At 42.1% G+C, this 144,179-nt stretch overlaps 6 protein-coding genes across 11 annotated transcripts; 1 reads left to right on the top strand and 5 right to left on the bottom strand.

Annotated features, from left to right (window-relative positions):
• Positions 1–27,920: 27,920 nt before the first annotated feature.
• Positions 27,921–41,746, bottom strand: LOC112245995 (MICAL-like protein 2). Of its 2 annotated transcripts, XM_024414251.2 has the most exons (19): positions 41,660–41,746; positions 41,384–41,574; positions 40,209–40,257; positions 38,090–38,231; positions 37,548–37,723; positions 35,464–35,594; positions 34,872–35,378; positions 34,565–34,731; positions 34,128–34,203; positions 33,446–33,651; positions 33,210–33,320; positions 33,038–33,100; positions 32,815–32,879; positions 32,513–32,630; positions 29,794–29,896; positions 29,630–29,703; positions 29,386–29,500; positions 29,163–29,209; positions 27,921–29,065 (listed from the first exon to the last, which is right to left on the bottom strand). In XM_024414251.2, exons 2-19 carry the CDS (start codon positions 41,524–41,526, stop codon positions 28,962–28,964), a joined length of 2,397 nt encoding a protein of 798 aa, XP_024270019.2. In that variant the 5' UTR covers positions 41,527–41,574; positions 41,660–41,746; the 3' UTR covers positions 27,921–28,961. The 2 variants fall into 2 exon arrangements, with proteins under 2 accessions (XP_024270019.2, XP_024270020.2); XM_024414252.2 differs by lacking the exon at positions 41,660–41,746 and having other exon boundaries at positions 38,090–38,215; positions 41,384–41,451.
• Positions 41,747–46,315: 4,569 nt separating this feature from the next.
• LOC112245980 (paired mesoderm homeobox protein 2-like) lies at positions 46,316–48,399 on the bottom strand. Its single transcript, XM_024414231.2, has 3 exons — positions 47,721–48,399; positions 47,226–47,383; positions 46,316–46,955 (listed from the first exon to the last, which is right to left on the bottom strand). Exons 1-3 carry the CDS (start codon positions 47,953–47,955, stop codon positions 46,518–46,520), a joined length of 831 nt encoding a protein of 276 aa, XP_024269999.1. The 5' UTR covers positions 47,956–48,399; the 3' UTR covers positions 46,316–46,517.
• Positions 48,400–54,359: 5,960 nt separating this feature from the next.
• On the bottom strand, positions 54,360–73,659 carry LOC112246044 (integrator complex subunit 1). 4 transcript variants are annotated; one of them, XM_042307288.1, is made up of 48 exons: positions 73,590–73,659; positions 73,080–73,159; positions 72,698–72,982; positions 72,390–72,586; positions 72,165–72,302; positions 71,901–72,066; positions 71,518–71,623; positions 71,196–71,382; positions 70,840–70,985; positions 70,397–70,538; positions 68,769–68,945; positions 68,498–68,606; positions 68,309–68,429; positions 68,109–68,186; positions 67,733–67,914; positions 67,512–67,608; positions 67,322–67,413; positions 67,155–67,215; positions 66,853–67,050; positions 66,544–66,673; positions 66,280–66,459; positions 65,961–66,110; positions 65,685–65,864; positions 65,451–65,555; positions 65,060–65,227; positions 64,786–64,897; positions 64,521–64,679; positions 64,240–64,386; positions 63,957–64,055; positions 63,403–63,524; positions 62,850–63,107; positions 60,880–61,039; positions 60,585–60,716; positions 59,848–60,028; positions 59,446–59,575; positions 59,191–59,306; positions 58,979–59,066; positions 58,576–58,847; positions 57,310–57,439; positions 57,063–57,196; positions 56,674–56,866; positions 56,254–56,381; positions 56,005–56,111; positions 55,701–55,814; positions 55,534–55,604; positions 55,313–55,404; positions 54,972–55,081; positions 54,360–54,807 (listed from the first exon to the last, which is right to left on the bottom strand). In XM_042307288.1, exons 2-48 carry the CDS (start codon positions 73,135–73,137, stop codon positions 54,692–54,694), a joined length of 6,624 nt encoding a protein of 2,207 aa, XP_042163222.1. In that variant the 5' UTR covers positions 73,138–73,159; positions 73,590–73,659; the 3' UTR covers positions 54,360–54,691. The 4 variants fall into 4 exon arrangements, with proteins under 4 accessions (XP_042163222.1, XP_042163226.1, XP_042163223.1 ...); XM_042307292.1 differs by having other exon boundaries at positions 59,446–59,572; XM_042307289.1 differs by lacking the exon at positions 73,590–73,659 and adding an exon at positions 73,426–73,583.
• A 3,410-nt stretch (positions 73,660–77,069) lies between these two features.
• Positions 77,070–92,216, top strand: LOC112226031 (transcription factor MafK). The gene is made up of 3 exons (XM_024390221.2): positions 77,070–77,289; positions 87,365–87,442; positions 87,534–92,216. Exons 2-3 carry the CDS (start codon positions 87,398–87,400, stop codon positions 87,969–87,971), a joined length of 483 nt encoding a protein of 160 aa, XP_024245989.1. The 5' UTR covers positions 77,070–77,289; positions 87,365–87,397; the 3' UTR covers positions 87,972–92,216.
• Positions 92,217–98,014: 5,798 nt separating this feature from the next.
• Positions 98,015–124,390, bottom strand: LOC112226030 (transmembrane protein 184B). Its single transcript, XM_024390220.2, has 9 exons — positions 123,922–124,390; positions 116,479–116,706; positions 113,341–113,506; positions 110,707–110,797; positions 110,375–110,450; positions 104,968–105,059; positions 104,576–104,745; positions 104,240–104,446; positions 98,015–100,314 (listed from the first exon to the last, which is right to left on the bottom strand). Exons 2-9 carry the CDS (start codon positions 116,704–116,706, stop codon positions 100,076–100,078), a joined length of 1,269 nt encoding a protein of 422 aa, XP_024245988.1. The 5' UTR covers positions 123,922–124,390; the 3' UTR covers positions 98,015–100,075.
• A 2,343-nt stretch (positions 124,391–126,733) lies between these two features.
• Positions 126,734–127,996, bottom strand: psmg3 (proteasome (prosome, macropain) assembly chaperone 3). Of its 2 annotated transcripts, none has more exons than XM_024389939.2 (3): positions 127,846–127,996; positions 127,196–127,426; positions 126,734–127,062 (listed from the first exon to the last, which is right to left on the bottom strand). In XM_024389939.2, the coding sequence occupies exons 2-3, from the start codon at positions 127,409–127,411 to the stop codon at positions 126,910–126,912; spliced, it is 369 nt and encodes a 122-aa protein (XP_024245707.1). In that variant the 5' UTR covers positions 127,412–127,426; positions 127,846–127,996; the 3' UTR covers positions 126,734–126,909. The 2 variants fall into 2 exon arrangements, with proteins under 2 accessions (XP_024245707.1, XP_024245708.1); XM_024389940.2 differs by having other exon boundaries at positions 127,809–127,992.
• Between the last annotated feature and the right edge of the window lie 16,183 nt (positions 127,997–144,179).

The raw sequence follows: 144,179 nt of genomic DNA, 5'->3' as shown, positions 1-144,179 counted from the left end.
ACGGTGTTTCCTCCGACACATTGGTGCGGCTGGCTTCTGGGTTAGTTATCAACTGCCAGGACGCATGACTTTCAACCTTCGTCTCTCCCAAGCCCGTGGGTTGTAGTGATGAGACAAGATAGTAGCTAAAAATGATTTGGAGGAGAAAAAGGGGTAAAATTTAAAAGAAAATATATATATATATAAAAAAAATTAAAAAATACAACATTTCCCCATCTTAATGGCATTTTGTTGGAAGTTCTTCTATCTGCAAGCTTTGTCTATTAAGGTGGGCACAAATGATTGCATTTGTCCTTTGTGCTCACCCTTGGGGTCGAGAACAAATTCACTGTGTTGGCTTTAATTCGTCCGTCTGCAATGCAAAACCATGGCAAAAAGTTCATTGTTTTTTTGTGTGTGTAACAAACGTCACATTATTTACGTGATGAATCATTGATGAACTCGAGGAGAACTTCACAGTCCTGAATGGGGATCGGCTGATAATCAATCCATGTCTGTGGCAGCTCTCCAACAAAACAGTCATTCGGGACTACTTCTGTCACTCTCGCTGGTGGTTTGAATCATCTTTTTTTTTAACGAAATAACCTAACCACCTTAATAATAGAGGCTATTATCTGCAATGAGGGTATAGATTACAATGTTATCTAAGGTGGTGTAGCAGTTTTGTAATTTGGAAATAAACACTGAGATATTCTACCTGTCTGATAAGGACTCAGACAGTGAAGTCCCCTGGTGCTTTGAATATACGGAATGGAAGTTAAATGACAGAGTCCTTTGAATGAATACACTGTACACTTCTCATGCGCTGCTATGAAGCACTGAGCTGAGATACTGATGAGAAAACACCATTCGTGGTGTTTTTCAACCTCACCGAAGCTTTCTTATCTTATTTGATTCCCCATTCTCCTTTTTAGTTGATTCAATACATTTCCTATTTGCATAAAACTGTCCGGTAAGATTATCTTCACTTATTCGATCTATCCTAAGAGTCACCTTGTTCAGGATCTTATAGGAATAATGAGATTTTAAATTGGAAGACACTCACACAGAGAATGAGCCATTTACAGTTAATTCATCCCATTGAGGTACATTGCTTAGAGGTATTGGAGGGTTTAGATTTTCATTCAAGCATCATATTTAACAGTGTCTGCTTCCCTCCACTTTACTTGCATTGAAATTTAAATGGCCTGAATCTGACAGATCCAATCCACCGTTGCTATTTTCCTGAGAGCAAATATATTGTCAGAATCCCTTTATTCACAGAGAATAAAGAGTCAGAAAGAGGGTGATCACATGGGGGTCCATTCTCCTGGGGTTCCTTCTATTCTGCAGATCTCAATGTGAGCCACCAGTATTTTACTGGCCCTATTTATAGATAGACTGATTCACATGAGGAGATATTATTCTCATCAACTCCATAGTGTGGGAATTTGAAATGATTTGGTATGATCATTGGCTTTGATGCATGATGAAACAAACCTGTTGGCAAATTAAACAACATATCTTCAATTACTCATAACATCACACAGAATATACACACTGTGTGTGTGTGTGTGTGTGTGTGTGTGTGTGTGTGTGTGTGTGTGTGTGTGCGTGCAGTATTGAGAGAGAGAGAGGGTGGGGTTAATTGGCTTTTTATGACTCAATTAAATAACATTATGCATATACTGGCTTAACGGATATGTGGCCTCCATTAAGTCCTCTTGATTGTTCTTGGGCTTAAGGTCTTCTACAGCTCAGCTACTGCTTGTCATGGACTTTAAAACCCATATATGAAAAAGCTTTGAAAATAATAATAAAAAAAGATTCATATTGGATGTGCTTAAAATCCTGAAAAGGAGAAAGATGATGAGAATACCTCTGTCGGGGCACAGCACCTATGGCAAAACAACATTTGCGCATTGCCAACCTTCAAATGACAATTAAATGAAATAAATCTCCAAATTAAGGCACTAGTCTGTTATATTTAAAAAGCGGTCGCGGTGGAGAGAAAACAAGCATTTGCCTGTCCTGAAGCTGAAGCTGAAGCAAAGCTGGTGAGGTGTTAACTAATCTCTGGTGGCCAGTCTATGCACTGCCGCCTCTAATTGCTCCCTGTATTTCAGTCTGGTGTGAGAGCAGCCTTTGTAGCAAGCGCCCCAGCTGGCCCCCAGAGGTCTCACACCTTCATTATCACTCTTTATTGCACAACCTTATACGGGCACTCAGCACCAAACAGCCGGCCCGTTAAAAATAGAGCCTTCTCTCCTCTCTCCTCCATCTCTCCATCTCCCTCCTCCCTCTCCTCCTCTCCTTTTGGTGGTTTCAGTTTTAATTACCAACACGGAGCCAAAGCCCGAGTCCTCAGCAGGCTGGGGTTTTTTGTTCACTAATTAAAGCGAGGAGGAGTTTATTGAAGGACTCTGACTCTGCTCTCTCATCTATTATTAAGAGGGCAGGACAAATCATTTTCAAATTTAAACGCTGAAACCTGTCCAGGGACAGCTACAGCACAGGAGCTGGCTGGATGGCTGGTTGGGGGAAGGTGGATCGAGGTAAAGTTGACAATGTAGTAAGGCAGTCAAGGAGGCAGATTAAAGGGGGGAGGGGAGAAGAGAATGGGAGGCTCACATCTTCCTTCAAAATACACATATATAGGTCAGGTTTAAGTAGGTGTACCACAAGGGTGCATCCTAGGTCCAATCACTTTTGCTATCTGTTTTTGTGGATACTTCAACTTTGATTTTAAAAAGTGGGATACCTAACTACACTACAAATGTACCACATCACACCACCAGTATCAACAAGTCTAATGTAGTCCCGTCGGGATTGATTGCTGGACCCCACTGTGTGCTCTGGGTAAACAGTGGCATAAATACCAAAACAGCAGGCTGGTAATGTGAGAGCACAACTTCTGGGACAGATTGATGTTCCTAGTGATTCTCTAACCCATCCTGTTTCACACTTCTAATTGTCTAAACAGCCATGACCCTGACAGCTGCACAGGTACCTCAGTCAAAGAGCTCCATTCAGAGAGGACTCACTGAAAAAGAGACAAACAGCTGAAAACAACAAGTTTGAGATGTGGCAAAGCCAAATAGAGGACAACAAGTCCAACAGTAAAGCACTGCAATCTTTTCAGAATTCACAAAATATATGTAAAATGTAAAATGTCAATATGGTCTTTTAAATAAGTACACAAATAAAGAAACACATTCAGAAGTGAGCGTGAACAAAATAGTCTGTTTCCTAATATCTTTTAATCTGGCATTCTAACCTTCATAGGAGAAGGTGCGGTGAAAAGAAAGGGAGAAAGAATGAATTTCGCTCGGGTGAGGAGCCAGTGAATCTTCCTTTGGCCTAACAAGCAGCTCGCGTCCTTAGGGCAATTAGTCACTGTCAAATGGGGCATATGTAGAACCCTCTGCATGCTTGTTAAGTACAAACCTACATAGAGGTCACTGACATTAAGAAAAATGCAATGTTACCACATAGCTACATAACATTTTCCAAGGTATAATGTCAGATAAAATGAAATCTAATTATATATTCTTGCTAGTATTGATATAAAACAATACTGAAGCAGGTTTGTACTGTATTTGCTTAATTTCAATAATACAATAAAGTAGTGGATGCAATGATATCTAAAATTGCAATTGAATTCAGATACTGGGGTTATACACAAACACCTATAACCTCTATTAAGAAAATAAATTGACCAAATAGGTGCATGCATTTGTTTTAAATCGGATAGCAAACACACATTTAGGTGACTGTGAGACTTAAAATTGAATTTCACAGGGTTTCAATGCGTCAGATTGTTTAATTTCACTATTTATATGCATTAGAAAAAGGTACATTTCTTTCTGGGGATGGATTTTTCCAATATATAGAGGGGAGGATATATAGGTCAGAGACGTCCACGCCTTATCAGTAATTCACCATTGCCTGGTTATTAAGGACAGCTTAGGTGGAGAGGGCTGGAGTACCAGGAGGGGTTAAGGTGAATTGATTGCCTGTGGACATGTTAAACATGACCCTGTCAGGTCTCCACTCCAGTCCCAAAATGCGCCAACCTGTGCGCCTCACTCCAAGTAATCAGCTGTACAGATGCTTTAATCAAATGCAGAAGCCCTAAGAACTTCCCCCAGGGACTTTTCTACCAACTTGAAATAATCGAAACCCCGGCAACAGACATTTGCACTGTTATCGTGTGAGAGCATAGAAAATGCTTCTTGATCTGAGCCTTCTTAATGCTTGCTCCAAAACTTAATTGTTTACGGGTGTAATAGAAACGGACGGTGTGTTGTTGTTGTTTAAGGTTAAACAGATCGGAAAGTAATCACGCGAGTGTCTGTTACTCTGCGTGCCGGGCTCAGATACAGCAGCTTGCGGCAGAGGGGGCAGTGGGAGGATAATTATAGGGTAACTTGGGCTCAATCTGTCTGTGGGTGCCCTCCCCCTTCCAAGGGGTGTTTCCCTTGATTAGCCCAACTCAGGGTGCAGCCCCCTCTGCGAACGGCAGATTGAAGTTCATCACGGGGTCTCAGCTGCCAGTGTGTTGCGATGAATTGCCTGCTGTAAGAAGGTGTTGACAGGACCAGCTGGACATCAGAGAGTGATGATGAAAAGAAAGGGAAATTCAGAGTCACCCCAGACACAACGGCCCATTGGGGACAGAGAGGATCGGTCACCTGCTGGCAGGGGCAGAACTGCAGCCACAGCCAGGCCAGAGGGGGTGATTGGACCACTGTAGGCCTAGCTAGAAGAAGCAGGGCGATCTCTTACCCCTTTGTGTGTCACTGTCCCCATTCACTGAGGTGCACTGAGATGCATACTGCTCTAGAATTACTACCATATACACTGAGTATACCAAAATTAGGAACACCGTCCCAATATTGAGTTGCACCCCAGACACTACTTTGCCCTCAGAACAGACTCAATTTGTTGGGGCATGGACTCTACAAGGTGTCGAAAGCATTCCACAGGGATTCTGGGTCACGTTGACTCCAATGCTTCCCACAGTTGTGTCAAGTTGGCTGGATGTCCTTTGGATGGCTGGATGTCCTTTGGACCATTCTTGATACACATGGGAAACAGGTGAGCGTGAAAAACCCAGCAGCGCTGCAGTTCTTGACCCAATCAAACCGGTGCACCTGGCACCTACTACCATACCCCGTTCAAAGGCACTTAAAATATTTTGTCTTGCCCATTCACCCTCTGAATGGCACACATACACAATCCATGTCTCAACTGTCTCAAGGGTTAAAAATCCTCCCTTCATCAACACTGATTGAAGTGGATTTAACAAGTGACATCAATAAGGGATCATAGCTTTCACCTGGATTCACCTGGTCAGTCTATGTCATGGAAAGAGCAGTCATTCTTATGTTTTGTATAGTCAGTGTATGGCTTTTGACACTAGTATAGATGATCTACAGTCAGTTCACAGTACAATAGTACTCATGTGTCCTCTTATCTCGCGCTAGCACATGTCATCACTGCTGGTAACTAATTCTATAGTGAAAATGAGGTTTTATGGTGAGTGTTTTGGTGAATAGAGCCTGGTTCTGCACATGCCCTGAAGTGAGCAGAAGCTATATTGGTGTGATTCTACCATTCAATGTATTAATGAACTGCCTAAAGGTGCAAATTAGGTTTTAATGGGTGTTACTTTACTGGGATGTGATGTCTCTACCTCAGACAAAGAACCCCTCATTCACAATACCCATTTTTTCTGCCTCTGCAAGAATAACCAATTACAGTTTATGACCACTCCACTAATGCCAGAATGAAATGCAAAAACATCATAATTTTTTAACTTATTAAGATAAGATTGCACATTCATTTGGTTGTCATGATACTCAACTGAAATCCTTTCTCCTCTAAGATGGAATACATCACTCAAGTGGAAAATCCTTTTACCCAGAATGGGCCACTGGTTTATCAGGAACAAGGCCCAACCATTCCGTAGTTTACATTGTGGTTCCTGCTGTTTGAACCCTTTTTCTGCTTCCTTCCCTACCCAAACATCACTTGATTATTACTTTGGAAAGGCATATCATATGTATTGTTGGGATGTATCCCTGTCAAGGAAAAGATGGTGAATTTTTTTCTGGTGCCAATTGCAGTATGTCTGTGTCCATGGTACCCTGGTTATGATAACATGTCTCTCAGCATCCCTGACACCAGCCACTACTTAATTAGAAACCATCAGCACAACCCCAGAGGAGAGGTAAGGACAGGAGGGGGAGGGGGGGGAGGGGGGAGAGGGGAGGAGAGGGAGAGGAGAGGAGAGGAGAGGAGAGGAGAGGGGAAGGAGAGAGGGGGAGAGGAGAGGAGAGGAGAGGAGAGGAGAGGAGAGGAGAGGAGAGGAGAGGAGAGGAGAGGAGAGGAGAGGAGAGGAGAGGAGAGGAGAGGAGAGGAGAGGAGAGGAGAGAGAGGAGAGGAGAGGAGAGGAGAGGAGAGGAGAGGACAAATGATTAATGATGAAGCTGCTTGGAAAGAACCTCTGACAAAACACAACATGTCACCGGGCGTGCTCCAGAGTGAGCTATGGATGTATTATCTCCTCCTTTAAAGCCACGTCGATTATTTATGAGATCAAACCCTGATTTAAGCTCTGATATGTTTATCAAGCTCTGTTGGTTCAACACAGTAGGAGCTATGTGATACTGTTTGTTTGCTTTCCTAAACCATATGGTTCCCCCTGTATGCTAAAGCCAAATTCAGAGCAGATATGCTAATGGTGGTGTCAGCCAAGGAAAAGAGTGTCCGAAGTCTATGGGGAAATTTGAAGAGCCCTGTCTCTCTTTGTGTCTAATGGTTGAATTGCATAGCATTTTGTTTATGGTTTGACACCTCGGCTAAAGCTCTGGGTGAATTGCAAAATCAATTGCTTTATTGATCTATAACTAATTAGGGGAAGATAAACGGTCTAACTACACACATACAGCACCTCTGATGAGCCAATAGAGTATCATATATATTTCTCCAGTATTGGAGGATTTCAGGAGAGCTTTAGGAGGGATATCTAGAGGTATTTCAGGCCTTGTTAAAGTGTAGTACAGTATGATGAGGGAAATTGATCATCAAAGAGCATGTTTTGATATAATTTCTTATTAAGGAAAATGTACAGCGTTAGATTTGTGTGTAATGTGCAGCATAATCATAGACTTCACTTCATAAAACATATACTAAAGCTTCCCTTTGTCTTAATTTTCTTACCTAATTATTTGTTTTTTATGCCAATTTACAACCATAGGCCTATTAAAACTGCCTCTCTTGTGTGACTATTGCTTTATTGGTTGTTGTAACAGTCACAAGTGATCAAACCCTAATTAGTTTCAGCTGACAGGGCGTGCCCCTCAGGTCAAAGATCCTGACTGATGTCATGGGGATGATGGTGAGGAGAAAGGGTCAAGGAAGAGCCAAGGGTTCAACCCCTCTCATTACCGCGGCAACCGCTGCTCGTCAACACACCGACTAAATATCTTTGTGCTTATAGTTCCTATTATAATCGCTTGTAGATATTATGTTCGAAGAGACTGTTTTGGATGCTTGTTTGTCATGCACCACCTCTCTCATGTTCCTGGACATGTGTCTTGTGTAGCAGGACAAGTTGGTCCTCCTGGACAGACTTAGAACCAGGGGCTCCCTCTGTAGGAAGGTTCTAGAACTGTGCTCACCTCACAACAGTGCCAACACTCACCGCAGCTGAGCTCAATCTCAGACAAGACAAAATGCTCTCAATGCTTGATTTGTCATAACAGATGTTCCAAAAACTATTTTCCCCTTCAAGCCTAAAAATCAGAAGAAGTAAATTAATAACCACTCCCTCCCAAGTTAAGTCCCCCAGACTCAGTTCTTAGCCAGTACTAAGTGCCCTTGTTGACTCAATTGGATTAGCACTAATATGTAAACACAGGAGGTAAGAGGAGTAATCCTCTAATGAGAAGAGAACATTTTAAAAATAAATAAGTGGAAATGCCATGTCTTCCCTTTAACTGAGGCGGATGTCGTATGTAAGCTGGATTGATTGAAATTGGGTCTTAAAGTTCGGGCCCGGAGATGTTCGGAAGCAACTGTTTTGACCATCCAGTGTCAACATAATTACCCGTTTGTAACTTAGTTGGATAATAGGAGTGTACCCTCCAGGGGATGAGACAAAGACTTGTTAATTATTAAAAGCTTACATCAGCCAAGCGCCAGAGAGTTGCAATTATTAATGTTGTTGTTCTTGTTTGTGCTCAAACACTACTGCTGCTGTTAATATCCTCATTAACCAAAATGACTGATTTTATTACTCTTGATTTGGTTAGGGGTTTGTTAAATGCATCAGAGCTCAGTTGTCGTTGCTTATTGAAGGATAAACAGTGCTGGCTCATGTCATGCTGCAGCGGGTCTCTGCTTTGCAACGTATCGTCTTTAATATTTTGTAAAGCTGTGTCCCAATTCAACCATAAACATCACACTGCTCACAAATGACATTTCCAGATTGATATTGAAATTCACCGCACTGTTAGCAGACGATGCTTGTTGATCATGTACTGACTCAAGTATGACATGTCCTCGGATGTATTATCTTACTTGATGTTATTTTTATTGAAAGTATCTTGACTGAAAAGGAAAACTTGGTAACACAAACCATGTTAGTGTTCAAAATGTATATTATGAAGATTGTACTTAAAATACATAAATGCGCGGCTAATTGAAGTGGATTCTCTTCACACCAAATCACTTTCAACGGAAATATGAATTCTCATAATTCAAGTTGTAAGCTAACATAATCACTTCTGAGGCCATTAAATGAAAATGGCTTCGCGTTAATTACGTGATGTCTCAAATATTAATTCTGATTAAATTACAGCATTACAAATTAACAAAATGAATGCTTTTCATGTAATGGCCTGATTTATATTTTTTTCTTGTCATGTAAAAGGCCTCACATGGTCTCCTTTATTTCTTGGAAATAATGCTAAATATCATATTCCCGTAAATGGTCTAACTGCAGCACTATTGAACTAGAGTCAGTGCTACATCTTGCTTTCATGCTTCAAGGAAGGAGAGCAGTAGCGATATATAAGTGTAAATTCTTGGTCCCTAAGGATCTAAGATATAGCCTAGTGGTATTTACAATCATAATAACATCCCTTCAGATTGTTTGGGCACAGTGTTTGGCTGGTAATAGGTCTTAAACACAAGTGTTTCTCTTGTCTCAATACTGATCACTGCGCTCCCTACAGTTGCTGCTGCTGAAAAGATTCTTTAATTGAGCCCATCTTTGATTCCCCCAGTGAGGATGGAAACAGAGGATCTGTAAACGGGATCCATTAATCCTATGCAAGATCTCTCAAGATTTCACATCTCGCCTAGAGCAAACAGGACTCCATGCAACAACACTAGACAGTCTGTAAATTAAAAACAATATAAATATTCAAAGATGAAAACTACTTCACATTTTGATGTATTGAGAACTATTTTATGCCTCTAATTGTTTATTTCACAAAATGTATGTTATTTCTTTTCAGTACATAATATCAAACAAGTTAACAATACATTAGCTGCTGATGGCTTTGTACCATGACTGTTAACACGAGTGTATTCCAAGAGCACAGATGCAAAGCTTCTAAACAAAGCCAAGACATTTGAGATGTCTCACATACACAAATCTATAAGTAAAACAAAAAAAAAACATTATATCGCTCCCACTCACCATTGCAGAGCCTAATCTGAACCATACACAATTTTAAAGGGTGTTCCTCGTTCTAATGGGTCCCTGGGGAGGAAGGGGTTAATTGATGCAGATGTTGATAGCTTCTCCATGTGACGCAGGGATCCGCTCCCCAGTGGCTCCTATTTGAGAGACTTTTAATGAAGTACTAAACAGAAGGCTTTCCCTTCAGTAGGAGACTACTACCAGCAAAACAAAGCACTTCACTGAAAAAAAACAAGGTTTACCATTGATTTGCCTGTCAAATAACAATCATTTTTGCATCAATGCTGATTTCTTGACTTGTATGCCCTAATGAAAGACAAAGTGAGAGAAAGTAAATTGGAGAGCCATTATTTTGACTCTGAAACTTGACCAATGAGAGAAACCTTGGTTTGGAATCAGCATCTTGACTGCTCTGTTAGATCATTTGCTCTTTCAGTCATTATCCAATTGCCACAGATTTAATAAATGCTCTGTAGAAGGATACAGGTCATTTTTGTCATTTCAATTCAATATTTTATAAGAAACTATAATCATGCTTGCCACCCATTGTAAAGTTAGGAAATTCAAGTACAATGAATATTTCGAAATTCAAATAACAGACATGTGCAAATATATTTAACAGGTTGACTGAAATACATAAGAAATGTAAGTAACATGATTGGTTTATGTTTAATAAAGAAGATCCTATCAGTAAAATCCTCCAGCCAGCTCTAGGAGATGGCAGTGTGTGGTGGTGAAAGTTGGCTAAACTGACTGTGGTGTGATGAGGCTTCACACTGAGGATTACTAACCCATAGTCACTAAATCCTCCTCATTAAAGTGACAAACCCAAACACATAGTTAGTCAGGCGTGATCTTCAGCTGTGTACGGCATCTGGCCCTGACGTCCCAGCCCTCGCCACCACCCCCACCCCCGCCCCTCTTCAAGAGCAACACACACACGTGCACACGTACTACACATGCACACGTACTACACATGCACACGTACATTAACTGTAACCTCTATCCAATTTAAAACAATCAACATTCCTTTCATTTCCAATTTACCCACAAAACCCTATTAGTGTCCACTATGATAAACTAGCTGTGGTTTATGAAACGAGGCCACTATCTTCCTCTCCTTCAGTCTGGAGGAGTTCTCTCTCTCCATCTCTGTCTCCCTACAGTCCGCTTCTCACTCGATCCATCAGCCTCTTCCATCCTGACTATCAGGAGACGCCCATTTCAAAGAGACATCTTAATAGTGATGTCAACGTATTAATTAGAAGTGTTAATGAGCTAAAAGCAACCCAAATTAAATTAATGCAGCAATAGACACAGAGTGAAATTAGCTTCAATTTCTGTAAATGATTCTGAAGTGTGCACAACATATCAGCCTGTCTGAACATTCCCATCCCCCCAAAGCTAATCAAGAGCTACATTGCAATTAGCTGCTTAATTAAAGCAACACTCTGCTCGGAAAATCCGGCACAATTAAGTAATGGCTGTTATAGCATGAAGACAGACTGTATTTTTTCTTCGGGAGGAGAAAAAAAAATAGAAAAACAAAACATATTTTGTCCCTAATGGCCTGCGGGGGATTGAGCCAGCCAAGATGTGCCAAGATGGAGAGGGTTCCATTCCGTGCTTCAATGGGGTTCCTGTGCTCCAGCTGGAAGCTGTGTGAATCGATGACAGCTCGCCAGATCAAACTGCTTTGCCCAGGGTCTCCGTGCCATCTGAATTGGCAGTGACTTGGGCGACTGTGTCCTAATCCCCAGTTTTAGTGTAAGCAGCTCACTGGTTTCCAGTTGGACGGGGCAGTTCCAGGCTATTAACTGCCTACATATTTCAACAGTGGACCTGTTACTGACCTCCAATCTAGTCCAACAACGACACTGGACACTGCTCTACTCCAGTTAGCACTGGTTAGTCAAAAGGCCTGGGAAAACACTCTCATAAAGTGATATTTTCTATAGCTCTAGTGATGAGTAGCATCAGCCAGTGAATCATTTCATACACCTGTGATAGTTGGTATGGATGAGCCATAAAATTGCTTGAATATGGCTCCGCTTGCCTGTTGAGCTTGGAGTAACCTGATATAATTTTCATGTTTTTGTTTGCTAAGAGGTTGTATAGGTCATAGATTTAAATAGAACACAGGCATGTACTCTCAACTGTCCATTTGTGATGAGTTGGTCACGTTTGCTCTATCCAATAGATACATCATGTCTGGGAAAGGACACATTATAATCGAGTGCAATTAGTTTTAATGTTCTGCCGTTTCAAACTACACACATTAGTCTACACTGTGCTACGATAGACATAGCTTAACAAAAGAGGTTCCAATGCCTTACAGTTCTAATGATAACATTATGTCCATAGTGACGGAGCCCCTGTAGTTGTGTATTCAGTTATTTACTGGTTTTAAAAAGTGTGTGTGAGCAGAGTGAGCAGTGAGCTGTGATTAACACCCCACTTGGCGGTGGAGCCCAGGGATGGTGGTGTAAACGCCATCCTTCAGCAGGTGTAGGCCACAGCAGAGCATATGCCATCAGGTTGGATGGGGCTTCTCTGCAGAGACTGTGCTCTGTGATCGTTTCCTGGGCCTGCCTCTGCTGGGAACGGGCGTCAGTCACACAAACACCATCTGCCAGGAACAGGTTCACCTGCTAGGAACATTTAACAGAGGGCCTAAGAGTGGTGCCTTCCACTCTAGAAGGAACCCCATACACCTGCAGAGAGTGACACCTTCCTCCACTAGAACCTGCAGAGACAACAAAAGGAGGACAACAAAAACGCTTTGTTCTGTTTTGCACTGTTTCTGCACAGCGACACGGGCTCTTAGTTTCTCTTTAGAAATCACCCATGTAAACATTATAACACCAGAGACAGGACACACGGGGATGGGATCCTCCTCCCCAAACCCAAGACTGCTCCAGGATACCTTTCCCTTTGCTAAAGAGAGGGGAAAAGACACCTGAAGTGTTTGACGCTAAATTAGGTTTTCAAAGACAATAATTAGTCGTCTCCCCCTAAAGGTAAATTACCTGCTACCCAATTGAGCTGCCTTCTAATTATAGGCGTACGCCTCCGAGCCATTGCCAAGGATTCTCGTTCCTGTGGTGGAAGATGTGAAACATGTTCATATACACGGAGACGTGGTAACGAACGGCCTGAAGAAGACAGCGCTTAAACACATTGTGAGTGTGTGCGTATATGGACTCACACTGTGTGAAACGCTGCTGTGAGACTGACACTTCAGCTTCAGAGGAATGATAACCTTTAGTGATTTCTCACATGCTAATAATTGCATTGTGTAATGGCTACAGTATGGTGGCTCACTCATGGTTTTCCGGTATAAGTCAAAATTGGCAAATTAAATTAATTTTGGTCAGACTATCTGTGCAGACTAGTTTCGGTCTTTTGCATATTGTAGGCGTCAGAACACTGCAAAGCGCTTTGTACAGATACAAGATGGTGAAAGGGTAGAGAATATTTGCACTCACCGGGTAATAAAAGAGATCCAGTCTGTGATGGCAGTCTAGGTGCCCTTTGGGTCTTGGCATTTTCCATTGTTATGAGGACTCTATTCTCCGCATGGCGGCAGTGTGACTGCAGACTGGTAGGGACGGGCTGGGGAGACACCGGAGAGAGGGCCAGTAGTCATTTGAATTCATCACTGCTTCTGATTCCCTGACACTAATTAATATGTAAATTTCACATTGTTTGTTAGCTGCTATGTCAAACTTTGATGTGAGGAGGGGCTTCCAGGTTGAGATTTACTGTAGATTGAGGCCTGGATACCTGCCAAATATCCTAGCCAGTCGGTAATCTAATATTTTATTTAAATAGATAGGCTAATAAATGTCTCTACAGCTTAGAACCTGGGAGACAGGCTAATGATATTTTATTAAGTCAGAGTAATTGAGGATCCCATCAAAATATGTAATTAAACACTTAAGCATAATTATGCAACACAGTAGGACCCCGGATGAATTAATTAAAGAAACGTCAATACATCAATTTATTTGAATTCCTTTGTCCCCTTTCTACTTGTCATGATTAACATTTTAATTGGCTTCATTTGTGACAGCGTAAAATAAATGCATACTTTATTTTTAATTAGCAATAAAGCTGGGAAATTAGAGCTGAGATGTGTTCACTGTAAAATGAAGGAGAAAGTTGTCATGGCCACAAATAGATCTCCTCAGTTTGAGGTAAAATGTGAAAAAGAAAGAAACTCAGTCAATTGATTGTCATCTGTTATAAACACCATGCATACCTACTACAAATACACATGTGATCCTGCTGCATATGCAGCAGTACAAACTCTATGTTGGATTGGATATGGGAAAAGTGTGCTTGAGCGTATGAATGTTAGTGTGAGTGCTTCTGTGTGCCTGTCTGTGTGTTATCAGCAGGCTGCCTAGGTTTGATGCATACCTGGAGAGCAGCTTAATATCCTCGGGCTGCCACTACATGGCAGGCCAGGAGAAAGATACACACACACACACACACACACACACACACACACACACACACAAACAGACACATCCCTGGCCCCGGTGGAGCCATTTACCTTTCTCCAAGTAGGTTCAAGATATTAATTAAGATAAATCTAACTCAATTCACACATTCTGCCATCTGGTTATTTATCAGAATTATGTTAATCATTTCTGTAGGGCAGGAAAATTATTACTCATTTTGTGTATAATTCATATTAATATTCAGAATGAAATAGTTCTGTATTCTGGGTCCATATGGACCCTGTGCACCATAGCATCTCTTCAGCAGAGTAGAAGAAGTGGAAACACACAGACATAATGCAAGTGTCAAACATTCTCCCTTAAGTGTTCTCACAAACAATATGGCCATGCAAAAACTGGAATCACATGCAAATGCACAGCCTGGAGTGATTATGATATAGGTCATACATTTTAATTGCCTTAGACTACTAAACAATAATTCTATTGGGCCAACAATCCATTCACTCTACTTAAATGTCAGAGGAGCCAACCCACGATATGAGATTAAGTAGTCTGACAATGACACAGTCTGCTTGAGTTGCTTATGATTTGGACTAATCTAAAGCAGCATTGTTGGCTGCTAGAAGCGGTTAGTTAATTAAACACAGAGGAGATAATTAAGATGAGACGACTGTGTGGATCACTGGTCAGTCTGCCATTATTTGGGGGACGGGCCTGGCAGGTGGCACAGCACTCTGTCAGGTGACAGCTCACAGCCTGCGCAGCAGATCAGATCACATGATAGCAGTCAGCTCACTGTGGTTCCCCCTGGTACAACCCCCTACAGTTACAGTAAAAAACCTTAGTTCAACCAAGGCCTCATTTCTGGGCAGCTTTGAGAATGAATTTCCAGTTATTTAGTTGCTGGCTGGTCACGTGCCTGGGGCAGGGGAGAGGCAGGGGTAAAGGGGAGTGCCAGGGCGGAAGCAGATCACACTCCAGCACAAGCCAAGCACTAATGAGGGTGAGGCTGGGGCCAGACGACGGCCATGTGATTACATTTAGATCTGGGGGGAGATCTTGACCCATGGTGGCCCGCATCTAAGTGACATTTACCCAGGATAACCACACTGCAGCTGAGGCTTATTAACCTTTAATAGACCTGAGCACCTCCACACATCTTACTTGGCAAATGGATTATTAAATAGACCAACTTCAACATGTAGGCTATTTTGGGAAGTCCCGTGACCATCTGTGCACTAGCTTCGTGTAGGGGTTAAGTGTAGCAAAGTAGTAATCTTTTTCAATATTCCTCTAGTGACATTATTTGAGACTTGTAGAGCACCGTCCCACAAGTACCAATGGTCCCCTGCAGGAAATAATCTGGCATACTTTCAGGAAGTCAATTTCCAGAAATGATATCCTGATTCCCTTCATAAATTGCAAAGTATAATTTCTATATTTCAGCAATTTGGACCATTCAGCCGAACATGGAAGAAAAGCATGGATATCGAATGATTGTAGCTATCTCCCTCACAATAAACAATAAATATTACATTTAAATGGTTAAAATCTGGATCACATTTGTTTTCAAATGTCGTCAATGCGCTGCCAGACAGACTGGGATTCTTCTTTTTTAATAAAAAACAAAACAAAGAATGCATTAAAAGACGACAGGAAAAGCTCCAGGCCTATTATCATGCTTGTAACAACCACACCTCTGACTCCTATATAGCCCGTTTTCCACCCAAGCCAGAAGTCTTTTAAGTCATGTGTTTAAGTGTGCTGTATCCACCAGAGCCTGGGGTGCTTGGCCATGTCAAATCAATGCTTTCGAGTGGTGGAGAAGTCAGTCACATTTCACTCGGTTCTGCATTTAGGAGCAAGTCGATCATACTTTAGGCATCGCCATGCTTGTGTGACAAAGGCGTTTTCATAGTCAAGTAGGAGATGATGGCGCAGCGAGTGAGCAATGTCACCTAAGAGCAATGACCTACATTATGTATCGCTTTCCTTCAGGAGCCAGTGGCTTTACTCTGCCACCACCACTCGACGCTGGTCACCATCTCCGGGTCGGAGACCAGGCCCCTGAGCCAAATATGGGCTCCAGCTTACATGAACAACGCACAGAAGACACGTTAGCGTCGGGTAATATAGTAAACGTGGAGCATCAAGCCTTTTTTTGTGTTGTGTAAACTAATAATCTCACCTAATAGATATCTAGATAAGTATATTTGATAACGGGGCTTCACTGAGATGTATAGACACTCAAAAAGGAAACTTCCCATAGAAATCTTTTGGCATTTTCTCAACACTCACATTCCCAACATTTGACGTTCCCAACATGTGATGTGAAGAAATGCGATGCAGATGTTCATTTGTCAGCAGACTGTTACTTGCGCGCTGTCAATAAAGATGACCCACAAGCATTCTGAAACAGAGTTCAGAGCCACGTCCCATACAAGTCAAGTCCATGATTGCATGTTTTACATGAGTCTTTAATAATGCAAACTGATGGGCACAAAAGGCCTTACCAATGAAATCTGGAGTGAATTACAGCACCTTGAATGTCAGCATAAACATACAGGTAACTGCCTAAATAAAAGGAAACACTTGAGTAGATAGGTACTATACGTATCAGCTAACCACATAGGGTATAGCAGTAGTATGCCTGACTGCATAGTCGAGGACGTGACATAAAACCATTGGTTGTGCCATGCAACGTCTGAGCAGGGAATGCGACCATGATGTGGTTAGCTGACAGATAAAATACCTATCCAGGTGATCTGATCTGGGCGGTGTCTGCAATGTTTGAGCAGAGGAACGTGCCCATTGAGATGAGAGCGATGCAAGACTTTGCTCTCACACAGGCACACAGAGTACAAAGTGGTAGCTACAGGACCAAAACAGTAGAGAAGTTTAGCCTCGCGCTTCAACGCTCCTGAGTTGTTGAGGAAATGTACCCACTGCTACTGTTAACTTGGTGCTTCTAAGTCATCTTGCTGAGTCTACCTTTAAAACGTGACCAAAACTAACATAAACACACTGTATGAACTGACCCATCTCCTTATAGATTAGTGCCCCACAGTGGCAAGAAGTGACATCCCCTAAAAAAATACTAAAACTACACAACACATAAATGGCTCCTAACCTTCCACACATAGGCTACTTTATGTCCATAACACTAAAACTAAATATGATCTGAAATCAAGCTGAAGCTAAACTGAATATTTCAAATACAATTATTTAAACTAATAGTTTTCAGTTCTATCATAAAAACATAAAATTGATAATAACCTTTTTGGTAGTTGTAGTAGTAGTACATTGACTGTGTGAAAGTGGACTAATAGCATTAGATGTAGATTGGTAGGTTTAGCTATGCCAAGTAGGGTAGCTATTGTCGTGTTTAGTGAGTTTCTAGTTTCAAAGTTTGTCACATGCACAGGATACAGCAGGTGTAAAATAACACAGTGAAATGAATACTTGCAAGTTCTTTCCCAACAATAAAGAATATAATAAAAAAAATATAGAATAATTATAGAAAAAGATAACACGAGGAATAAATACACAATGAGCAATGATAGCTTGGCTATATACATGGGGTAGTACCGCGTCGATGTGCAGGGGAGCGATGTAATTGAGGTAGATGCAGTATGTACATATAGATAGGGATACCTATATGTCAACAGGACAGACAAACAGTAACAGCGTATGTGATGAGTCAAGAGGGCGAATGCAGATAGTTAAATAGTTAACCAAAACCTGCCCTGACTAACTATTTTTCATTTTTACAGCTTGGAGCTAGAAGCTGTTCAGGGTCCTGTTGGTTCCAGACTTGCCATGAGGTATCAGAGAGAACAGTCTATGACTTGGGTGGCTGAAGTCTTTGACCATTTTTATGGCCTTCATCTGACACTGACTGGTATAGAGGTCATGGATGACAGGGAGCTCGGCCTCAGAAATGTACTGGGCCGTGCGTACACCCTCTGTAGCGCCTTGCGGTCGGATGCCAAGCAGTTGCCATACCAAACGGTGATGCAGCCAGATGCTCTCAATGGTGCAACTGTAGAACTTCGATGATCTGAGGGAATATGCCGAATCTTTTCAGCCTCCTGAAAGGGAAGAGGAGTTGTCGTGCCCTCTTCACGACTGTGTTGGTGTGTGTGGACCATGATAGTTCCTTAATGATGTGGACACCGTGGAACTTGAAGCTCTCAACACGCTCCACTACAGCCCCATCGATGTGGATGGGGGTGTGCTCAGCCCTCCGGTTCCTGTAGTTCACAATCAGCTCCTTTGTCTTGCTGATGTTGAGGGAGAGGTTGTTGCCCTGGCACCACACTGCCAGGTCTCGGATTTCCTCCCTCTAGGCAGTCTCATCATCCTCTGTGATCAGGCCTAACACCGTTGTGTGGTCAGCAAACTTTATGAAAATGTTGGAGTCGTGCGCAGGTAGTACAGGGGGAGTTAAGCAAGCACCCTGATGGGCCCCGTGTTGAGGGTCAGCATGGCGGATGTGTATTTGCCTACCCTCACCACCTGGGGGCTGCCCATCAGGAAGCATCATTGCTGGGGTTCAGCTGTGTGCCCACTGTGCCACCATTGGGCACATTGCCCTAGGATGAGCTACTTTTGTAATGTTTACCATGCTTGCCAAATCAATCTCAAAATCAAACCGCTCATGCAATATAATATGCTTTATGTACAGTATTTGACGATTTGTAATGATGTTGACTACTTTAAACTTCTTCTCCAGAACCGCTGGACCGATCGGCACCTAATTTGGTATGCAGCATCTATGAATGCACATCCTCAAATATATTCTAAGACTCTAGCTAAAACAATATGGCCGCTATGAGCCGATGGCTTGCATGAATGGCTTTTCCTGTTCAACAGCACCACAATGTGGCCAAAGTCAACCATACTGTACAGGTTAGCTAGACTCATATCCTTGAGCATGTGCGCCAAATTTCATAACTGAGTCAAGCAGATCAAGAGCGTCACTGTGTAGTCGATATGAAGGTACTTGCATATGTTGAGTCTTGACAGTGCTTGCAACGCGTGTACCAAGATGTGTTAAAATACAAATATCACAGAATTGACTTATGTGCCAGACCACGCCCAAAATAATGTTTATTGGTCAGTAGCGGCCATACTGTTTGACATACCTCGGTCCATAGAGGCCAGATATCAAGTTTAGTGCAGATCGGTCATTCCCTGCCAGAAGAGTAGCGTCGTTTTTCAATAAAATCCTAAATGCCGGAAAATCCATCAGGGCAGAATTTATGGGTCCTTGAGGCAAATTTGTTTCTTGTGAGGAGAGGGACAAGCATACCAAATTTCAGGACTGGGTGAGTGGTGTGGCCTTTAAAAGTTAGCATTTTCAATCGCTTGTTATAGTGCCACCATTTTGCCAATTGGCATGGCATGAGAGGGTGTGGCCCATGGGCCTTTACCATCATGTCAAGTTGGGCTGTCCTAGGCCTTACCATCTCACAGGAATTGGCATGTTATTTTCCTTGGAGGGGGGGGGACCCCAGAATAATAATAAACAGCAACAAATATAATAGGGTTGCAGAAGCTCAGTCATTAACATAGCAGCAGTGTTAGTGGTTGATGGGTGTGTGAATGGTGATGTGAGTGTGTGTGCATGGTGAAAGTGTGCTCGCAAGAGTGTCAGTGTAGGCGAGTGTGATGTGATGTGTGGGATAGAGACCAGAGTGTGTGCATAGAGTCAGTGCAGATAGTCTGTGGATGAGGGTGGGCAGTCATTGTCAGCATTTCAAGAGTCTTATTGCTTGGGATAGAAGCTGTCTCGGGGAGTGTTGGTTTGGGACCCGATGCTAGGGTATCGCCTGCCGGAGGGTGGCAGAGAGAAAAGTCCATGACTGGGGTGGCTGGAGTCTCTGGCAATTTTTAGGCCATCCTCTGACACCGCCTTCATGTGTTAGGTTGTTAGAGTGGGTTAATTTAGTGGGTTGGAGTGAGCTGTGGGGCATAATCTGTCTTGGAATGTGTTCCCCCAGTGCTATAATTATTTTAAAAAATGAAAGGCCCATTGTAGTTAATTTAACAGTGGGAAGTTAGCTTAATGAAAGTAGCTGATGCAGTTATTAAAACAGCTGTACCTCTTGATTGGTAGATGATTGGTTATTTCTGTTCTGATTTCACATTTTAATAGCATGGAAACAGACCAAGATGTCATACCCTCTAAGTTTGTCTAAGTTTAGAGAAAATGTAGTTGATTTGGTTACTAAATCAGCTGTATAATTTGATAGGTAGAAGATAGCGGTTCTGATTTCAGATTTGACTTGCAGAGAAGTAAATTATGTTTTTGACTGAGTTGTTGGGAAAGTGGTCAAAGCTGATGTGTCAAAAGTGACATTTATTTACTGTTAACAAAGGTTGGAGGTCATGGGAGTTAACAATGGGAGCTTTAGAATGTTGAAGTAGTCCAATTAAAGTGGATGTAGTATTTTTAGGAGGACACAAATCTTATTTTACGAGAAACCTATTCCAGACCCGTCTGCATGTTTTAAAGTTTGAATGGAGTTTCTAGCTTAAACCAGTGTAAGAGGAGCAGTGTTCCAAATAACTAAGTCAGAATTAAGTTGTACATTATTTAAAGTGGAACTGCTGTCGCAAGTTCCTTTAATAAGAGCTGACATGAAACATGTTAGCCCCCGGCTAATTACTGCCCTAGGTTAAGTATAGCCCGGGCTAAGACTGCACTGCACTCAACCTTACAGCGCATAATGCAGTGTTGTAGTGTGAGGGAGAGTCAACAGCTTTTTCTAATGGGCCCAAAGCAGATTCTTTCATGCATATCCTCAACATGTTAGATAAATGAAAGCGTACAATAACCATACAACATAGTAGAAAGAGGAGGAAGGGATGCGCTACTAAGGTACACAATAGTACATTTTGGTAGATAGGTGCTCTTTGGTAAAAGGGGTAAATTGGTCATCAAAAAGAAAGGAGGACCAAGACACTCTTCATATAATTAATTTAAATGCCTTTATTAGTATGGCATGTTCAATAGAAACTTTTTTTTTTTTTTAAACCGACGCGTTTCGGCAGCATGGCCTTCGTCAGGGAGTACAAAGAAAGGACTACAATGTCCTCTTTGAACAGCTTTTCAATTAGCCCTAATTAGAAGAGGGAGCGGTTACACAATTGACTGGACACACCTAGTAAGCAATACTATACACATTAAAGGGTGAAATACTGTAGCTAAGTTATCATAAAAATACAACTCCAAGCTAGAAGTATCAGAAGGCTAAAAGGTAGTTCTAACCTTAAATATGACTGGGAGAAGTGTCAAGAATAAGAAAGCAATATATTCCATAGTACACAGCAAAACATGAACAACAGTCTAACCATAGCGGAGGGCAAATTAAGTGTCCACACTGGATGACAGCCAATGGACCCATCACAACCCTACAGGAAGGGTGAGAAATTCATATCTTCTTTTAAACCAGGGTATTTAGTGGCCTGTAGTTTGTAAATCCAAACCAGGGTATCTTCCTGTAGTTTGTAAACCAGGGTATTTAGTGGCCTGTAGTCTGTAAATCCATATCTTCATTTAAACCAGGGTATTTAGTGGCCTGTAGTTTGTAAATCCATATCTTCATTTAAACCAGGGTATTTAGTGGCCTGTAGTTTGTAAATCCATATCTTCATTTAAACCAGGGTATTTAGTGGCCTGTAGTCTGTAAATCCATATCTTCATTTAAACCAGGGTATTTAGTGGCCTGTAGTCTGTAAATCCATATCTTCATTTAAACCAGGGTATTTAGTGGCCTGTAGTTTGTAAATCCTTTAAACCAGGGTATTTAGTGGCCTGTAGTCTGTAAATCCATATCTTCATTTAAACCAGGGTATTTAGTGGCCTGTAGTTTGTAAATCCATATCTTCATTTAAACCAGGGTATTTAGTGGCCTGTAGTTTGTAAATCCCAAAACTGTTTAAGACGGTCCCCTTTTCTAAGACCACTTAGCGGAACACAAGTATGCCATACGGGTAGGCAATGAAGACTACCCCATGGCAAGGCACTACAAGTCCCTAACACCATGGCAACCCTGCCTCCCTACAAGCTATGGGTATTGATCATATTCCGGCCTCTATTAGAAAAGGGGACCGTCTTACCCTGGTTTAAATGAAGATATGGATTTTTCACCCTTCCTGTAGGGTTATGATGGGTCCATCGGCTGTCATCCAGTGGACGTTTTGCTTAATTTGCCCTCCGCTATGGTTAGACTGTTGTTCATGTTTTGCTGTGTTCTAGTGTACTATGGAATATATTGCTTTCTTATTCTTGACACTTCTCCCAGTCATATTTAAGGTTAGAACTACCTTTTAGTCTTCTGATACTTCTAGCTTGGAGTTGTATTTTTATGATAACATTTTAATGTGTATAGTATTGCTTACTAGGTGTGTCCAATCGATTGTGTAACCACTCCCTCTTCCAATTAGGTCCAATTGAAAAGCTGTTCAAAAGAGGACATTGTATTCCTTTCTTTGTACTCCCTGAGGAAGGCCATGCTGCCGAAACGCGTCGGTAAAAAAAAAAAAAAAAAAAAAAAAAAAAAAAAAACTTGGTTTCTATTGAACATGCCATACTAATAAAGGCATTTAAATGAACCATACAACATAGTTTGAGTTTAATGCTCCAAAGTCATGCTAAAGTGTACAAGCATCAGACGGCTGGTAAAAAGCCATGTGAAGAGGCTCAACTGAAGTCACAGATGTTCATCATGGCTTTTACCCAATCAAAGTCTAATCTCTCGGGGATTTCATGTATGTTAACACAGCTACAAACGCAGAGAGCAAACACTTCGACAACAGTGCATAAATGTCTCGACATATTAAACAACCAGACAATAAACAACCTATTCAATTCCAGGGATTTGCATGAGAAATGGGAGTATTAGTGAACACAGACATCCTCAATATCTACTTTCAGAAGAAGACTGACTTCAAACATTATCCTGTGAGTGAGAGGAAAGGAGAAGAGAGCCAAGACCGACAGAGAGAGAGCCATGTCTTCCTCTCAGTTTTGGGCATATCTGTGCTCACAATATCAAAGATTAGTACACTGTCACCACAGATCTGCAATAAGCTAATTGCTTAATTAGCTGACCCAATTCGATAAGCTTCTTTCAGCATATTAACAAGAGCTACGTAACACATAGCTGTGATTCATGACGACTGAGTTTATTTATGGGGTTTACAATTATGAGAGTGAAATACAAAACGTAATGGTCAATAAATGCTCCTTTCATAAAAGTTCTGGAAAATAACATGTGATCATGTAAAACATTTCCAGTCCATCACATATTCATGATTAGAATGCTCAGACTACTTGATATGCGCAGCTACTTTACATCCGCTATGCGTCAGTGTCAGTGTGTCCCTGTTGAAACAATTAAAGTTGAATCTGGGAATGATTTCACTGCACTCGCAATAATTCTGGACAATGGCGCATGAGGGTTAAACATAAAAATAATTTTCTTATTAGGTTGAAATGGATTAATTTACATTTTCTCCTCGCATACTTTACATATACTGTATGATCTCTTGCACAGTGCAGGAAGGTTTGGGTAAAGAGCACTATTCGTATAAGATGAACTCATCTATATGCTAATTCATTGGCATGTAGACCTGCTTCATTTCTCTGATTCATTCCTGTTTACCTATTAGCTGTTATAGATGCAAAAGGAAATTGGAATATTAAAAACCAAAAAGCTGAGGGCTACAAAGCATTAGCAGTACATCACCTGTTATTATAGTCATATTAGGGTGCCACTGTTGGCCTTTGTTTAAGCTGCGCCCAAGAGCCAGGCTGCAAGTGAGGTTTCGTAAATAAAATGAGCCATCCCTTTAGTTAAGTGGGACCTGGTGCACCTGACAAACCATAATGAGGTTTCAAATGTACCTAAGCCGAGACAATGTCATATGGAAAAGGGTCCAAAGCCTGTCTTAATATGTAGCAAAGGTTTCTTTTCAGGGGGGCAGTCAAACCTAATGTCTCAAAGCAACTCTGTTACATGTGCTTAGAACTACTGTGCAAGTTGAATACAACTACCTTTACTAAAACGACACATGGCAACACCAACATGGGCTTATATGGGAGATGTGACAGATCATATTACAACCAGAGCCTAAATGCTAATGTAATTTCTCATGAACTGGGCTTAAAGAGATCCAAATCGACCATTCGCTGATACCCACTTCCGTTGTGTTTAAGAGGATGACAACCTCCCTCTTATTGTCTAAGTAATTCACCAAAATTGCCACTTATAGCCGCTCAGAGTCATATGTTTCATCTCGGAGCTTCCTCTGGTCTTTGCTACTCATCCCAATCCGACTTCCTTCCGAAAACGCCACCACTTCATTAACCTTGCCAAGCGAGAGATAAGACAGGCATTGCATCAAAGCAGTCTGCCCACAGAGAGAGAGAGAGAACAGAGCCCAGTCTCTCCACTACACAGCAGCCTTCACACACCCAAGCAGAGACACTCCACAGACGTATGTGAAACTCAGGAGCGTGTGTTCTAAACTGTGTCACTCATAGGCTGTCTGAGAAACTAACAACTATATATCCGTTATGTTTTAAACAGTATTGAGTGAGAAGTGTGTTTTTTGTTTGAAAGCAAGGTGAACTTCCCGCATTGCACTGTCCACAATTGGAGCACTGTCCAGAACACATCCAGGAGTCTGAAAGGAACATATTGTACCATACTGTAAAGAGTGCTCAGTTACACAGAAACACTGTCGAAGTTGCATTGACCTCTGACCGTAGAGGCAAGGACATGAAAGGAATGGTTGATGGAAAAGGCAGTGGAAAATAGCTTTTACCAAATTAAGTAATTGCCTGACTGCAATAATTACTGTAGCAAGATAATACAAATATTTACTATAATAATTTACAAGACTTCTATTTCTACTACACATTTGTTTTACTTAATCGCCCTGCCCACAATTTCTGAAAAATAAAGGGTAGAAAATGATTTTCCTTTGGCGGAAATGGCAAATCCCTGTCTGGATTCTGTTAAAAGGCTTAAAATGTCACTAAATGCCAGGGCTGAGACTCCTGCTAACATGTAGGTCTTTAAGACAAGATGTTAAAGAGTTGAAAGTTACCTGAAATTGACGAGGTTAATATTCTTATCGCAAACTGAGGGGTTCTGTGAAAGTGGATATTGAAAAAAAGGTAGACGGCACAGTAACCCTTCATATTAGAGGGTATCAAACAGGACTTATGCAGTGTAAACAGCAATGACTCATTGAATTGTATATCACAGTTTTTAGATACTGGAATACACCGGCATAATTCAAAGAAATTAAATATTGTGGCGAAGACGTCACTGTCCTCATATGGGGATATCACGAAAACATTATACCAACCAAACTGTTCTTGCACAGCAGACTGGAATTCAACATTAAAAAAATCACTTAATACATCCCTTTACTGAACATCTGAAATGCTAAATATGTCCACAGCGGCATCTCACTTATGTTTAGCACACTTTCTGATATCGAAAAGGACCAAAGGCCAAATTCTGTTCCTAGGTTTCTTTGGAGACCATCCTCTCTGGGTTCTCAGCCAAATGTGAGTCACAGGTAAAAATACAGTGAAGTCTGTCATCCACCGAGCCAGCACATAGTCTGAGGAGAGTGAGACGTTCTGGCATCTATTAAGACTTACGTTATGTACATTGTGTTCCGAGGGGAATTTTACTGCTCCACAAAACCAGCAGGAAAAGGATAAGTGCGAGAGTTTTATAAGACCCTGTGGTAAAAGCAACTGCATTGCAGAATCTCTGTTAAGTTAAAAGTTGCTGTGGCGTTGAGCAGAAAGTCAGGCAGAGTCCTGCATGCCCACTGATAACATGGTTGGATTAGGGATGTTTAAGGGAAGTGAAAATTATTCATTTGAGATGGATGAAAGCTGCACTTGTCAAGTCTACCAGTCATGTACTTTATATATTTAATTTTCACTAGCCGGCATACATCATTTCTCCTCAATGCAAATTTCTACACACCGAAATTGTGAGCATATTTACCTCGGCTCTCTCAAAACATTGACACAAGAAGTATCGTCACAAAAAAAGTATCCTACATTGAAGTAAAGCTGTGAACAAAACAATGCGATTTGGTTTGCCATATTGAGAATCTAATTATACACATGCATTTACAATCAAATGACTAGACACACAACTTTCATTTGAAATAATGCTTTAAGATTAAATTAATGTGGGTTAGACCGTGGTTTTAGCACATCTCATGACAACTTTTAGCACATGCTCAATTGGTTATAGTGTCAGTCCACTAAAAGTGTTGCAACTACAGTATGATAAGTCAAAGTCTTTCCCGTTCACTTAGTGTTGCTCTTACAGCCTAGCAACTCATAGAACATGCCGGTCTCTCTGTACAAATATTATGATCTCTGATGAGAATTAAGTCTCCAGCCTGGATGGCCAATAAATTAGAGGCACGCTTCTCGTTTACTCATCAGAGCTAATGAGCCTGATAAAATTACCTCGAGGATCATAATTACAGGCTAGTGGCATAGACTGGCACTCTGAATGAGTACAACGCGCGCGCGCACAACACACACACACTTTATACAGGGGTTTTTAACCCATAGGCCCTCAAATGCTTACTGGTGCCTTGTTACAATACCAATTATGACAAACTATCAAATATAAATTACACTATAGATGGGTAGTGGATTTAATTGTAAAACATGCATAAGGATGCGATACAATGTAGAGTACGGTAAAGTCCTTGTAACAAATAATTTAAATGAATCGAATGGAAAACCCTGACTAAGTCAGTACAACGTATTTTGTCAGAGCCAGTACAACACATTGCCACCCTTTCATAAAGATGAATCACTCCATCAGTAAAGGCGTATTTTGATGGACAGTGTGGACACAAAAGCTCACCTCAGAGGATTTCGTTTCAGCACATTCACAGGACGAATTGTTTTACTTATGAATATTAATGGCCCTCTAATTTGAGGCCGCTGTTAATGCTTGTCGCTAGGAGCCTGGCAAATCAGGTCCCATTCCTGTTAAAACCATGTATTAGACACCCCCCTGACACTAAGCCCTCGCCTTTGATTCTTAATTGCAGAAGCGCAAGCATTTGCAGTAGATGGGGCGCAAAGCTTTAATTAACTCGATCACACGTATTCTGTCTTGACTGTCACCTACATCACACATGGTGTACTGCACCAATACCATCCCCAGTTCCTCTCAGCTAGAAAGATGCCGTTCCAAGTTTGTGAACACAATTTCATGCATCTTCAAATTGGGGATATGTCATCTATAAGTAGCTGCAAATATATTGACGTGAACAAATCTTAATGCCTTCCCTAAAACCATATTAAATGCAGAAAAGTACATCGCTCCAAATGATCACTTCTGCGCTTTGATACTTAAGTAGGGTCCCGGCATAGCTGGTCCAGAACCAAAACATGTTGGAGGAGGACTGTGGTGTCTGTGCGGTAAAAATCAGGCTGTAACTTTGTGCTTCTATGAGAGAGAGCTCGAGGATCAGTTTAGATTTTTTATTAGGAACTGAACAGTCTCACATGTGAAGAAATCAAATCATATTGAAAAAACATCCCCAACAGTTTATCAAGGAACACGTTAATTGAAACTATAAAATATCATGGCCGAGAATTGCTTAAAGTTTTCTGAAAAAGGCCTAGTTATATTCTACAAGACATTAAAAAGTTAGATATGAGTGCTTTCAAAACCAAGGATCTTCAAATTATTTATTGGACAGCAAACTCAATTAAAAATATAAATACACATTATGCACACATTCATTTAACATTCTTCCAAATTTTAAAAAGTCACGAGACATTGGGACCTGTGCATACCTCAAACAGCATTTTCACAGATGACTCCAAAAGCCAACAATGTTAACTTAAAACATTGCAATAATGGACCAGGCATAAACAATGCTTCAGTAGATAATTATATAATAATATAGGTTTAATTAAACCAGGTTTAAGATTAAAAGCTCAATACAACCATTCGTTTATGAGCTACTGTTCTACGTCAGCTTTCACAATGTTATTGCATCAGCAGAGTTGGAACTTTTTGCATCATGTATAAAATTAGCTGTCTGTACTGTGGTGAATTGGATTCAGGTTCCTGCCCGGTTCGTGTAAGGTAAAACCATGGTGCCACCTACAGCTCGACAAGAAGAAATACAGCCTTTCAACTGAGGTAGCGTACAACGCTGCTTACCACTTCACTGGTCTACAGATGGATTCCACTCAAAATGTTACTCGATGTTTGTAATAACATACTTTTTGGAAGCATAAAAGACATTGGTATTAAATTGGAAATACTGGAGCTAAAAACGTCACTCAAAGGCAAGCTCCTCTTTTGATACTAACAATTTAACAGTGATATGGATTCTCCTTCACCATTATCCGGTGCAACAATACCAGTTACATTATTTTGCATTGGACTCATTCTAACAGTGACTCTTGAACACCTCTTCACAACAATCCCAACCTAGACGTGTGGGAAAAAAACTAACAAAGTTAAGCAAACCATGAGCTAAATTGTGATCCCTTAGATATACACTAACTCAAAAAGGAACAGAACATTATGATTAGTCAAGTGTCATGAGACCCATCTCAAGAACAACACTAAATGAAGAGTGAAAGCCTGGAGTCTCCTCAAACAAAAAAAAAACATTTCTAAACAAACCTTCGCGACGAAACACCAACTTGATGTGATATGTAGCTGAAAAAAGTTAGTCTTAGACCCCCCCCCAAGAGCAGATCAAAACGCAGTCCCTGGATCCCTCACAGTGACCTTTTTACTACTTTTTTGTCTGAACAGCATTTTGAAGGAAGACTTCCTCTTGATTTTGGATTGTTTAAGTCCTGTCCACCAGAACAAAGAGAGGAAATGACATTAAGCAAGGAACATCCCAGGGTTTAAAGACAGGGGCATTTTAAATCAACCACTTTAAATACTCACCAAGAGTCTGCATCATTTCATTCAACTGCTGATCCTCTTTGTCTTCCCTAAAAATGGAGAACATGTTTAGGTTTTTCAAGTTAGACATCCAGCTTGACCTCAGTGGCATTCCAGTCACTGCTTGAGACCATTGCAGATATTGAAATGCTACTCACATTTAAAAAAGAAAAATGGGTCACAACTCACAAATTGTACAAACAATAAAGTTGCACCATTTCCCTACCTGAGCCTGTCTTCCTCCAGTCCTTCTACAATGGCGTTTCTACTGTTCACAATCTCCATCAACCTCTCCATCAGCCCGTTCTCTCGCCGACGCTCCTCTGTAGACTTCAGATGATCTGTGATACCAGGGATAAGAAGACCTGTGTTTGACATAGGAGCACGACACTACAACACGGTAGCTGCTGATCTGTTAGGGGGATGTAAAGTGAACAGTTGAGGTGCTGTGTGAGCATTGTGCCGCCTACCTGGTTTCTCCAACAGTCTGCGCAGCTCACCCTCCACCCCAGGCTGCTGCCCCTCCAGGTCTTGAGTCTTAGCTCTGACAAATGCAATAAGTGATGTTTAAGCCATTGTAAATCCAAAATAGTGCATATACATTTGGGTAACATCTAACGTGACAAGTACTCACATGTACACAAGCTCCGACTCCCTCCTAATGTACGTCTGCTTCTTTCGGATCAGGTTGAACCAGTCAACCATCAGAGGGTCCATCAAAATGTCCCCCTTGCCCTCTGCAAAAGGCCAGTGTCAAGGACGTTCATTGGCAATACATTTAAAAAATGACATTTATTTGTGCAAGACTTATGAACAAAATTAATCACATTGTTCCAGTCCAACATGCACATTGAGCCTTTGTCAGTGCCTAAGGGCTGTGTGTATACAAAACACACCAGCCACAACCAATAGTACAAACTGGCCTGGGACAGAGAGAAGAGTCCCATTAACTCCCCCTGCCTCCTATCAGCAGGACAGCCAGGAGCATGTAAGGAGTGAGGGAAGGAGTAAAGCAGTGAACCGGATAATAATATTAATATAACTTGCCCAGATGGTGACCTTGAGCAGAGCAATCAGGCCCCCCTACTGCCCCTGCTCTGTCTGCAGCCACAGCCAGTCTCTGGGGCTGGTCAGCTATTCACCACCACCTCTCTATCACTCAAGGGGGATGGATAGTATCAGAGAGGGAGAAGGTGCCCCCATGTGGGCTGTGCTCGCCTCATTGGGCCGTGGAGGAGGGAAATGGAACCTGTTCGGCAGTCACACCTCTCCCCTCCAGGCTGTGTGGGTTTGGATTCCTGTGTAAAATCCTAGGTGGGCTAGCAGGTGTCATGACTGTCCTGATCAGGTCAGGTTACAGGAGACCAGAACCCTACATATTATCTCTCAACCCCAATGGAGGAGGAGAGATCTAGGGGTCTGAAGATGTGGGGGTTTTATGACCTCATGCCCCTGGTAAATCTCAGGCCACAGAAAAATTCCTTTGTCCTGTTACTATGGAGAACCAGCCTCAGAACATTAAACATGAAATAAAGGGACTTTGGAACAATGGTTTCCGTCAACCACAATGGTGGTCATGACGATAGATGGAATATGAAAATGTATGTAATTTTTGTTTTGTTATTAACGGTTAATCAATGGCGTTATTACAAAAACATTGTAACGTGAAGAGTTTTCCTAGTACATGTTTGATGTTTATACATTGTACATTGTGTGGAAAATGTCCAAATCAAAGGGAATGTTTTGGTAAAGATGAAATGTTACGTTAGTTTGAGAAAAACCTTGCTCTTAACTGGGTACGCCCAGTGAATTGCCCTAAAGGCGGTTACGCACACTTCTGACCCAAGGGTATAAAACCTGTGAGTAAAGAATTTACAGGGAAGACTCCGTGACCCAAGCTGCAGCTAAGGTCTAAAAAGTCAACGAACCCAAAACCCAACGCAAGTTTGAAGACAAAGAAATCTTTTTCTACCCAAGCTACGGATGAGTAGCTGTGTCTAAGCGGGTGAATTCAAGTCGAACCACCTAGCCTCCATCTCCCATCGAATCGCGGTATCTACACTTTCATTCCAACATTGTGAGCTCTGAGCTACAGAGCTGTCTGTCCTCAGAAGACCCCATCCAGAGCAAGGGTGAAGGAACAGACTCCTAAGCCAAAAGGACACTGACATCGTGAGGACGACCAGAAAGGTGCGATGGAGAAGTGAGTCATCGAGCAGCCTGAATGGTCCACACGGAGAATCCACAGAGAACTTCCCCACATAATTACATCATTATATTCTGACCCATAAGAGCGGCAGTTTGGGGCAAGGCTAGGGTTAGAATAAGCATTGCTGACAAATTCACCCAAATGTATATTTCTCTCGTGTACTTTCTTTTTCGCTCTTTGAAATCCCCATTTTGGGTAACACTCGCCATAGTGTGTTGGCCCGTTATACTACGTTCTAATCAATAGCCTATAAGGTGCATCTTTTATCATCATTTTAGCTTTTTAGTAAATAAATATTTAACTAAGATTGGTGTGGTACGAACTCATTGGCGAGACCCGGGTCCCTGCAGATTCACGGACAATACGACGTTCAGAACGAGATTGTAGAGGTAACTGGTTAATTAGCGGCTGTTGTAAAATCGATATTCTGATATTCTTTGAGTTAATTTGGGAAATAGAAACTCAATACAAACAAACCTGGTGCCCCAGGTTAATGAGTTAATAATTGCTTGATTCAGTTAATCACGCAATTAGAAATTTGTAATCATTCGATGAGCAACATTAACTAATAGAACTTCACAACACAGGGATAACATGCTCACCATCAGAGCACAACTCAAAACTGAGAAGTGGAGGGACTGGGCCATTTCAATTGAAGTACATTAATAAATATCTAATCCTAAAGGCTGGTCTATTTGGAAGTTAACTTGGAAATAAACATTGATCGAGGGGGAGAATCTCAATTGCATACTCCTTGCATCCTCTCCCCTTCTCAAAACCCATTGGAGGAGAAGGTCAGAGGGGAGGGGCTTCTGGCTTTCTCATCCAATGGGTTGAGGCGAGGAGTACGCAATTGAGATTCTCCCATGGTGTCCTTCAAAATCCTGTCCTGAAAAAAGAACCAGATAAAGTTGAAACATGGTCCGTCTTCTTTAACATAAACGACAAGCAATTCTGCACACAGTTAAGTCCTTCAAAAGCCAGACTAGTGCCAAAACCAATAACTTACCTAAATGTCAAAGGGAGAAAGTGTATGCAGAGGACCTCTCTCCCACTTGCTTTGGCAAATAAACAATCGCTATTAGTCAAGATCAACAAAGGAAGGAGAAACACTGGGAGTCAAGGGAAGTCCCAAGGCAAGTACCTTCCTCACAGCTGCGAAGCCTCTTCTCCATCTCCACTCCCTTCCTCTCCAAGTCACCCAGGCTGTCTCCAATCTCACGCAGCTCCTTCACTATCTGGTCCATAGGGATGTGATGGGACTTACATTGAACAAAACAAAGAAAAACCTATTGTGTCACCACCAATTGCTAATCCTGTGTAATTATTTAACTATGACCTGCATTTCATAAGAATATTACATATTTTCACATAGGATAGTTATTGCCTCTGATAAGCTCTAGTAACATGCCACTATTTATGTATGAGACATAACTGACAACTTACTGAGGGGGACCTCGTTTCAGACTGGGGGGTGTTTGTGGGTGACAAATACTTCCCATTTTTGGAGCCTAAGAGGTAGATAGAATAGGATTATTACATATTTAATGGCTGACACTCAGGGAGCCATCATCACATAAGACTTAACTTCTGAAAATAAACAGGCTAAGACATAACAAAAACAAATTAAAACAATGGTTGGTAATAGAAAGTGAAGGCCCAGTCTAACCTGTGGAACCCTGGCGAGGCTGTTTAGGAGATATAGGGGGAGAATAATTGACATCCATTGAGCCTAAAAATAAATGTAAAAAAATCAAAGTGTAACCGATTAATAAACTGCAAAATATAGACTCCAAATACATTGTTGCGATGCAATCACTGAACGGAGTTCTTGTCTTTACCCGATCCCGCAGAGCTGTGGTGAGGCTTATTGGGAGTTGGAACCCTGTGCCAGACAGGAACCAGGGGAGGAGTGGACAACAGAGGAGTAGAATAATTCCCATTTTTAGTACCTAGAAGGTGAAGCGCGATAATTTAAAAAAAATCACAAGTCATCGAAAATGTTTCCTCAATCATTTATGAAACACTAATCACTACTCTGCCAACTATAGAGGATAAGATAATAAAAAGCAGGTACCCAAGCCTCCAGAGCCGCAATGGGGCTGCTTGGGAGACGGAGCTCTGTGAGACACCGGGCCAGGTGGAGGAGGGTTGAAGGCTGCTGGGGGAATCGGAGGAGAGGTAGAGCTGATGTTGATGATGATACTAGTAGCGAAAGACTTCGAGATGGCTTCAGGTTTGGGTTGCTCAACAATGATCGCATGGTCCTCAGAGTCAGAGGTCCTGGAGAAAGAGGGTGCATGTAAGGAGCAGGAAAATATTGGACTTTCCCCTGAAATCAACCAATTTGGATTGAACATACAGTAAAGTACAAACAGAACATTCAACCTCACCTTAAATATTTAGAAATAATGGAGGTGAGAAAATAGTGGAGGGGGGGGTCATCAGAGGGAACTCTGGGGAAACTAGTTAGTGTTGCACTAGGGTTCATTTCAGGCATAGCACTCCTTGGGACTTGTGAGGATGGGGGAGGAGAGTGGCTGCAATTTGAGCCAATCAGCCATAACAGAGCAGGGCGAGGCAGGATGAATCCGGAGGCTGGAGGAGTGGATACATGAGACGCCCAACTGGTTAGCTCTCCAGATCAGATATATAATTTAATCTCTCACCCGGGTGACAATACCTGCCTTCCATTTGTGTGGATGTACAGGATTAGAAAGAGAAAGTGGTTGATTAACAGATGAGCAGTCCAGGCTTACTTCAGTCCTGGTCCATTTTTAACAGGCTTGAGCTTTGATCGCCAGTTAACAGGAGCCTCTTCACGGTCTGCACTTACTGCCAAAGAGACATACATTTTGAAAGGAGAGTGGATGATTCAAGCTCATTATCAAATTCTACAATTCTATTTAATGTTAAAAATTACATTTAAAAAAAGGGCTAAACAAGATGGGATAACTAAATAAAAAGTGGCTGTTAGTAAAGACTGCTAATGCACTAGCAGATCATCTTATTTTCATGCACTTCAAAACAGACTTTTGTTAAACTGTATGGAAATGCTGTTCGTGGCTACACCCTTGCATTAACAACAAGGTAATCGAAAGCGTTCCAGCTTTTGAAGTTTCCCCTATGACCTATTGTAAAAACATGATCGTGATAAAAAAAGTTCTGAAAATGAAATGGAAATGAAAAAGCTTGCCTTTGGTGCTGAAGGATACAGTTGTTGGTCTGGCGCTGGCTTTGTTGACGGTGTTAAGCAATTCCTTATTGCTGGTGGGGCTGGTGAAGAGTTGTCCTGCTGTGCCTGGCCCACATTTAGCCTGCTTCCAGCTGGGGAGGTCAGCTGAGCTTAGCACATCTCCAAACCTGGGAAGCAATACTATCACCATTAGGTTTGGAAATATACATTTAGTAATAGCTGACATCCACAAAATGATATGAACTGTGGCTGTGCACACCTGAACAAGACTAAAAGCCTATAGGTAAACACATAGGCCTTTACTCACCTTCTTTCTGCTGGTCGGATAACAAAGTATCTGGTGTTATTGTTGTTGCAGTTCGCTTCAGCTAGTTTCTGGGTAATGACAGCCCTGGCTCGGTTCTTCTCTTCCTCAGGACTCAGGGGTACCCTTGGCAGTCCTGAGGGGGCTGGGGGCTTCTGGCTGCTGGAGGTTGAGGTAGATGACTGGAAGAACCTCTGCCGTGCTGCCTGGGTTCTCTGGGCCGAGCTGGTCCAGGGTTGGGGAGCTGGGGTGGTGGTCTCCACAGGCTTCAAGACCACCTTGATGGGGGTCGAAGGCACAGAGGTGGAGCAGGAGACAGACTGGACTCTGCTGGTGTCACTTTTGGATTCAACTTTGGTGCTTGGGCATCCGGTTTTGATGACAACCCCAGAGGAGGGAGGCTCGTTGCAGCCATTCTTAGTGTTCTGGTCATCATTACAGAGGAAGATACCTGGCTCCTTCCCTGGTTTATAGGCCCCAGCCAGGAGGACGATGGAGCATTCACTGCACCTAGTGAAAGGTGCAACATAAAAGGTGTCAACATGTTTTAACCATAATGGTGGAGCTGGTTTCTATGTTTGAAGTGGACATTTACTTGAAGCAGCTCCTGTGGTAAAGCTTCCCCTCGATAAAGTGCCGTTGGACCAGATGAACATGGCATTTGCACACAACACATTTACTGCTGAGAGTGCCTGTCTTATTGGACCTCTCCACCAAAACTTCAGTCTGTGGGAGAGAGAGAAAAAAAAAGTGTTTGTCATGTAAACTACCCCCCCCCCCTGTCAACTGGGTTTATTTTCAGCAAAATTAACATGTAAATATTTGTATGAACATAACAAGATTCAACTACTAAGACAAACTGAACAAGTTCCACAGACATGTGACTAACAGAAATTGAATAATGTGTCCCTGAACAGAGGGGGGGGGGGGTCAGAATCAAAAGTCAGTCAGTATCTGGTGTGGCAACCAGCTGCATTAAGTACTGCTGTGCATCTCCTCCTCAGACTGCACCAGATTTGCCAGTTCTTGCTATTGAGATCCGGGCTCGTCGCTGGCCATGGCAGAACACTGACATTCCTGACTTGCAGGAAATGACGCACAGAACGAGCAGTATGGCTGGTGGCATTATCATGCTGGAGGGTCACGTCAGGATGAGCCTGCAGGAAGGGTACCACATGAGGGAGGAGGATGTCTTCCCTGTAATGCACAGCATTGAGATTGCCTGCAATGACAACACAATGACAACAAGCTCAGTCCGATGCTGTGACACACCGCCCCAGACCATGACGGACCCGCCACCTCCAAATCGATCCCGCTCTAGAGTACAGGCCTCGGTGTAACGCTCATGCCTTCGATGAGAAACGCGAATCTGACCATCACCCCTGGTGAGACAAAACCACGACTCGTCAGTGAAGAGCACTTTTTGCCAGTCCGGTCTGGTCCAGCGATTGTGGGTTTGTGCCCAGTTATTTGAAGTTATTTGGATTTTTACAAATTATCTTTGAAAGACAGGGTCCTGAAAAAGGGACGTTTCTTTTTTGCTGAGTTTAGATACACATGACCAAAAGTATGGACACCTGCTCGTCAAACAACGCAATCCAAAATCATGGACATTAGTAGGGAGTTGCTCCCCCCTTTGCTGCTAAAAAAGCCTCCACTCTTCTGGGAAGGCTTTCCATTACATGTTGGAACATTGCTGCAGGAACTAGTGAGTTCGGGCACTGATGTTGGGTGATGAGGCCTGACTTGCAGTCGGCATTCCAATTCATCCCAAAGGTGTTCGATGGGGTTAAGGTCAGGGGTCTGTGCAGGCCAGTCAGGTTTTTCCACACCGAGCTTGACAAACCAGCGTTAAGATTTCCCTTCAGTGGAACTAAGGGGCCTAGCCCAAACCATGAAAAAACAACCCCAGACCATTATTTATCCACCAAACTTTACAGTTGGCACTACGCATTGGGGCAGTTAGCATTGCTGGCCAAACTCAGATTCAACCGTTGGACTGCCAAATGGTGAAGCGTGACTCATCACTCCAGAGAAAGCATTTCCACTGCTCCAGAGTCCAATGGTAACGAGCATTACACCACTCTAGCCAACGCTTGGCATTGCGATCTTAAGCTTGTGTGTGGCTGCTCGGCCATGGAAACCCATTTCATGAAGCTCCCTATGAACAGTTATTGTGCTGACGTTGCTTCCAGAGGCAGTTTGGAACTCTGTAGTTAGTGTTGCAACCGAGGACAGACGATTTTTACACGCTACAGCACTCGGCAGTCCTGTTCTGTGAATGACCACATCGCAGCTGAGCCATTGTTGCTCCTTTACGTTTCCACTTCACAATAACAGCACTCACAGTTGACTGGGGCAGCTCTAGCGGGGCAGACATTTTACAAACTGACTTGTTGGAAAGGTGGCATCTTATGACAGTGCCACATTGAAAGTCACTCAGCTCTGCAGTAAGGCCATTCCACTGCCAATGTTTGTCTACAGAGATTGCATTGTGTGCTTGAAATTACACACCTGTCAGCAATGGGTGTGGCTGAAATAAATTCCACTAATTTGAAGGGGTGTCCACATACTTTTGTATATATTGTGTACATTTAGTAGTTCATCTAAATGTATGCCTGTCAAACATCTGAGGTATATATATATTTCTTTAAATAGACATTAAAGAACCATTTGTACCTGAACAGCAGCTCTGGTTGCTTTGGGGGAGGTTTTCACCATGAGAGAGGGAGGTTGGCGATTCTCTATTGCCATTTTAGACACTATGGTTTTGGCCACCACCGGGAGATTCTTCTTTCCACACGGCTCCTCCTTGGAGCCCTCTGCTGGTCTTTTCACAGCACCCACCCCTCCAACTGGAAAAAACAACTTTGGCCATCAGAAAGCAGAGGGTTGAGCCACAATACTCTAGTCTACAATACCAGAACCAATAGCTCTACTGAGATGCTTTGTGAAACTGAAATAGTTTGAATATACACTCTTTTAAACCAATAACCATAAACAATTTGAAAAACATGACAAGTTTTAAATGTACTACTGATTGTAAGGACAGGCACATTTCACTAAACGGGTTTGAAGCAATGTTTTCACCCAATTTAACACAACGCGTGTATTTCTCACAATCACCTTAAGTAACACCGCACCAGGAAAGAAATCACTTAAAGTGCAACATAGAGGCTAGTGCTCCAATGTAACAAAGCTGCCTCAAGTCAGAGTCTTACTAGGGTTGCGTCCGTGGAAGTAGTTGTAGTACTGTGAGACGTAGGTGAGGACGCTCAGTCGGTCTGGGATCCTCAGGGCCACCATGTCCTCTGCATCCAGCAGAGCAGCGATCCCCAGCTTGTCCTCTGCAACCCGGAAAGCCTGAAGTTAGAAATAAACACTTGTTTTATTAACCAACCCTAAAGTCATAGAGACAACAATTAGAGGGGTCAGGTGTATTGGAGTTCCCCCTAGCAAGCAGAACACATAACATTGTACATGTTTACAAACTGTTAACTTTTAAGACTTACAAAGCAGAAGTAATAAGGAAAAATCTTACATCATTTGAATAACACTTTCCCAATGTTCTTGAGTGTTTCTTAAAATACAAAGCAGCTACTTAATTTAACTGTAAACAAGCCAGACAAAATGGTATCTTCAGAAATAGAAAATAGTGAAGTCCAGCCAGCAGCTGTTTGTGGCCCCATGCCGGGGAGGTCTGGACAGGGGGTGAATAATGAATAGCACATTTCCTGTGCACACTCAGCCCTGGGAACAAGGAGGGAGAAGGACAACGGGGCATTGTTTGGGATCAACCTGATGTGCTCATTAAAATGTTAAAGTACAGCCTTGCAGAACGGCATATCCGTTCGTGTTGGAGGAGGAGAAAGCCCAAACAACTTCTATATTTGTGAGATTCTCTGTATAACAGAAACGGAACTTCTCATTGTTGCTGTACAAAACAGAGTCTGGACAAAACAAATGCATATTTGAGTCTGTAGTGACAGATACCCACCACTGAGTGAAACCTGACACACATGAAGGACTGGGACCTCCTTGTCATGAAATAAAGACTACTGTCAATGTATATGGGATTACCGCAGACTAAAAAGTAGTAGCTACACAACATTGGTGTTTGGACTCCACCATGGGGGAATTGCTTCCTAGTTGGTTGGTCAAATAGACTAGCGCTACTAAAACTGAGAAAAAAACCTACACTCTTCTGTGTAGCTTAAAACATGTTCTTCTTATGCAACCCCTCAAGCAGTGTTGTCTCATCATACTGTCTAACATTTGTAAATGGACCTTTATCGTGCAGATCGAGTGGCCCACAGATAACAGTAAGCCTCATTTATAATGAATAACCCAGGGAGCCTCTTCTAGTACTCAGGTTCTTAACAGACGCTCTGGGGGATCGGCAGACTAGCAGCTAGTGTTTTGCAACAGATCCTGGAGAGCATAGAACACTGAGGTCTGTAATCCTCAAAATCAGAGGAAACCAGCACAGAGAGAACAACTAAATTATGGACAAGTCCCAGCTGCGCTGCTGTTTGACTCATTCTTATCCTAACACACTTCCTGCTATGAAGGAAATAGAGGGCATGGGGGGGACAAAACAGTTGGTCAAATAATTCCAAAGAGTTAACAACAAGTTAAATTCAACCAAGTCAAACATAGTATCTGATGTTAATAGTTAAGCCGGGATCTGTCGAAGTATCAATAGAAATGAGTGCAACTAGCCAAAGTCACTACCAAGTGAATTGTTAGGCAGTATAACACTCACTGACTTGACACGTTCCGTACAACTCGCAGATGACATTCTCCTCACATTAAAACAGCAACATGGGACAGACCTTGTATAGCACCCCAAGGAGAGATGGTTTCCCAAACTACAGTTGGTATATGAATAACCTTGCCTGGGACATGAAATCCTAGGAATCCATGTTGTTCAGTTATCAACTGGGAAAGACATTCAGCATTTGGCCACAGCGTTTACATACTATGCATGCTACAAGCAATAGGTCACATTTATGGTGAGCCATCACATTATTTTCATGAGTTGCATTCAACATCACCCTTCAGAGCAAAATGAGTTTGCCCCAGTTCAATATAAACACTGAGATATATCAAAAATAACCATGAATTGGCTTGTGCACAATTCCAGTCCTTTGGAGACGTCACTAATAAAAATAGGCCTGAATGTTACAAAGGACTTGATGCATTTGTAACAATGCAATCACCTCAAACACAAACCAACTGACTTCCTGATAAGATGGTCAAACAGTTCAGTATGGTCATGTCAACATACAACCTTTAACTGTGCTGATGTTACATGCATAAATAGACAGTACATCTTACCAAGTTGTTGTTGTCAAAAACATCCTCTTTATTCAGGGAGTCGTAGTCTCTGAATATAGAACACAGGGAAATGAATAATTCACATTGTGGAGGTTGATCAAAGGTTATTCCCATGTGAATTTGGGTGCCTAACTGCCCTGTTCAAGGAAAATAACCAGGTTTCTGGGATACATCAAAGATGATATTCTAGTCCACTAGTATAGCAAGAAATCTTGTGGGAATGGTTATGCTGGGAGGTTTCTTTCCGTTTCAGACATTTAGTACATAAAATCAAATGTGTTCTCTTGTTAATCAAGAATGATGTTTGACTTAACCTGGAAACTCTAAAAGGTTTGACTAGGGCACATTTCATTTCCATTCATGTGACATTATGCAATGTATTGATTAAAAATACAATATTACATGCATACCTACATGAAACTATGGTAAAAACATACCTTACTAGTAGTTCAAAATTCACTTATGAATATGGATATTTGCCTATGCTAATCTAGCCTAATTGATGAACATGCTTAGATAAATAGGTTACATTTTTTTATTCAACCAAAATGTTGTCAAGCCTCTGGCTAGAGGGGGGATTCCCGACACCATTGTTAGACAGGAAGCCACTGAGAACACTTTCCTTCAAAATAAATAGAACATGATAGCAAATAGCGCTTCGTTTCTATTGTATGTAGTGTTCAAGGGATTACATTAGGCCAAACTTTACATGAGAACATTACTTTTCTAAATCATGATTTGAAGCTATAGTCTAAGCTACAAAATGTGTTTGCAAAGTAGAAGACAATGACAAAAACATTAAAATGTTGTTTGGTTATGATAAAAAAAAGGTACGGCGACGGTAGGCTAAGGTTTCCCAAACTCGGTAACGTTAGGGCAAAAACCAAAACGTCTAACGTTAAATCAGCTGATTCAAGTCAACTAATCAAGTTTTGATCATTTGAAATCAGCTGTGTAGTGTTATGGCAAGTAACACCGAGTTTAGAAAACGCCGAGGTCGGTTATTCATAAATATTATAAGATTTTAACTGTAGCTTTAGCATGGAATGCCCATCGAAGTGTTTGGAAGTATTGATTGTTCGCAGCTGCTAATGATCTGTTGCACCTGATTAACCATTACGTTGAACATCAATTCTTCAGCCAAATCTATATTTTAAAGTCATATTAATGCTTACATTAGGTCCGGTCTGTACTTATGGATAAGCGCACAGAACGCCAACCCGTCCCTAAAAGAAGTTGTCATGTTGATGACAGCCACATCTCGGTACCCATCGCACTGAAGTTTGCACCACTGTTGAAGCGCCTTGATGGCAGCCATCCTTCACGGAGCGCGTCCTGTCAAATAAATGACTCCCGAAAAAAATATCTATACAAAAGAGAAGTATGCAACCAGTGGTGTTATGTCTTATTTCAGGTGATGTACAGGTAGTAGAAAGCAAGATACCGATTACCAAGAAAGAAAAGCCAGTTCAGTGTTCAATCATCAGCTGATAGTCGCGACTGATTCGCTACCATTGCATAGCTCATGAAAAAGTATATTGGCGTGACGCAAGGGGGCGAGGCTTTGGAGCAGTAGCCTAATTAACGTTGTAAATTATAATTTTACACCGTGACATAATTGCACTTTTTAATAATCACAGTGTTGGCAATGAATCGGTCCTTTTTAGTGTCTGTCCGGTTATCAAATATTCATTTGCATTATGTCCTGAATAGTCGATTTCAGAGAGGTAATCATTGGTATAGAAATATATATATATATATATAATCAATATTTACACTATTGTTGAAGTCTGTGTGGTTTTAATATCATTATAATTTTCATGGACAAAATAGGCTATAGGCCTACATTAACGCACTAATGAGCAGACATTAGTGTTGAAGCCTTAATGAGCAACTCAATTAGGCTATGAATACAAAGGATTCGGCTGAGTCCTTTTTTGCTCATTTGCATATGGGTCATTTGCATATGGGGCATTTTCATTCGAAAAACCAATGATACATATTTTAAGTTACATGTTGCAAACTCGGAAGAGGCTTAAAGTCTCCATGAAACGAATTAACCCAGAATCCAGACCCACTGACCCATTTTGGGTCACCAATGGTGGTTTCAAATTTGACCCAAATGAGATGGGCCTAAATGAAGATGGAGTGACTGGGGGATACTCTCTAATTGTGATTGGACAACAATCAAAAACAACTTGAGTGTGTCTGAGTATGACCCAACATAGGAGAAACTGACCCACCAAGAACTCGACGACCTCAACTAGATGCATAGTCTACAAAGAGATTAGATGGACATTGATATATTTACAAACAGCAAAAAAAACAAAACATTTACTTGGTGTAAATAATACAAGTAGCCTAATACAGAGTAGGAACAACATACCAAAAAAAGAAAACAAAATACATTGGGGAAAACGTGTGTAGTATCACTGTAATTACACTAAAACGTTTTTTATATTCATTGTTTTAACATAATAGCAAAATATATGTTACCAGGCCTTGAAATCTACAGAATATAAAGATATGGATAGTTTAATTATTACTGAAGCAAATGCACACTGGCAATAAATATCCTGCTGACAATGAATATACATACAGTTATAATAATACCTATGGGGTTTTCTCATTTGGGCAAAAGACCGTCCTCTGTCCTCTCTCCTCCATGACCAGGAAACGGATAACTGGTCAAGAGTGTGTCAAGTTGTTAGGAGGCAAACAAAAGAGTGTCCTCCCCTTCTCAATAGCCAATTTTCATCAAGGATATTCATGTGTATCTTACCGCGGAAGGGTTTTGAAATCTCCCACACCCACTTTGAATCAGCGTATTGATTTGTCAGAGGAGAAAAACATGCACATATTTAAAAACAATATTCTACTTGTTTGTTTTATCTATAAAATCTAACTTAATTTGTTTTGATCACTTTACACTTATTTTGGGATCCACCCCAGTAAACGTAATTTGCCTAATGACGAGTCAGTGGAGAAGGACCGTATCATTTCAAGTAAGCACATTTCCATCCACGTTCAGACCTCCTCGCTGACTGTCCTTGATTACCTTTTTCCCTTTACAAAGGAGGCAAGAGAGGACGGAGGAGGTGAGTAAATCTAACTGATAAAAGGCCCATGAAAGGAGAAGAGATTTCATTACCAGAGGGGGGCACTGTTAGACTACAGAGAGACTTCTGAAAACATACAGAAGACTCAAACTAACACTCAAGCAGAGCCGGCCCTGGGCACAAGTGACATAGGCGCTCAACCCCCCGGCCTTAATGGGGCCCCCAACTAAAAAAAAACGAGTCGAGGACTCTACTTAATGTTCAGCTTTAGAATAGTAGAATACACAAGATGCGTCGTGCGTTAGCAGTTTTCCTCTTGCTATGTCAGTCACCCAAATAACTCCTCAGCTAGCATTTTTTAGATTGGTAAGTTAGTCTACCCATCTACCTAAACTTGTAGTATAGTAGTCATGGGCAAATTAATTACCTACTGTGCACAAAGGGCATGTGTGCAGGGGCCCTTACCTCCAGGGGCCCCCCTTTGATTTTGTTAGTCACTCTCAATCAGATATCATATTAACATGCTATAAGTCATGGAAAAATATGTAGAATTTTAGTAAATTAACTTTAAAACTTAAAATGTTTCTCTCCGCTGTCAAAGGGGCCTCTAAAAGGCTAGGGCCAGCCCTGCACTCAAGATTTACATTCTCCTTTCATTACAATCCTTCCAACTCCCTATTCATATCCCCAGATTCTGCATTGGAATTTGCAGTGACCTTGGCCAAGTGGTGTCATATCCCATGTTTCTTCCACAGAACTAAAGGCTGTTCATGTCATACAGGAGATTGGCCATACAAAAAAGGCCAACGTCTAAGCCCGAAGGAAGTGCTCTGACTGTGAGGCTGAAAATCCATTAGACTTGGAACAGCTGCTCTTTCCATGCTCTGAAAATCAACATAATACAGTTTAGTAGGAGAAATAGTGCCAACTCTGGAAAAGTAGTGATAATGATGATACAGGCTATTCTTAATAGTCCCATCCTGTAAATATGTTTTAGCCGACTGTACTTTTAAAAAACATCGATATACAGTATAGCTCAAGACGATACAATATGTGAGTCGTCTTGATATACATTTAGACAATATCAATAAAATATACAAACAGTGATAGCCTCTCTCTGATGTATTTAAATGACAGCACTGTTGTAAAAAGTTCATCTTTCTCAGCAAAAAACAACATGTTTTTGCCTCGTAATCTTCAGAAGGCGTTCCTGTCATTGGGGGGCAGTCATTTTTCAGCCACTTCCATTGTTTCCTGCGAGGGCCTGTGGCAGCACGCAGACATCCTGCCTCTCGGTCTGCAGTGAAGGTAACAGGATAGCCCCGGCCAGGGTTGGGCTTGTCATCGATGAGATCATTGAGAAGTCATCAGAGCGTTTCCTCTTTTGATTTGACCCTAATATGATGGCTAATGTAAGAGCATTTAGTCACCAGTAATAAGGCAGAATATCTAAAGACCCTGAGGTGATGGATGAAGCTCAGGACTGTATATCGGAGTTTTACGTGTATTATGTACAGATTTATTTAGGTGTGAAAAATCATGAATTTATTAAATAAGGAATTTATTCTGAATTGACTCACCTGGATAAATAAAGGTTCAATAAAATGAACCACCTCAGTGGGGAATGTGAAACGATAACAATGTTATCTTTGTTTCATGTGTTCAAGAGTTCAAGATAGTGAATGATAGAAACTGAAATTGTTCAGCCAAAGTATAAAGAAACATTAAGGATAAAATGTCAAGATGTTACTATGAATATACTATATATTTATAAGATGTTGTTATGGATATACTATATATTTATAAGATGTTGCTATGGATATACTATATATTTATAAGATGTTGTTATAGATATACTATATATTTATAAGATGTTGTTATGGATATACTATATATTTATAAGATGTTGCTATGGATATACTCTATATTTATAAGATGTTATAGATATACTATATATTTATAAGATGTTGTTATGGATATACTATATATTTATAAGATGTTGCTATGGATATACTCTATATTTATAAGATATTACTATGGATATACTATATATTTATAAGATGTTACTATGTATATACTATATATTTATAAGATGTTACTATGGATATACTATATATTTATAAGATGTTACTATGGCTATACTATATATAAGATGTTACTATGGATATACTATATATTTATAAGATGTCGCTATGGATATACTATATATAAGATGTTACTATGGATATGCTATATATTTATAAGATGTTACTATGGCTATACTATATATTTATAAGATCTTACTATGGATATACTATTAATTTATAAGATGTTACTATGGATATACTATATATTTATAAGATGTTACTATGTATATACTATATATTTATAAGATGTTACTATGGATATACTATATATTTATAAGATGTTACTATGGCTATACTATATATAAGACGTTACTATGGATATACTATATATTTATAAGATGTTACTGTGGATATACTATATATTTATAAGATGTTACTATGGATATACTATATATTTATAAGATGTTACTATGGCTATACTATATATAAGACGTTACTATGGATATACTATATATTTATAAGATGTTACTGTGGATATACTACATATTTATAAGATGTTTCTGTGGATATACTATATATTTTTTAGATGTTACTATGGATATACTATTAATTTACAAGATGTTACTGTGGATATACTACGTATTTATAAGATGTTACTGTGGATATACTACATATTTATAAGATGTTACTGTGGATATACTACATATTTATAAGATGTTACTATGGATATGCTATATATTTATAAGATGTTACTATGGATATACTATTAATTTATAAGATGTTACTATGGATATACTATTAATTTATAAGATGTTACTGTGGATATTCTACATATTTATAAGATGTTGCTGTGGATATACTATATATTTGTTGATGTTACTATGGGTATACTATATATTTTGGAAAGCATTCACCTCTTCCTAGTCTGAACATTTAAAATACACGTTTAGGGTGATTGTTGATAGAAAAAGTTGTCCAGTACAGAAAAATAATGGCATTTCAAAACACAATACATTCATGTAATATTAAACAAAAAATCAGCACCTTTTGTAAATGTTAGTTCATATCCTCATTGAATAACAGAATGAATAAAACCAAGGATGAGGTATTTAGACAAGTTGCCTCAACCATGATGAGGTCTTAGGGACCTGTTTGCAAAAGCCATGCAGAGAGAAAGAGCCATATCAGTTGCTATCTCTGCCGTCAGTGTTCTGTGTTTGTGTCTGCAGTGCTGATGTCTCTCCTCCTCCCGACCTGGCCACAGTGCTGTGGATCTCAGCCTCGTGCTCCCTGGCCTTGGCCCTCAGCTTGGCAATGCTACAGCAGCGGAACTCTTCTGGACTGGGCCCCTCCATCCCCTCCCATTCCCCTGCCCGCCCCTGAATCATACCCTGTATGGGGGTGGTCACTACAGCAGAACAAGGTACTTTAGTCCAGGGATAGCTTCCTTTCTCCTGCCTCCTCACCCAGTGCTCGCCGTCAGAGCTCTCTAGCTCCGGTAAGCTCTTGTTGGGTTTGTCTGTTGTGTCCTCAGCATTGGTCTTCCTGGGAAATGGCTCTCCAAGCTGGCCCTGCAACTTCAGCTGCCTCCGCATCTTAGCCCGGCGGTTCTGAAACCACACCTGGTGAAAATAGAATCAATGTAATATGTAGAATATGAGAGAGTGAAATCGCTTACAATGCAAAACATTGGTTTCGAAAAAAAATTCAGTATCCACTAGATTGAACAGTTTTTAGTCATAAACAAATAATATTTATATATATATATATATATATATAAAATACAGTAACACTGTGGCATGAAAGCTGATAGAAACAAAGATGGCTTCTAGAAATCAGAGTTCATGCATTAGTGAAAATGGTTTGTAAAGAAGAGGGTGTTGGGACCGTACCTGCACTCTGGCCTCGATGAGGTCCAGTCTGAGGGCCAGGGCTTCCCTCATGAAGACGTCAGGGTAGTGGGTGTTCTCAAAGGTCTTCTCTAGCTCCTCCAGCTGCCAGCTGCTGTAGTTGGCCCGCGCACGACGCTGCTTCACTGGCCTCTGTTCATCTGGAAAGCACAGCACAACCACCAATTACACAATCGCCAACGGTTGACAAGGAACTAATGGCTCTAGATTGGATAATTAGCGCCGCCGTTCATTAGGCCCTCTTTGACCGTGCTTGATAATTGATTGTTAGTTAGGAGCTGTTAGCAAAATCTTTTGTAAACATTTACACTGCCATTAGATAGTGCTCAATGAGTCTCTATGAGAAAACACATTCCACCAACTAATAAGCCAACACGTATCTGTAATAAATTGTCACACATGAATGTAAATATCCATGTGTTCTCCAAAGTTACAGTAATTCTGACATTCTAAGGCAGACTGTTGGTTGGAACTCACCCATGCTGGCCGTGAACTGCCCCATCCCAGCTGCCTGTGTGGCCAGGAACAGAGCCTCTTTGCAGGGCTCTGGTTGCAAGTAACTCCGCAGGGACTCATAGCTGATCAGGGGCCCAGGGATCAGGATCTGTGGAGGGGAGCCCAGTCTGGTGGGGAACGCAGGGAAGAAGTGAGCTGCGGAGGAGTGGAAGACTGCAGGTAGAAGAGTGGAGACCAGCTGCCCAGGGCCAAACATTATCCAAAAGCTCTTAGAGGAGTCCAGAGTCTTAAGTGTCAATCCACTGGTATTAAGGGGACAGTCTGATACCAAAACAATGGGACGTAATCTCAGGAGCACTTCACAATATCGGAGTAAACATTCTTGTTGAGGTTGGCACAAAATGGAGCAGAGTCAAGTTTCGAGGATTCTTTACCACAGTGAAATCAAATAGGGCTGTTAATGAAGTACATCACCAGATCCAGAATGAAAGGAATCACAGAATCTTCCACCATCAATTCTGAGGGATGAATTGCAGTCATCAGCCATACATTGACTCTCGATCCAGAAGGCTACCTAAGATGAAGGTTGACATGGAGACTCAGGAGGAGCTCAGGTGAGATGCAGGTGATGGGTGGGAAGGCGAGAGAGGACTGCACTCAGCAGGTAAGGGGGTCTCACCTTAGTCTGGTGAGGTTCTCTCTCCTATCCTGCTGTTCCCCCTCCTTCCTCAGCAGTCACATGACTCACAGTGGTCCCAGACTGACTCCTTGGTGTGAGAGAGAGGGCTGGGCTTCAGAGAAATGGAGACAGGAATGTGAATCTGACCCATGATCCATCTCCAGGTAGATTTTCACACCACGCTATCATTCAATCAAAGTCCATTTAAAACCACAATGTACACTTTATCTTCTTCAACACACCAATCCCATACAAGGTTTCACATTCAACTTACATTATAGCAGCAGCTTCCACTCTCCATTTCATGTTGCACTCTGCATGGATTTGGTGTCTGAGGTTTACTTTCAACAAGTTAAGACATCTTGTAGCTTCGGAAAATTTCAATCAAAGTGATGGATCAGACGTCAAGGTGTGGAAATGACAGTAAAAAAAAAAAAAAAGCTTGAACGTTCAGTTGAACACGTACACCACAAATACTTGAGAATATCGCTCGTCTTTCAATTAATGGTTGTCAAGCAGAAGAAGAAGAAAGGATTCCGATGACAAACTGGTACAGCCCTTCGGAGAGGATCAAAACAGGCTCAGAGGTGCCAAACACAGAGCCACTGTTGCCAAGGTAAACAAGTTCACGCTAATTACACCACCTAATTGACATGAAGTTGAATGATGACAATTAGCTGGATCGAAAATGTTTACCTAACACTTATTTCCTGATCTTGATGTTCATTTTGGATGTTACATACACTAAATGCAGTCATTATACACCCCAAAAGTTTATACAATTAAAAATAATTGCTTTCCTAATAGCTAGGTCTAATCTTTCAAATGGAACGTTCAACAAAAACAATGGAAATGCTGTCATTAAATGACTAAAGTTGTCCCATCTAGTCTCTACTAGTCTTCTATCTAAAATAGGATCACCTGTTCAAATAGAAGGTTTTGTTTGGTCTTCGACTGAAGACAGAGTTCACTGACAATGGCTGTGGGTCAGGGCTCCTTGGCCTTTGAAAACAGATAACTTTCACAGCCAAGCTTCAACTGGAATTTGCACCGATTTCATGTCACCGAGATTTTTATTAGTATTATAACGTCTCCTCTTTCTCTCCAAGTAATATACACAATTCTAACATAAAGACTGTAACGATTACATTGACATAGAGATTCCAATCGATAGGGATTTCATGGGAATAATGATCACTGCAAGCGTTGGAATTGTAAATATTGTGAATTTGTATGATTGCGTGCAGGGCTCCCTTGTAAAATTGGCCTTGGGTTCAATGGGATTTTCCAAGTTTAAATACATTTAAATAAAATCGAATAAACTTATAAACAGGTATTACCAGTGTTATACACAGATGCAAGCAGGTTTTGTTACTATGTAATATGTTAAGAGTTACTCAATCCCTCTTTCATGTCATCAGGTAAACTGTCCCAAATCACAGCTTAGTACGGGGCCTCAAAGTAAATCTCCACATATGCTGGAAGGAAGGTAATACAGCACTGTACTCCAACAGACCGTGACAGAGAGAGAGCATTCTCTCACATAAGAGCTACACGTATCCACTACACGTATCCACTACAAAACTTATAGACAATAGTTAGGTCTCACACCTTCACACACACTCTCTCTCACACACACACACACACACACACACACACACGCACGCACGCACGCACGCACACACACACGCACGCACGCACGCACGCAGACAGACACACTCTTTCTCTCACACACACACACACACACACACACACACACGCACGCACGCACGCACGCAGACAGACACACACACACTCTTTCTCTCACACACACACGCACGCACGCAGACACACACTCTTTCTCTCACACACACACACGCGCACGCAGACAGACACACACTCTCTCTCTCACACACACACACACACACACGCACGCAGACACACACTCTTTCTCTCACACAATCAACTCACGTTGCTGTGCATACTCTTAAAGATCATCCACACCTTTCCCAAGCAGCCCAGCTGTAGCCCGGTGTTGAAGGATCTCTGATGAGTTGATCATGATGAGGACCGACTGTCTATGATGTGAATGAAACACAGGTGTGTCAATTAATCCGGAGATACGCATCACCTGACACACCCCACTAACTGCTTATCGGATCAGGCGGCGGCTTGAACACGCCACTGTCATGGTTGTCACCACAGACTGGCGGTTTGAACTGCATACCTTTGATCAGTTCCAGAACATCAGCAGGAGACATCTGGCCAAAGCCATGCTTCCAACACCAGGGGAAGGTGAATCACTGTCTAGTCAGAGGACAGCACCTCTCTCTCCTCTCCAGTGGAGCTTTCATCCACACCTGTTCAAACACTAAATAAAGCCTACGCACAGGTATAGAGGTCAATAGACAAACATCAGAAATACCTGGACAATCTCTACGTTAAGCTGAATCTGTGAGCATGTTTATTGGTGCGTGTGTATGCGTGCGACAGTGAGGCATCAACGTTCACTCTGCTCCAGCAGCCCCCAGTCATTTCTTGGCTTTGCCATTGCTCCAGTCGTTTATTGGCTTTGCCTTTTCTAAAGCAAAAAGGAAAATAGATTAAAAGTGTCTAGTTTGAAGGGTGGGTAAATAAACATTGTGTGTGGGTTAGCACTGAATACTGAATGGCCATCTCCGTTCCATTTGTCCTTGGCACACAGGTAGACAGAGGGATTTCTGGGATGTCTGAAAGTATACCCCCCCCTGCTGTGTTTGGTCTGTCCCGGGTTCCTCTAATGCCCATTGATCCAGCTAATCAGGGGAGAAGTTGGTGGAAAACCAGCAGGGGTTGTTTAGCCATCAGTAAGGGGCTCGTGTACAAATGAGCTGCTTGTGGATAATTGAAGGAGGCATTAGGACAACAATGGCAGTGGCTCACACCAGTCTTCACTGGTCTCTCAGGTATTCCCAGGTCCCTGGATCACATGGCAGCCTGTGAAATCCACAGCAGGCTTAAATAAAAATCACAGCATCATTAGTGGGCCTTCAACATTGGGGGGCAAAATGCACATTCTCCATGGATTTAAAAAAAAAAACCCACCTACGTTGTTGTGCCTCTTTTTCCATTACTGACTTTAGTTTGAAATGGGCTTGTTTGAGCTCGTATTTACGGCTTACAAATGTAAATGTAAAGGGATAGTTCCAAAGAGGACAAGAGAAGCAATGCAAGGAATGTTGGAATGAGAAATGCCAATACTCCGCAGTATAAGACCGAAATAAAGAGCAGCTATTTAGGTTAGTGCAGTGTTAGGCAATACATGTACCATACATAACAAAAAGCCTTCAATGTTCTTTTTAAAGGACATTTGAAACTGGCTCAACTATCAGATTTAACTGTGGATGTTTTAGTACAGGACCTTAGATGACAGAGATCGGGAACAACGCACAATATCATTAATACTCATCCACTAGAGTGACACTTCAAAACATCCGACTAAAGTTCTGCCAAATGACTTGTGAAGATGGAGGATGTTTGTTGGTGTCATGGGACTGTGCGTATGGCTGGTGTCATTTGCAGTCTGTAATAGCAGCAATGAACACTGATAATATCAACTTTCAATGGGCGCATAAGTGAAGCTTCGGGGTTGTCACGTAACTGTCTCTGCTGCTAACGACTTTTCAGATTGCCAGGCAGAGTCTAACTAAACTCCACATTTTTATTTCCTATTCATTGCAAATGGTCAACAACAAGAAAAAGCCATATAAAATCGCAGCAAGGTTATCTCATCATCGGTTGCTTGTGGTTGCACTTACTCTTATCGACCAACTTGAACTTTAAATCAAAGCATGGCAGTACAATTGAATTCCGTCTGTTATTGAATGATTGTGATGGATGTGTTTGTCACATCCAGGGAAGACAAAGGGACATGCGTTTTAGAGCAGAGGAAGCCCCTATCTGCTCGATGCCTCACTCTCTCTGGTTGCTAAGAGTATCCTGCAGAGAGCAGGCTGATTGGTTTAGTCCTGGATCACTGGCTATGGGATGAAGCTGAGAGCCCAACCTGCTTTTCATGGCAAAACGTTCAAGGGAAAGCGGCCACGATCCAAGAGCAATCACACTTTAGGCTTCAAAGTGCCAGGGGAAAAGAGAGGCGAGAGCCGGTCCACATTTCTTCCACTTCGGCCAAGTGCAACTCATGCGTGGAGGAAGACGAGATGATCTAAGGAGAGGAAGACAGGTGTGCTGGGCAGGTAGAGGCACATCGGGGCCCCTCCCAGGGTTGAGTGAGAGACAAGGACTCACCCCCACCTTCCTGCACTGTCCACTTTCACATGAACTAGCAAATCAACAAATTACACATTAAAACAACTCTCTAAACTCATCCTTATGAGTTTGCAATCTGTGACTTTTCATAAAGCCAGGATAGGACTGTTACAAAATACCTCATGTGCAGCAGTAAAAATGATTGATATAAGGTAGTTCATGAAGCTTAACTTGGAGCATGGCACATTGAGACTGTTTTAGTACAGACCACAGCACCAGGTGCTTCTGAGGGCATCAAACACTAGTCTGATGTGATGATGAATAAAGGCAGAGGTTATTAGCATGTCAGTGGCCCATCAGGCTAGTTAATGACAGCCCTCTCTTTCCATCTCCTCCTTCTCACTGGCTGTCACTCATCTCTGTTCCGCCTCACTGACACCAAGCCAATGGGATGCTGGCGCCTCACCAAGAGCCCAGGCAGCTATGGCATCTGTTGCTAGCTGATGGATAACCACAAACACTTTCAACTCCAGACTCAGTGTGTACTATAGAACACCTTACAGGTGCAATTAACTCATTAACCAAAAAACAAACCGTGGGAGGAGAGCACAGACAAGTAGAATAATTGCAGTACATAGAAATCTATTGCTTTATAACTAACAAAATTGTATAAGTATAGAGATAAAAACACACAAAACAAATGCAAGGTAACATGTTTTCAAATACAAGCTAAATAATACAAGATAAAAAAAATAATACAAATTGTAGCACAATTGTTTGCATTATAAGCAATAAGAAACATATTTGGACAAATTGGCAACCCATCCAAGTCTTTTTCATTTCAATTTGTATCCAATTAATTATGCACAGCAGCAAGCATAACGGTGGCAGGATCACTTGAACATTTGAAGACATTTCCATCATTGGACATGTGTGGACCTCATTGAAGGAGGCTGCTTTCATCAGCACCATGTGCGCAGTATGTAGAGTGACTGTCAGTCCCAACGGACAACAACATCCCTTGACCCACCAGTGTGGGCATGTTCCACCTTCACATAGGATTCTCCCATCACTAACCAACTGCTTCCTCCCCATGTCCCACCATGCAATCCAACACCAGCAAAGTACATTTCAGTGCTGGCCAAAACAGCCTGCCCACATGCAGCCTTCAAAACAGCGCTTTAGTCTGTGTGATTGAACAATTACTGCCTTGGTTAATTTCCCATAAATGGGTGAGGAAGGAACACTTAGCTGGGTTACCTGCATGTTGTTTCGTCTACCCCTTTGACTCCATCGAGAGGGTTTCTGATGAAGTCAGTGGCACTGGGCAAAACAATTCACACTTTCATGGCAAATTGGTTTCCATCGCATTGCCTTTAATTTGTCTTCTACACCCCAGTGAAAAGAGTGCATAACTACGACAGCCATTTCAAACAGGATCTGGCTCAGAGAATGCATGGGATGAAATATGAAGGCACCAGGGTCTTGCTCCATTAACTGTTGCTCCGTTTCTCTTGTTTGAGCTGGTGGAACATTGATGCCCAAAAGCAATAATTAGTTCTGCTGAAATTCCAAAGATTATGCTCCACAATTTAAGCTGGTAACTGACTTCTCTTTTAAATATTTAAACATGCAGCACAGACACCATTATAGTATGATCTCTGAGGTTAGAAGCAACAGAAAATAAGTCATATGACACTCTGGTTTTACGTGATATTATTCCTATTATATTTGAAAGACAAAAATCCAAAATGTCAAGTTTTCCTTTTTTTATTCAATTTCTGACATTGGTTGATAGATAGTCAGTATTCATTATTTCAAAAATAATAGAAGCACTACCACTACAAGCATGAGTGACATTTTTATTTCCTTTTTTACAATAATCATTATCACCATCTTTTGAATACTTCGATATTACCTTCGAATCAAAGAATCAGTTCGTATCAATCCATAAATCCTGATGAAATGACCAAATGGATAAAAAGAACAGAGCAGTTGTGTTTGACACGAGTCTAAATCTACAGTACAAAAACGTTACGGTGACACTGCCTCCCGTCAGAGGAGAAGGACTTGTATCTCCGGGTCCTCATGTTGTTGCCTCCATGTGCAGGACCTTCATGGACTCAGAGATCATAGAGCTGGTGTCAATCTGCCCATAGATCCCCACCAAGAAGGCCTTGTGGAGTAAGATGTCTGCATGCTCTGAGGAGAAAAGCCCAATGAAAAACAACATTTTTTGCCTTGAGCGTGAATCCTTATACATCTTGAAAACACAGAACAGTTTACTTTCCAACTTTCGAGTTTAGATCCATAATAAAGAAAAAGGACAGACGCTGTGTAGTGCTGAGAAGATGGGGCAATCATACCTTGACAGAGCAGCACGTATTCTGGCAGGTTCCTAAGCGCCGTCTGCACCACGTCAAAGTTCCCGCTGCCCATACAGTACATGAAGGTGGGCAGGAAGTCTGCGGCAGTACTGCAGTTCCGAAAAAACCCACACATTTTTACTTAGGACAGATAACATTATTTGACATGAAAGACAACTGAGACAACACCTTACAAGTACCACTACAGCAACATTTGCAGCCAAACATTCCTAAACAACGCATCAATAAATTAATATCCAGCCAGACAACTGGAGCGCTCTCTCTAGATTCCTATAAAAATAAGCAGAGAAATCCTAGAGGTGTCAGCATTCTGATCTTACCACGGGTTGTTCTGAATGCAGCGCAGGGCCAGGCTGAAGGCCATATTACGGCACAACTCCTCAGTAGAAGTCATCAGTCTCCGCAGGTCATTCTGAGGGCAGGGAAGGCAATGAAAACCTGTTTACGTATCCTGTACAGGGTGGCGCAAAGTAGAGTGTCTGTGTGTGTTGGGGGATTATTTGTTCATAATAAAAGGTCTGTTATTAGAAGGCAAACTTACAGTGAAGTACTGGATGATCTCAGGATTCCTCTTGGACTTGTCCTCCACCTCGGTCAGAACTTCCAGCACGTCTGAAACACAGAGGGGAGCAAAATGTTGGTAAAGTTCAGCAAAATCCCTGAAGTTACGTGTTAAACTGACCTAAGAGTGTATTATACATTAATGACCTTCGATGGCTTCTCCCCTGGAGATCTTCTTCAGGTACTTGGTCATGTCAGCTGCAGTCAGTGGAACGGAGGCCGAGATACTGACCATGGGCAGGGAACCAGAGGACGACTCATCTGATCGGAGGAAACCCAGAGACATGTCAAAAACACTGCATTTAGCGAGATGGTTGATTCGTATGCATCTGTACGCAGTCAAAATGTGTAACTAATATATTCAATATTTTTTAGATTTTTGTAGATGAGCTCTGATTCACTCATGTTTTTTCATTCAAGGCAAAACGTTTTCACGAGCAGATAAGCTTACCATCTCTGTCCTCAGCAGAGCTGTCAGAGGAGCCAGTCTTCACAGGCAGGGTGAGGCCAGCCAGCAGGGACTTAAGCAGCAGGTCAGGGTGCTCTGACGAGAGCCCCCTAGTGGGACAAACAGAGAAAAACAAGTCACTCCTTCACTGCTCCACACAATGTGAAATAACAACTAACATTAATGCAATTGTGTTGCCAATCCTAATGTCTCAATAATATATATATTTTTTAAAACAGCTCAATGACTTACTGTAGGATATCAGAATGCTTCTGTAGATAGGGAATGGCTGATGCTGCATCGTGGGTAATGTACTTCTGAATGAACTGCACATATTTACTGAAGACGGCCAACGGATGCATACGAGGTCTCCTGAGGTTCTGCAGGGAATATGGACCACAACATTATTAACGCCATGATCAATAAGATATTTATTTTAATGCACAAAGCATTTGACCTTGTGGAAATACTACTGTTCTGTGAAAACACATTAGATCTAGTCAAGATATCCAGCCAATCACAGCTGTAGCAGTGGCAACAATCTATTCTTTCCCCACCTATGAGAAGTCAAATACCTCAAACGCTAAAAAGAAAAACACAAGCAAATGTCACCAAACCAACTGTAAAACTCTGAGGCTGATCTGTGAGTGCGCTCCGTGTTCATTCCCTCACCTGCAAGATCTTCATGAAGGAGAGCAGGCAGTCCTGCAGCGCCCTCTGGTGTTCACTGTGGAAAACTAACGGCTGCAGCAGCTCCAGGATGGCCAGCACGTTGCTGAAGAATGTCAGGTGGTTCTGGCTCCGGAACTCCTGGAAGTTGAGGTGGATGCGTCCATGGAGAAGCGCTCCAATCATCGGCAAGTGTCTGGAAAGTTCAGAAAAGTAAGCTGTGATCATTCTCCAGACGTTCCACCTTACTACAGCAAAGGTGAGACCAAAAACATTCACAGGGTGATTTTAAAATCACGTCAGTGAACGTCACAATGGAGCTACAATCTACCATAAGAGGTGCATTGAATTCATTTGTCCAACACTAAGTTTGTAATGAGCATGGTGTTCACCTGAGGAGGAGGACCGGGTGGGACACAGCCAGTTTCCTGCAGGCCAGGTTAGCGTCTGACATCCGGTTCTCAGCCGACTTTGTGTCTCCTGTATCGCCTAGCAACGTGACCAGACGGTGAACCAGGACGTCGTGCTGAGAGGGAGGGAATCACACATCAGTCCTTAAGACCTCCATGACGGCTTCTGTGCCAGCCAACGGCTGTGAGAAACAGTTAAGCGACTGAGCCAGCTGAAGGTCTACTCTACCTTGCATGTGGTGCCGTCGGCAGCCCCCTCGCTGCTCAGGGTGGCGTCAGGTAAGGTCACGTGCTGGATGACCTCTGGGAAGTGCAGGTAGAGCTGGAGCAGGAGGTTCTGGCACCGCTTACTCATCACACTAAAGGAACACACAATGGAGTCAGCTAGCAAACATCAGACAACAGTTTCCACACAGCAGACAGTCCCAATGGTCTCCTACTACAATGCTCTCGTCTGATGTAGGCCTAGTTAGTTGGCTCATACATGTCAGACCGTCTACGAATCAACAGGATTTGTGTTCACTGGTCATCACTGGCGGTGTTTTCCATAAACAGCAACAACCTTGACCAAGAGTCAGATTCCACTGTCTCTTCAACAACCATCGTGCAATTGGAATACACACCAGCTAATCTAGCGATGAGCCTTAAAAGAAGAGGCTGTGAAGAGAACGCCTATCACACAGGGAAATGTTTATCCCACACAAGGCCAAACACAGTCTGTTTTGTAAGACGAGCTTTAAGCAAACCATGTTATCAGTCGCAACTATTTGTACAAGACCGCTTAGCTGCTCTTAAAAATATTGTAATTGGATAGATAATTTTGCTGCTTGACCTTGGCCAGAGTTTCCCCATTACAATTGGTTTAGTAACCAGAGGCAGACTCATGAAAGAAGGTTTGGCTTCCACAAAGAGAAGTTGCACCCTGATCTCTGACAGGCAGCTAAGTCGGAGCAGGAATCCACAACACAGGCAGCACGTGTAGAGCTGCAGCCCTAATCCTCTTGGCTTTATTATAATACACTGAGCTTTTAAAGAGATCACAGAACACACGACTTCTGGTCGTTTTAATTTCACACCAATAGACCTAATTATCGCCTTTCCCCTGGTTCACACAGCGTTGTGTCTGACAGAACATTCAGTCTGTGAATTTCAACTGTTCCGTCTGGGGGTAATCTAGTGATATGGCCCCAAGTTTATCAGCTCGGTTTAAAGAGGCCAACGACCAAATTCAATACTGGGGCTAATTAGGGAAGGTGAAAAATATGTCTAACTAAATGAACTGTGGGCACTTTATTGAACCTTATGAGACCAAAATATTATGGAGTGTCATGTCTGCTGTTGCTGAAGGAACAGATGGGGTATTGAGAGAGAGAGAGCGAGAGTCTCTGTCTAAAGTAGATCACATAGCAACAGATCACCCTGTAAATAGTATTAAACTCCCATTGGACAAGCCTGACTAAGTATGTCAGTCCGAGAGCCAACACCCCACCCATACCTGTCTCCCCATTTCTTTGTGCAGTTGATGAGGTATTCCGAGACTTTCTTCACTCTCTCCAGGTCGCCATGGCAACAGCTGTGGAGCAGGGGCAGCCGTGACTGGATGAGGGAGCAGGAGGTTTGGTCCAGGATGCTCTTGACGTTGCCGGGGGTGTTGGTAGGGGGCGAGGAGTCGCCGCGGCTGTTGAGCTCAGACTCTGACATGATGAGGTCCACCAGACTGATAAGCTCCTCCGGGTTCAAACGCAGGACAAACGTATCTGTCTGTTTCTAGAGAGAGAGCACAAGAGAGAGGTGTTGGAAGCAGTCAGGCTGAGGGGGAACAATGTTCACTGCTTTGTGTCATGTGACTGGATTAATTGAAGTCATTATTTGAGGGCTAGACTGGAGTACTGTGCTACCTGTGGGGTCTTCTGGTCCCGACCCTGCCAGATACGAGGGATGTGACTGCAGGCCCACAGGAAGTCCAGAGCAGAAGATGGGTCCAGTCTGGGGAACAGCATACACAACACCATTACAGAATATTACAATACAACTTTCACTATTTGGGAAACACTGTCAGTGTGACTACTACTGCTGAAGGTCATGATTTGGGATTGATATATTTACTGACTGCTGGTCTTGCTGCTTGCTGAGAAGAGCACTGATGCACTGATGAAGAGTTGTCCAGTTGGACTGATGGGTCAGCAATGCCAGAAGGTATGGTCTGTAGGAGGGAGTTCCTTTACCCTGGAATAAACCACATGAAGTAAGGTGGTGAAGTACGTACACACACACACACACGCACACACACGCACACACACGCGCACACACACACACGCGCACACACACACACGCGCACACACACACACACACTTGCTGAGATTACCTTGTTGAGAGCAAAGAGCAGCTTCCGCTGAAGGTCTGGGCACACAGATGTGACCTCAGGGTCAAGAAGTCCCAGCCAATCAACAAGCAGCCCTGAGCTGGACCCAGTCTTTGTCACCTCAGAGCTGCTGCTGAAAGGGAAGTGAATAGATTGACAGGCTCAAGGTCGGGGTTACATGAATGATGAATCTATACAATCCCTCAGTCAAACAAAGTGCTGATTATTAAACATACAATAGTAATATTTCTAAGGCATTACAAAGCACATAAAGCCAGAAACAGACAAACAAAATGTTCTCTATGAGATCAATGCCACAGTTAACCAGATTTGTATGTTGTTGCTTGAGTAAGGGCAAAAACACGTCTTGAGTGATTTTAGGCGTGATAGAATTTACATGCTTACTTGTTTGTATCCACCTCCATTTTCACGGCTCGCTCGTCAGTCTCCTGGAGAAGCAGCGCTATCACCATGGCAACAGGGCCTGCGGTGGTAGAGCCGGTCCCCGTCTCTGTTCCAATAGTCATTAGCAAGGCCAGCAGTTCCTCCAAATATGGAGACTTCCCCTCCACTAGCCCCTGTAACACTGGAAACAACAAACAGTACTGAGTGTTACGAGCTGGCATGTGACGTGATGGTTGTGCCATTCCCTCAGCTACGGCGGAACATTCAGAAGTTGAAAAAACAAAAACAAACCTGGCCATGATGCTGAGCTCAGGAGAAATCTTGTGATTCAGAGGAAACATAAAACATTGTAGGGGCAAGCCAAAAATCACACACCAAAACTAAACTATGAACTACCAACTACCATTATCGCATTTCTGCGTAACCTAGATCACCAGCTTGGCCGCAACCAGTTTAAAGTTTAAAAAAAATCCTTAATCTGGGCTTGGAGACCTGAGCCCATATTGGACATAAACAAACGAAGCCGCTGGTCTGGTCTGGTTTCAGAGAATAGCTTATAAACTCAAAGGAACAGGTCAACAAAGGAAAAACAGAGACTCAAGAGGCGGCAATGAAACAAACAGATCTGGGGAAATTGCGTAACGTCAGCCACCACATCAAAATTGGGGCAGAAATAGTGAGGATAGCTGATGTTCTAGCCTGAGAGAGAGTGTGAACGACGCACTAAAGTACCATACCTTTGCCTATCAGTTCCGGCTCTGCGTTACATCTCTCCCCTGCCTTCAGTGTGGCGATTATGGCCCTCACGGCCACCTCGGAGTCCCTCCGATAAGCCAGGGCCTCAGCCAGGTGGAGGAAGCCTGTACGAACTGCAGAGGATAGGCATAGTCAGTTATAGTCACACCGTTAATAGTGGATTACTTCACTATCTGTGACTAGGCCCAAGTATGTGTGTCTGTATCATAAATATATATATATGTGCAATGGGGTATCATTTTATACGCAGCTAAGGACATGATAAGGAGCACGCACCATCAGTGAGCCGGTGCTTCTGGGAATACTGTCCAGCAAAGGACTTGAGCAGGGCCCGCAGGGGCCCCACCTCCACGGCCGGGTTCTCCAACCATGTCATCATCTCCATGACAGCCTTGAAGAAGAGAGAGGAGAAGGCCACGTCCTGCGACACCAGCCGCTGAGTAGAAGAGACGGAGGAGAGAAGGAGAAAAACACATGTTAAAAATACAACCCAATACATTCACATCTGTTTGGTGTAATGACAGACATGCATGTACTCTGTCGTAGTGGTGACTGATGAAACACAGACATACAGTGGGGCAAAAAAGTATTTAGTCAGCCACCAATTGTGCAAGTTCTCCCACTTAAAAAGATGAGAGGCCTGTATTTTTCATCATAGGTACACTTCAACTATGACAGACAAAATGAGAAAAAAAATCCAGAAAATCACATTGTAGGATTTTTCATGAATTTATTTGCAAATTATGGTGGAAAATAAGTATTTGGTCACCTACAAACAAGCAAGATTTTTGTCTCTCACAGACCTGTAACTTCTTCTTTAAGAGGCTCCTCTGTCCTCCACTCGTTACCTGTATTAATGGCAACTGTTTGAACTTGTTATCAGTATAAAAGACAGCTGTCCACAACCTCAAAAAGTCACACTCCAAACTCCACTATGGCCAAGACCAAAGAGCTGTCAAAGGACACCAGAAACAAAATTGTAGACCTGCACCAGGCTGGGAAGACTGAATCTGCAATAGGTAAGCAGCTTGATTTGAAGAAATCAACTGTGGGAGCAATTATTAGGAAATGGAAGACATACAAGACCACTGATAATCTCCCTCGATCTGGGGCTCCACGCAAGATCTCACCCCGTGGGGTCAAAATGATCACAAGAACGGTGAGCAAAAATCCCAGAACCACACGGGGGGACCTAGTGAATGACCTGCAGAGAGCTGGGACCAAAGTAGCAAAGCCTACCATCAGTAACACACTACGCCGCCAAGGACTCAAATCCTGCAGTGCCAGACGTGTCCCCCTGCTTAAGCCAGTACATGTCCAGGCCCGTCTGAAGTTTGCTAGAGAGCATTTGGATGATCCAGAAGAAGATTGGGAGAATGTCATATGGTCAGATGAAACCAAAATATAACTTTTTGGTAAAAACTCAACTCGTCATGTTTGGAGGACAAAGAATGCTGAGTTGCATCCAAAGAACACCATACCTACTGTGAAGCATGGGGGTGGAAACATCATGCTTTGGGGCTGTTTTTCTGCAAAGGGACCAGGACGACTGATCCGCGTAAAGGAAAGAATGAATGGGGCCATGTATCGTGAGATTTTGAGTGAAAACCTCCTTCCATCAGCAAGGGCATTGAAGAAGAAACGTGGCTGGGTCTTTCAGCATGACAATGATGCCAAACACACCGCCCGGGCAACGAAGGAGTGGCTTCATAAGAAGCATTTCAAGGTCCTGGAGTGGCCTAGCCAGTCTCCAGATCTCAACCCCATAGAAAATCTTTGGAGGGAGGTGAAAGTCCGTGTTGCCCAGCAACAGCCCCAAAACATCACTGCTCTAGAGGAGATCTGCATGGAGGAATGGGCCAAAATACCAGCAACAGTGTGTGAAAACCTTGTGAAGACTTACAGAAAACATTTGACCTCTGTCATTGCCAACAAAGGGTATATAACAAAGTATTGAGATAAGTATTTGGTCAATAACAAAAGTGTATTTTCCACCACAATTTGCAAATAAATTCATAAAAAATCCTACAGTGTGATTTTCTGGATTTTTTTCCCTCATTTTGTCTGTCATAGTTGAAGTGTACCTATGATGAAAATTACAGGCCTCTCATCTTTTTAAGTGGGAGAACTTGCACAATTGGTGGCTGACTAAATACTTTTTTGCCCCACTGTATATAGGCTACAGAGAGAGAGAGATGCAGCACTGTTGCACTGTTTAGAAGGACAGCTGAGTAAATCAATCATACCTGGTAGAGGTGTAGCTGGCGCAGCATGGGGCAGGACAGGGCGTGGCTGCGGTTCATGGCCATGACGAGTGCCCCGGCGTGGGCAGAGTTGAGCAGGGCAGCCAGGGCCTGTAGGAGACGCACTGCCACCCCACCCTGCTGGGGGTGCCCCCCCTGTCTGGCACGCACCAGCTCTTGTGCCAGAGCCTGCTGCATGGCCAGGGAGAGGGGCCGGGGAGGGGGGCTGGGCCTGCGGAGGTCCACCTTCAGAGGGAACATCTGTGGAGACAAAGCCAAAAGTATTAGACCCTCAGTCAGCACTCTGAAAACAGGTGGTAGATCTGACTACAGTACTAACCAAACAACTCTGTCAGCTAGGATAATCAATCACTTCACTGTAGGCTACTTGTGGAGGTATGATTAAAAAAAGCCTCTGTGTCTGTTGTATCAGACAAGCTACAAGAAAATAGTTGATGAAACCAGAGAGAAAAAATTATTTGCTCTATAAACTTCAAAAATGACTTCAGACAGGTATTAATGTGTCATCCATCTCCAGGCAGAGATACATTCCTACCTGAAGCAACATGCCAGTGAGGTCATCCTCAGGCCCAATCACTGGGATCTGATTGGCTCTCATCTTCAAGGAGCCACTAGGAGTTTCCATGGTAACTTTGGCTCTGTTCACCTCAGTACTATCTGTAAGGTTAAACATCATAGTCTTTGGGTCATTGACAGACATGGACCCAAAACACCAAAACTGTGTTTTTACCGGGCTGTTCCAAAACTTTTATAAGAAATGTAACCCAGAGAGGCATAAACAAATGTAATCACATAGTAGTAGTAAGAGACTGTATGGGGTGGCAGGTAGCCTTGCGGGTAGGAGAGTTGGGCCAATAACCGAAAGGTTCCTGGATCGAATCCTGAGCTGACAAAGTACAAATCTATCGTTCTGCCCCTGAGCAAGGCAGTTAACCCACTGTTCCCCACGTGCTGAAGACGGGGCTGCCTTAATCGACATCCACTCGCACCCCTCTGATTCAGAGGGGTTGGGTTAAATGTGGAAGACACATTTCAGTTGAATCCATTCAGTTGTACCACTGACTAGGTATCCCCCCTTCCCTGACTGACCTCTGCGAGGAGGGAGAGAGGAGCTGAGCAACCCGTGGAAGGTGTGCCCCCCTGTGGCGCCTCGCTCATGCTGCACCTCCACCAGATGAGCCATGTAGTCTGTAGCACAGGACATACAGAACCATCAGGAACAGACAATATACCATCAACACTAAATAGTCAGACTTAGACATAAAATCTTCAGGAATAGATTATATGAGCACTAGCTACATAACTGAGGCAAACATTATCCACGTGGAATAGATATAGTGTAGTAGGATAGTTTGTGGTCAAGCTCCCTCACTCTTGTCCATGATGTTCTGTTCCAGTGTCTGTGAGTCGTGGGATACAGCCTGGTCCAGGTACTGCAGCAGTTTACTCATACTGGACACAGGGATGCCAAACGACTGGACAAACAGCAGCAGCTGCTGGGGCTCCAGATCCTGCAGCGCTGCAGAGGACAGACATTGTATCATAAACTCTAGAATTGTATATTTTTTTTATATATGGTGGTATTTTACTCTGTAAGGCCTACACCATGTACACTTCTACCTGCATGTATTTAAAATGTGTTTGGACTCGTACCTGCATCCACCAATCGTGCGACCTCTGACCGGATCATCCTCAGCTTCAACCAATCAGGTAGCAGAAGGGCCTCCTCGGAGGTGTCCACCAGGAAGGCGGTGGGGAGGGGTTTCTTGTCGGGGAACCAGATGTCCAGGAGATTGAAGAAGTCACTCTCCTCTGAGAACAGAGACACATGAATCATACTATACACTGAAAACAGACACGGAGGTACAGTAGACAGGCCATGTTTGTAACAACAAGTGTGGTATTCAGAGATACATACCTTTGGGTGGCCCGAGCGTCAGGAGAATGACCATGGCATGGACCACCAGAATGTGCATGGTGGCCGTCTCCCCTGTGGTCCAACGCAGAAACACCTGGTCCTGAGATTCTGACTATAGAGTTCAATAGTCAAAGGTCAAAGGAGTAATGTAATTTCAGTGACAACTGTATTGACAGCAAGCACCTCTAGTTAAAATGATCGCTACAGGTCTACTAATATGAAACCATCTTCCATTTAGATGTAGAAAACGTAAGGTTCCCCCCCCCACCCTCACCCAGCTGTAGAGGTCCTCTCCCTCTTTGGTCTTCCTCATCCTCCTGATGTAGCTGGAGAAGATGGAGATGAGTGCTGAGAGCACAGCGTCTGACTCGGGCCGGCAGGAGTACTTGGAGAACAGGCTGTTCATGATAGTGGAGCGCTCGACAATCAGACGGGCCACATCCTAGAGGATCCCAAATCAAACCCACCTCAGTATCTAACTATGAAGGCAATACAGGGTCGTGTTCAGTGGGGAAGACAACATTTTGAAACTACCTGAACTTGTTCAATATGAACATAGACTTTAGTTCTCCGTGCAAAACGTTTTGCTACGGGGTGCTCGACTGAACACATAACCCAGGTAAATAATAGGAGGTATGACTGAGGGAGAGAGGTGTCAGGGCTACCAGAGCGAGGTCATTGTGAGATGCCTGCTCCTCCACTGGTGCATGCTGGGACAGGTAGATGAGGTAGGCGCTGATGGTCTGTGGGTCTGTCTCCATATGGATGGCCTGGGGAAGAACAGAAACACAACGCACATTCTTACCACATCCCTTCAGCGAATAAAAACTCTGTCATCTACAACCTGACAATGAGGCTAAATACGGTTCACATCGGTACGAACGATCTAGACCACTGACTTGCTGCAGAGCGGTGGAGGTCATGCCCCGGACACTGTCGAACAGGGGAAGCTTGGGGAGGTCCTGCAGGAGCCACTGGTACCCTGGCAGGAGCTCAGCATCTCTGGAGTCCTCCTCCATGGGCTGGTCCCTCTCCTCTCCATCCTTCAGACCCCCCTCAGTCAGCACCAGTGACAGACCCTGAACAACAGCAGAAGAGCCAAAGTAGATGAATACATCTCCTCAGTAAAATCAAGGAAACACTCATTAGTGTGTGTCCTGTCTCTTATAATGCACCTTCATAGCCAAGACTCTTGACGCCACTTGAGAAGAGCTGAGGCGGCGCAGGAAGTAGTCCAACACCTCACACGTGGTCTGTTCGTCAGCTTTAGGACCCAACAGCAGATCCTGCAGCCGTCCAAGGAGCTGCCTCTGCTTTTGTTGCCTCTGGTGTAGCGAGAGAGACAACAGAAAATGTGGCATTTGTTGGTTTGTGTGGATGAAATAAAACGTGACAAGCGTATCCTTTGAGATGCTGGAGTCAGTGATTTCTCTGTCCACAAAAGCCATTCAAAACAAACAAAAATATGATAGCTGTTGAGAAACGGCAGCATACTTGTCTTTTCTTGGCTCTCTGCTCTTTGCTCTCTCCTTCCTCGTCATCCTCGATGGGCAAGTTGTCATCTGCAGCATCGTGAAGCAGGAATTCACACAGGCACTGCACGGGCAGCACGTCCAAGGACCCCTCACTGGACTGCACCAGGTCAGCCAGCCAGGGCATTGACTGAGAGGAGGCCTGGGGAAAACATAGAACACAGTTGTAGAGTTCCTTCCAGAGAGAATACTTTCTACTGGCGAGAGAGGATGTGCTCTTGTTTACCTGTCTCTGGATGATGTTGAGCAGGAAGTCAGGGTTGCGAGAGCGACAGAGGAGGTGACCCAGGCGAAGGGAGTGGTTAAGGCTCTTCACCTGCTCCTGGACTGCGGGTGGGGGTTTGCGAGGGGGGCCCCTAGGAAAAAATAAACAAATTAACAAAATGGGACGGTTTCCCAGACCCAGATTAAGCCATGGCCTAAAAAAAGCACATTCAATGGAGATTCTCCATTTAGTATGCTAGTATGCATTTAATCTGTGTCTAGGAACAGCCCCTAAAAGTATTCTACAAGGTGCATGAAGCAGGAGTCTTACTGTGGGTCCAGACTGGTGAGCTGGGACAGAAGTAGGCTGTTGCTCTCTGTGATTGTCTGCTTGGTGGAGGCAGCCGCCAGGTGGCTCTCGAAGGCCAGGATCTCCTGCTTCTCTCTCTGGGATACCTGCAGCTCCCGGTTGATCATCTCGGTCTTGGTCTCCTCATCGGCCACCGTACATGGAGGATAGGAGTAGTTACTGCCAAGCAGGGAAAAGGGGGGAGGAGAAAGATGAGCTTCGTTGAATAGTTAGTCTGGTATGTGCTGGTTTAAACTAATAAACATTGCATACTTGTGACTTACTTTGTCATAACCATCTCCATGAGCATTTTCAGTGTGGGATAGCCGTCCCAGGCAGCCAAGCCTGGAGAGAAATAAATGGTTGATTGTAACAAAAAGGTCAAAACCTGTGGCTTAGGTTCTAATATATACCCTGATGATTTGTAGGGAAACCTAATTGAGACTCATACCTATTTGCTGTGGATTGAAAGCGGCCACCACAAGTAGCAGGAGCCACGCTTTCCAGTAGAGTGTGGCTATCGCCAGGTTCGGAGGAGTATAGCTTGAAAAATATCAAACGTGTCATTTGCAGAAAACGACATGAACAGACTCAAAGTTAGCTGGCGAGTTGATTAATTACACTAAGAGAGAGCAGCGTACCCCGCAGGCAGCTGAATGTTCTCTGGGTGGTGGTAGGTGCACAGGTTCAGCACTGCGTCAATCAGTTGGATCCGCTCCACTCTCAAAACATCCAGATCTACAAAAGCAAAACCAGGAAACAAGCTAAATATCCCTCTTTATGTGAAGCCAAATAAACAAAGTTCGCTCAACGTCATCTGTTTTCATGAAAATGTTAACTACTGTAAGTAAACTCCACTTACCCATTGCTGTTGCAGATGTTGTACCATCGGACTGGACACCGGCTGCCCTCTTCACCAGGTGGTCTGCCAGCTCCATGGCGTCGGCCGGGCCCAGAGGCAGGTCACGGGACAGTCCGATGACCAGGATGCGCATTAGAGTGTCCTCCAGCAGAGGCACTTCAGAGCACAGCCGCAGGAAGAAACTGGCAGAGGCAAAACATTTAAGTGATGCCAACGGAGCAGGGAGAGACAGCAGGGAGAGACAGCAGGGACAGACAGCAGGGACAGACAGCAGGGACAGACAGCAGCGACAGACAGCAGCGACAGACAGCAGGGACAGACAGCAGCGACGGACAGACAGACATGAATAAAACAAATGTTGGGAAGAGATGCTCACTTTCTGTCGCTCTCAGGGGGCCAGTTATCCCACTTGTAGTAGGTCTCTGGTTGCTCCGTGAAAAGCACCTTGTGAAGACTGTGGAAAAGAAACAAGTAAATTATTCTACCCATGTAATGAAAATAATCTTAAGTAACTACTGTAGGATGTTTATTAGCTCCCCCTATGTTTATGTGGCATGAAAACTCCCAAACACATACCAGTGTATATAGTCCTTGGATGGCACTTTGGCAATAGTGGGAACAACAGTGTGAAGCCACCACACAGCATCCCTCTGAATGGCAGCGATATTATTCTGAAAGGATCTCAGACCATCCAGATCTGAAACAGACAAAAGGGATGTTCAAAATGCCCACATCGACGACAACCAGAGAACTACAAGAACTTACTCTTCTTCTCTCCTTTGTCCCACGCAACGCCAGCCTCCTTGACCTGAGCTGTGATGCCCAGCATCATGGAGCACGTGAGCAGGTCTGTCACCTGGATCACAAAGCGTTCCTGTGAAAACAGACAGAGAGCATGAGCTCAGATCCACAGAGAACACACAGAAGTTATTCATGAAGAGGCACAAAAGGGCATATAACTAGGTAGGGGGTGAGTTAATTTAATGGTACAGGAGACTGAGACAAAGTGGGAGTAAAATAAAGATCACGAGCTCACTTTGAACTCCATGTCGACATAGGTGGCCTCCTTCCTTTCCTGCATCAGACCCAGGCAGAAGGACTGGAAGTTGATCTCGTGCTTGGTCTGTTTGATGATCTCTCTCAGCAAGGCTCGAGAGGCACGCAGGTAATCATCCTTATTGGTCAGCAGGTCCTGGAACACCATGGCCAGGAACTAAGGAGAGGATCAGAAGGGAGAAAACAGCTTTAAGACAAGCAGTTTCCAAACAACATCTCCTCCTTGAGTTTCAGTTATTCAAAATAAAGTAAAAGTGCGATCAATCCGAGAAAAATACAAACGTGTACTTCAATCCAAAGCCAATAAAGCTTATCCTGGTCCATTTCTGAACCCGGGCTTGACATTAAATGTTTTAATCGTCCGAAAGATGAAGTCACTTGTCAACAACATCATTTCTTTCAGAAGCTTTCATCAGCTGTAGTTTAAGTTCTCTTTTGTTTGCTCACCCCGTGGCCTAAAATAAATCTGTGTTTGAGAATAGCAAAGACTCCTGCTTTTAATATTATTCACATAAAAATCTGCAACTTCAGGACATCTAAATAGTTTATTAGAATAGTTTGGAAAACAGTCTTCAATCTTTAACTGGACTTCAAGCTTTATGATATTTCAAGTTAGTTTTCAACCTCACGTGCATGCATCATTTCTGTCTTGTAATTTCTTGCGCAACTGTAAGGTTTGTTCAAATTTCTCATTTGATCTTTATATCGTGCTGTTGTTTCTATCTCTCTCATTATTACCTTAGGCCTCCCCTGTTTTGGAGTTATTTAAAAGCAACTTAAACTTTGAGATCATGAAATAGCACGGCAGGAGAAATACAGCATGCATTAAACTGAAAGTGGCTTAATAGACCAAGTCATATTAATATCAAATGAAAATGTGGGCTTCTATAACAATAAGACGCCCGAGTGTCCTCTATATAAATAGACTTTGGCTATTGGCCCAGATCATCCGACATTCGAGAATATATATATAAATATACACTGACTGGATATTTTGTGCTGCTTTGGTCAGACTCTTACACCTCGTCACACCGACAGCATCGTTGCGTTATAGTACAACGGAAGTACATTCCTTTCCAATAGACCGCCAGGTTTGCCTTTGCAGCATTGTGTTGTAGAGGCAGTTAAGGTGTGTTCTGTGTGGTGCATACGTTGGATTTATCGAACGTAGGCAACAAATTGTATGCGTAGACGGCGTAACAGAAATGGTAGCAGAAGGTGAATGTTTAACTTTTGTTGCACACATATCCAGGTGATGTACCATTTTGCACAATGACGCTGTTGGTGTGATCGAGGCGTTAGCTCTGTCTACAGTGTTCTCTTGCTTTGTGTAAATATCACATATTGATTGAAATAGGCTTTAGCAAATAGGAATAAATGGCAATTTACTCAGAATGTCAATTGTTTGATAGTGATGTTTTTACTTGTCCATTCGGACAACTAAAATCTATATTCTGGTTGTCCGACAATCATTTTTTATATATTTTTATTATTTGCGACAGACAAGCCTTAATTTCGAGCACTGTGAGCCACATATATTTACTTTCCCCATAGTAACACATTTTTTATTTTCCTCAGCTGTCTTGTCAGCATGGAATATTCCCTCACCTTAGGGGCCTGCTCTGGGCTGTGCTGGAGCAGTGTGTGAAGGACTTGCATGTTGTTGGGGTTCCTGGCATTGGACAGCTCGTTGAAGATCACCAGCTTCACCATGGTTCCCAGGTTGTCTTTGTGTGCATTCAGTAGCTCCCTGGTTAACAAAGGCCAGACAGCACAGTTAAGTGTATGAATAAAGCGCTCTGCACCATTGAAATATAAATGGTCCCCTATATGTTGTTCAAACTAACAACATTGAACACATCAAGTATGTTGATATGCAACAACTTGTTAGGGTTGAGGTTTGGATTGAACCAGGATGAGGACATGAAGCTTGGGTTAGGGTAAGGGTTTGTGGTTGAGGCCCCTGGGTACTTGGTTGAACATCTATAAACCATGTGTAGGGGACTATCCAAACTAAACAATCATATGGCCATAAGAGAGGACCTGCAGACCTGACACAGAGCATGTAGTGATTGAGGATGACTTTAGGTTTCAGGCGGATCTTGATGAGGTTGGAGATCACCTCCATGTCGTCCGCTCCATGGGAGTTACAGTTCATACAGAGAGACATGAGAAGGTCCTGAGCTGGACGGGTCAGCTGCAGAGACAAAAGGCTTCATTATACATAACCGAACACTAGTTCACTGTCAGATTTAATTTCATGCAAACAGATGCATTTACATGCTGGATTGGAGGCTGGAAGGAGATGGCTCTAATGTTCACTTTAGACCACGATTGCCAATGCAATTATGATTCCTGTTAACTACTGATGGTGATGTGGGTAGCTGAGTGTTACTCCTGCTCTCACCTTTGGATTCTGCAGCCACATCTCCAGCCTCTGCACAGCCATAAGCCGCACCTCCTTGTAGCCACAGGTGGCAGTGAGCAGACGCAGCAGGTTACGGGACACATTGTCCATGGGCTGCCTGCGGTTCAACTGGTCCTTCAGGACATCTAGAACATAGTCCTCCACACTCTCAGACAGCTCCTCGTACCTACGATGAGATGAAGAGTGAATGAACACAAACTGTCCAATAAACTGATTGGTCTAAGTAGAAGCAGACAGACAATACAGACAGGCAATCAATATATTACTGCTACTGTATATGTAGTAGCCTATGCCTAAATACCTTGGCATAACTTGTCCATCATCTTCAGGGCTAAGTTTCTCCTCAGCAATCAGCAATTCGGTCTGGCTGTCATCCTCATCTGGGGTGGAGGGGTGAGGACTGCTCCCTGGAAAGTTGACATTTTAGTCATTTAGCAGACGCTCATAGCCAGAGCGACTCAGAAGAGCAATTAAGGTTAAGTGCCTTGCTCAAGGGCACAGACAGACTTTTCACCTAGTTAGCTTGGGGATTCGAACCAGCAACCTTTTGGTTACTGTCCCAACGCTCTTAACCGCTAGGCTACCGCCAAATGTTAAATGACGCAGTAATGATTAAGAGTCAAATCCAATGTCCCTGGATTCACACCTGAACAAACCGGTAGGTACATACATACAGTACTATACCTGCACTGATATCTCCACCGGAGCGGCCAGTGTCAGTCTGCAACTGCAGCAGCATACTCTTTGGGGGCATTTTGGTACTGAAGGCAGTCTGGATATTGTCCACAAAATTCTTACAATGAGAACTGTCTACCCAAATTCGCTCCCCCAAAGAATCCTCAATGTACACCTGAAAAGAACAAGAACATGTTAAAGAGCGCACAACAGTGGTAACAATGCAGCTAGAATACAAACAGAACTCCAATAGGAATGATTAGTGGTTCTCACTTTGACAAAGATCTCTGGCCAGTTCTCATCCTCCTCATAGGCTGCCATCAGCAGGTTGCAGGCTAGCACAGACACCAGACTGTTGCCCTTTGCTTTGAAGTTGATGGAGGCATCCCGGCGAAGGAGACTGCACAAGGCCTGTCCACGCAGATAGAAAAAGTAATGAACCAATCTGTATAACAACTGTATGGAACTGATTGTAAAATATTGGGTTTCAAATCTCACCTCAATAATGCCTTCAGTGGCAAACAGATTGGGCTTAATCTTGGCCAGGAACATGAGGCTGAGGTACAGTGTTATGTCAGGTTTGGCCCGGTTCATCTTCAGCTGTTTGACAGCTCCACAGAGCACCCCTTCAATGCGATCATCATTTCCATCCTGCTCTGCATTCTCAATCTCATCCAGGAGCACTGCTGGGGGGACTGCAAGAGAACCATTGTGTTAGTAATATGCACAGTCACAGCACATCACAGACACAGGATTCACCACTACCTATTCCACTGAAAAACATTTGAATTGATACCGTTTCCTACCTTCTATGGGCACCACTGAGGGCTCCTTGATCGAAGGCGATATAGCCCTTTTGTCCACTGCTGCCACATCAGCCAATCGTCCTAGGGCGCTGACCGGAGGGGTAGAGGAGATCTTGGGGCGCTTCACTAGGCCGGACAGGCCAGAGGAGGATGGAAGTGACGAGGAGGTCTCTCGTTTACGGTCAGTGGGTAAGGTGGATGCTGGTTTAAGGAGAACTGCAGGTGCTTTGGACTCTCCGCCACTCTTTGACCCCAATGCTATGAAATCTCCTGGAGGAGGGTGACCTAATGGCAACATTTTGAAGAGAAAGACTTGTAATAGTATTGTATGTTTGACAAAAGTTAGATAAAGTGGGCACACATAGTTAGATACTGTACATACCGGAGGGTTTCGCTGCACTAGGCCGCCTAATCGTTGTAGGCTTGGGACGATTCATCATGTACTCACTGCCAGATCATGTACTGTGTGGGTGCAGAGATTTCAACATGAGACACACAGATAGCTAGTTAGCATAGCTACCTGGAAACTGGTCAGTAAATAATTATCTCATCTCAACATCGAGGCTGCCTATTTGTAAAGCATTTTCACATCACGATAACGGATTTATCCTCGAAAAGTGCTTAAAACATTTGGCATTTGTCAAACTGACAGGACTAAGTAGTAGCTACTAGCTAACGTTAGCTATCTAATGTTATTGTGAAGCATTATAGAAAGCGGCTAACGTTACCTACGTTTACCGGTATGTGAGCTAGCTACAAGCAATTACATCGGGGAAAAGCTAGTTTCGATGAACAACTAAGTGTTAGTTCGTTTCCAATATGCATGGAACTTATGACTGACTGTTGCAATTGCAAACTATTGAATATCAAAAAGAAATAGACTCGTTCTCACTTCCATATCGTTTTCCCGAACGGAAGTTCCCGCCTCTCGAACGGAAGTCCCGCCCATGAAAGGGTGAGCGTTGAAGAACATAAATAATGTGTTCGTGCTGTGCAGATCACAAACTAAATCAAGATTAGTCTATAAGCTATTAAGGATAGAAACATCTGCATTTTGTTATTAATAAAATGTATTTAGATATTTTTCATTAAAATAATGTATGACTAATGTTCCCATTGTAATTGTATTTATCCTATAATGTAATTTCTCCAGTTTCACAAGTAGGCCTAGGCCAAGTGTAATAATGTCTGGCAGTGGGTGTTGCTATGGGTGGCACTATTTGCCTAAAAGCTTTGGAAAAGGAATAAGGTTTCCAATAATCCTCACAATGATGTCAGGCATGGAAACATACATTAATGCTCATGCCAGACAAAAGAAAACAGAACTGTCACCCAGAAAGGCACACACTGTAAAGCACACATTGAGAAAAAAAACATGTGCTTGTAATCTAGCCTTGTTCGTGAAAATGCCTTAGTTCTTGTATCTGGTTACAGTTACTACTTATGAAAAACGGCATGTCAATTGTGCTCTCCTTTCATGATACACATTCCATTTATCTGATGACATCATTACAGTGGATAACATAGCTGTACTATTCCCAAACCATAAGATGAGCCATTTATCCTACTTTCGACACTGTTACAGTATTCTCCATGCTATTACATCAGACATGTTTGACACTTTCTCTAATAGCAACAAACTAGCCTACATCTTATTCAGAGACTATATTGCTGAATACCAGTCTTTCATAGCAGACTACTAACACAAACTGAAACTGCTTCACCACATGTTTCCATAGCCCTGTAACCTGACAGTGTGTTACATAAAGTGTTTTTCTATTAAACATATTTTGGATAAATCAGTGGAGTGCTTAGTCATGTCCCAAATATAAATCCTGTGTCACATGGGAAGTCCACAAACCTGAAAAAACAGTTTGTGAGTATTCTTTCTTCAGAAACAACTCATGGGCAACTATGAGTCAATGTTTTTAAGGAGAAATCCACCCAAAACAGAATCTCCCATTTTGTATGCACCTCAGGAAGCAAAAGTCAATGTTGTAGTCATATTGCTGTGACAATCGCAAACCTTTTAATTTGTTTTACTTTAGTACCCAGAGTTGAGTAGGTTACTTTCTAAATGTAAACTGTTAGTTATGAGTTATCTGTCCAAAATTGTAATCAGTAACTTAACTTTTGTATTCCTCAAACTCAGTAACCTAATCTGATGACTTTCAGTTATGTTTGGACTACTTTCTCTTTAAAAGGCATTAGAAGACCACAAAGAGGAATTGAATGTCATTGAGAAAACATCCTTTCTGAATTTAAAAGTAATTCAAGAAGTAATCATCTAGTTTTTCCAAAAAATGTTTTGCTGGTAACGTAACTGATGAGTTATTTTTTTGTAATCAGTCCACATGTAAACAGTTACCCCACAACCCTGCTAATAACTAGACTGAAGAAGTTAGTGAAGTCATCATTTATATGTTAATCATCAACAGTCTGTTGGGGTAGTGGAGGGTCATTTTCCAACCTTCAACCTAAAACAGTCGGGGTGGCTCTTTGTCTCAGATAATTTTATCCGAGCTCAGCATCATACATCATCGGTGGGATATCGTGGGCATAAAAGATAACACCTCCTCTGATCTTTATTGTTTCATATCCCAGTACACTACTGTGTAATATTGATTTAGTCAAAACAAAGACATGAACAGATAAGTCCTGCCTCAGGTAAAGGCTTCGACACTGCTGGAGTGGAACATGGGGGACACATTTTTCGAATAAATCGACCACATGATCAATAAAATAATGAATTGCCGACAGCCCAACTATACACCAATCCAAACAATCCCATGCCACAGTGCACATTCAATTATATTTTTAATTACAAGAATGCTCAGGGGGGGATTACAGACGCATATAAACTATTGTGAACATAACCTGATGTTAATTCTGTTGACAAGATGTGCTCTAATAAAGCAGGCTTGGGCATTGCTTTAGAATGAGAACCACCCATGACACAAACTTGAGTAATTACTCATCTCATAAGCTGCATTTGCTATCAACTTTAAATGTACTCTGCATGAGAGATCCCAGTACATCAATGTACAATTTAGTCCATATGCCTCTACTGAGGAAAATGTTCATGTGTTGAATCACCGATGGCAATGGTCATCCACAGAAATACAACCATATACCAACTTCCTGGCTCTAGGCCCATCTACAGTGGGTGAACTCTATGGGAGTTAGTCAGTTCCTTTGCTAGGAAATTATTGGGAATCTTTTTTCTTATAGTTTACAGTGTAATGGAGAGGTCCTCACTAAAGACATCCTGATTTGAACCAATTTATTAATGCATACTGTAAGGAGCAAGTTGATTATTATATGAATATAATTTAGTAATTTTACAACCCTTCTGTATAAATTTGACCTTTTCCATTCTCAAACCTCTGCAGCACAGTCTATGGTTGCGTTTACACAGGCAGCCCAGTTCTGATATTTTGCCACTAAATGGTCTTTTGACAGCCTTGAGGTGTATAAGGATTGCTTATCAACTCTGTGCTCAGTTTGAGGATGTTCAATGAGATGAGCCCTAGAGTTAGGCTGTTAATGTGTATCATGTACATACACATGTTAAATATGCAGTATTAAAATGAGTAAATCATTTCTGGAAGAATATTTGATCTGTCTGTTTAAAAAAAACAAAAAAGGCAGTGTATGAACGGACTTGTTCTTGTAGACTTACAACAAGAACTGAGAAGCACGCTGTGGGAGTCCTTAGTTGGAGGGATACTACTAGTTTATTTTTGGAGATGTGTCATGTTTTTTTCTAAAGCATTTCACCTAAGAGAATGTCTGTCACCCTTCTCAGACTATATATTGTCTTGCATGAGAATGGTCTTGGGGCAATAATGTAAGAGGTTAGTAAGAAGGCTGAATAAGCTAGTTTACAGTTGGGCTCAGAGCCTTCAACATTATGCAGCCTTTAATAAATGCAAAACTCAAAATAAATGTTGGAAGGACAGGACATTGGTAAAGACAGATGGCGCCTGTTCTTCTATTAACCAGCGAGGCAGTAACTTTAGGGTCAGATTACCTCAAAAAAGGATAATTCTCTAATGTCAAATTATGAGAAAGTATATGGGATAGGGATTCTCTAATAGTTATTTTGTCACCAGAAAAACGAACATTGTGCAATCAGGTGCGCATGGAATTATTGAATCGGCCTATAAAAAGATAAAACATGTGCTGACATTGTTTGTGAAGTATTAACAGACTATTTATAGTTGGATAGCCATCATTAGTATAATAATGATTTAATCTACACATTATCTCGCTAATTTTCCCTAAAGTATTCTCAAACTGCGTCAACAGTCTATTTCTAGCTTCCCCTAGTTTCCCGCCTCGTTCACGTCAGCAGAAAGTTATTTTCATGAATGGAGGGGGCGGTCACGAGGAGTTGGTGACGTAAATACTTGCGGAAGCACGAAGTGGAATGTTGATACATTGTTGTTGTTGTTTTGTAGTTAATTTAGTACGGGGACACATTTCGGTTCGACTGCTGGACTACTTTCAGAATTGCGACAAGTAACTTCAACCCGTATAGGACGGAAACTTCACAAGCTTTACCGACCGAGAATATCCGCTTTCATAAGGTGAGCGTACGAGCGCTTTTCTGGGAGATGTTTTGACATTCCTCTCTAAAATTGCTGATGCTATCACGGTGACACATGCGTAAATCGAATCTATCAACAAGTAACATCAGGTTTAACCAAACATTTAATTTACATGTTATAAACGTACTTGGTACATGTTATTTAGGCCCATCTTAGCAATTTGAAACAGTTTACAACGCCAGAAATGAACTTTTTTCACTCTTGAAGTTGTTAAAATGTAACAATTTAACAAATCGTGTGTTTCAGATTTTTAAAAATGTTTTATTCCATCTATTTACCCATCGTAATATTTTGAATGATAATGTTTTACTTCTGCCTCTTAATAATTTGAAAATGTGTAATATTTTCAGAGATCTATTACTGTATCCATATGGTTGTCCACAGCGCACGGTAGCCTACTTTTATGTTTACGATTGAAGGGAACAACACGTGGTTTGGGTTTTAGAATTCTGGGTCAAAGTGCACGGTGTGGGGATAGACGACCAGGAGGATAGTAAAGCGAATAAAAATAATGAAGACGGAGCCGAGTTATAAAACGTTGTCCCTGATTCAGACATGCGTAATAATACGTTTTGCTTGTTTTACAATATCAAGGCCCTTAAGTGTGTGGGCTCCTGTAAATATCAGCAAGTATGGCTGTGTTTATTTTCCTTAAATGTAGTATTTGCAGGCGAAGTTAGATTTATGTTCTGTTTATTTGAAGGAATCTGCAATGTACAGTGCCTTCAGAAAGTATTCACACCCTTGACTTTTTCCACATTTTGTTGTTACAGCCTGAATTTAAAATGAATTAAATTGAGATTTCACTGGTCTACTACACATAATTCCCCTTAATGTCAACGTGGAATTATGTTTGCGCTGCTAAGGTAAGCAATAGTATATTTTGGTAGACAGATGCTACTCTTTGGTAAAAGGGGTACATTGGAATTCGTTTTATGTTTACAAGTTAACTAACTATTAGAAGCTGAAATGTCTTGTTATGGCATACCTAAATACACTACATGACCAAAAGTATGTGGACATTTGCTCTTCAAACATCTCATTCCACAATCATGGGCATTAATATGGAGATGGTCCCCCTTTTGCTGCTATAACCGTCTCCACTCTTCTGGGAAGGCTTGCTCAAATACAGCCACAAGAGCATTAGTGAGGTGGGGCACTGATGTTGGGCAATTAGGCCTGACTCGCAGTCACCGTTTCAATTCATCCCAAAGGTGTTCGATGGGGTTGAGGTCAGGGCTCTGTGCAGGCCAGTCAAGTTCTTCCACACCGATCTCAACAAACCATTTCTGTATGGCCCTTGCTTTGTTCACAGGGGCATTGACATGCTGAGACTGGAATTAGCATTTTATTTTTGTCACACCAGCATAAACCTAAATGAAACACAGCCCTTATTTTAAGTGTTTCTAAAATCCCCTATGGGAAAAATGTATGGTGAAAAAAGGATTGGAACCATTTCCTTGTTTGACCGCTGGCCTTTATGGGAATTATGACTCATGCTGTGGTACTCTATAGTGTTTAAAATGATTTTTGAATGACTACTTAATCGCTGCACCCCACACATACAAGACCAGGGAGGTTTTCCAATTTGTAGGACACCTATTTGTAGATGGGTAAAAATAGATGTTGAAAATAACTTTGAGCATAGGGAAGTTATTAAATACACTTTTGATGGTGTATCAATACACCCAGTCACTACAAAGATACAGATGTCCTTCCTAACGCCGCTAAAACACAGGGCCAAATCTACACTGGAGTTGCTTACCAAGAAGACAGTGAATGTTCCTGAGTAGCAGAGTTACAGTTTGACTTGAATCTACTTGAAAGCCTATGGCAAGACCTGAAAATGGTTATCTAGCAATTTGCCAGAGCTTGAAGCATTTTGAGAAGATTAATAGGAAAATGTTGCACAATTCAAGTGTGGAAAGCTCTTAAGCTGTGTTCACATTGGCAGTTTGAAGTCTTAAATCCTATTTATTTGCATATCTGATTCAAATCTGTTATTCTTCCTGCAGTCTGAACTCCACATGGAGTCGGATATTTCAAGCCACCTTCGTAGCTGGTTTGAAGTCCGATACAAATCTGATTTGTGGCCATGTGACTTGTCTGAATGGTCATATCATGTTGCTTGCTAGCTACTCTGTTGACAGTTTGACAAGAACATGTGGTAGCTAATTAGCTTGTTAATTGTTTACAAACAAATGAGTGAATATGCTAAACAACTACCTAGCTAGCTAGTTGACTGCCTTGGCTAGCAAAAAAGGACTTCTTTTGAAAGTTGGGCCATCCTATCCTTTTGAGGATTTGTGTTCTTACACTGATTTTTAACATTCAAGCAACTGGGAAACATCCATGGCAGGCATTTTCACCTTAGCTTACTACATAACTTCAGAGTGATGGGAAGCACGAGCGCCACCATCAATCAGCCTACACCACCATGCACACACCCATCGGGAGTATGACAACAAGCGTAGCCATGTCAGCAAATGACTGCTGTCTGAACACAACTGATTTGAGCATTAAAGCCTGCAGTGTGAACAAGGCTTTAGAGACTTACCCAGAAAGACACAGCTGTAATCGCTGCCTAAGGTGATATGACAAAGTATTTACTCAGGAGTGTGAATACTTACAGTGCCAGTCAAAAGTTGGGACACACCTACTCATTCAAGGAAGAAAAACCCTTGAATGAGTAGGTGTGTCCCAACTTTTGACTGGTACTGTATGTATATGAGAGATTTCATTTTCAATTAATTAGCAAAAATGTCCAAAAACATGTTTTCACTATACCATTGTGGGCTACTGTATGTAAATGGTTGAGAAAAATCGAATCCATTTTGAACTCCGGCTGTAAGACAACAATATTTGTGGAATAAGTCAAGGGGTATGAATACTTTCTGAAGGCTAGTGTGGTGCTGTGTCCTATTGAATACTACTGTAGACATTCCCAAAGACATTGTTAGTGCTGTATCAGTGATTTTGTTCTTTATCCTATACCCTGGTTTGACAGTAGAGAGAGGAGAGAGTGCCATAGTCGGCCCTGGTTCAGCAGAATCTCGTTTGGAAGCCGCAGTGTCGCAGGCCAAAATGAAATTGAATCTACGGGCCTGCTGTCAAAGCAAGAATTTTTAGATGACACACACACACAAAAAGCTTGCTACGCCGACCTTTGTCTCTGCCTCTGTCCCGTTGCCCAGCTTTCTAGAATAAACAAAGATAAATCCTTATCAATTTCATATTTTGGTGCTGACTGTATGTCTCCAGACCGGGATCATATTCTTGGACATTTGACCTTTACTGTCATTGTGATTTATATGGAAAATATGAGAGGAGTCCTTTCTCATCTAAAACTTTCCACAGTGTATGAGGGCCTTGAAATCTCTTCTAAGAGGCTGCCTATGTACTGAGTCACTGTTGATGAGGTATATGTGGTGTGGGGGTGACCTCCCACACCAAGTGCATCATATCCATGCTCTGTCATGAGGTTAACATGTGGCTTGGTTCCCAATGTGATGTCTGGAGGAGAGAGGGTTTATCATCTTCTGCTCTCTCACTTCCCTACCCAATATGATGTATACATGCTCATAATGGTTAATGATGCCCACAGTTTCAATAGTATTGAGTGTTCTGTGGGTTCTCTTCCACCCCCTGTACTTATTGTGGGTTTTGCAGTGTGTTGTGAAAGTGAAATGACTGTGGTTAGTGAACCGGTATGACTCAAAAGGAAACCCGAGTCAGATATTTTTATGTGTAAACTTCCTTTTTTTAACTGTGGAACTTCATTTCCTTACTATGTGTTCTGATCATTTATTTCTAGAGACAAAGACCGTGTCATAAGAATTACACAGACATGACGGATGACAAATATTTACAGTACTGTATTACATGTACAGATTAACAGTCACATTAACAAGTTTACACTGAAGCATGGAGAGATATACATTGGCATCTCTCCACAAGTGCCCCTTAGGTGCCTGTCTTGTACCAACCACCAGGATCTGCACCCAGCGTATTCCCGCTTTTCTGGATGACTTCCTGGATCTCAGACCAATGCTCTCGCCACACGGTGGTCTGGGGGCGTGGAGGGATCGTCTCGAGTAAAGTGCCTTGTTTTTGTAACATTGGTATTAGGTGGTATACAGTAAACAATGAAAAATGTCTAACTTTCTCACTTTTACATCTGAGAACTTGGGTACTCAGACGGAATAAGAATATTAACAACTTAATGGATTGGATTAACGACTGTCGTTTTTCTCCTGCTGATGTAATCTCAAGTCTCTTGTGTTAACAAGTACTGAAGCCCTTTGTTATTTGAAGTTGGAAAATGTAATAGTGATTTGTTTTCTCATTGATCTTCATTGTTTATTCAATGTGTACTATGGAATGGCTTTAGTTAGGTAATAACTGGACAGATTTGTCCTTGCTGTGTGTGTACTTGACATTCTTTTGAATCCCTATGTCCCCAGCTGGAATGTCGCTTCACTCAGATATCTACCTCTCCTCCCTTTTCCGCAAAAAAGTTCCGGCGGTTATGCCAGCCGTTTCCTGTACTTTTCCTTCTGCCCTGTGAAACAACGTGATTTTCCAGGAAACTTCAGTTTGGGAGGGTGTGATTCCCTGCCGGTCGTCCTAGTTCTTACCAGTAAACAGCATGACTCATGGCTCGGCTATGCTCTCCATTTCCTTTACATAACATCTCTCCAAATGTGCTGCGCTGGAGTGCAGAGCAGAGTGCACCACCACAGCATAGTCTGGAGGAAGGCTCTCTCCTCCCCAACTCTCTGAGAAAACAGAGGAGACATTCTGAACAGAAGGGAGCTCCATCAAGCTCTCTCTCCTCTCTGAGGAACCCAAACTCCAAAACTAATAGAAAAGAGAAGGAAAACAAGCAGCCAAGACAAGCCAACACTTCATCTATCACTAGGACCTGAGCACTCAGCTCTTTGATGTGCTGTTTATTTTAGTGAAAAGTCAGGCCCCAGAGCATACCTGTCATAAACCAAGCACACAGACTTGAATTTGAGCTTATGTCTGAATGACAAAAACTGAATGGAGTCACATTTCACACATTGTCTCTGGACTAATACCATAACATGCCTGCAGCTTATTGGTTTGTTTTTCTAGCCAGGTCATGATCAGTGCTTAAACGGCAGTTATTTGTCCATTATTAATGGATACTCTCTGGGCTGATACTGTGGTGCTGATTTAATATGCAGTAAAACTCATTCTAGAGTATTTTAGCAAAGCTATAGCCCTAGTTCTTGGCTCAAGCTTTGAGCAAGTCATTAATGTCAATTACACTGAATGACAAAACAACAAACCATGACAAAGGTTATGTTCACTTTTTCCAACAGAGTTCAATTGGGCAGAGAACAGTGATTATTACCAGTGGGCTGCATCCGGAGCCTACAGTAATGTTGTCAGTTGGACTTGTGTGCTTTGATACAATGAGTAATTTCCTCATGATCTGGACTACGTGAGCTGATGAAATATGGTGCTGAAATCATCAGGCCTTTCCCGTGGCCAGAAAATACTTCATTTTTTCCATCTGTTTAGCCACCACCTTGTGTGTAAATGCTCCCTCTCTCACCATGGAAACTTAAGTGTTGTCAAACTAAGTTATTTATTTTAATTCTATTTTTTATTTCACCTTTATTTAACCAGGTAGGCCAGTTGAGAACAAGTTCTCATTTACAACTGCGACCTGTCCAAGATAAAGCAAAGCAGTGCGACACAAACAACAACACAGAGTTACACATGGAATAAACAAACGTACAGTCAATAACACAATTGAAACATCTATATACAGTGTGTGCAAATGAGATACGATTAGGGAGGTAAGGCAATAAATAGGCCGTAGTGGCGAAGTAATTACAATTTAGCAATTAAACACTGGAGTGATAGATGTGCAGAAGATGAATGTGCAAGTAGAGAAACTGGGGTGCAAAGGAGCAAAAAAATAAATAACAATATGGGGATGAGGTAGTTGGATGTACAATGCTCCGTGAGCTGCTCTGACAGCTGATGTTTAAAGTTAGTGAGGGAGATATGAGTCTCCAGCTTCGGGGATGTTTGCATTTTTTTCCAGTCATTGGCAGCAGAGAACTGGAAGGAAAGGTGGCCAAAGGAGGAATAGGCTTTGGGGGTGACCAGTGAAATATACCTGCTGGAGCGCGTGCTGCTACGGTGACCAGTGAGCTGAGATATGGCGGGGCTTTACCTAGCAAAGACTTATAGATGACCTGGAGCCAGTGGGTTTGGTGACGAATATGAAGCGAGGGCCAGCCAACGAGAGCATACAGGTCTCAGTGGTGGGTAGTATATGGGGCTTTGGTGACAAAACGGATGGCACTGTGATAGACTGCATCCAATTTGCTGAGTAGAGTGTTGGAGGCTATTTTGTAAATGACATTGCCGAAGTCAAGGATCGGTAGGATGGTCAGTTTACGAGGGTATGTTTGGCAGCATGAGTGAAGGATGCTTTGTTGCAAAATAGGAAGCCGATTTCTAGATTTAATTTTGGATTGGAGATGCTTAATATGAGTCTGGAAGGAGAGTTTACAGTCTAACCAGACACCTACGTATTTGTAATTGTCCACATATTCTAAGTCTGAACCGTCCAGAATAGTGATGCTGGATGGGCGGGCAGGTGCGGGCAGCGATCGGTTGAAGAGCATGCATTTAGTTTAAGAGCAGTCGGGGGCCACGGAAGGAGAGTTGTATTGCATTGAAGCTCATCTGGTGTCCACAGAAGGGCCAGAAGTATACAGAATGGTGTAGTCTGCGTAGAGGTGGATCAGAGAATCACTAGCAGCAAGAGCGACATCATTAATGTATACAGAGAAAAGATTTGGGTCTAGAGAGTCTCCCCCTTTTGAAGAGGGGGATGACCGCGGCAGCTTTCCAATCTTTGTCGATCTCAGACGATACGAAGGAGAGGTTGAACAGGCTAATAATAGGGGTTGCAACAATTGCGGCGGATAATTTTAGAAAGAGAAGGTCCAGATTGTCTAGCCCAGTTGATTTGTAGGGGTCCAGTTTTTGCAACTCTTCAGAACATCAGCTATCTGGATTTGGGTGAAGGAGAAATGGGGGAGGTTTGGGCAAGTTGCTGTGGGGGGTGTAGGGCTGTTGACTGGGGTAGGGGTAGCCAGGTGGAAAGCATGGACAGCCGTAGAAAAATGCTTATTGAAATTCTCAATTATCGTGGATTTATCGATGGTGACGGTGTTTCCTAGCCTCGGTGTAGTGGGCAACTGTGAGGAGGTGTTCTTATTCTCCATTGACTTTAGTGTCCCAGAACTTTTTGGAGTTTGTGCTACAGGATGCAAATTAGGGATAGTCCTACTCTGTATCCCTGTTAGTTGTCAACACTTGATTCATTCTGGCTGTTGTTAGACTTAGATATGAGACGCATCTGAATTCCAGACTGTTATAAGATTTTACAGCGACGTCTTTACATCTGAGTAGACTAAGCTCTCCTCTCAGAGATGGGTGCATTACACAGGATGTATTCTGAATACATTTATCCTCCCAATTGAAACTTGGAGCTTCTTTCCTTTGTGTTTGTGTGTGTCCTCAGTCAGGAATGTGGTTATGTTATCCACACTTCAGCCACCTTCTATGGATTTACTTTGAGGTCTTCTCCAACACGAGTAGAAGCACCCAAAATGGTGAAAAGGGAAATCGTTTTCTGGTGGATCGTCAAATGTGCACAGTCAAAAGCGGAACTGAATTGTAAAATGTGCCTGTTGCTCACCCTGAAAGATGATCAAAACAGAGATTTGGTCTTTGGACATTTACTGCTCTTTTCTTCTCTGGAAGAAGGAAAGCAGCAAAGTCGGACCTTAAGAGCTCAATCTAGTGCCATTTGCAACAACAGAGAGGAGCAGATGCAGAAGGAATTTGAAGGAAACCACGTGCCCTCTGAGCTGTAACGCTTGAGCACCCCGTGTATGGAGAGGGAGGCTTTTTTTTCCATCCCATTTCATGATATTCAAGTCTCACGGAATATTACCTAGGGTCTCCCCCCTGATGCAACAGTTCAAAACAGGCTCTTTCAGCCAACTTGCTGGAACGTTGTCTTACATTTTTTGGCTGGCCGTGCAGTGCTTGATTCAAAGTTGCATACATGTGCCAAAATAAGGCAAAGCTGTATGCTATTCTCTACTCTTTTTGCTATAGTTAAGTTGAAAACCCAAGTGAATAAGGTTCAAAGGGGATGGCCAAAACAAGTACCAGACGTGATGGTTCACCAAACATGTTTTCCTATGGTTCTTAAATCCACACAAAACAGAAGAATCTATTGGTTCATTTTCCAAGTTAGGATTGTGTGTGTCCTCTCTCCACATTCATGTATCCCTTCATTACAGAAACATGCGGCCAGGCATAGGCTGTACCTCCGGTGTGGTTTTACAAAAGACAAAACAGATGGCTGACTAAGAACTTATTAGTGATCTGTCCTGCTTCAGTGCCAAAGCCAGTGAACTTTCCATTATCATCAGACCAATCATTTGGCATTCTGCCCCTTTCCACTTAGGAGCTATGACTAAGACTTTTGATGCAAGAACAGTATTTCTATTGTAGATACAGTGCAACCACTTCAGCTCTTCAACACAAGGTCAACCCAGCAACAGCTGTCAGAAACTGCTGTGATCAGCGATCTATATTTATTTCCAGGGGCATGAGATGAACTTCCCTAAAGGAATAGTCATTAAAACCTCACCCTTTCGGTTGTTGTATCTTGTTCGAGAAAGTGCAGCTCAAAGCGCTGGATGGAATATTTGGCCTTTTTAATGAGGTATCACATGTTCACCTAAATTGTTTAGCTGGCAGAATTTTGCGTCAGCAGCACAGTGAGCTAAATATACCCAGCAGTGTTAAATAAGGGCATGTAGCAGCTCAGGAAAGCCCAGTGTAATACGAGCCAGACGAGCAGACACAAGTCCGAAACCAAATAGAGTACATTGTCTCACTACAAAAATACACCCATGACTGTAAGGGAAACTATTCCTCTGTGACACGCGATCTTCCGGAATTTCCCACATATCTACAGGACTATAAAGTTCAGTATGACCATAAATGTAAGCTTGTGTTTGTTGGGTAGTTTTACTGTTAACATAGGCATTTATTCTGTGTTATAAAGAGGAAACTCATATGGGTCAATGTAGGCCATGTTAGGTTAAATAGTACTGTATCTTAAAATAGACTATGCATTAGGTCTGAGGGAAGTGGAAAATAGGGAGCCAATGTTCAGAGTTTATGAGACTGCTATTGTACACACTCCCTAAACTATTGGTGATCCTCACTTAGTTCTTCAAGCTGACCTGCCCGTGTAATGTCTACCATGTGTATGACAGGGTAACGAATGAGACTTGTTTACCCTTTGGCTGACCATGTGACTATACTCCCAAACCCATTTTCAGGGTGTTTCCATGGCAGCCATCGCCTAGGGTGCAAGTCAGGGTGCTGAAATGGAGCCTTTGGGAGATTGTATGCCTTTATTCACAGTCAGGCACACAGCAGTCTCTCTCTTTTTGGCCATGGCAGCAGTCTCAAAGGCATGTGTTTCACTGTAGTGTTCAGATAGGCCTTTTTCCAAAAACAATTTTGACCAAAATAGGCCATGCCCAGTTTCTAAGCAGAGGGCTCAGACAAGCTGTGTGGCGAGAGCTGACCTGTTTCTATTCTTGCGGTCTTGCTACGGTCTAGTGAACTACAATGATAGGGCCCTCCCTACAGCAGCAAGTAAACAGGTTTGCCCAACAGTCTGTGTATTCATTATCATCTTTCAGTGTGATGCTGACCTCTGCTGGCAGTCTCTGTTACTAGAAAATCTACTGAGCTGGTTGCAGATGACGTAACTAACTCATGAATGTTGTGGGATCTCATCAATAGAGTTCTTGGGAAAGGGGAGTGGCTTCTTAGGATGGCTGTATCTGAACTTGGCTACACGCTTAACACTTTAATTTCACAACGAATACACTACATTATGCATACAAATATATTTCAATATTTTTTTTTTTATTCCAATCACAATTTCCCCTTTGTTTTGCAGTGTGACATCTGTGGGATTCTGGCCAGTTTATGCATGCAGGGTATGACGACTCAGTTTAAAGGAAACAAGACTTTAAAGGTAATTTTGTATTCGTACACTGTATCTTTTTAATGTGAATGATGAGTTCAGGAAAGGTCCAGAATCTCATCAATGGCGGTCTCTGTTGCAGGTTAAGAAGGAGGTGGGTGAGAATGCTCCGGCTCTCTGTGATGACGAGCTGGTGGCCATGTCGGTGCGTGAGCTCAACACACACCTGCGTGGGCTGACCAAGGAGGACGTGGTGCGGCTGAAGCAGCGGCGGAGGACCCTGAAGAACCGGGGCTACGCCGCCAGCTGCCGCATCAAGCGGGTCACCCAGAAGGAGGAGCTGGAGAGGCAGAAGCAGGATCTGCAACACGAGGTAGACAAGCTGGCCCGGGAGAACGCCAGCATGAGGCTGGAGCTGGACGCCCTGCGCGCCAAGTATGAGGCCCTGCAGTGCTTCGCCCGGACTGTCACCTGCGGGCCTCTCTCACCAGGCAAGGTGGCCACCACCAGCGTCATCACCATCATCAAGTCTACAAACAACCACAACTCCAGCCCAACCTCCTTCTCAGCTCCCTCCTAGTTGTGACAGAACTGAGCTCTCGTCTCCCCGTCCTGCCTGGTCCTTACCGGTTCCGACCCGATCCAGCCTGAAACCAATTGCACCTGACCCATGCTGAGAGGAAGCTCAGTAATTAGACTGAGGGAAGGGGGTGGGGTGGCCACTAGCTCTGTGTGATGATAACAACATATGATGCTGCATTCATTCTCTACTCTCTTTCTCTCACATACTGTACATAATCTACATTGTCTGTGCACTGTGCTACAACTGCCCCAGCACCGGCCGGGCATTGGGCCTCTCTGACCCTCTCTCCTTGACTGATGGCAGAGATTAGCTCAAACTACAGTGTGAGTGGATACTTGATATTATACCCCGCGATGGCAGCACTGGTCTGAGACAGCTCTGATGCCTGTGGTATCTTGCATTTACAGAGTATAAAGTAATATATTATTGTAATAATTACCGTATTAATACATTATAAACATTTAAAATAACAAACAAAAAAATGCTGATCTAAGCCTAAAAGCCTTCTTTCTTCTGTATATGAAAGCATATACTAATGTCTCAATGAAAATTGAGGCATTGACGCTTTTGCCTTAAACTGATCTCGGAATGATCTCTCAGTAATATTCAAATATTCATTTTTTTTGTCACTCTCATACAGTATGTTCAATATTTTAAGCTTTAATATTTCCAATTTCAAGGGCAGCTTGAAAACCATTTAAAAAAAATAAAATATATATATTTGAGAACTGACCAAGCATGTTTAGCTGGATGAACCAGGCCCTTTTGACATTGGAAAACCTTTTATCTGGTTTAGACTGTAGATTAGACTTGCAGGTATATAGCATTATAGCATAGCCTACATAAAATAATACAAACATACTCATGGGTTATCCTCCTTACAGCTTTGAGGAACTAAATCTACAGTACAAGTCAAATACAAATTAGGCTACATCAGACAAATGACAGATCATTGAACGGCACTTACTATTAAACTGTTAGATCACGGTGTAAAAGAACCAAAATCACTTGGTTTGCAAGTGTTAAATCATATAGCTGCAAATGTACATCTAAAATCATAGGACACCTGAAGCATCTTTTTGGGAAATACCGCAGTCCATTCGTGTATTACTTTAGCAATGGGAGATTGTATGATGCTGATCATAGTTTGTGGTCTATCCCAGAATTGCTAAAGTTGCAGCTAGTTTATAACTATTGCCAAGGGTGGCATAATTATTTTATGATAATAAGACAAGCACTTACCTATGATCTTTTGCCTCTGAACTTTCCTCCCCATGCTATATGTCATGGTAGGTAATCCATATTGGATGTAGTGATAATGGGAGCTGCCTTGACAAATGAAATGCAATTCAATGAATTCCTGTATATTACAGACTTAAGCAAGACCCTCTATTTTAGTTTCAATGCAAGATAAGGAAAATGGAAGCTCAAATGCCTCCTGTCACTTTACATTGAGAACTCTGTCCTCTTAGAAATCATTCCTACTGTTGGGTTGTCTGAAAGTGCTGCTGCCGGTGTTGGTAACTCTCTGAAACGGTAGACATTGAACACATGCTTTCGACACAGACTCTTGGGTAAGAGGAATCCCGGCATAAAACTCAAGAGAAAAAAAAAACTCTAGGAATGGTGTCACGACCAAATCCAATGGCACGTTAGCTTCAAGTGTTACCCATAAACAAGCACAGGTTGAGTATGCTTTTTGAAGGGTCTAAGTTTCAGTTCTAGATAATTATCTAGAATCTATAGTTTTTGCATTTCAGCCCTTATCGAAGTTCGTCACGAGTGAAGTCTAGAGTTGGCTCTTGTCAAGGTTTTCTCTTACCCTAGTGGACATGACTTTTGCTCCTCCCCTGTTTCTTAGCTGTAAAGATCACGAAGGGGGACTTTGCTGCTGCATGGCTCTCTGCTATTTCAGGCAGGGCCATTGCTGTGCTCTTATCATTCTCATCTTGTGTTTTCATTTGGTATATTTGTTATTACACTTTAATTCCCATGTCTTTTATATATGTGTGTATTTTTCTATAATTGTTGCTTTATTATAGGTATATTAAATACCTGGGAGTGGTGTGATCTTGTAATCGTCCCCTGACGTAAAATTATTCTTATTTTCTGGCCTATCTCAGCAGGATAGTTCAATTATTATCTATATCATCGATTAAATCATAAGGAATCTATTCTGCTGACTTTATAGTTGTATTTGTGTCTTCTTAAGGTCCGTTCATAAATTTTACCTGCAAACTACCCTCGTCTAGTCTGCAAATTAGGCTGTCTGTGTTTACAGTCATACCTGTTTTAGAGTAGGTGGATTGGGTATATTTTGATAGGAAAGACTTACTTTGGTAGCTAATTGCCATATGCCCACATGCTATTATAAGGAAGTTACGTTTGTATCACATTGCTAAACTCCAAGACTTTTGAAGTTTGAGTTGATGCTTTTGTGACAGCTATGAAACAGATACAAGTATTACAATTTGGAGGAGAATATACAGCAGAATGCAAGTTATGAAATTACAGTTGAGGTGAAAACACTTGAATTATTTAGCACCCTTTTCTGAGCTTTACAGTGACCTCTGCTGGTAGTCTTTATACATGCTGTGAATAAGCACAATATTATTGATCAAATTGTTTTGGAGACTTTTGCAGTCCAATTGCATATCAATTTATAAAACTTTTATCCGTTAGTTTTTGCTTTAAATTTCATTCAATTCTGTTCTAAACAAAGCCACAATACTGTCTGACTCAAATTTGAGTGTAAACATATACTTTTGTGTCAAAATAAACATCTAACAAAGTAGATGCATTTCTATGTGCCCCAAGCTGCATTTCCCTCCCTAGTTGTATTGAAACTCACTAAAGATTCATACACATCTACACATGGCTCTGCCAGTTGAAGATGGAGTATGGAAGCACGAGTAGTAATGCTCTTCCTGCACAGCAGGTGGCTGTGTTATCCCTCAGTACCCTCGATCTAGAAATAAAGAACCTTGCTCCTAGAGTTGGATTGAACATTGACTACGGCAAATTCATATGCACAGGGCACTGTAATGGAACTGCTAGCAACTAGAGGGCAATGTAAATAAGATGTATTTCTGCCATGGTTGATTGCATCTTTTCTGATATGAGCCATTATAATGCAACGGTAAGGAAATTGGATAGATAGTTAAGAAACCAAGTGGGCACTTTTTTAAATGTTTATCTTGTACGTTTTGCTATATGTTGCCTTTTAGGCTGCCGCGGTTAAATGATTGTATATTCTTCACCTGATTTATATCTACATCATGTTTTATGTAGGCCTACACATCTTTCCTATATTTGCTCATTCAGTCCTACAAGCTATTTGCCATAAACGGACACAGAACATACATGTTAAATGTCCTATGTTCAGCAGATGTACTTATAAATTGGTAAAACAGTTCCATGACATATAAAGTATGCTGCTCTAAAGTAGTACTGTGTATACGTCAACATTCAAATGAGTAAACAAGGTGGTGGTGGGTGAAAGAATAACAGTTGTAATACAATGGAGGTTATGCTTTCACGGCAGGGTAGCCTCGTGGTTAGAGCGTTGGTCTAGTAACCGGAAGGTTGCAAGTTTAAACCCCCGAGCTGACAAGGTACAAATATGTCGTTCTCCCCTGAACAGGCAGTTAACCCACTGTTCCTAGGCCATCATTGAAAATAAGAATTTGTTCTTAACTGACTTGCCTAGTTAAGTAAAGGTAAAATAAACTCACCATGTTCCACTTTGTATCACACAATTGTATGTTAACTATAAACAAAAAAGTTATCGTGTGGACTTTCACAGTGAATGGGATCTCAAGTTTTAATGCACAGCCACAACGACACTAAATTAGATGGTAATTTGTCTAGTTTGTGGTAGTTAATGAGGCATGATGATAGTTCTATTATACTGCTTTCTAGCTGATGATGAGTGTAAATAAAATAATGAGGCAGCACTTTGAAGAGAAACCGTACCATTTGTGACCTTTCATTACTCTGCTAACTAGTATGTATTTTATTTGAACATCAATATTTATTTGATTGATTTTCTGTAAATTGTATTTTCAACATCTAAATTATTTGATTTACATTCATTTATTTACTTGTTGCATTTAATGAAATACCCTCCTGTACAAATACAATAATTTTTGTTTCTGTTTCGATTGAAAACAAGGAGGTAAATTATTCCTGTAAATAGATGTTTGTTTTTGTACTTTTAAATAAAGCTTTTTTTTCTCTTTTTTTGGTCTGTTTAACTCCTTGAATGATTTCAAATACTGTAGGGTGATTCCTCATGAAACCAGGACAAAAAAAGGCCCAGATTTTGGGGGATTTTCACACTTTAATCCATAGAAAGGTTCTGTGTGGGAGGATTGTTGACAAATATAGATTTTTGTATCAAAGCGTAATAGAGAAATAATGAATCAATGTCGGCATATTAATAGCAGTTTGGCCTTACCCAGGCCTCCTTTAAAGGTACTCCACATAGGATTTTCGTTTTTTATATTTTTTTTCATTGTAATTTCAGAAAATGTCAATACTATATGTGTCCAATGTAGAAGTCACTGTCAAATCCTGGTTACAAATATTCAACACGTTTCGCTCAATTTCAGTAAGTGTTGTAAGCGTTACCAAATGAGTGAATGTGAAAATGGACAAAAAATGGTCACCTTCTGTTGGTGATTTTCAGGATGTGCAATGATACAAGTAAAAGGAGGGCTGTGATTGGTTACATTGCCTACTGTATCAATTTCTCTGTAGAAAAAGGGCCATGACTTTAAAACTAGCAGAGATCCCACTGGAAAATTGATATGCCCATAAAGTATATCATGCTCAATGATATATAGAAATATTTGCATGTTTTTTATATTCATCTTTATATTTTTCAATATTAATAAAATAATGTAAGAAAAATCAAAATACTACCCATATTTCAGAGTAAGCAGTAAAGCTTCATCTGACACAGATATTTGCTTTATGGAGTTGGTATTATTTCTCAATTACGCTTGTAGATATAAATGTCAATAATCCTTCCCCCAAAGGACCATACTATAGATTAGATTTCCTGATTTTTTTTTTTAACAATTGACTGGTTAAATTAGAAATCACCCTTTAGTCTACAGTGAGGTGCTGAGAGAAGGACAGTATACCGTCTAGCCATTCTCCCAAGTACTTGTATGAGGTGACTACCTCAAGCTTTAAACCCTCAGAGGTTGTAATCACACCTGTGGGGAGTGGGTCATTCTTCTTACCAAACCACATGACCTTTGTTTTGGAGGTGTTACCTAATTAAGGTAAGACAGTAATTCTGCTCATACACTCAACAAAAACAGTGCATTTGGAAAGAATTCAGACCTATTCACTTTTCCACATTTTGTTACGTTACAGCCTTATTCTAAAATGTATTAAAAAAATAAAAACAAATCTACACAAAATACCCCGTCAAATGACAGGGCAAAAAAGTTATTTTGAAATGTTTGCAAATGTATATAAAAAACAACTGAAATACATTACTTACGTGAGTATTCAGACTCTTTGCTATGAGACTTGAAATTGAGCTCAGGTGCATCCTGTTTCCATTGATCATCCTTGAGCTGTTTCTACAACTTGAATGGAGTCCACCATTCAATTGATTAGATATGATTTGGAAAGGCACACACCTGTCTATTCAAGGTCCAACATGTCAGAGCAAAAACCAAGCCATGAGGTCGAAGGAATTGTTGGAACAGGATTGTGTTGAGGCAAAGATCTGGGGAAGGGTACCAAAAAGTGTCTACAGCATGGAAGGTCCCCAAGAAAACATTGGCCTCCATCATTCTTAAATGGAAGAAATTTGGAACCACCAAGACTCTTCCTCGAGCTGGCCACCCGGCCAAACTGAGCAATCGGGGGAGAAGGACCTTAGTCTGGGAGGTGATCAAGAACCCGAGAGTTAATCTGTGGAGATGGGAGAATCTTCCAGAAGGACAACCATCTCTGCAGCACTCCACCAATCAGGCCTTTATGGTAGAGTGGCCAGATGGAAGCCACTCCTCAGTAAAAGGCACATGACAGCCCGCTTGGTGTTTGCCAAAAGCCAGCTAAAGGACTCTAAGACCATGAAAACCAAGATTCTCTGGTTTGATGAAACCAAGATTGAACTCTTTGGCCTGAATGCTAAGCGTCACGTCTGGAGGAAACCTGGCACCAGGATCGAGGGAAAGATGAACAGAGCAAATTACAATAAGATCCTTGATGAAAACCTGCTCCAGAGTGCTCAGGACCTCAGACTGGGGTGAAGGTTTACCTTCCAACAGGACAACAACCCTAAGTACACAGCCAAGACAACGCAAGAGTGGCTTTGGGACAAGTCTCTCAATGTCCTTGAGTGGCCCAGCCAGAGCCCGGACTTGAACCCGATTGAACATCTCTGGAGAGACCTGAAAATAGCTGTGCAGCGATTCTCTCCATCCAACCAGAGCTTGAGAGGATCTGCAGAGATTTTTTTTTTCTGCAGAGAAGAATGTGTGAAACACTCCAAATACAGGTGTCCCAAGCTTGTAGCATCATACCTAAGAGGACTCGAGGCTGTAATCGCTTCAAAAGTTGCTTCAACAAAGCACTGAATAAAGGGTCTGAATACTTATGTAAACGTGATATTTTTTTGCTATAAAAAAAACATTTTTTGCTTTTTCATTATGGGCTATTGTGTTTAGATTGATGGGAGAAAAAAACAATTTAATCAATTTTAAAATAAGGCTGTAATCTAACAAAATGTGTAAAAAGTCAAGTGGTCTGAATACTTTCCAAATGCTCTGTATAAATGCAACATGTAAAGTGTTAGTCCCATGTTTCATGAGCTGAAATAAACAATCCCAGAAATGTTCCATACGCACAAAAAGCTTATTTCTCTCAAATCTGGTACACAAATTTGTTTACATCCCTGTTAGCGAGCATTTATCCTTTGTCAAGATAATCCATCCACCTGACAGGCATGGATAATATCAAGAAGCTGATTAAACAGCATTATCATTACACAGGTTCACCTTGTGCTAGGGACAATAAAATAGCACTTTAAAATCTGCAGTTTTGCACACAACACAATGCCACAGATGTCTCAAGTTTTGGGGGAGTGTGCAATTGGCATGCTGACTGAGAATTTAATGTTTATGTCTCTGCCATAAGCTGCCCCCTTGTCGTTTTATAGAATTTGGCAGTGTGCCCAACTGGCTTCACAACCACGTGTAACCACACCAGCCCAGGACCTTCACATCCAGGGGTGGGGGTGCTGAAGAGTATTTCTGTCTGTAATTAAGCCCTTTCGTGGGGGAAAAACTCATTTGGATTGGCTTGGCCTGGCTCCCTATGGCCTCAGCCCTGCCCAGTCATGTGAAATCCATGAATTAGGGCCTAATTTTGTTTATTTCAATTGACTGATTTCCTTATATGAACTGTAACGGAGTAAAATCTTTGAAATTGTTACATGTTGTGTTTATACTTTTGTTACATTGTGCATACAGTTGAAGTCGGAAGTTTACATACACCTTAGCCAAATACATTTAAACTCAGTTTTTTCACAATTCCTGACATTTAATCCTAGTAAAAATTCCCTGTTTTAGGTTAGTTAGGATCACCACTTTGTTTTAAGAATGTGAAATGTCAGAATAATAGTAGAGAGAATGATTTATTTAAACTTTTTTCAACTTTCATCAAATTCCCAGTGGGTCAGAAATGTACATACACTCAATTAGTATATGGTAGCATTACCTTTAAATTGTTTAACTTGGGTCAAACATTTCGGGTAGCCTTCCACAAGCTTCCCACAATAAATTGGGTGAATTTTGGCCCAATCCTTTTGACAGATCTGGTGTAACTGAGTCAGGTTTGTAGGCCTCCTTGCTTGCACATGCTTTTTCAGTTCTGCCCACAAAATATCTATAGGATTGAGGTCAGGGCTTTGTGAAGGCCACTCCAATACCCTGACTTTGTTGTCCTTAAGCCTGTTGCTTCAGATGTTGCTTCAATATATCCACATCATTTTACTCCCTCATGATGCCATCTATTTTGTGAAGTGCACCAGTCCCTCCTGCAGCAAAGCACCCCCACATGATGCTGCCACCCCTGTGCTTCATGGTTGGGATGGTGTTCCTCAGCTTGCAAGCCACCCCCCTTTTCCTCCAAAGCATAACGATGGTCTTTATGGCAATTATGGCCATTTTTGTTTCATCAGACCAGAGGACATTTCTCCAAAAAGTACTATCTTTGTCCCCATGTGCAGTTGCAAACCGTAGTCTGTCTTTTTTATGGTGGTTTTGGAGCAGTGGCTTCTTCCTTGTTGAGCGGCCTTTCAGGTTATGTAGATATAGGACTCGTTTTACTGTGGATATAGATACTTTTGTACCTGTTTCCTCCAGCATCTTCACAAGGTCCATTACTGTTGTTCTGGGATTGATTTGCACTTTTCGCACCAAAGTATGTTCATCTCTAGGAGACAGAACGCTGGACCATGGTCCCATGGTGTTTATACTTGTGTAATATTGCTTGTACAGATGAACGTGGTTCTTTCAGGTGTTTGGAAATTGCTACCGAGGATGAACCAGACTTCTGGAGGTTTACAATTTTATTTTCTGAGGTCTTGGCTGATTTCTTTTGATTTTCCCATGATGTCAAGCAAAGAAGCACTGAGTTTGAAGGTAGGCCTTGAAATACAGCCACAGGTACACATCTAATAGACTCAAATGATGTCAATTAGCCTATCAGAAGCTTCTAAAGCCATGACATCATTTTCTGGAATTTTCCAAGCTGTTTAAAGGCAGTCAACTTAGTGTATGTACATTTCTGACCCACTGGAATTATGATACAGTGAATTATAAGTGAAATAATCCGTCTGTAAACAATTGTTGGAAAAATGACTTGTGTCATGCACAAAGTAGATGTCCTAACCGACAAACTATAGTTTGTTAACAAGAAATTTGTGGTGTGGTTGAAAAAAAAGTTTTAATGACTCCAACCTAAGTGTATGTAAACTTCCAACTTCAACTGTATATAAACTATAGAAACAAATATACACTGCTCAAAAAAATAAAGGGAACACTAAAATAACACATCCTAGATCTTAATGAATGAAATATTCAACCGCCAACTGCACCAGCATATGGTCTCACAAGGGGTCTGAGGATCTCATCTCGGTACCTAATGGCAGTCAGGCTACCTCTGGCGAGCACATGGAGGGCTGTGCGGCCCCCCAAAGAAATGCCACCCCACACCATGACTGACCCACCGCCAAACCGGTCATGCTGGAGGATGTTGCAGGCAGCAGAACGTTCTCCACGGCGTCTCCAGACTCTGTCACGTCTGTCACATGTGCTCAGTGTGAACCTGCTTTCATCTGTGAAGAGCACAGGGCGCCAGGGGCGAATTTGCCAATCTTGTGCTGTAAGCACAACCCCCACCTGTGGACGTCGGGCCCTCATACCACCTCATGGAGTCTGTTTCTGACCGTTTGAGCAGACACATGCACATTTGTGGCCTGCTGGAGGTCATTTTGCAGGGCTCTGGCAGTGCTCCTCCTGCTCCTCCTTGCACAAAGGCAGAGGTAGCGGTCCTGCTGCTGGGTTGTTGCCCTCCTATGGCCTCCTCCACGTCTCCTGATGTACTGGCCTGTCTCCTGGTAGCGCCTCCATGCTCTGGACACTACGCTGACAGACACAGCAAACCTTCTTGCCACAGCTCGCATTGATGTGCCATCCTGGATGAGCTGCACTACCTGAGCCACTTGTGTCGGTTGTAGACTCTGTCTCATTCTACCACTAGAGTGAAAGCACTGCCAGCATTCAAAAGTGACCAAAACATCAGCCAGGAAGCATAGGAACTGAGAAGTGGTCTGTGGTACCACCTGCAGAACCACTCCTTTATTGGGGGTGTCTTGCTAATTGCCTATAATTTCCACCTGTTGTCTATTCCATTTGCACAACAGCATGTGAAATGTATTGTCAATCAGTGTTGCTTCCTAAGTGGACAGTTTGATTTCACAGAAGTGTGATCGACTTGGAGTTACATTGTATTGTTTAAGTGTTCCCTTTATTTTTTTGAGCAGTGTATATGCACATCCAACTTATCAGGTACAGGACAGAAGAACATATCAAAAACAAAAGGAATGTGTGCAACTCTGGTATGCTCCCATGGTGATTTAATCAGATGCACAATAAAGACAAAGTTTCAATCAGAGTTGACCCGAGTTGCGGACATTCCCTATTTCTTGCATATATGAACTACACATTGACACATCCAGCCCAAAACGGGAGGTTTAAAAAATACTTGCGTAGTGGCCAAAGTTCCGAAACATCTCTTTCATCATTTATTTTACATGAGTGCAAAATGTGACAAGCAACCAAATAAACCAGAATTCAGTAATAGACACTATAGTTACACTACATCTCAGTGATCACATTATACCCAGCTCTACATCTGTTTCTGCTTTCCTAGTAAAGGCAGCAATAATTGGCACATGATGGTATGAAGAAAGTGATTACACAGCACTTAATTTCCCCGGCTTAAATTGCAGTTCAAAATGATAGGGTAGATGGTGTCCCTCTATCACAATGTCACAAACAGAAACAAAATATATTATATATTTTCTAATGACATGTAACCAACTTAAATATCAAACTGATCTGCAGAAATCACTGAAAACACATTGTTAATACTACATAGCTTATTTACAATATTTCAACTTATCAAACTTTGTCATTAAGCTAAACATAACAGCAGACATATCTTAAAATTTTGAACATTGAGACCAAATTACACCTCATAATTCAACATTTAAAACAATCAAACAATTGCTGTACAAATGTTGTCTTCAGTGAGTTGAAAGTTACAATAATACGAACCTCAGAAACTATAAAAAGGTTCTACTCAAACCATTTACAATACTGCAAATGTTTTTTGGGGGGGTTAACATTGTAGAGCTCTGCTGAATTATACACTCTAATCCATGCTGAGAAAATTAATGAGAATACCACAACTCTCCAAATTGGTGGGAGTCAACCTTATCCTCCAATTTGTCTGTGGCATGTTAGATACAAAGGATTTCAAAGCGCCAAAGTCTAGAGTTTGAAGTTCCTGCTCCAAAGTCAGTTGTGTCTTTGAAAAAATTATTCAGTTCGTCGGGAGACCCAACAGAGGACTGCTGAGCAAATACTTCAAACACGCAAATGCAAGAGATGGTCCTTGAAGTGTCAGAGCCAGCCATGACGGGCACGATTCCTGGGTTCCCTCCTGAAGTCGTACATTAATCAGCTCCTATTTGAAACTCACATGAATCAGAGAGAGCGGGGAACATACTTCAGCGGCCAGAGAAGAGCTCAGTCACTGCTACGATAGAGACCAAATCAGGATCTGGAAAATAACCAAAATAAAAATTGCATCACTACCTGCCTTGTCTGAAACGGTTCAGCAGGCAGGCTTTTTCCCCATCGTATCATGATTAGCAAGGCAGAAACAAAAATCATCTCATCACATAAGGTTATTAAAATCATCATTCTGTCCCCTTCTTGATCTTACCTGCAGGAATTACTCATTAAATGAACTGTCCAGTGAAAATCTAACTTTTAAAAGTTCATAATCTGTTAACTTGTACCCAAATAATGTTCTGATGAAAGCATCAATTGGAGAAAAACACTTCAAACTTGTATTTCAAACAGACCGCTTAAAACATGCTTGCCATTTCCTCATAGATGTTGATGTCATATCCTCCTCAGCTGGCCAATCGACTATCTACTCGCATTAATATTTTTACCTTACCATTCTATTGTTGGTGTACACTGACACCATTTCAACACATAAAAACTGCATAATTAAACATTTTTGGAAGGAAAACTTTCACAAACGTTGTAATTAATTATATATAGATCATATTTCATAGAAATCTGGAAACACTGGACAGTTACTTTAAAACCAGGACTAAAGTAAAGAGTTCATCTTAAAAAAGGAAATGAAAGAAGATGAAAATGAACCACATGGACAGATGCCAGGTCTGACAGTGGGATATGCGGTCCCAGTGTTGTCCTGGGTGTGGTGAGGAAACAACGACATGGATACTCGTGGTGGTGGGCGACTCCTTAGAATTCGTCATCAGAGATAATAAGCAGGACTTTGTCAGATTTCTTGGCGCTCTTGCTGCTGCCGCCTGTGCCTGCCTTGCCGTTGTTCTGGCTGGGCTGTACCACCTCCTGGGTGGACTGCTGGGTGTACTGCTGGTAGGCTGGGGAGAAGTTGTGGATGGCATCCTGGACCATGTCCCCAGGGTTCATCGTCTCCTTCAGACCACTGGAGATGCTCTGCATGGGGGCGATGTTGTCTAGAAGAACACAACAGACACATTTTGACATGGTCATTTAACTTGTTTATAGGACATAACTTTGATCTGAATATCAAACCACAGAAAATACAAGATACAATATGAGAAATACTAGAGTAGTTACGCTTATGATAACTACATTCACCCGTTTTTGAAGACAAGGTGCTAACAGACTCATTAGGAAAAACTCCCTAGTCCAGAATTACAGTCGATACGAATCTCACTAACGCAAATTCATTGGTTTTAAGTCAGTGTGCTCAGTCCTTGTGCCCAGTGTTCCACCACATGAGGACCTCTTGTTAGTGTTCCTCTATTCTCAGTGTTGATGGATGAGAGCCTAGAGAGATGACAGGGAGTCTGCAGCAATTCAGTGGGAGTGAGGAAGATGCTTCCTCTCCTCGGTCTACCTTCCCAGTCACTTCCCCGGCTGAGCTCCTCCAGCTGTGGGCCAGGCTGATACTTGACCCTATAATACCAGGGTGTCTCATCCAACGTCCTGGGAGCGGTCCGGTGCAGACAGAACCAACGCAGCCTTCTGTTTCAGGGTCAGTGACAGTGCAATCTCGGCCAGGTCTCTGGAGGGAAGGCGGCACGGCGGAGGGTTCTGCTGTGCTTCAGGGTCAAAGTTGTGGTTAGGCATGCTCTCCTGAGCTTCTCCTCACAGCTGGCCTGTTTAGCAACAAGGGCTGTGGCTGGCCTCAGTCAAGGTTGGAGGACAGCCCGGAGGTATATAAGCCTCCCAAACCTCCACAGACACTGAAAACACCTTCACACATGGATGACCTTCAGACACTTCCCAGCCCAGTGAGGGTTGGACGGGGCTGTGACTCTACAACTCTCAGCAGCTATATCAAAAGGCTAAACTAGTCTTAATGGGAATCCTTCTGGTTCAGGTAATGTGTATGCAGTCCAGTCACATACTATAGCACTGAATTATGACCTTTGAATTGGTGCTTTGGTAAGAAAGAACAACTCCGTGGGGCATATACAAAATGTAGCCCCAACACCATGCATCCCTTTGAGAGGGACAATTAACTTTCAAAACCATACTTTTGGAAACTCCTCAGAGAATAATCTGGCTTCAGCTGCATTACATTTACAAGTTTAGACCACAATAAAAAATCTAATTTGCTGCTTAACTTTCTGCAGCTATGTTATCATTCGTTTTTAAATTAATATCAACTATAGCAAATGAATAATACATTTTGTGCACGAGCATGAATGCAGAACATGGGAGAAATCCTCAATTCATTTGGATCACTTTGGCAAGATGGAGAACATTTTTACCGGTCGAATAAAATGAACATGGAAACATTTCACACTTAATCAGCATTTAGCTTCCTTTTCTTTTTGCACGTTTGTCTCCTATAGCCCAAGGCCTCAGCAGGACTGCTGTTGCAGGAGGGAACAAGGTGAGATGATTGATATCTCCGCAGAAGGCTTTTCCCTTGGTCTCCATTTGTCTTCTGCTCATGTGAAAGGTATTGACGTCAGAGTGGTACCGCTAGTTCCTGCGATTAAGCGTATCGAGGCTATGAAATGCTCTTTCTATAGTGTGCTGGGCTAGCAACTTTCCTGTGAGCAGTGAGTAATGATGAGCACCCTGAAGACCGTTCCTCTGCTGACCTCAGGCCTGCCTGGTTCACACTGTTCACTCTGGCCACTTCTCTCTGATGTGTTTCCCCATTCCCTGTTTACAGCCAGGGAATGGGACTGAAAACTGCATTGTCACCTACAGGTAACTTCCAAAATAAAGGAAACACTTGAGTAAATGGGGGATACAAAGTATATTGAAAGCAGATGCTTCCACACAGGTGCGGTTCCTGAGTTAATTAATAAATTAACATCCCATTATTTTGTCTACCATGGCTCGGTGATTTTGAAAAAGGGGTCTCAAAGGAGCATAAAGGGTTTTAAAGTGTGTATGGTGACTATATCACAACCCAATTGAAAACTTAAGGGAAATTCTGCGGCAGACAGTGTGAGCCATATGTTTGGAACATCGAATTGCGAAGAAATCACAGTATAGCGTCGCAATGCATACAGAATCGTGAGAATTGCAATGCATATAGTATCGGCACCCAAGTAGGTTGATAATATCGTATCTGGCAATTCCCAGCCCTCCTAATGACCATTTCATCAGCTCCAACAGATACAGTTGAAGTCGGAAGTCTACAAAAGCCTTAGCCAAACACATTTAAACTCAGTTTTTCTCAATTCCTGATATTTAATCCTAGTAAGAACTCCCTGTCTTAGGTCAGATAGGATCCCCACTTCATTTTAAGAATGTGAAATGTCAGAATAATAGTAGAGATAATGATTGATTTCAGCTTTTATTTCTTTCATCACATTCCCAGTTGATCAGAAGTTTACGTACACTCAATTAGTATTTGGTAACATTGCCTTTAAATTGTTTAACTTGGGTCTAACGTTCTGGGTAGCCTTCCACAAGCTTCCTACAATAAGTTGGGTGAATTTTGGCCCATTCCTCCTGACAGAGCTGGAGTAACTGAGTCAGGTTTGTAGGCCTCCTTGCTCGCACACATTTTTCAGTTGCATGGTCAGCTGCATGGTCCCATGGTGTTTATACTTCAATACTATTGCTTGTACATATGAAAGTGGTACCTTCAGGCGTTTGGAAATTGCTCTCAAGGATGATCCAGACTTGTGGAGGTCTACAATTTATTTTCTGATGTCTTGGCTGATTTCTTTTGACTTTCTCATGATATCATGCAAAGAGGCACTGAGTTTGAAGGTAGGCCTTAAAATACATCTACAGGTACACCTCCAATTGACTCAAATTATGCCAAATAGCCTATCAGAAGCTTCTAAAGCCATGACATCATTTTCTGGAATTTTCCAAGCTGTTTAAAGGCACAGTCAACTTAGTATATGTAAACTTTGTCGTAGCAGAATCAGAATTAGTTAGGTAACATTGATAAATAAGATGTTTTATCTACTTTCATAAATATGCTTATGTGGGAAAGTCACTTGGGGCCCAGAGAGGGGAGAGGTCGGGCTTGTCTTCATATGTGAACGTATCTTTTAAACCATGTGAAGGGATGATTGAGGGGGAACCAATTATCTCTTGGCTCCACAATGTCTGTGTGCTAATCACTCCCTACTTTTCCCATTTGGCGGAAGAGTATGGCCGTGTCTGGAACCATTGTATGTCCCCTCTGACGTTGCCCTTATCTTGACCTAGAGGCTCACTCTCCTCTCCGTGAGTTTGTCCAGGAGGGGTTGTATTTGAGATGGGAGTATCTAGAATTGACAATTGATATATGCCATTGGATGAGGTAATGTTTTGGTAGTATGTTGTACCAAGAACGAGATAAGAACTTTGTTTAGGAGACCAAGCTGAACAATAATTTATAGCTAATGCTGTCTGGCTATGGGATACTCCTCTCTCAAGTAAAAGTCTTCCTTTCTGCAGTTTTCCTAAGACATGTGGTTCGTCATTGCGAGTTGGGAGGGGTGGATCTTTGCTATAAAAGATCTCAGTTGCCATTTTGTAAGCACTCTCAGAATTAATTTATAGACACTGAATTGATCTGAGAGTCAAAGGGCTATGGTGAAGCTCATATTATTAAAAGATGTAGTTTAAACTATAACTCTGACTTGTGTGTGGTTTGTAAACTCTCCTTTCACTTAGTAATACAGGAAATTACCACAACAACTTCTGACCCACTGGAATTGATACAGTATATTAGAAGTGAAATAATCTGTCTGTAAACAATTGTTGGAAAAATTACTTGTGTCATGCACAAAGTAGATGTCCTAACCAACTTGCCAAAACTATAGTTTGTTAACAAGAAATTTGTGGAGTGGTTGAAAAAATAGTTTTAATGACTCTAACCTAAGTGCATGTAAACGTCCGACTTCAACTGTACCTCCCCTCTCTATGGTGTAGAAGTGCAGTTACCGTGTGTCCCTGGCAGTTCGTTCTCCTTCTCCTGGTACACGGTGCAGGTGAAGGCGTAGCGCAGGGCGATAGCAGCGAAGAACATCTCGATGCAGGTGATGAAGTTCTGCCAGCCTGCTGCCACTGTGCCGGCCCCCACCTCCTGGCCGTCGATAAACAGGGCGTTAGGGATGACCCCACAGCGCTCCAGGATGGCCAGCACCATACCTAAACGACAAAAGACAACACCTGCATGTGCTACTCCAGTCTAATGTATCAATTACAATGTATTTTGTAGACTTTTCCAACCGCATCAGGGTTTGAATCTGTTGATATTAAGTCAAGGGACCAACGCACCCTGCCAGAAGGACAGGAAGATGACAGATTTGATGGTCAGGAATTTGAGCACAGGTTCATAAGGCCTCAGCAAGTCACTGGTAGCGAAGAAGAAGAGGAAGAGAGCGTACAGGGCCAGGCTGACAGAGATGTTGTAGATGATGGTGATGTAGAGGTATCCTCCATTCACACTGCAGAAGGGAACAGGATCAATACAGACATGTTAGTGGGGATCTATGTACATTCACTTTCTGAATTTCCATCCAAATGTGTGTATTACTCAATACTCGTATTGTAAATATCAATGTCTAATACTTTCATGTGAAATGTAAAAAGCAAAACCACACAATGAGTAGTGCGAGCATGCAAAGGGAAGTTGAATGGGTGAAATGGAATGAAAAGGTTGTGCTCACTTAAAGTCTCCATCATGATATTTGCCAAAGGCCTGCAGGAGGATGGTGATGACGGCCATGATGGGTTTGACGACACAGAACTGAAGAGTGGCCTGCATGACATCAATACAGTATGGGACATGCATTGAACACAGACACAAAACAAGGAACAATGCAGGTGACAGCTACGTCATGCTGGTTATTGGGTTTGAAGGGTAGCCAACTGTACATCTTCAAACAATCTATGAAATGAATTAACATTTTGTGGAAATTGTGTGTCTATCAATTTGCAATGTATTTTGTTAATATACTATGTTAAAAATATCTAAAATATCCATGTGCTGCTTATGCATGTGCAAAATATATATATATATAAAAATATATGCAAAATATGCATGCGCTCGTGCTGCTAGGCAACCTAAACTGGAACATGCTTAACACCCCAGCCATCCTACAATCTAAGCTTGATGCCCTCAATCTCACAGAAATTATCAATGATCCTACCAGGTACCACCCCAAAACCATAAACACGGGCACCCTCATAGATATCATCCTAACCAACATGCCCTCTAAATACACCTCTGCTGTTTTCAACCAAGATCTCAGTGATCACTGCTTCATTGCCTGCATCCGTAATGGGTCAGCGGTCAAACGACCTCCACTCATCACTGTCAAACGCTCCCTGAAACACTTCAGCGAGCAGGCCTTTCTAATCGACCTGGCCGGGGTATCCTGGAAGGATATTGACCTCATCCCGTCAGTAGAGGATGCCCGGTTATAAAAAAAAGCCTTCCTCACCATCTTAAATAAGCATGCCCCATTCAAGAAATTTAGAACCAGGAACAGATATAGCCCTTGGTTCTCTCCAGACCTGACTGCCCTTAACCAACACAAAAACATCCTATGGCGTTCGGCATTAGCATCGAACAGCCCCCGTGATATGCAACTTTTCAGGGAAGTTAGAAACCAATATACACAGGCAGTTAGAAAAGCCAAGGCTAGCTTTTTCAAGCAGAAATTTTCTTCCTGCAACACAAACTCTAAAAAGTTCTGGGACACTGTTAGGTCCATGGAGAAAAAGAACACCTCCTCCCAGCTGCCCACTGCACTGAGGATAGGAAACACTGTCACCACCGATAAATCCACTATAATTGAGATTTTCAATAAGCCTTTTTTTTTTTACAGCTGGCCATGCTTTCCACCTGGCTACCCCTACCCCGGTCAACAGCACTGTACCCCCCACAGCAACTCGCCCAAGCGTTCCCCATTTATCCTTCTCCCAAATCCAGTCAGCTGATGTTCTGAAAGAGCTGCAAAATCTGGACCCCTACAAATCAGCCGGGCTAGACAATCTGGACCCTCTCTTTCTAAAATTGATCTGCCGAAATTGTTGCAACCCTATTACTAGCCTGTTCAACCTCTCATGTCGTCTGAGATTCCCAAAGATTGGAAAGCAGCTGCGGTCAGCTGCGGTGCCTCCCCCCTCTTCAAAGGGGGGAGGCACTCTTGACCCAAACTGCTACAGACCTATATCTATCCTACCCTGCCTTTCTAAGGTCTTCGAAAGCCAAGTTAACAAACAGATCACCGACCATTCCGAATCCCAGCATACCTTCTCCGCTATGCAATCTGGTTTCAGAGCTGGTCATGGGTGCACCTCAGCCACGCTCAAGGTCCTAGCCGTATTCATTGACCTGGCCAAGTCTTTCGACTCTGTCAATCACCATATCCTCATCGGCAGACTCGATGGCCTTGGTTTCTCAAATGATTGCCTCGCCTGGTTCACCAACTACTTCTCTGATAGAGTTCATTGTGTCAAATGGGAGGGCATGTTGTCCGGGCCTCTGGCAGTCTCTATGGGGGTGCCACAGGGTTCAATTATTGGACTGACTTTCTTCTCTGTATACATCAATGATGTCGCTCTTGCTGCTGGTGAGTCTCTGATCCACCTCTACGCAGACGACACCATTCTGTATACTTCTGGCCATTCTTTGGACACTGTGTTAGCAACCCTCCAGGCGAGCTTCAATGCCATACAACTCTCCTTCCGTGGCCTCCAATTGCTCTTAAATACAAGTAAAACTAAATGCATGCTCTTCAACTGATCGCTGCCTGCACCTGCCCGCCCGTCCAACATCACTACTCTGGACGGTTCTGACTTAGAATATGTGGACAACTACAAATACCTAGGTGTCTGGTTAGACTGTAAACTCTCCTTCTAAACTCACATCAAACATCTCCAATCCAAAGATAAATCTAGAATTGGCTTCCTATATCGCAACAAAGCATCCTTCACTCATGCTGCCAAACATACCATCGTAAAACTGACCATCCTACCGATCCTCAACTTCGGTGATGTCATTTACAAAATAGCCTCCAATACCCTACTCAATAAACTGGATGCAGTCTATCGCAGTGCCATGCGTTTTGTCACCAAAGCCCCATATACTACCCACCACTGCGACCTGCACGCTCTCGTTGCCTGGCCCTCGTTTCATACTCGTCGCCAAACCCACTGGCTACAAGACCCTGCTAGGTAAAGTCCCCCTTATCTCAGCTCGCTGGTCACCATAGCAGCACCCATCTGTAGCACGCGCTCCAGCAGGTATATCTCTCTGGTCACCCCCAAAACCAATTCTACCTTTGGCCACCTCTCTGCTGCCAAATGACTGGAACGAACTACAAAAATCTCTGAAACTGGAAAGACTTACAGTGGGGCAAAAAAGTATTTAGTCAGCCACCAATTGTGCAAGTTCTCCCACTTAAAAAGATGAGAGAGGCCTTTTCATCATAGGTACACTTCAACTATGACAGACAAAATGAGAAAAAATATTCCAGAAAATCACATTGTAGGATTTTTAATGAATTTATTTGCAAATTATGGTGGAAAATAAGCATTTGGTCACCTACAAACAAGCAAGATTTCTGGCTCTCACAGACCTGTAACAACTTATTTAAAAGGCTCCTCTGTCCTCCACTCGTTACCTGTATTAATGGCACCTGTTTGAACTTGTTATCAGTATAAAAGACACCTGTCCACAACCTCAAACAGTCACACTCCAAACTCCACTATGGCCAAGACCAAAGAGCTGTCAAAGGACACCAGAAACAAAATTGTAGACCTGCACCAGGTTGGGAAGACTGAATCTGCAATAGGTAAGCAGCTTGGTTTGAAGAAATCAACTGTGGGAGCAATTATTAGGAAATGGAAGATATAAAAGACCACTGATAATCTCCCTCGATCTGGGTCTCCACGCAAGATCTCACCCCATGGGGTCAAAATGATCACAAGAACGGTGAGCAAAAATCCCAGAACCACACGGGGGGACCTAGTGAATGACCTGCAGAGAGCTGGGACCAAAGTAACAAAGCCTACCATCAGTAACACACTACGCCGCCAGGGCCTCAAATCCTGTAGTGCCAGACGTGTTCCCCTGCTTAAGTCAGTACATGTCCAGGCCCGTCTGAAGTTTGCTAGAGAGCATTTGGATGATCCAGAAGAAGATTGGGAGAATGTCATATGGTCAGATGAAACCAAAATATAACTTTTTGGTAAAAACTCAACTCGTCGTGTTTGGAGGACAAAGAAGGCTGAGTTGCATCCAAAGAGGGAGGGTGGAAACATCAGGCTTTGGGGCTGTCTTTCTGCAAAGGGACCAGGACGACTGATCCGTGTAAAGGAAAGAATGAATGGGGCCATGTATTGTGAGATTTTGAGTGAAAACCTCCTTCCATCAGCAAGGGCATTGAAGATGAAACGTGGCTGGGTCTTTCAGCATGACAATGATCCCAAACACACCGCCCGGGCAACGAAGGAGTGGCTTCGGAAGAAGCATTTCAAGGTCCTGGAGTGGCCTAGCCAGTCTCCAGATCTCAACCCCATAGAAAATCTTTGGAGGGAGTTGAAAGTCCGTGTTCCCCAGCAACAGCCCCAAAGCATCACTGTTCTAGAGGAGATCTGAAAGGAGGAATGGGCCAAAATACCAGCAACAGTGTGTGAAAAGTATTGAGATAAACTTTTGTTATTGACCAAATACTTATTTTCCACCATAATTTGCAAATAAATTCATTAAAAATCCTACAATGTGATTTTCTGGATTTTTTCCCCCTCATTTTGTCTGTCATAGTTGAAGTGTACCTATGATGAAAATTACAGGCCTCTCATCTTTTTAAGTCGAAGAACATGCACAATTGGTGGCTGACTAAATACTTTTTTGCCCCACTGTATCTCCCTCACTAGCTTTAAGCACCAGCTGTCAGAGTAGCTCACAGATTACTGCACCTGTACATAGCCCATCTATAATTTAGCCCAAACAACTACCTCTCCCCCTACTGTATTTATTTATTTTGCACCCCATTATTTCTATCTCTACCTTGCACATTCTTCCACTGCAAATTTACCATTCCATTGTTTTACTTGATTTATTGTATTTACTTCGCCACAAATGGCCTTTTTTTCTTTTTGCCTTTACCTCCGTTATCTCACCTCATTTGCTCACATTGTATATAGACCTATTTTTCTACTGTATGTTTGTTTTATTCCATGTGTAACTCTGTGTTGTTGTATGTGTCGAACTGCTTTGCTTTATCTTGGCCAGGTCGCAATTGTAAATGAGGACTTGTTCTCAACTTGCCTACCTGGTTAAATAAAAGGTGAAATAAAAAAACATGTATTGACATTATGCCAAAGCAATGTACTGTCTGAAGTCATGTTAAAGTACACTAAGGGACATGTTATTGAGTTTCAAGGGTCAGTAGTTTTCCTTACTGGGGCTACCTGCAGACCTTTAAATGGGAAATGATATAGCAACTTTAGGACAGGCTGGTGCTTTTGGATTAGAGGTCCTCCTTTTGAAACCCGGAGTAATCTCTAAAATGCCGTTATTGATCCCATTCCCTCCAACTTGTCATCTCACAGAGCCAGAGCACAGATATATTTATATCCCTTTCAACTCTGCTACCAGAGGGAAGAGAACAGCAAGGTTGTGCTTTGAAACCAGCCAACATAGGGGTCCAGCCAGAACATGCAGAGTGTTAATCAGCTCCCTTTTCTCGACATCTATTCGCTGTTCAGAGGACATACCTTTCAGATCCAATTGCCATCAGGGTAAGACTCAGAGCACAGACTGCATCCCCAAGACACTATGGGGACAGTCTCAAGCTGACAGCTTATGTTATTTCTCTGTGCTTATTACAGAGCTGCTTTTACCTGTTCTCAGATTGCTTTAATTTTCCTTTTTAACCAGTCAACCTTATCCTCTAAAAAGTGGACAGCCAATTATAATGGCTGTCATTTCGGAATAGAGGAGCGATCTTGGTTTAAAAAAAGTTAAAACGAGGTGACATTAAAATAACAAATCACAATTTCCTATTTCCATATTTTCAGAGTGCTTTCATCACCCAAGCAGGGAGGGAGATGGAAACTCACCTGTTTACAGAATCTTAAAAAGCCAATAGAGTAGCTTATTCCACCTAAGCAGCAGGTACCATACATACAGCTCGACCTGGGAATGATAGAAAATGTGTGGTCACAAATGTATGCTGGCTGTGAATGTGTACCAGATTTAAAGACATCATTCTAGTGTCCAAATTACAAGACAGCATTATCCTTGAAGTCAGACTACCTTAAAACAAGATCAAGAAGTAAATTCAAGGAAATGACAGACTGATCCCCAACATTCTGGGTGGGTTTTTTGAAAGCTACTTGCATAGCGTGTAGTATGAGACCATGGTATGGGGGATGGGACTTGGAGCACTCACTCAATGGACTTCCCTCGGATCTCGGACATGATGGCACTCTCTCCCCCGAGGTACTCAAAGGACAGGCTTAGGAAGTTGTAAATCACAAATGCTGTCATTGGAGAGAAGGGACAAAGTCACCCACATACATTCCTGTACATTATGATGGAATGTTGTTTACAACACGGTTACTAGGTTGTGCAAGTGGGGGTCATTTTCAAAAACAACAATTCCACGTCACGGGTCAGTCCGTTGAAGATGGAATCCGTAGGGGGGGGTGGAACAGCACCACTGGCCGCCCCACCACCATGGTTATTGTTACTGAGCTGAGGAGCGTCGTGCAGTATGGTAAAACATTTTTGCAGTAGATATTGTGCTCTACAGCGCGTGCAATGATGTTGTAATATCACAAGCGGGTGTGGCTGTTTTACCATTAACTCTTTACACTGGTGGGAAATAGCCTACATGGATAGGGCTACATTTCTTTCAGAAGAAATATGAAATGCATAACCATGGTAGCAACTGAAAGGGAACAGTTTAGAGATAAAGGGGAAATTATTTACACCAAAAGGTGAGGAAACAACAGTTCACCTGACAACACTGAATCCAAAACATCACACTGTTGATTTTATGTGCATTTTACATTTACTGTACTTTTCACCGCATCTGTTGATTCCGAAATCTGAAAACACTCTTGATTACATTCAGTAACATGATGAGAATATTCCTGGAAAATGTCGGGTAGGAGCAACATAAGGAAGAAGTGGTCCAAGTGGCTACACACCTCTCCAACGTGTGCACAAGTCATTTCAATGCATTTTTATGACTCAAAGAAGAGTCTTCCACTGTAAAGGTGCTTTCCGCTCTCCTAGCTGGTCCGTTGAGGAATTAGAGCAAGCATACTTTTAGTTGTTTTGTTTGGAACACAACCCTGCTATCATTTGAAAGCTTGTCCTATTGCCAACATGACTAGCTAAATAGAAAAATACGATCTTACAGTTTCAGGCTGTCATAATGCAATTACAGGGAAACGGATGGTCTTTTTGGGGCACATAGAAAGGAGTCGTGCGCATTCAGGTGCGTTGTCTTCACAGTAGACAAACATAGGCTCATTCTGTTCACAATAACCCTGGGTATGTCATCATGTAACTGTACATTAAACGTGGTGATCATAAACGTCGCCACTGTTTTATGACATGGAAATGCGAAGTGCATATTTGGACTCGCAGGCGTTTGGCTTGCTTGTATGACACCAAAGCGGTATTTATTATAATCATCAACTTCCCAACTTTCAAAATACATAGAGTTCTCTTCATTGACAGCACTTCCCTCACTCAGACAACAGCAAAAAAATGCTAAAGTCATCCAATTAGGGGGAGGGATGGGAGTGACATCTTGTCACGTGCGGTGCTCGAGCACGGATGTCAGTCAGAACCCATACAGCACTGAAGTGCATGTACAGCGTGTTACTGTACAGCCAATGCCTTCCAATTTAGCCGTTTATTGGTGCCCAAATCTGCCATTTCAACCCGTATACATACGGGTACGAGTGTAAAGGGCTACCGATTCCAGCTAATCTCAGTAAATGTTCATGTTCTGTCTATATAAATCATTCATGATAAACATGGATTTGGAAGAATTTGTCAATCTGTGAGCATTCTGTGCTGCGGGTAATATTGTGGGTCAGATTGTGATGATAGCACTGTAGAGATCTCACATCCTAATTTAGAAGCTGTGGAAACTGAAATGATATTTTGGTGAGGAGGGTTTCGCTTTAAAAATAATCGTATTTTTCACCAATCAATGTTTTCTCCCCACCGCTAAGAGGTTTAGGATGGTTCTCTGTCCTCCAAATCCTTCCTAAGCCTTGGATGCTATTTCAGGAGGGGTTTAAAAAAGAAAGCGAATGCAGGTTACACTCTCAAGTATCAGGGGCACAGAGTTTCACACAGTGCTTTAGCCCTGGCCATGCTGACTCGGTGCAATAGTGTACGTGAAATACTAATAGTTTTGTCCAGATATCAAATGACACTTAAACAATTCTGAATATGATTCACCTCTGCCATTGTTAAAGTACTACAGTCTTTTCTTATTGCTTCGATACATAATGACTATTAAAAGAAAGGATTTTCAGAGTACAATTTATGAGACATCAATAATTTAATGTGAAGAATAGCTATGAGTAAGATGAACATTTCCTTTGTGTTTGCATTTTAAAAAACAACTCTTAACTAGTTTAGAATGATCTCAACTAAAGTACATCCCTTTTCCACCTTTTGCAAAGAATAGAATACAAAAACCACTAAGACTAAGAGGAAAAAAGACAGGTCTGAAAGTCTACACGCCCTGGAAACAGAACACCACGAACAATAAAGCCTCTCTGCCCATAGGGAAGAACTGACAGGTGAGGAAAAACAGGTTGGATCAGTCCGTTTTAGCTGCAATCCTTCTAGCCATAAAATGTTGTTTTTTTCAGAACTCATAATAGGTCTACCGTCAGTCTAAATGTCATTACTGGCCAGACAGAACCCGCCTGGTGTCGGACTACTGCCGACTGTACAGGTGCTTATAGAGTAAACCGCTGTCAGGGCGCTGGCTGAGATATGAGGAAACAGCGAAGGGGAGGAGAAGGGTGGGGTGGTTGGTTTACCGTACCTTCATAACAGTCTCGGACGGAGTCAAAGTAGACATAGTACTGGTCGTTGCTGATGAAGAGCAAGCTGAGCCAGGAGTCGAACGCATAGATTGGCACGATGAAAAGAATGCGAATGATGTAGCGCTGCTCGTTAGGGACTGTGTAGGACCTCAGGTGTGTGTAGATCTTGAAAACACAGAATCAAAACAAAAATAGTTAGTAAAATAAACAAGATCACTTACTAGGCAAAAATGCATTGAGGTATTCAAATCCCAGTTTCAGCCCCTAGACCAACCATTATGAATAACTGAGCTAAACCTGACGGGCAGTTTTAGGGGCCAGTGCTTCAAAGAGATGGGTTCTTATGAATAAACGGCACTTCCTTGGAACCCTCTCAAGGCACGATTTGGCTATCACACAGGGCCCAACAGGCTTTAGAAGGACAGCATTACAGCATTGACTAAAATATATATATATATAAAAAAGGACAGTGTCTGTAGATTTGGGGTCGAGAGGTAAGAAAAAGATAAAGGAGGGTAAAAATGAAAACCCAGAAAGATAACACTGCATAATTGGGGTAACAAGGTGAGCGGAATGAATTTCTGCTGATCAAGACAAAAGCTTGACTGAAAAGTGAACGTCTGAGTTATAGGATCAACTCTCCTAGAGATGTGTTACACAGACTTTTTTTTTACACTTGGGAGGGAGAACAGAAAGAACTAGAGGGGTGTGCACTGCTTCAAAACGGTTGAATTTGATTTAACTCCTCAACTTCACCGAATCATTTTCAAACATAATGCCGAATGTGAATGCTAAATGGTGTGGCATGATTCCCAATTCTAGGAACCAACATTTTTTCAGAATTGGAGTCAAGGCCATGGGGTGAAGGAAAGTTCAGAGCATCCATTACATAATTCAGTTTGTGAAGCACATAATCAACTACATATTTTCAGGGGCAAATGCCAAAGGAAACTAAAAGCTCATAATCTAGTGATCCATCGTGTACAGTACACCAGCAATGGTCAGAGTTGAGTATTGCAGTTTGATCCTTTTCAAGTGGTGCACCCTGGCATTTCTTGACTTCAGGTCCACTCACACAGACTCATGCAACATGATTAAATGGCCATTAGAGGTGGCACATTAGAGGCTGGCCAGTGCCAGGGCGTGATGCATGTGGCTCTCCTGAGAAGTGAAGTGAAGCAGGCTGCAGACTGATGTCCTCCATTTCCCCTGAATGGATGGTGGAAAGACCGCCGTCCTCCAGGCTCCATAATGCTGAGCTGACAGGCAGGCAGACAGACAGACAAAGAGCTGTGCCCTGGGTAATGACTCTGCTCTAGCCTGACTCAGACTCAATACCCTTCTGTCTTAGTTGAGCAGTAGCCCAAGTCCATCGCCCAGCTAATTTCAGTTGGTCTGTGAAAGGCGTATAACTCCACCTCATAACACTCCCCAGCCCGCCCCTGGCACTGACAGCTGTGACACACCAAACGTCCATGTTGGAATGAGAAAGTGTGTGGAGTGTCTCGCGTTCATACCAAGCAGTGTCCGTGACGACAGCTCTATACAGAACACCCAGACAGAATGAGAAGACCACACATCACACTGACTATAGTGTGATATTATGACCCTCCTCTCTCCCTGACAAGCTGCCCCGGGAAGTGGGAGGTCTGAACAGTGTAGTGTGTCAGAGAACATCAGTAACACTCCATAGCACTGTAACACCTGGTGCTTTGGACCACAGTGAGCAGACTGGGACATCTAAGGTCAGCATCGACCAGCATACAGTGTTAGTATGCAGATTGGGAGAGGAGGAGAACTCTCCAGAGACAGTCTTATGGAGGAAAATCTGATGATACACCAGAATACTAAATAAAACCAATCCTGTCGGGGAGGCTGTTTTTAATCTCCCTCCATGCTTGCCTCATGCAACCCTGCAACTATCTCACGGGCCACATATGTTAATGGCTGGCCTGCTTCGATGGGGAGTGGATGGGAAAACAAACTACTCCAGAACTAAACAGATGGACGGAACGGGAGACTCCATAGAATGCCAAATTGACACATTTTTTTTTGCGTGTCGTGTATGAGCGTAATAAAGTATGAGCTGATGATAATGTGAAACGTATCAGAAATGTTGCAACCAGCGTATAGAAAAGGTCAGCACATGAACCCTGGGGACAATAACACCATCATATTCCTATCTAGAAATATCGTGATCATCTAAATCTCCAACCAGAGCCAACACAGTGGGACTCCCTGGGGGCTTCCTGTCTATACAGCCGCTAAAGGTTGGATGGACCCATTCTCAGCAGCACTCAGGTTTATCGGTTCATCAGCACAATATGAGAAGAGACGCCTCGCTCCCCAATGCTGAGCAGCATAAAACACATGGGGCCTCTGCTGATTGCCCTTCGCAAAACGTGATCCTCTCCTTTTATTGCGAAGCTGGAAATGTGACCTCGACAACACCTGCACATCTCTGCTGATAATGCATGCCATTCAAAATGTACACCCTCTCTAGAGTTGATGAAACCCCAGTCTGATGATAAGGATCACCATTGTCTCTACTGAATTACAGCAAGGGACAGAGTAAATAGCAATAACTGAAGAAAAAACACCCTTCAGTAAGCCTATACTGAATGTGAATATAATCATGGTTAGGCCTTATTATGCTTGGCTAAAGTTATACAACTGCTCTGCCCAGCCATTTGATCGATGACGGCTCTGTTTGCATTGTGTCGTTATCAGTGGTAGTCACGGTTATCGGAAGCGCCCGCAAACAGCAACACTAATGGATCACCTAGTAACAATTAAGAAACACTGACACACTATGTACAAACCGTCACTTTACAGATAGGAGCCAATTAACTTTCACACTCAGTCGTGCCTCTCAATGATGGAGAAAGTAGGTCTGGTCAACAACAGATACTGGATCAAATGTAGAAGTGAAAAACAAAATGTATTGTCTGGCTGGAGCCTTTGCCCTCTCGTAAAGGTGTAGACCACCCAGAACACCTTCCTAGCTCCCATTACATATTTGTATTTGTTTGCCGAGAAGCTGAGTGATACTGACAATGCCTGGAGCCATGCTTTTTGTTTTCTAGATTCACATCAAAACAAGTACAGAGGCAGACAACTGATATAATGTAGCCTACCTGGTGGCAAGTGAGGAGCAGCGCTGACCAGACGAAGATCCCCGACAGAGCTTGAGCAGCAGTCGTATTCAAGAAGATATCGTGTGCCACAATAGTCCCATTCCCTGTTTGAATTATTGTCATGTTGGATATGTCTGACTTGTTAAGAACTGGAGATGCGAAACGTATCAGAGACTCATTTTGGGGGACCTCCGAGTCCATCGCCATCTCCTTTACGGAGCTGTTCATCTGAAACAATAAAAAGTGTTGTTTGGGTAAATGAGGAAGCTTTAGGCCAGGGATGGACAACTATAGTGGGCTGTTTTTCTTGAGTGGATAGTCAGCGGGCCGGAATATAATGACAAATCATTTCTAGACTTCAAATTGACCGCAAGAAGCCCAAACAGATACAATATTTGACTAAAACATAAATAATTTCAAACCTTGCTAACATTTGAAAATGATCACATACAGTTGAAGTCGGAAGTTTACATACACTTAGGTTGGAGTCATTAAAACTAGTTTTTCAACCACTCCACAAATTTCTTGTTAACAAAAAATAGTTTTGGCAAGTTGGTTAGGACATCTACTTTGTGCATGACACAAGTAACTTTTCCAACAAAAGTTTACAGACAGATTATTTAATTTATAATTCAGAGTATCACAATTCCAGTGGGTCAAGTTTACATACACTAAGTTGACTGTGCCTTGGAAAATTCCAGAAAATGATGTCATGGCTTTAGAAGCTTCTGATTTATAATTTACATCATTTGGAGGTGTACCTATGGATTGGAGGTCAATTGGAGGTGTACATGTGGATGTATTTCAAGGCCTACTTTCAAACTCAGTGCATCTTTGCATGAGATCAGGGAAAATCAAAAGAAATCAGCCAAGACCTCAGAAAAAACAATCGTAGACCTCCACAAGTCTGGTTCATCCTTGATAGCATTTTCCAAACGCCTGAAAGAACCATGTTCATCCGTACAAGCAATAGTACGCAAATATAAACACCATTGGACCACGCAGGAAGGAGAAGCGTTCTGTCTCCTAGAGATGAACATACTTTGATGCGAAAAGTGCAAATCAAGCCCAGAACAACAGCAATGGACCTTGTGAAGATGCTGGAGGAAACAGGTACAAAAGTATCTATATCCACAGTAAAATGAGTCCTATATCGACATAACCTGAAAGGCCACTCAGCAAGGAAGAAGCCACTGCTCCAAAACCACCATAAAAAATCCAGACCACGGTTTGCAACTACACATGGGGACAAAGATAGTACTTTTTGGAGAACTGTCCTCTGGTCTGATGAAACAAAAATAGAACTGTTTGGCCATAATGACCATTGTTATGTTTGGAGGAAAAAAGGGGAGGCTTGCAAGAACACCATCTGAAGAACACCATCCCAACCGTGAAGCACCGGGGTGGCGGCATCATGTTGTGGGGTGCTTTGCTGCAGGAGGGACTGGTGCACTTCACAAAATAGATGGCATCATGGGGAAGGGGAAATTATGTGGATATATTGAAGCAACATCTCAAGACATCAGTCAGGAAGTTAAAGCTTGGTCGCAAATGGGTCTTCCAAATGGACAATGACCCGAAGCATATTTCCAAAGTTGTGGCAAAATGGCTTAAGGACAACAAAATCAAGGTATTAGAGTGTCCATCACAAAGCCCTGACCTCAATCCTATAGAACCTTTGTGGGCAAAACTGAAAAAGCTTGTGCGAGCAAGGAGGCCTACAAACCTGACTCAGTTACACCAGCTCTGTCAGGAGGAATGGGCCAAAATTCCCAACTTACTGTGGGAAGCTTATGGAAGGCTACCCAAAACATTTGACCCAAGTTAAACAATTTAAAGGCAATGCTACCAAATACTAACTGAGTGTATGTAAACTTCTGACCCACTAGGAATGTGATGAAAGAAAGAAAAGTTTAAATAAAATAAAATCATTCTCTCTACTATGATTCTGACATTTCACATTCTTAAAATAAAGTGGTGATCCTAACTGACCTACGACAGGGAATTTTCACTTGGATTAATTGTCAGGAATTGTGAAAAACAATTTAAATGTATTTGGCTAAGGTGTATGTTGTCACGAGTCCGACCGAGGGTGGTTTCCCTTCCCGGGCAGGTGGCGCTCGGCGGTCGTCGTCACCGGCCTATTAGCTGCCACTGATTGTCTTTCCTCCCCCTCCTTGTATGTTTATTGGTAGCACCTGTTTATGTATGATTAGTTTCTCTTTATTAGACAGCCGGCCCGCCTGGTTGTTGTGCGGGATTATTTCAGTGTAACCTTCGGCTCTGTTGTAGAGGTACGTGTTAGTGCCTGGTCGTGATTTTTCCGTTGTACATTTTCATTCCCTGTGTTTGGGGCCGTTACTATTGTGAGCACCCTGTGGTGCGTTGGTGCTATTAAAGACACACAGCATTGCACTCTCTGTCTCCTGCGTTTGACTCCACACCCACGACACCCGGAGCATTACATATGTAAACTTCCGACTTCAACTGTACATCACTTGGATCTGATTTGCGGGGTGTTTTTACAGTCTTATGTCCCAAAAAATAAACAACATATATATAACTAACTAACTAAATATATATATATACACACACACACACAAAGTATTCAGACCCTCTCCTTTTTCCACATTTTGTTACGTTATAGCCGTATTCTAAAATGGATGAAATAAAATAAATCTACACACAAAACCCCATAAGGACAAAGCGAAAACTTTTTTTTAATGTTTGCAAATGTATTAAATTAAAAACTGAAATACCTTATTTAAGTGAGTATTCAGTATTCTTTCCTATGAGACTAGAAACTGAACTCAAGTGCATCCCGATTCCATTGATCACCCATGAAATGTTTCTACAACTTGATTGGAGTCCACCTGTGGTAAATTCAATTGATTGGACATGATTTGGAGAAAAAAAGGCACACCTGTCTATATAAGGTCCCACAGTTGACAGTGCATGTCAGAGCAATAACCAAGCCATGAGGCTGAAAGAATGTTCCGTAGAGTGCCGAGACAGGATTGTGTTGAGGCACAGATCTAGGGGAGGGTACCAAAATATTTATGCAGCATTGAAGGTCCCTAAGAACACAGTGGCCATCATTCTTAAATTGAAGAAGAGCTGGCCGCCGGCCAAACTGGGCAATCAGGGGAGAAAGGCTTTGGTCAGGGAGGTGACCAAGAACCAAATGGTCACTCTGACAGAGCTCCAGAGTTCCTCTGTGGAGATGGGAGAACCTTCCAGAAGGACAACCATCTCTGCAGCACTCCACCAACCAGGCCTTTATGGTAGAGTAGCCAGACGGAAGCCACTCCTCAGTAAAAGGTACATGACAGCCCGCTTGGAGTTTGCCAAAAGGCACCAAAAGACTCTCAGACCACGAGAAACAAGATTCTCTGGTTTGATGAAACCAAGATTGAACTCTTTGGCCTGAATGCCAAGCATCAAGTCTGGAGGAAACCTGGCACCAGGATTGAGGGAAAGATGAACAGAGCAAATTGCAATGAGACCCTTGATGAAAATCTGCTCCAGAGCGCTGAGGACCTCAGACTGAGGTGAAGGTTTACCTTCCTACAGGACAACAACCCTAAGTACACAGCCAAGACAACGCAGGAGTGGATTTGGGACAAGTCTCCGAATATCCTTGAGTGGCCCAGCTAGAGCCCAGACTTGAACCCCATATAACATCTCTGGAGAGACCTTAAAATAGCTGTGCAGCGACATCCCCATCCAACCTGACAGAGCTTGAGAGGATCTGCAGAGAAGAATGGGAGAAACTCCCCAAATACAGGTGTGCTAAGCTTGTAGTGTCATACCCAAGAAGACTTGCTGTAATTGCTGCCAAAACTGCTTAAACAAAGCACTGAGAAAACAGTCTGAATACTTATGTAAATGTGATTTCTAATGCTTTATCATTATGGGGTATTGTGTGTAGATTGATGAAAAAAAAAACACTAATTCATTTTAGAATAAGGCTGTAACAAATTTTTGTTGGAAAAGGTCAAGGTGTCTGAATACTTTCCGAATGTACTGTATACCAGTGTCTGTATATATATATATTATATATATATATATACACGGAGGCCTGATTCACTCAGCCTCCTCAGAACAGTTGATGTTGAGATGTGTCTGTTACTTGAACTCTGGGAAGCATTTATTTGGACAGCAATTTCTGAGGCTGGTAACTCTAATGAACTTATCCTCTGCAGCAGATGTAGCTCGGTCTTCCTTTCCTGTGGCGGTCCTCATGAGAGCCAGTTTCATCATATCGCTTTATGGTTTTTGTGACAGCACTTGAAGAACTGTTTTGAGATTTTCCAGATTGACTGAACTTCATGGCTTAATGGACTGTCGTTTCTCTTTGCTTATTTGAGCTGTTCTTGCCATAATATGGACTTGGTTTTTTACCAAATAGGGCTATCTTCTGTATACCACCCCTACCTTGTCACAACACAACTGATTGGCTCAAACGCATTAAGAAGGAAAGAAATTCCACAAATGAACTTAACAAGGCACACCTGTTAATTGAAATGCATTCCAAGTGGGCCTCCCGGGTGGCGTAGTGGTTAAGGGTGTGCCACCAGAGACTCTGGGTTCGTGCCCAGGCTCTATCGCAACCGGCCGCGACCGGGAGGTCCGTGGGGCGAGGCACAATTGGCCTAATGTCGTCCGGGTAAGGGAGGATTTGGCCAGTAGGGATATCCTTGTCTCATCGTGCACCAGCGACTCCTGTGGCGGGCCGGTCGCAGTGCTCGCTAACCAAGGTCGCCAGGTGCACGGTGTTTCCTCCGACACATTGGTGCGGCTGGCTTCCGGGTTGGATGCGCGCTGTGTTAAGAAGCAGTGCGGCTTGGTTGGGTTGTGTTTCGGAGGACGCATGACTTTCGACCTTCGTCTCTCCTGAGCCCGTACGGGAGTTGTAGGGATGAGACAAGATAGTAGCTACTAACAATTGGATACCACAAAATTGGGAGAAAAAGGGGGTCAAATTAAAACAAAAAATGTTGAATTTTTTAAAAATGTAAAGATAAAGAAATGCATTCCAAGTGACTACCTAATGAAGCTGGTTGAAACAATGCCAAGAGTTTGCAAAGCTGTCATCAAGGCAAAGAATGCTACTTTGAAGAATCTGAAACATATTTTGATTTGTTAAACACTTTTTTGGTTACTATATGATTCCATATGTGTTATTTCATAGTTTTAAATGTCTTCACTATTATTCTACAATGTAAAAAATAAAATAAAAACCTTGAATGAGTAACAAAAAATATAAACGCAACATGTAAAGTGTTGGCCCCATGTTTCATGAGCTGAAATAAACAATCCCAAAAAATGTTCAATACATACAAAATGGTTATTTCTCTAAAATTGTGTGCACATTTGTTTCATCCATGTTAGTGAGCATTTCTCCTTTGCCAAAATAATCCATCCACCTGACAGGTGTGGCATATCAAGAAGCTGATTAAACAGCAAGATCATTACATAGGTGCATCTTGTGCTGGGGACAATAAATAGCCACAAAATGTAGTTGTCACACAAAACAATGCCAGATGTCTCAAGTTGAGGGAGCGTGAAGTTGGCCAGCTGACTGCAGAAATGTCCACTAGTGCTGTTGCCAGACAATGTAATGTTCATTTCTCTACCATAAGCCAACTCCAACATTGTCTTTGAGAATTTGGCCTCAAAAACGCAGAACACGTGTAACAACGCCAGCCCAGGACCTCCGTATCCTGCTTCTTCACCTGTGGATTTGTCAGGACAGCTGGTGAAATTGTGGGTTTACATAACTGAAGAATTTCTGCACCAACTGTCAGAAACCGTCTCAGGGAAGATCACCTGCATGCTCGTCGTCCTCACCAGGGTCTTGACCTGACTGCAGTTGGCAAATGCTCACCTTTGATGGCCACTGGCATGCCGGAGAAGTGTGCTTTTCACTGATAAATCCAGGTTTTCTGTACAGGGCATATGGCAAACGGCGTGTATGGCGTTGTGTGGGCGAGTGGTTTGCTGGTGTCAATGTTGTGAACAGAGTGCCCCATGGTGGCGGTGGGGTTTTGGTACGGACAACGAACACAATTGCATTTTAATTGATGGCAATTTGAATGCAAAGAGATACCGTGACAAGATCCTCAGGCCCATTGTTGTGCCATTCATCTACCGCCATCACCTCATGTTTCAGCATGATAATTCGCGCCCCCATGTCGCAAAGATCTGTACACAACTCCTGGAAGCTGAAAATGTCCCCAGTTCTTCCTGCATACTCACCAGACATGTCACCCATTGAGCATGTTTGGGATGCTCTGAATGGATGTGCACGACAGCGTGTTCCAGTTCCTGCCAATATCCAGCAATTTCGCACAGCCATTGAAGAGGAGTGGGACAACATTCCACAGGCGACAATCAACTCTATGCAAAGGAGATGTGTCACACTGCATGGTTTTCTGATCCATGCCCCTACCATTTTTTAAAGGTATCTGTGACCAATAGATTAGGGTCTAATGAATTTATTTCAACTGACTGATTTCCTTATATAAACTGAAATTGCTGAATGTTGCATTTATATTTTTGTTTAGTGTAGACAGAAATCGTGGGGGGCCAAATAAATAATTTGGCCAGCAGGTCGCAAGTTGGGGAACCCTGCTCTAGGCTCAGTTGTGGAAAAAGTATGCGATTATCATACTTGAGTCAAAGTAAATATACCTAAATAGAAAATGACTCAAGTAAAAGTCACCCAGTAAAATACTACTTGAGTAAAAGTATAAATCATTTCAAATTCCTTCTATTAAGGAAACCAGAAGGTACCCCCCCAAAACACTACTTAAATTGCACTTTAAAGTATTGTTACACCACTGTCTAGGCTACATACATATTGGAAAACATTTTAAATTTCCTAAACATTTGCATGACTGAATCAGGGCTGCTGGTTTATGAAAAAGCGTAGGTTCTATGAGCTGCGAACTTCTTAATAACAAAACAAAAACTATAAGATCACAACTACAGTATAAAATACCATAAAACACTTATCGATCAGATCCAAGTGATTTTAATTTGTTCCAAAATGTTCCCACGCATAATAGAGAGATATATTTGATCGTATACAAATGTGGACAAGGGTTGAAATGATTATGTTTTAGTCTTCTTGCGGTCAATTTGCTATCTACAAATTATTTGTAATTATGTTCCGGTGTTCTGGCAGAGGGGAGATTTTCGGCACAACACCCGCCCATGACCACCCGCTCAATCGTCCCGCGGCTGAATCTACAGTAGCTGATGATCCCTGTGATAGGCCTATGTGAATTATTTAAAAGAAAAACATCCACGGCCTTAATTATCTGTCTGGGAAACCTGTTGCATGGGCAAGTCATAGCCTACACACATTTTGTCCAAACAAATATTTGTAATTACTTAGTTATATGTAGGCTACATAGGTCAAATACTGAGGTTTACCTTAGCGGTCTGTAGACTCGATGGCCTTGACCTAACGTTACTGGTATATCCACATTGAGCGAAATAGACTTCAAATGGAACGGGGTAGGTGAAAATCGTGCCGTTTCTCAAAAATAAATTTGGACTGGAACAATTAATAGAAATAAAGACGAGTTAGCTGATGTTATCGAATACCATTACCAGTGAGCTTGCTATGAGAAATGGCTTCCTTTCAAAAGGTAAGAACGAAGGACTCAATACTTCCTTGTTGTGAAGACAGGTGTAATACGAGTTCGAAGTCCACAGAGGCGGTGACTCAGTCAGTGTAGGTTATTCGAATAAAGGAGGATATGGGCCTATGTTTTAATTAATGTTCTAATAAAAGCGACACAGATAATATCGAATATATCCTCTTTGTCCCTTCTCAATAAACTGCAACATCAGTGATTTATTCATTGCGCTGTTTCAAAACGTTTCGTCGCAACAGAAACCGTTTTAAGCCAAAGGAAAAGGTTTTGCAACGAAAACGAGTTTCAATTGGACAAATTCAGATAGGTCCCTCCCAGTTTCGTTCCGTTCGCTCTGTTTGCTTCCGTTTGGGGTAAACGGTTTCCGTTGCCAGACTAATGAATACACCCCAGGTAAACATTCAGGTGGAACATAGACGTAGAAGCGGTCATCGTCATGTGACATAACCATAGGCCTAGTGGCATATACACCCTTTGCATGTCCATCTAGTCGTGTGTTTATGTAATAAGTGAGAATTATGTGGTTACACGTGGTCTGTAGTTTTGAGGCCAGTTGGACATACCAAATTCTCTGGGACTTTTTTATTTCAGCTCATCAAACAACACTTTACATTGAAAACATATATAAACGCAACATGTAGTGTTGGGTACCATGTTTAAGGGGCTGAAAAAAGACATCCCAGAAATGCTCCATACCAACAAAAAGCTTATTTCTCTTCAATTTTGGGCACAACCCTGTTATTGAGCATTTCTCCATTGCCAAAGTGTGACAAATCAAGAAGCTGATTAAACAATATGATCATTACACAGGTGCACCTTGTGCTGGGGGCAATAAAAGGCCACTTTAAAATGTGCACTCAACACAATGCAACAGATGTCTCAAGTCAACATTGAGTGTGCAATTGGCATGTTGACAGCAGGAATGTCCACCAGAGATGTTGCCAGAGAATTGAATGTTAATTTCTCTACTATAAGCTGCCTCCAACGTCATTTTAGAGAATTTGGCAGTATGACTGGGCTCACAACCGCAGACTACGTGTAACCACGCCAGCCCAGGACCTTCACATTAGGCTTCTTCACCTGCAGGATCGTCTGAGGGGTGAGGGAGTTGCTGAGGACTATTTCTGTCTGTAATAAAGCCTTTTGTGGGGAAAAACTCATTTTTTTATTGGCTTATTTTGCCAATAATTGGGCAAAAGATCAGAATTGGGGACATCAGTGTATAAAATTTTTTACAGTGCCTTTGACTTTTTCCACATTTTGTTAGGTTACAGCCCTATTCTAAAATGGATTACATTTTTTTTTAAATCCTCAGCAATCTACACAATACCCCATAACGACAAATCAAAAACAGTTTAGAAATTTTAGCAAATGTATTAAAAATAAATAGAAATGTCTTATTTACATACAGTTGAAGTCGGAAGTTTACATACACCTTAGCCAAATACCTTTAAAATCAGTTTAAAGTCCTGACAATTAATCCTAGTAACAATTCCTCGTCTTAGGTTAGTTAGGATTACCACGTAATTTTAAGAATGTGAAATATCAGAATAATAGTAGAGAGAATGATTGATTTCAGATTTTATTTTCATTTATCACATTCCCAGTGGGTCAGAAGTTCACATACACTCAATTAGTATTTGGTAGCATTGCATTTAAATTGTTTAACTTGGGTCAAAGGTTTCGGGTAGCCTTCCCGAAACGGGACTGGTGTTTGCGGGTACTATTTAATGAAGCTTGCCAGTTGAAGACTTGTGAGGTGTCTGTTTCTCAAACTAGACACTCTAATGTACTTGTCCTCTTGATCAGTTGTGCACCTCCCACTCCTCTTTCTATTCTGGTTAGAGCCAGTTTGCGCTGTTCTGTGAAGAGAGTAGTGCACAGCGTTGTAGCAGATTTGCAGTTTCTTGGCAATTTCTCACATGGAATAGCCTTCATTTCTCAGAACAAGAATAGACGGATGAGTTTCAGAAGAAAGTTCTTTGTTTCTGGCCATTTTGAGTCTGTAATCAAACCCACAAATGCTGATGCTCCAGATACTCAACTAGTCTAAAGGTTAGTTTTATTGCGTGTTTGATAAGCACAACAGTTTTCAGCTGTACTAACATAGTTGCAAAAAGGTTTTCTAATGATCAATTAGCCTATTAAAATGATAAACTTGGATTAGCTAACACAACATGCCATTGGAACACAGGAGTGATGGTTGCTGATAATGGGCCTCTGTACGCCATAAAATAATCTGACGTTTCCAGCTACAATAGTAATTTACAACATTAACAATGTCTATACCATATTTCTGATCAATTTTATGTTATTTTAATGGACACATTATTTTTCAAAAACAAGGACATTTCTAAGTGACCCCAAACTTTTATATCATAGCAATCAATCAAATGCTATTTTGCATGAGAATTTCATGGGAATGAGATGCATTTGCTCCTTTATTTATATTTGTGTTAGTTGTGCACTAACAGTATTCAGAGTGTGGCTTTAAAATCGAGATGGTTGTCTCAAACAGAATCAGTTTGTGACCATTGGGTCCCACTAAATCCCCCAAATTCTATAGGCATTTATAACGCATAAACTTCCCATTTATATGGCATTTATTACCACATCATGCTTAGAAGTAACAACAGACAACAAAATACATTTTTAAAGGATGGAAAAACATTGAGGAAAAAAATGTGTTAAGTGTATGAAGCCTTTTCTTAAATTGTCTTTCCAGGTAGGCTATTCTGTTGCTCGTTCCCTGTACCAGTAGTTACCAGACTTGACAACTTTTTATTACATCTTTCATGGCCTTTATTGCTTCTATGGAACTGTCCTTCAGTGCCAACCCCAGTAGAACAGGCCTGTTGCCTGCCTCTTGTGACACAAATGTTGCCAAGTTTTTGGCACAGACGTGTGTCAAAGCCTGCAGGGAGAAATAAAACAAGACCGTGTGTGAGGAACAATGTAGCCAGCCACATACATACTCATAGTAGTCAATTATGGTTATACAATGCTACTAATATTATGAAAAATTCCAGTGGTGTCTAGCTGCTTACCTCTTCTTTTCCCAGCAATACTTTAGTGGTGAACATGGAAGTGCTGATATCACCAGATCTGGAGTCAGGTGTGACTGATACTAAAGTGCCAATTTTTCCATACTGTGTGAGAACTATAAATATGTAGTTACTGAATTCTGTGCAAACAACCTGTGTGGATATTCCATTGATTGATTTCTCGGTCTGCTTTGATCTGATGAGAGGCTGAGTTGACATGGTTTTCTTTCTGTCCTGAAACAACAACAAAAAAGACATGTAAGCAACACATCGAGAAAAGTAAACATTACGCCACATGATTATTCTATTGCAAAGTAAACATAATTTTCAAAGAGTATTCTCAAGCATATATCGCTCACATGAAGTCAAAATACAGCATAATAAAAGCGCAAGAACATTTTGACCAAGCTCTCTTTTCAACAACCAGAATCTCAGACATGTTTTGGGTTAGATAACCTTCTATTGGGCTAATGCAGGCTGAAGAGCCAAAGTTTCGCCCCGCTGCTGTGGCATTTGATATCGGCAAGCAGACCTAGGATATGCCGAGGCCGCACTAAAACATCGACAGTAATTCTGCTACAGCTGCTGTTGTTCGTTAAAAAAAAAAGTCAGATACCTATAGATTTTCTAAATAGTGGTAAAATATTTCACACCGTTTCACGCCTATTGGGATCCGTTTGCCGTGAACTTCAATACTAAACTTTATTGAAGGCTGTTAATTATAAGCATAGATATCGTCTGTAGTTTCAGTTCCTCAAACGTCCCTCTTTAAATTTCGCACATGCGCACTGCCACTGAAGAATGAAATGACGCGGCAGGTCCTGTCGCTATGGGCAGATCTGCGATCAGCCATATTGAGCCTGTGCGCATTGGTTTTTACATTTGTGAACACAATCATGATTGTGATAAAAACTTATTTTGGATGTGTCTAAACTAAAGGTATGGCAATGGCATATTCCATCTTCGGAGTATGAACTCTAGTCTGGGTATCAGTCTGTTTCCACATTGTCAAACTGTATATTGAAAGTTGAAATTACTGAAAGGCCAGTCTCTTTGGCATATGACACAGAGTACAAGGAGTGGAAACAATGATAATTACCTGAATTCAAAGGGCGGGAAATACTATAGAAAAGCAGGTGCAACTGTGGGTTTACCTGTTTTCCCACTGAAAGTTAGAAAAATAGTTCATTTTGTGTGTTAAAGTAGGCATATTTATATTAAACCAGCATAGCATATTGTTTTCTGCTTAGGCCGCACTACACTCTGCCACAATGTTTAGAAGGTAATCCCCGAACGCTACTCTTGTGGTGGGGAAAGGAAAAGTAGCCTAGGGTGCAGTCCAAACGCTTAAAAGAGACCCTATTCCCTCAGCTCTCAAATTAAGTGGACACTTAAATATATCATTATTAATATATACGCCTACTGTTTGATAGCTAGCAAATTAATTAGCTAACTAATATTAGCCTGCCTAGCTGGATCTTCTGAAGAAGGAAAATGTTTTATTTCTACAATTTCCAAAAGATTTCCAAACAAAAACACATTTACTATTTACAAGACGTGTTTGTGCTGTCATGTGCACTAGTAGTACATTTTCAAACTTATTTGCATTTGTTTTTACTTACACTTGCATGTTGACCTCTCCATTGAGGTTGTTTTTAAGTTTTCGCAGACTTTTCTTTAGCGGATGTACAATCGTCGCAAATTGAATTATGGGGAGTTTCAGGCCACGGAGTGAACATAATTGTACACTCGGTGTGAACATAATTATACACTCACAAAGCCAACTTAAAAACGAGGGCTGAGGGGCTTATTACGTTGCAAACTTCCCTTGTTTGGCTAATCATTTGGACCGCCCTCCACGATGGCGACAGGGATTCCCCCAAGGGCATAAAGCGAGGGAGGTTAAGTGGACGAGGGTGTGTCTTTTAAGTCTTTGGACCGCATCCTAGGCCTACATAACTGCAAAATAAAAGAGAAGAAACTAAAACTGAGTTTTTAATTTAGGTGAGTCTGATTTGATTAATTGAGTCTGTTGAAAATCTGTTGAACCGTTGGGATGTGGCCATTGTTATAAATGTTTCATAAAATAAGCCGGACATAGACCTACTTGCACTCAGTTTTCAGAATGCATCGGATTTGGATGGATATCAGGAGTATCCAGCAACACAGCATGAACCATCAAAAACAGCCCAAGACCATTATTCCTTCTCCATCCAACTTTACATTTGGCACTATGGATTGGGGCAGGTAGCGTTCTCCTGCCATCCGACAAAACAAGATTAGTCCATCAGACTGCCAGATGATGAATCATGATTCATTATTCCAGATACTTGGCATTGCGCATGGTGTTCGTAGGCTTGTGTGCGGCTGCTCTGCCATGGAAACCCATTTCATGAACAGCTCTTGTGCTGATCTTGCTTCCAGAGGCAGTTTGGAACTCGGTAGTCAGTGTTGCAACCGAGGACAGATCATTTTCAAGCGCATACTCGGTGGTCCCGCTCCAGTTCTGTGAGCTTGTTCTTGACAAGAGCAGAGCTCTAGCAGGGCAGAAATTTGATCAACTGACTTGTTGGAAAGGTGGCATCCTATGACGCTGCCACGTTGAAAGTCACTGAGCACTTCAGTAAGGACATTCTACTGCCAATGTTTGTCTATGGAGATTGATTATACACCTGTCATCAATGGGTGTGGCTGAAATAGTCGAATCCACTCATTTGAAGGGGTGTCCACATACGTTTGCATATATAGTGTTTAATCTAGGTCTTGTGCACCTTGCACATTCATGCAGTTGTTTAGACTACAGAACATAAGGGAGGGAACCATCCCTCTGGTCAAGGTCTGTCATCAAATATGACAACATAGCATATAAAGTTATCCAGCTAACTTTCTAAGACTGTCTTAATCAGACAAAAAGAAAGATAAACCTGAAATGGAAATTGTAGAAATTGTACCAACCCTGTTTGTGTGTGACCTTTCTAATTTCTTATTCTTAGTGAACTTTGATGAAATACTTCTACTTGGAGAATTTGGTAGCCATGCTGATAATCTCACACCATACACCTTTGTACCCTATGTTTTTATTTATTTACATCAGAGACGGACCCTTTCCCTTTCAAACAACAAGGTGCTTTTTTTCTGCTAAGGCCTGCCATCTGAAAGTGAAACCCCAGGTAGTGGGACTCAAGGACACCCGACTGAGGGGTGCTTGATAAGGTGAAACCTCCATGAAGAACTCTCCTTTCATGTTATCTTCGTCCTCAGTCTGAGCATCCCTCAGGAGAGCGCTTAACAATTCCGCTGAGCCTCGTCTATTTGACATTTTGTGTCATGTTCATAGAGATGACTCTTTCATTCTGGCACTGCACTGGCAGACTCTGCATCGCATCCACCTGAAAAAAATTGCAAAGCTTGCATTTTTGTCACCAGGGCTACGTTCCCTTTCATTTGACTAACATAGGCAGGCCCCTCTCTTCACTCATCTCTTTCTGACTGAAGGAACAGCTGTCACCTTGTAGACCATATGGATGTGGCAAAAATTGGGTGTGTAGTATCTCTGCTTGCTGTTGATGCATATTAATGATTAGCTGTTGCTACATGACAGTGCCATTTAAAAAAAAATCCTCTCCATAATTAAGATGTTTGCCTACTTTATAGCCTACAACATTTGGGCTGTTTTTCAAGAACAGAATGAGTCTAGCCCTGCTGTGTTTGGATCTCCAATCTCCATTCCAAGGTGTGATGAAGATTCACACAACCCCCTCTCTGTCACGCTCTGACCTTTATTTCCTTTGTTTTGTCTTTATTTAGTATGGTCAGGGCGTGAGTTGGGGTGGGCAGTCTATGTTTGTTTTTCTATGTTTGGTTTCTGTTTCGGTCTAGTATGGTACTCAATAAGAGGCAGGTGTCTTTAGTTGTCTCTGATTGAGAATCATACTTAGGTAGCCTGGGTTTCACTTTTGGTTTGTGGGTGTTTGTTTCCGTGTGAGTGTTTGTTGCCACACGGTACTGTTTCGGTTTTCGTTCATGTTCACGTTTATTGTTTATATTTCATAGTGTTCAGTTTATATCTTAAAATAAACGTTATGGACACGTCTATCCTGAGCCGCCAGAGTCTCCCGTCTGTCCTGAGCCGCCAGAACCGCCAGTCTGTCCTGAGCCGCCAGAGCCGCCAATCTGTCCTGAGCCGCCAGAGCCGCCAGTCTGTCCTGAGCCGCCAGGGCCACCAGTCAGTCAGGAGCCGCAGGAGCCGCCAGTCAGCCAGGAGCCGCCAGAGCCGTCAGCCAGCCAGGAGCCTTCAGAGCCGCAGCCAGCCAGGAGCTGCCAGAGCCGTCAGTCAGCCAGGAGCTGCCAGAGCCGTCAGTCAGTCAGGAGCTGCCAGAGCCGTCAGCCAGCCAGGAGCTGCCAGAGCCGTCAGCCAGCCAGGAGCTGCCAGAGCCGTCAGCCAGCCAGGAGCTGCCAGAGCCGTCAGTCAGCCAGGCGATGCCAGAATCGCCCTTCACTCCGGAGCTGCCGGAGTCTCCCGCCTGTCCGGCGCTGCTGGAATCTCCCGTCCATTCGGGACCCATTTCTAGGGTCCACAGTCCGAGGTCGGCGGCGAGGGTCGCCGTGTTTAAGAGGCCACGGAGGCGGACAATGAGGCGGAGAAAAACAGTGGTGAAGTGGGGTCCACGTCTTGCGCCAGAGCCGCCACTGCAGACAGACGCCCACCCAGACCTTCCCCTATAGGTTCAGGTTTTGCGGCCGGAGTCCGCACCTTTGGAGGGGGGAGGTACTGTCACGTTCTGACCTTTATTTCCTTTATTTTGTTTTTATTTAGTATGGTCAGGGCGTGAGTTGGGGTGGGCAGTCTATGTTTGTTTTTCTATGTTTGGTTTCTGTTTTGGCCTAGTATGGTTCTCAATCAGAGGCAGGTGTTGTTAGTTGTCTCTGATTGAGAAGCATACTTAAGTAGCCTGGGTTTCACTTTTGGTTTGTGGGTGTTTGTTTCCGTGTGAGTGTTTGTTGCCACAAGGTACTGTTTCGGTTTTTGTTCATGTTCACGTTTATTGTTTATATTTCATAGTGTTCAGTTTATATCTTAAAATAAACGTTATGGACACTTACCACGCTGCGCATTGGTCCTTCTCACTACTCCTCCTCAGAAGAGGAGGAGGAATGCCGTTACACTCTCACAGCATTTCGTATTATTCTGTATATAAATCTGACACACTTCATTTGGAATATGATACTGTATGTTACATTTCGTATGTGTAACATGCACGCTGGGAGTCAGGAAGCAAGTTCAGGGAGTGTATTCAACTAAATGAACATAAAACAAAAGCAGAAAAACTGGCAGCGTACAGACATGAACACTGGAACAGTAACGCCTAGGGAAAGAGCCAAAGGAGTGACATATATAGGGAAGGTAATCAGGCAGGTGTCCAGGTGAGTCTGATGAGGCGTTGGGGTGTGTAACGATGGTGACAGGTGTGCGTAATAATGAGCAGCCTAGTGACCTCGATTGCCGGAGAAGGAGGATACCTGACCGTACCCCCTCCCTGATGCATGGCTCCATCATCAGGACGTTGACCAGGAGACCAGGAGCGGGCCGGTCACTTCTGCTGAGGCGCGGGAGCCTGACGAGCCAGGCTGAGGCGCGGGAGCCTGACAGGCCAGGCTGAGGCGCGGGAGCCTGAAGAGCCGGTCACTTACACTAACAAAAAAAATAAAAACACTCCCTGATGCTTCCCTTTGGTGAGGCGTTATTCTGTAACGTGTATGCTGGGAGTCAGGAAGCAAGTTTAAGGAGTGTATTTAATAACTAAATGAACATAGACCAAAACACACAGGTAGAGTACAGACACGATCACTGGAACAGAAACAATAACACCTAGGGAAAGAGTGACATATATAGGGAAGGTGACATATATAGGGAAGGTAATCAGGCATATATAGTGACATATATCGGGAAGGTATTCAGGGAGGTGATGGAGTCCAGATGAGTCTGATGAGGCGCTTATGCGCGTAACAATGATGACAGGTGTGCGTAATAATGAGCAGCCTGGTGACCTCGATTGCCGGAGAGGGAGTAGACGTGACAGTATGGTATGCATTCATTTTGGGATTTCCATCATCAATTTTGTATGATATGTTATAAAATGCAATTCGTACAATATGTTACGAATTTGCTAAATGTACAATAGGTTATGAATTGGCAAAACGTTTGATATGTTGCGAATTCTAATTTAGTGTTGCTTGGTTAAGGTTAGGGTTAGCTAAAAGGTGTAGGTTAGGGTTAGAGTTAGGGGAAGGTTTAGCTAACATGCTAAGTAGTTGCAAAGTAGCTAAAAAGTGGAAAGTTGCTAAGTAGCTAAAATTGTCCATGATGAGATTTGAATACGCAACCTTTGGGTTGCTAGATGTTCGTGTTGTACGTCCAACCATCCACCCAGACCAACCAACCAACCAACTAACCTACCTACCATCCTCCTTTGGTTTTTGCCTGAAGTAATCTTTTGTCTTATGTAACCAAACCTAACATATCCTAATAATTTGAGGGTCTGGATCTACATTTACTATGTTACGTCTAATCTATGAGTCCAGGCTGATTCATATGTAACACTGAATGAATGGTACTGAATGGCAAATGAAACAGATGCAGTGAAACTGACATTACAGGCTTTTTAAAGGTAGACTCGGCAAAATGGGGTTGCCATGAACAGCGCCACAGATGATGAGATGTATGACTTTTCTCTCGTACGGTCACACGCAGTATCTGAATGTGTACGGGTTTGCTTCACGCTGTCACAGCGTGGTAGCGACGGGATCAAAACAGCGGAGAAGTTGAGCCTCACATATCAACATTCTTAGTTGTTGTGGAAATTAATCCACTTTGCTGTTTACTTTCTGCGGCTATGTCATATTGCTGAGTCTACCTTTAAGTTCAAATGTTTCTTCTAACAAAATGCAAAGCCATTTGTATACATGCACTCATGCAGTAGACTTGCTGAAAAAAAACGATTCATCATTCCACACTGCACAGATACTGTACATAACCATTCCAATTAGGACATTATAGATTTTAGTTTTGTGCCAGAAAGACAGCGAGAGAAAAGCATGGGAGTAGCCGATCATGCAAATTAAAAAGAAAGAACAAGCTCATGCATTGTTCATGAATACCTCTGGATGTAAAGCACTACCATTTTAATATCTGTTTTATGTTCTTGTAAAACTGTGTATGGAGTTTTGTCTCTTTATGCGCCCCCACATAGGGGAGATAAGGTGATTGTCTGACTCTGGCAGGATTTAATTAAAAATACATTTCATCCCCAGTGTTAACTCCTACATTTCAGCACATACCTAGCCCTCTTTTGTTCCCATTCTCAACTGCATTTTCTCATATTCATTTGATTTTAAAGCTGGTTTCTAATGAGACAGGGATTATATAGCCATGATTGACGTATTAAATCCATTGAATGACTCCATTTTAATAGTGAGGATATTTAAGACCAGGGTAATTAAAGTGTGATTGTCTTTCTTAATTGCTATAGCTGGACATTTTATAGCAGCTATTCACATTCAAAAATGTACTGCACTAGGCCTACTGACAGAGTCAGGAATCATTTAATTGAAGAGAGGAGTTGGCTATTCATTTTACTGCACTCATAAAAAGTCATGAAATATTTAACAGAGTTCTATTTCCTTTTTTAAACTGACATGTTTTGATAGGCCTACTGCATAACATGGACTGCTCACTAATGCAAGTTACTTTTTGCTAGTATTTATTCAGCCGTCAGCCAGCGTTGGAAGTTTTTCCGGCAGACATTTTTGTTGGTGCAATCTAAGTACATCATGAGGTCCTTTCTCTCCTCCCGGTCAATTTAATGAAGTACTGTATATTGATGGTAAACAATACATATCACATTTTCACATTAACTGGAAGTTGTTTGTTGCCATTATATTAATAGAGAACATGAAAAGCACCCTATTGCTAAAACCTGGTTGTCACCTCATCATTTGGCTAGTGCCCTAGCCGGCATAATAATCTTTCTCACTTGAATGCAGGCTGCTGGCTAAATAAGCACAGCATTACACCTAATAGTTGTCCCAATAACTAAGAGAAGTGACTTGGCCCTCTGATGTAACTCTTTCATTCAATAAGCAAAGGCTATGGAGGGGTCACGGCATCCTTGTTTTGGCATGGAGCAAAATGAGCTCTGTTCGGGTTAATAGGAGCCTTGATGGGTCACCTACCTCACAGATTACATAGAGATTGAGATTACAAACACCCTTCAACCCACACATACAGTAGAGCTCAGGGACACACAGGGTTCTCTCTCTCTCTTACACAAACACACACACACACACACACACTCATATGCAGATAAAAGCTTGCAGTGTCAAAATGTCATCTTAACTGTGAGTAATTATCTCCTAATTGCAGAAGTCACTTCCTTCCCTCCCATCACTAGACTGCATTTCAAATGTATTCAAATGTGTTTCTTCTATGTATAGCCTCATCAAGTCTCTTCGATACTGTATGAATGGATATTATGTGTTCTTTCTTTGCATATCTTTGAATGACACCTGCCTGAATATTAAGTGATGTGTGATTCATTTACTATTATCTGTAAAACACAGATTCAAAATGTAATATGGTGCTTAACAATATGTTTAATTGAAATTTCTGTCCTAACATCTGGAGTCTAACGTCAAAGATTAATTCATGGAAATGTATGGGGTGGAAATGGAGTGTACCTTCACATCACATTATTGAAAAACACAGCAATAGAATAAATCTCTCTCTCTCTCTCTCTCTCTCTCTCTCTCTCTCTCTCTCTCTCTCTCTCTCTCTCTCTCTCTCTCTCTCTCTCTCACACACACACACACACACACATTCCCCTTGTGACCACTAGAGTGCTGTGCTGTATTGCTGATAGAACTGAGGCTACTTGTCTATCTTAACAATAGACCAAACTCAATGACTATGGTCTGTATTCTATGAAACCTGGTATTCTGGGTTTCCAAATAATTCACACAAGAACACATTTAGACGTGATTCCAATAGCTCAGTTGGTTGAAGCATGGTGTTTGTAACACCAGACTGGATGAATGCTGAAAGCAAAACTCTTGAGGACTTTGCTGTGGAATGCATGGGCTTCTTTTTAATTGGCTGCCCTCTGTCATGTACATTGGTTTGTATAAGCCTCTCAGCACAGGTTAGTACATATACTAGCCTTATTTACAGCACTATTACCTGGACTACTGAGCAGGGAATGGGATTACCTTCATCAATATACAGTAGGTTAAGACTGGGTCAAATTTAATTCCCCGTTATTATTTTTTTGTGGTTATTCTGAGCCATGGTACTGAGTACTTTTATTCTAATTGTGGCTGGTGTTTTGGTGTCAGGGATAGTAATATTTCCCGGCAGAATCAAAAAAACGAATCTGCTTCACCACAATTGATGCGCAATTTGCAAAACCAGAAATTTTTGTTGGACTGTACTTGTGATAAAGGAAAATGAGTGTCAATGTCAGTGTCAGCCCTAAACTCTCTGGTGTATAGAGCTCTATCTTTAACCGAGTAATTAAACTGAGGTTTGTAAATCAGCCATGGGTTTGGCCAGTCTCTCTCTGCTGTTGCTGTGTGGACCCACCGAGGAGGGGCTGACTAAGAAAGGGAGAATAGGAGAGGAGAGCGAAAGAGGAAAGGAGGAGAGGAGGAGAGGAGAGAGGATGGAGAGGAGAGAAGGCTGAGTCTCTCCCTCCCTCTCAGATGGTTAGCCTGTCCCGTTTTCTTTTTAAATAAAGTGCTTTTCCCCACAAAAATGCACATACAAGGTTGTTTCACTGCAGACCATACATCTTCAGAGCCAAGGAGAGAGAATGTTAAATTCCAGGGGATTCGGCAAATGAACATGTTAACTACTGACAATACCGGAATATAATCTATTTCCCTTTAGGAGCTAAGTGGTGGCAAAACATGAAGTCATTGTGTTTTCTTTTAACAGAATTCATTTCTGTTGACATGCGGTAGACTGTACATTCTCACAAGTACAGGTATACCGTATGTAAAAGGTTGCAGCTTGGATGGAGAATAAAATATTTTCCATTTTGGTGCAGCCCACCAGATTGCCTGATGTGCTGTTATGCAATTACAATTCCCTAGGCACTTGCAGTATGTTCTTCAATGCTGTTACCATGAAAATGAGAATGATTAACATTCTGTATTTGAATGGTTAACATTCTGTATTTGACTTGCACACGGTATTCCTGGCAATAATGTCTTGCCCCCATTTGCTGTGGATCACCATGCAGATGTCTAGCCCCATTAGTTGCCCAGTTATTGAGGTGTGTGCACCTCAGTGCACTGTCTGCTGGTAATGACACCCCTCATCATCTTGATTTGGACAAAGAGAAATACCCCTATTACCAAGACCCTGTTTCCAATGTGGAACAGCTCTGCCAGGGTGAAGTGACAGCAAGCCTCGCTCCACACATTATTTTGACTTGCTTATATTTCAGGGCTACTAGTTATATTTCAAGGCTACTATTTATTCAATGGACCATTGTACACATAGGCCCATTTCCTTGTTACAGAACATATTGTGAACATTTCCATAATGCTCACATTGTGCATTAGAGCTGGGTTTGCAACCTTGTGTGTCTCCCAGTTTATCATTGTAACAGGCCTCTGCTTCCTCTTATCTTGGTTAACTGCTGCCTCTATTTGCTTTGCAGGGTGAGAGCCTGTGCAATTATGAAAACACAGTTACCATGAGATGGCATCAATGTCAGTTCCATCGCAGTAAGGAGAAATTAATTAGTTACCATGACAGGACCTAAATAGTTTGGTTGATGAGTTCATTAACTGTAATGTATTTCAAATACCTCTTGACATATGTATGTAAATTACACCAAAGTAGTATGCCCTTTGGTATTGTTTAAACTCTTGGAGATATCTGTAATACCTGATTAATTTGAATAACTTTATTAGTTTGTGCCATTGAGTGTCTTTCTGGTTTATGATGCAGCACCTCATTAAATGCAAATTGCTCCAAGGCATTATTAATGCTTTAGTTGATACATTGAATTATCATGGACTACTCACAGCAATTAATATCAGACATTCAGTTACCTGCAAAGCTTCTATCTAGTTCATTATTGATTGATTAATAACCTGTTTAAAGGATTTACAAAGATGGACAGCTTCACTACTGTTTTGCATACCAAGCAGTCAAGTACCTGTTTTTAAGTATGTACATTTATCATAGGATGCATTATTGCAAGGTACATTTGACTCCAGCGATATTCAAAACACAACATCATTTCTTCCAATCTTGCCCCTTTTAAGTGGTTAAATAAATAAATACAGTTTTATCAAAATAGATGATTATTCTAGGGGAAATGTTAATCAAACTGGAACATTTACCAAGGGAATCTAATATTTCTCAACTCACCACAACAATTATATCATGTACTTTCACTCCATTCAATTTGCCCTTTCAGTCCTTTCAGTTGTCAGCATTGACCCATATGCAGCTGTTTGAAGTCAATTGTGTCGTTGTTTCTTTGGCAGTGTCTCCAGCATTTTGATCTCTCTCGCCTCAATTTTCCTCAGCGTAATATTCACACAGGATTGTTTTGTTTCATGGCACCTCTAAATCTTAATTTCAAGTGTAGACAATTCAAGTGTTATCTGCGGCACTGGGTGTACCCTGAAACGCCCAGCGAATCCAAAGCAGTTCACTACTGAACAGTCTCAAGGTGGCTACATTTTTAATGACTTTTGGTTTTTAATTGAACACTCTGAGACATTCTCGAAGCCCTGAAGAGGCCGGGGTGGAGGAGATTCAGAATGTGGAGCAGTGCATGCATAGTTTGTTTTGTTTCTCTTTATTATATGAAATTGGAATAGACCTCCTTTAATTCCCAGTAATTCACCATCTCCGCTTAAGATCAGCTCCCACACATATAGATGCAGAATGTTATGAGATGACATGGACAAATGAGGTAAATAACATAATATAGCTTACAGCATTTCACACTTCTGAGAAGGGGGTGGGGCTTCATTTTTCATGTTAGATCAAACCACACATGGTATAAGATATATACAGTGGGGCAAAAAAGTATTTAGTCAGCCACCAATTGTGCAAGTTCTCCCACTTAAAAAGGTGAGAGAGGCCTGTAATTTTCATCATAGTTACACTTCAACTATGACAGACAAAATGAGGAGAAAAAAATCCAGAAAATCACATTGTAGGATTTTTAATGAATTTATTTGCAAATTATGGTGGAAAATAAGTATTTAACCCCATTATCCCAGAAACCATGTGGTGCCAGGACAACCACTTCTCACTCAACGTGATCAAGACAAAGGAGATGATTGTGGACTACAGGAAAAAGAGGACCCGAGCATGCCCCCATTTGCATCGACAGGGCTGTAGGGGAGCAGGTTGAGAGCTTCAAGTTCCTTGGTGTCCACATCCCCAACAAACTAACATGTTCCAAGCACACCAAGACAGTCATGAAGAGGGCACAACAAAACCTATTCCACCTCAAGAGACTGAAAAGATTTGGCATGGGTCCTCAGATCCTCAAAAGGTTCTACAGCTGCACCATCAAGAGCATGGTTGCATCACTGCCTGGTATGGCAACTGCTCGGCCTCCGACCCCAAGGCACTACAGAGTGTAGTGCATACGGCCCAGTACATCACCGAGGCCATGCTTCCTGCCATCCAGGACCTCTATACAAGGCAGTGTCAGAGGACGCCCTAAAAATTGTCAAAGACTCCAGCCACCCTAGTCATAGACCGTTCTCTCTGCTACCGCACGGCAAGCGGTACCGGAGCACCAAATCTAGGTCCAAGAGGCTTCTAAACAGCCTCTACCCCCAAGCCATAAGACTCCTGAACATCTAATCAAATGGCTACCCAGACTTTTGCATTGCCCCCCGTTTACACCACTGCTACTCTCTGTTGTTATCATCTATGCAATAACTCTACTTACATGTACATATTACCTCAACTAACTGGTGCCCCTGAACATTGACTCTGTTCCGGTACCCCCCTGTATATAGTCTCGCTATTGTTATTTTACTGCTGCTCTTTAATTCCGTGTTACTTTCATTTCTTATTCTTATTCATATATTTTTAACTGCATTGTTTCAATTCCCAGCCCTATTGTGTGTTATGTTGGCCTGTGACTGGAAGGCGGAGCCAACAAAACCCCACATCAATCAATGAATAAAACAACATGGTGGCTTCGGTGAGGATGGGTGCTTTTAATTTTCTTTGCGGCTTCTCAATTTTTCAGTAGTCTCTCTCAAAGTTGGCTGCTTAGCAGGGGTGTCTCCGGAGAAAATCTGTTGTCTGTCTTGCCTGTCCCAGCGCCTGCTGGGGAAATGGCTGAGGGGAGTTTCTTCAGAAGACGAAAAAACCTATTAATTACCGATGTAGTCTCAGAGCTGGGCTACGGTAGCAGGTAAATGAGATTCAGGAGGAGCAGCTGCAGCTCATCTTCCGTGTCTAGCTATTCTTAGAGACTAAAAAGCTGAAGGGATGGCTTTGGGACAGGACCAAGACCGGAGAAATGAACACATTGTGTTGCTATGTGTTTCTACACAGCAAAAAGCGCCTGTGTTAATTCAACTTTAATAGTGTCAGTAAAATGTATATCGTCCCCACTCAATAGAGTTTCCAGACTTGTTCAAAAAAGTGTTGGTGTTTAAAATAAAATAATCTAATTGAAGTCATTACTCATTATTTCCCATCCTCTTCCTTCTCTGACAAGGAATCCGACAATGTTCCTAAAAGTAAGGGAATTACATTAGACATTTGATAGAGACCCCCCTTAACTTAGCAATCATAACCCTAATAATCAGTGCACATTCCGGGCGATGATGTTCTATCTTAAAAATGTCCTAATTCCTACAGCAAAAGTCATTCTGCATTCTGATACTATTCTAGCCTATCATCTTGACATTCATTCATCATTATTGGGTTAATGTTTTCAGACCATTTAGGCATTTCCTTTTTGAGGAAATAATGGGTTCAATACTGTACAATGACACCGCAACGCCCTCTTTCAATTCATACACCAATCCGGTGGCCTCTGTTTGATGGTTGGGCGGCATTTTGTGTAGAGTACAGGTGTGATGACAGGTCTGTGATTCTGCCTTGGTGTTATTTACTGCAGCGGTAGGCACACAAATACATTATACACCTTTTGGAAAAGGTCGTGGAGAGAGATGGAGAGCAGCAGTAAATTGCCTCTCCATCATGTTATTGGCCTTTCATGTTACCAAGTCGGTCATGTAGGCTCATTGTGAAGGCATGCCTCTGATTGAGTATGAGCACATTGACTAGTTTGCATTAATCTGCATTTGGGTCATTTACACTGTTCAATAACATAATTCTTAGTTTCTCAATAGGATGATTGTTCCAACGATTAATCAAAGACATTTAGCAAACAAGGATGTGTGATACATTTGACCGTAAACGCTCTCGAAATGACTCTCGATCAATTAAACTATATGGCCTATTCAATCAGTCATTAGGCAGGATGTAGATTGTCATTCACACTCTCAAAGTCTTTATTTTTCAATATCATAGAGAATATCCCAAGGGCTTATTTATGGGTTTTCATGAGTTTGTCAGTGTATCCTCCAGACAATAACAACACACAGTCAACCAAGTGGTAGCCCAGCAAATAGGGAACATTCCCAGAACATTACGTAAGATTCCCATTAAGTTCTAGTTAGGGTTTGTATCTAATATTAGGTTGATAACATCCCAAAAACATTCAAAGAAATGTTTTAAAGGAAATATGCTTGGAATATTCTACCTAACATTCACCAAAATGTTGTGCCCAACATCTGTAACAAACATCCAAACGTTCTCATTATGTTTCCAGGTAATGTAATAATGTACCAGTTATGGTTTTAGAACATACTGCTGCAAAAAAAATGTGAGAACAATAGAAATGGTTCTGGGAAAAGATTACGGGAATGTTCTGCTAATGATGATGTTGATGGAGATGTTATTAAAAACACCCATAACAAGCAGGCAATATTCCCACAATGTTCTCATAAAGACATAGTGTGACGTTATGACATGATTGCTCCAATAACGTTTCCTCAACATACTACAGCAATATAGACGGGTTAGCTGACAACATCACAAAAACGATGAGCACGCTTCAAAGGGGCCTGTGTGTTGTTATGGTTCTGGATGGCCAGATAGCGAGCAACAATGACAAGGAACTGCCAGGTGACGAATTGTAAGTGGCTTGTTTCAGCTCAGTTTGATCTTGTTCTTGATACCATGTCTTGTTTTGACGTATTTTGACTGATGTCACATCTACTGTATGCTAATATGGCAGACATGTGCTAGCTAGCTAGCTAACCAACAACTATAATGATGTATTTGAGAGACAAGTGCTCCTTGTGCAACTTTATTTATGTTTTCAATCAAATTGGAGACGAAATATAGTTTATATGTTATCAACAATATAAGCCAACCCCATCTGTTTTGCCCCATAGGTGCACATTTTTCGTTAGGCCAAATCAGGTCGGAAATTTTTAAGTGGAAATTACAAACTTCAGAAGCATTTTTAAACCGTGAATATACTACAAGTTTTCAATTTCTGCGGCACAGGAACATCTCTCCTGCATCAGGGTGGGCCTGTTTAGGATCCGGTATAGGCCTAAAAACCAATGATGTGTATTGATAACAACAAACAGCACACCAAACTGGGAACATTCCCAGAACATTTGCATACATACCAATTAAGTTCTAGCTAGGGTTTGGGCTATCATTACAACAGTGTTGTAGTACTCGAGTCCGGTCTCGAGACCACATATTGAGTGTCTCAGTCTTGTATCGGTGTTGGATGCATTTTTACTCGGTCTTGACTAGGTCATGGATGGTGATGACTCAAAATGTCTTGCCGAGACCAGCAATTATCAGCTTCCATTCAGTCAGCGCATAAAAGTGATTCGTCAAGCCAAATATATACACTCCTTTGTTGAACCATTAATATCATATCTCCTATTGAAACCTGGGATTCTTACTTTAATCGTAACATTACTGTCCTTTACTTTCATTAAAAAATATCCTCAAACTTTGTCCAAATTTCCTTGACTCGCTGGGGGAAATTATAGCTAGTATAGACATGTTTGCGCAGTGGCAAACCTATTAAACCTTCAGTGTGTGACAGGTCCGTGATGGTGAAAGGACAGCAACCGTAATACCAGTGCACTCATGTAGGAGAGTGCACTTTTTGTAAAACACAAAGGGCCCTTTGGTGTAGTGGAGGTTCTACACAGGTATATGCCCTATACCACAGGAGGTTGGTGGCACCGGCATTGCGGAGAACGGGTTCGTGTGTAATAACTGGAACGGAATAAATGGAACGGTATCAAATACCACAAACACATGGTTTCCAGGTGTTTGATGCCGTTCCATTTGCTCCGTTCCAGCCATTTTTATGAGCCGTTCTCCCCTCATCAGCCTTCACTGCCTTATACCCACTTTTCTTTCAGTGGGCACTGCCTATACTCAGTTCTTAATCCCTACTGTTGCATATCAAAGTAGTGTATTGGAGGTATACGATTTATTATTGAGAAATAATGCAAAAAAGTAGCCTACACAATCGCAAAGCACATGAAATATATTCACATGTGAGCAGCACACATAGCCTAGCTTCAGCAGAGTATCATCTGCAGACAGCAAGAGTGCTCAGCTCTCAACTGGTTGTCGCATGGAGCAGCTCACCGAAGAATGACATCGGTAGCCGGTAGGGTAGGAAAGATGTTTCAACTTATGATATGTACCAGTAAATGCTAACTAAGGCAACAATGGGTATGCAAACCAGGTATCGAAAAGGTTTGGTCCATCATCTTGGTTAGTAAGATATTTGCAATGAGCAATCCAGTCATCATGCACTGTTTGTATGAGCATTTCTTAAGGCATTCCCAAAAAACCTTCCCAATTAAATGTTGACTG

Source organism: Oncorhynchus tshawytscha, linkage group LG27 (genome assembly GCF_018296145.1).
Source record: "Oncorhynchus tshawytscha isolate Ot180627B linkage group LG27, Otsh_v2.0, whole genome shotgun sequence".
Taxonomy (NCBI): Eukaryota; Metazoa; Chordata; class Actinopteri; order Salmoniformes; family Salmonidae; genus Oncorhynchus; species Oncorhynchus tshawytscha.
This window is presented reverse-complemented; position numbering and strand designations above follow the sequence as displayed.

Excerpts from the sequence above, each read along its gene's own strand:
- psmg3 (XM_024389939.2), bottom strand. The coding sequence starts at position 127,411 with ATGTCAACTCAGCCTCTCATCAGATCAAAGCAGACCGAGAAATCAATC. Across the intron at positions 127,063-127,195 it reads TATTGCTGGGAAAAGAAGAG|GCTTTGACACACGTCTGTGC; the intron begins GTAAGCAGCTAG and ends TTCTCCCTGCAG.
- LOC112226030 (XM_024390220.2), bottom strand. The coding sequence starts at position 116,706 with ATGAACAGCTCCGTAAAGGAGATGGCGATGGACTCGGAGGTCCCCCAA. Across the intron at positions 105,060-110,374 it reads TTTTAAGATTCTGTAAACAG|GCCACTCTTCAGTTCTGTGT; the intron begins GTGAGTTTCCAT and ends GATGTCATGCAG. Across the intron at positions 100,315-104,239 it reads CGAACTGCCAGGGACACACG|ACAACATCGCCCCCATGCAG; the intron begins GTAACTGCACTT and ends GTGTTCTTCTAG.
- LOC112246044 (XM_042307288.1), bottom strand. The coding sequence starts at position 73,137 with ATGATGAATCGTCCCAAGCCTACAACGATTAGGCGGCCTAGTGCAGCG. Across the intron at positions 66,674-66,852 it reads CTCACCAGTCTGGACCCACA|GGGCCCCCCTCGCAAACCCC; the intron begins GTAAGACTCCTG and ends ATTTTTTCCTAG. Across the intron at positions 65,865-65,960 it reads CAAGAGTCTTGGCTATGAAG|GGTCTGTCACTGGTGCTGAC; the intron begins GTGCATTATAAG and ends GCTGTTGTTCAG.
- LOC112245980 (XM_024414231.2), bottom strand. The coding sequence starts at position 47,955 with ATGTTTGGCCCTGGGCAGCTGGTCTCCACTCTTCTACCTGCAGTCTTC. Across the intron at positions 47,384-47,720 it reads GCAGTTCACGGCCAGCATGG|ATGAACAGAGGCCAGTGAAG; the intron begins GTGAGTTCCAAC and ends TGTGCTTTCCAG. Across the intron at positions 46,956-47,225 it reads TCATCGAGGCCAGAGTGCAG|GTGTGGTTTCAGAACCGCCG; the intron begins GTACGGTCCCAA and ends TATTTTCACCAG.
- LOC112245995 (XM_024414251.2), bottom strand. The coding sequence starts at position 41,526 with ATGGCTGCCATCAAGGCGCTTCAACAGTGGTGCAAACTTCAGTGCGAT. Across the intron at positions 33,321-33,445 it reads TTGCGGCTCTGGAGGCTTGG|GTACTAAAAATGGGAATTAT; the intron begins GTACCTGCTTTT and ends TTCACCTTCTAG. Across the intron at positions 32,631-32,814 it reads CTGAAACGAGGTCCCCCTCA|TCCCATCACATCCCTATGGA; the intron begins GTAAGTTGTCAG and ends GTTCAATGTAAG.
- LOC112226031 (XM_024390221.2), top strand. The coding sequence starts at position 87,398 with ATGCAGGGTATGACGACTCAGTTTAAAGGAAACAAGACTTTAAAG. Across the intron at positions 87,443-87,533 it reads AAGGAAACAAGACTTTAAAG|GTTAAGAAGGAGGTGGGTGA; the intron begins GTAATTTTGTAT and ends TCTCTGTTGCAG.